At 55.9% G+C, this 141159-nt stretch overlaps 1 protein-coding gene across 2 annotated transcripts; it reads right to left on the reverse strand.

The window, feature by feature from the left end:
- Positions 1-5830: 5830 nt before the first annotated feature.
- Positions 5831-97462, reverse strand: LOC140915812 (START domain-containing protein 10-like). Of its 2 annotated transcripts, none has more exons than XM_073356191.1 (6): positions 97263-97462; positions 13196-13343; positions 12148-12251; positions 11704-11821; positions 9636-9688; positions 5831-7021 (listed from the first exon to the last, which is right to left on the reverse strand). In XM_073356191.1, the coding sequence occupies exons 1-6, from the start codon at positions 97287-97289 to the stop codon at positions 6809-6811; spliced, it is 663 nt and encodes a 220-aa protein (XP_073212292.1). In that variant the 5' UTR covers positions 97290-97462; the 3' UTR covers positions 5831-6808. The 2 variants fall into 2 exon arrangements, with proteins under 2 accessions (XP_073212292.1, XP_073212291.1); XM_073356190.1 differs by lacking the exon at positions 97263-97462 and adding an exon at positions 51211-51391.
- Between the last annotated feature and the right edge of the window lie 43697 nt (positions 97463-141159).

Raw genomic sequence — 141159 nt, forward strand, 5'->3', positions numbered from 1 at the left:
CCGAGGCCCCGCTCATGCCCTGCCCCTTCTCAGTCCATCCCCCCTCCCTCCGTCGCTCACTCTCACCCACCCTCGTTCACTCACTCATTTTCACTGGGACGGGACAGGGGGTTAGGGTGCAAGGGGGGTGAGGGTTCTGGCTGGGGATGTGGGCTCTGGGAGGGAGTTTGGGTGCAGGAGGGGGCTCAGGGCTGGGGCAGTGGGTTGAGGCATGGGAGGAGGTTTGGGGTGCGGGTTCCAGGAGGCGCTCATCTCAGGTGGCTCCCGGGAAGCAGCGACATATCCCTCCAGCTTGTAGGTGTAGTGATGATAATGGGGCTCTGCCCGCTGCCCCCATCACTAGGCGCCGCCCCAGCAGCTCCCATTGGCTGCAGTTGGGAATGGAAGCTGTGGAGCCAGTGCTCGGGGCGGGGGCAGCGCGCAGAGCCCCTGTGGCTGCTGCTATGCCTAGGAGCCAGAGGGAGATGCTGGCAGCTTCTCAGGAGCTGGGCGGAGCCAGTCAGGCACCCTGCCTGCCCAGCTGTGGGCAACCAACTGGACTTTTTATGGCCCGGTCAGCCAGGATTCCTTTTTGACCAGGCGTTTTGGTTGCCTGGCAACCCCAGGCGGCAGACACGGGGGAGGCAGGTGTTGGGGGAGAGAAAAAGGGGATGGGGACAGACGGGTGGGAGAAGAGAGGGCTGGGAGCAAACGGATGGGAGAAGAGAGAGGGCTAGGGGCAGATAGGGGGGAGAAGAGAAGGCCAGGGGCAGATGTGGGAGGGGAGAAAGGGCCGGCAGAAGATGGGGGCAGAGAATAGAGACGGCTGGGGGCAGACAGGAAAGAGACCAGAGAGGGCTGGGGGAGGTGGGAGGGGGAAAAAGAAAGAGGGCCAGGGGCAGATGGGGGATGGGAGAAGAAAGAGGGCCGGGGGCAGGCGGCTGGGGGAGAAGAATGAGGGCTGGGGGCAGACAGTGGGAGACAAGAGAGGGCCAGGGCATACGGGGGAGGGGAGAGAGGGCCAGCAGAAGATGTGCGGGAGGATAAAAGCATAGAATATAGGATTGGGCCAAAAGAAATCTGATGAGGTTCAACAAGGATAAGTGCAGAGTCCTGCTACAGACTAGGGACCGAATGGCTCGGCAGCAGTTCTGCAGAAAAGGACCTAGGGGTTACAGTGGACGAGAAGCCGGATATGAGACAACAGTGTGCCCTTGTTGCCAAGAAGGCCAATGGCATTTTGGGATGTATATGTAGGAGCATTGCCAGCAGATCGAGGGACGTGATCGTTCCCCTCTATTCGACATTGGTGAGGCCACACCTGGAGTACTGTGTCCAGTTTCGGGCCCCACACTACAAGAAGGTTGTGGAAAAATTGGAGAGTCCAGCGGAGGGCAACAAAAATGATTAGGGGACTGGAACACACGACTTATGAGGAGAGGCTGAGGGAACTGGGATTGTTTAGTCTGCAGAAGAGAAGAATGAGGGGGGATTTGATAGCTGCTTTCAACTACCTGAAAGGGGGTTCCAAAGAGGATGGATCTAGACTGTTCTCAGTCGGAGCTGATGACAGAACAAGGAGTAATGGTCTCAAGTTGCAGTGGGGGAGGTTTAGGTTGGATGTTAGGAAAAACTTTTTCACTAGAAGGGTGGTGAAACACTAGAATGCATTACCTAGGGAGGTGGTGGAATCTCCTTCCTTAGGTATTTTTAAGGTCAGGCTTGACAAAGCCCTGGCTGGGATGATTTAGTTGGGGATTGATCCTGCTTTGAGCAGGGGGTTGGACTAGATGACCTCCAGAGGTCCCTTCCAACCCTGATATTCTATGATTCTAATATTAGGGTTGGAAGAGACCTCAGGAGGTCATCTAGTCCAACCCCTTGCTCAAAGCAGGACCAACACCAAGTAAGTCATCCCAGCCAGGGCTTTGTCGAGCCGGGCCTTAAAAACCTCTAAGGAGATTCCACCACCTCCCTAGGTAACCCATTCCAGTGCTTCACCACCCTCCTACTGAAATAGTTTTTCGTAATATCCAACCTAGACATCCCCCACTGCAACTTGAGACCATTACTCCTTGTTCTGTCATCTGCCACCACTGAGAACCACCGAGCTCCATCCTCTTTGGAACCCCCTTTCAGGTAGTTGAAGGCTGCTATCAAATCCCCCCTTCATTCTTCTCTTCTGCAGACTAAACAAGCCCAGTTCCCTCAGCCTCTCCTCGTAAGTCATGTGCCCCAGTCCCCCAATCATTTTTGTTGCCCTCCGCTGGATTTCTCTCCAATTTGTCCACATCCCTTCTGTAGTGGGGGGGGTGTCCAAAACTGGACACAATAGATAGCAAGGTCCAGGGGAAGACAGGGAGGAGACCAGAGAGGGCCAGGGGCAGGTGGGCGGAGGAGAAGAACGAGGGCCGGTGGCAGACCGTGGGAGATGAGAGAGGGCCGGGAGCACATGCGGGGAGAAAAGAGAGGGCTGAAGGCAGACAGGGAGGAGACCAAAGAGGGCCAGGGGCAGGTGGGCAGGGAAAAAGAGAGAGGGCCAGGGGCAGACAGTGGGAGAAGAGAGAGGGCTGGAGGCACATGGGGGGAGAAGAGAGAGGGCTGGGAGCACATGCAGGGAGAAGAGAGGGCTGGGGGCAGACAGGGAGGAGATGAGAGAGGGCTGGGGGCAGGAGAAAAGACGGAGGGCTGGGGTAGATGGGGGGTGGAGAAGAGAGAGGGCCAGCAGCAGACAGTTGGAGAAGAGAGAGGACTGGGGGCACACAGGAGCAAAAGAGAGAGGGCCAGGGGCAGAGAGGGAAGAGACGAGAGGGGGTGGCATGAGGAGAAGAGGCTGGGGAGAGGTTCGGGGCACAGCTAATACTAACACGGTACGGCTCTCAGCTAGCCTGTTCTGTCTCTGATCTCAAAGCCTTTAACAGCGAGCTCAGTATCCCCAGCCCCCTCACAGACAGGATCTGTGCCCAGTGATGCGGGGCAGGGCTTAGGGGGTGGCGAGTTGGGAGGGAGGGGTCGGAGAGTGAGGGCAGTCACAGGGGAGGCAGGGGTTGGGGTAGGAGAGAGGAAAGAAGGGGGGTTCGTGGGAGGGCAGAGACCCAGGGGTGGTGGAACTAGGGGTCCTGGGGAAGCTGCCGCATCCCTGGCTCGAAGTGGTTTCCATGGTGTGCAGGATTTACAGTTTGGATCAATGGTTCCCAGGACCCCCCATACAGATTGTTCCAGCCCCTGCTGAGACCCAGAGGGGAGGTTTCAGTGCTGAGCCCCTGGTGGGGGTGGTGGCAATGGGGAAAGGGTCACCCCCACATCCCACCTGGAGTGAGGTTGCTCTGTGGGGAAGAGCCAGCCTTGGGCTGGTCTAGGTCAGGAAGAGGTGGTTGCTGGCTCTGCCGTAGGCACTGTGGTTTACCAGGCCCATCAAGTCCAGCTGCCTCAATGCTGTGCAGGGGTCATTCACAACCCCGCACAGAGCCCCCAGTAGGCGGGGCAGCCTGCCTCATGGCTCACGGGGCAGAGCAGAGGAAGAGTAGAGAGTAGCCTGACCAATTGCTCACAGGAGGGGAGGAGGAGGAGGAGGAGGGTCAGACTGAATCATTGCTCACAAATGGGAGGGGGAGAAGGGGGAAAACTGACCCATTGCTCACAGGGGGCAGGGGGATGAGGAGGAGACTGACTCATAGCTCACAGGCGTGGGGAGGAAGAGGAGGCAGGTATCTAATGATGTCCACCAGTTCTCCTTTATTCCCTAGTTTGCCAACATTCCCATGAGCTCTACTGGGCAGAGAGGCCGCATTTCCCTTGCAGAAAGTCCCACTGGCCATACCCCTCTGCTTGTTTCACCTGACTGTCTGGTGCTGATGGGCCTGCTGGTCCACAGTGTCCTGGAGCACCCGCCCAGGGCCAGCATCCTTTATGGTGAAGACTGGTGCAAAGGTCTATTCAGTTTCTGGGGGCTGCCCTTCTCCCCTGCTGCACCCTCCTCCCATGGCCCAACTGGTTTGCTGTCCCCCCCACCCAGGGCACACTGAACCTGGGGATTCTTTGCTCCTTCTGTTGGCTCTTTGCCCTCCCAATTTTCACCTGGGCTGTTTCCTGCCGTGATCTACGCCCTCTCTGTTACCCTCGCGTGGGCCGTTTCCATTTCTTGAAGGAGGCTTTTGGCTCGGCTAAGCTACAGTTACAGTTTCCTGCTGGCGTCCCTGTGTAGCGCTAGCCAGGCCTCCTGGGACCTCCCTGCTGCATGGAAGGATGTTAGTGCCTCCCTTTTCACTCTAGGCCCCTTAGACAAGCTTCCTAAGTGACTGAAATGCCCCTTTCCAAAGCTCACTGCTTTTAAAACAATCCCTCCCCTATGTAGGGTAAGCATCTTTCCCAAAGGGACAACGGCACACTGCGGGGCTGGCCTCAGCCACTCACCTGAGCCCTGCCCCCCTCCCCCTGCACAGGGCTCTTGTCGGAGCCCAGCCTGCTCCCTGCATGGGGCTGGCGTCGCTCCTCACCTGAACTCCGCTTGCCCCGAAGGTGGCTGGTGTCGCTGGTGGCTGTCCCCCCCGGCCCCCCGTCAGCAGGGCTGGGGTTGCCTCTTATCCCCCACATGTTTTTCTGTGCCCCACTAAGGGTGCACACCCCACTTCTTTGGCAAAAGTGGGCATTTGTCCCATTTTCTCTTGCCAAGTGCTGATGTTGACCAGTTGCCAAGAGCAAATGGGACAAATACCCAGGTTTGCCAAAAAAGTCAGGATAGCCAGAACAGGGCTTAGAAAAGGGACTGTTGCCAGCCAGAATGAGATGTATGGTCACCCTACCGCTAAGGATGCTGAACTGAATTCTAATGAGATCACTATTGCTTAGTGTGTCGATCCTAGTTACTTCTTAAACCGGTTTCTAGCTGTGCCTCAGGATGACCGTGAGTGAAACCTCTCCTGTGCACTCCAGAACCAGCCATTCCACAATGCAGCTGGGCAAGGTGTCAAGACGTTGCTTCCCTAACCCTTGTCCTGAAGTGACCTTTGGCCGGTTTACATGCGGGTCATCAACCCGCCATGTTATTACTGCTTTCTCCGACCCTGTGTCTTTGATTTCCCCCAACAGGGAGCAGCCGGTATCCTTCACCGAGTGGGAGGCTGCTTGTGTGTTGGCATTCACAGGCCTTGGGAGAGCTGTCTGTACCGAAGCTCCTGGGGCGCTGCCTCAGCTCAGAGTTCTGATCTCACTGGGTTCACTAAGGCCCCCTCCTCACTTCTATGCCCGCATCTCCCTCCCTGTACAGTTCAGAACCAGCTGTTACAGCCCCCGCTGCTCTTTGTCCCTCCCAGGGCTCAGCAGGGCTAGCTCGGCTGAGAGCCTCCCCAGGGCCAAATATTCCAGGTCACCTAGTCGGGGTTTCAGCTCCTTGCAATGGCAGTCAGTCGTTTATAGCTTTAATTTCTCATCATGGGCCTGTTTGTGTCTAATGCCCTGGCCTGAAAACCCTGTTCCTCTCCTGAGCTGGAGATCTGTGATTTCAGCCTGGCCCTGCTCCACTTCTGTGGGGATTTCTGTCCCAGCCTTTGTTGGATGCAGAGAAACCTTCATATTAGTGACATCCCTGTGTGACGTGCTGGTGTGAGCTGAGTGCTCCTCAGTGTCTGCTGCCTTTCCTCCAGCGCCTGGCTGACATAACCCCAGACCACAGTCATTTTCTGTGCCAGGAGCCTGGTTCTCTCTGGCTAAGGTGGAGTCTGTCCCTCCCATCCAGGCTCTCCCTACCCCACGGCACCCCCAGTGCCTCATGCATTTAAATACAATGACCTGCTGCCGCAGACATCTGGGTGTTGCTTGTGCACCCCGGTGTGTCGCTCCAAAGGAAGCACGCTCACACCCCAATTCCTTTATTGGTTTGGTAGAAATCACAGCAGCAGCAGCAAACGCTGGAGGAGAATCGCTGGGAAAAACATCGGTTGGAGCCCAGTGGTTTGGAGAGCAGCCACCCTGCTGGGTCCAGTCCCAGGTCTTGAAGGAAAGACCAAACCAGTCTCCTGGCCCACTCCCACGTGCTCCCAAGGCCCCAGAATGGTGCTGGGCTGGAGTAGCCCCACAGGGGGGATGGCCAGACACTGGGGGTGGGGCTGAGGAGGCACCCCTGAGCTGAGCAGGTGACCCAGGGCCAGGACCACTGAGGTCTGGGAGGGGCCATCCTGTCTGAGTGAGCTGCTGGGTGGGAGGATGGGAGCAGAGAGGGGAAATACAGGCCTAAGTCATTCCTGTGCTGCTGCAGAGCCTGGGGCAGGGACAGATGGTGGCAGCTTGGGCCAGTCCATCCCCCTCGGGACATCCAGCTGTCTAGAGCCCCACTAGATCCAGCAGCAGTCGAGAAATAGCTGGGGTAGGAATGCTGATGCCTACTCCCTGCCCTACCCCAGCCGTCCCCAGCCCCCTGAGAAGCCCTGAAACACATCTGCACAGACTGGGGCTCCTCCTTACACAGCCAGCTCTCTGTCTCTGGCCAGGGCATCCCCAGGGGGCTAGGCAGCTGCTCACAGGGCCTTTGGTCAGGCAAAGTAGGGGCATTTCCCCCAACAGAGGGCTCTGTGTGCCAGGTGGGTGGGTGGGGGCAGTTCTTTCTCCCCTGAACAGAGGGCTCTGTGTGCCAGGAGCAGGATGAACAGATGCTGAAGGATACATTCACACCAGGAGTACTGGAGACAAATTTGGAACTATGCCCCCAATCCGCTGCCAGGCTTCTGTGGTGCTGGGAGAATGGTGCTGACTGCCCCTGAGCATGCAGTGGAGGGGCAGGAACCTGGCCTCTCCCCCACCCTGCTGGCAGGTGCAGGGTGGCTGCGGGCCCCACTCAGGCCTCATCATCGCTGATATGCGTCCTGTCCTCAGCCAGGCCACTCTCGTCAATGTTTTCCAGGGAGTCGGCATGCTGCAGGGACAGCTCGGCCAGGCTGATGCTGGGCAGCATGTTCTGCTCTGGGTACACCCAGGGCTTAAAGCCAGGCTCATGCTTCTGCTTCCATTCCCGGTACTTCAGCCCTGCCTTGTAGATCTTCTTCATGGCCTGGAGGGGCAGAGCAGCCCCAGCCTGTCACTGAGCCCCACTGACAGTCTGCCCATCCCCCCGGGGCCCAGGGCTGGAGCCTGCCCTGCAGTCCATTCCCATTGGCCGGAGCTCGCCAGGCCTGGGCAACGCCCTTGGGTGCTTTCCTCCTGAGCCCCTTTCCAGGCTCCCCTGGGATGGTGAGGGTCCCCTAAAGGGGACCCTGATGCAGGAGGGTGGGAGTGGGAGCCCTCCCCTGCCTGTGGCCTCACAGCCATGCTCACATGCAGGGTATTGATTTGGCTCCAGCCCCACGCACAAGAGGCAGGATAGGAGCCCCAGGCTACATATGCCGTGGAAGCCCCATCCCTGCTCTCATGCTGCCAGCCAGACTGGCATTGTAGCCACTAGGATTAGAGACCCAGCCCCATCCCAGAGCAGGGGAACACCTCTCCCTGCCCCCACCACACACACAGCCAGGAAAGAGAAGGGCCAACACACTGGAGGGCAAGGACAGGAGACCCTGAGTGCCCCAGGGAAGAGGGAAAACCTCCCTGCAGCAACCAAGGAAACAGGGACGCCCCTCCCAGCATCACCCACCGTGCACAGCGCTCCCCACCCCCTTCCCAGCAACAGGGAGGGAGGGGCCAGGAGGGCTGGTGCCATGGCACCCCAAGGCTGGGTGTGGGGTCACCTGAGGGTGCCCCAGCAGGGGAAATGTTCTGCCTTGAGTTCCTGCTGTTGGTGTGTCAGGCTGGCTCAGCCTGTGCTCCGAGCATGTCCTGGCGTGCAGTGCACACAGCACCACAGTCCCTGAACCTCCTCCCTGTGCCCACCCCCACTGGGCTGCTGCAGCTATTTAGAGACAACTCAGTTCCATAGGGAGTGGCAAGTCCTGGAGCAGGCCTGAGCAAATCAAAGCTCTGGAGGCTCTTAGCTGCAACAAGAGGCCCGTGAACTCACACCAGCGGAGTGGACGGGGGCGTGTGCAAGGGATGGAGTCACAGACGTGCTGTGTGCCCACAGTGCTGGGAGCTGCGTGAACTCACAGCCACACTTAGATGGCCCAGGCCTAGGCAGCTGCTCACCACTGACCATGTGTCGCACAGAATGCACCTTGACAAGCACCATGGGGCAGTGGCTTGGACACCCTGTGGTCTAATTGATCTTCAAGGCTGCAGCACAGTGCCACTGCGTTATATGCATGAGGTGGCTGGATCCATCAGGACAGGGAGGGACTTCCCCAGAGCGATTCCCCTTTCTCTGCTGCACTGGTAGGATCTGGTGGGCCAACCCATGCCATTGGTATACCGTGGCTGCACAGGGCTGGCCTACCTGAACCTTGTCTCTTCCTGCTTTGCCCAGCTGTATTTCCCTGTCACTGCCCTGCTCCTCCCTGGGCCCACAGGCACCTGTGTATAAGGGGATTGTTGTCCCTTTACTAAAACTCAGTGGGGTTTTTTTGGTTGGCTAGCTCCCAGTACCAAAAGTAAGGGGAAGGGGTCAGTAAGGGGAAGCCCATTCCTGCATCTGGTGGCTATTTGCTTATGGGACACTGATATGAACCTGGTGTGAGTTCTAGCCAATGACCTGGGCCAGGTCTATTTTGCCAAGTTTTGCTGGCTTAGCTCTGTTGGCTAGTATAGCTCTGCTGGCAAAACTCCCTGTGGAAATGCAGCTTATACCAGCAAAAGAGTCATAAGGGTGGCCCTACTGGGTCAGAGCAATGGTCCAGCTAGCCCAGTGTCCTGTCTTCTGACAGTGGCCAATGCCAGGTGCTTCAGAGGGAATGAACAGAACAGGCAATCAAGTGATCCATCCCCTGTCATCCACTCCCAGCTTCTGGAAGTCAGAGACCAGGGACACCCAGAGCATGGGATTGCATCCCTGCCCATCTGGCTACTAGCCATTTGGGCCTATCCTCCATGAATTTACCTAATTCTTTTTTTAACCCAGTTATACTTTTGGTCTTCACAACATCCCCTGGCAACGAGTTCTACAGGTTAACTGTGCGTTGTGTGAAGTACAGCCTTCTGTTTGTTTTAAACCTGCTGCCTATTAATTTCAGTGGGTGATCCCTGGTTTGTGTGCTATGTGAAGGGGGGAATAGCACTTCCGTAGTCACTGTCTCCACACCAGCCATGATTTTCTTGCCCTCTATCATAGTCCTCCTCAGTTGTCTCTTTTCCAGTCTTTGTAATCTCCTTTGCTGGGATAGCTCATACCCCACAGGGTGTGATTATGCTGGCAGAACAGCACCAGTCACGCTGCACCCCAACGGGGCGCTCTGCACAGCTGCACTAGCCAAGCCGGTGCTGAGAAGACAAAAGGCCTTTTTGCCATTGCAAGCTGTCACTACCAGGGGTCAACAGCTGGTGTAGCTATCCCGGCAAACTCTTTTCTAGTGTAGCTGAGGCCTATGTGAGCAGAGTGGGGAAAGCAGAGCCCCCGGGGGCATGGCCAGGCCAGGTCGGAGACTGCTCCATTCACCAGGCCTTACACTGATAACAGCCTCCAGGTGTGGCTTAGGTGTCACTCTGCTAAAGGGGAGCGGTGCTGCAAGCTGGATGAACCCGCTGGCGCCCGTTGCTCCTGCCAGCATGCGGTAACCCAGCCGCCTCCGCACCCAGCTTACCTTTGGAGCCACAAACTGGGACACTTTGTTCACCACCCACTTTGGTAACGAACCTAGAACAAACCCGAGTTACTCAGACAGCAAGTGAGGCAGCCCCAGCGCTCCTCTGGGGCTGCCTGTCCCTCTTTGTCCTTGTGTCTGGCAGTTCAACGGCGTAAATACCAGAAAGGCAGCTTGACAGCAGGTAGTGTACACTCCGTGGGGCCGTCCCTCCCTGGCGCCGATGCCCCATCACAAGGGGTCTAAGCTCCTGTCTGCACTTCAGTTTCTTGTTTAATCTCCTGTGATGTCAGAGCTGGAGCACTAGTGTAGACAGGGCCAGCACTCCCCAGGGCTCCTAGGCCTTCCTGCTGTACAGTGGGGTGGCTTGGTCTCTTCCCCCACCCCAGAAGGTCAGTAATGCTGCAGACAGCACCAGGAAACCAGTTTATGCATAAAACCGAGGAGCAGCTTTCCCTGGCGTGCCCCATGGAAGCCACCAGGCCCCTGCCTGAATCCCACAGGGAGCTCCTTGGGGCAGGGCTCAGGTGGGAGGTCTAAGCAGCTCCAAGGATACTGGCTGCAGCTGTAATTAACCATAACCATCCAGCTGAGCTCTGGGAAGGAGGTGAGAGCTCTCCAGCTGGGCTGGGTCTGCTGGCCCAGCAACCACACCCAAGGCAGGCAGAGGAGGTACCAGATCTTGCAGGATAAGCCAGGGGCCAAGCCTTTCCTAGCTGGCTGAGTGCCCCTCTCAGCCCCATTGCTGTGGTGGCTCCTGACTGATCCCAGTGCTAGAGTTGTGGGGTGCCCAGCCCCATGGCTGAAGGGGGGCTCCCTCCTCAGCACTGTTCGGAGTGGCTAGGGACCTGTCTCTTCTTGTGGGCTGAGCAGGGCAGAGGGCTGGACTCTGGCCCTCTATAGCTTCCTCCCCACCTCAGTGACATCAGTCCAGGGGTACTCAGTGCGCCCCCCCAGCAACAGAAATCCCATGAGCCTCAGCACCACCGTGCTGCTCCCTGAGGGAGGGGGCAGGTTTGGTCTGCCCTGGGACCCTGAAACCTATATCAACAGCTGCTTAGCCAACAGCAGCCTCCAGAACTTGGAGGGCAGGGCTATGGGGCTGGCAGTGCCCTGGGGATGGGCTCAGGGACAGGGCTGTGGGGCTTGGCAGGGCCCTGGGGATGGAGTCAGAGCTTGGGGGGTAGGGCTGTGTGGCTAGCAGTGCCCTGGGGATGGGCTTGGAGGGGGCATGCTGTGGGGCTGTCAGTGCCCTGGGGATGGGCTCAGAGCTTGGGGGGCAGGGCTGTGGGGCTGTCAGTGCCCTGGGGATGGGCTCAGGGAGCACGGCTGTGGGGCTGTCAGTGCCCTGGAGACAGAGGTGGCTCTACCAATTTTGCCGCCCCAAGCAGATGCCGCCGAATTGCCACCGTGGGACTGCTGCCCCATTCTCCATGCCAGAAAGCTGGTGCCTGGAGATGGGCTCGGGGGTGGGGGACCAGGGGCTAGTTCTGATGTGAGGGCAGGGAAGAGAAGGCTGCAGCACATAACCATGGTGCGAGCCGGGTGGAGCCGAGCACAGGGCACAGCAGCTGGCAAACACTAACCAATGGGCCAGGCCACCCAAGGCGGGCACAGGAGTGCAGCAGTGTCCCCAAGGGAGCCTAGCGGAGAAAAGGGATGGGGGGCAGGGGGAGTGGGCAGCAAGCCCCACCAGCCCATGGGCACTGGGCAGACAGGTGGAGCTCAGTGTGTCTGTCTGTCTGGCTCTCACATAGTCTTCTGCTGCCCTACTGATCTCCCCTGCCCCGACTGGGAAGGGAAGGGAAGCAAAGGGCTGGCTACTCCCTTGGGGACAGGCCCCCCGGGGATGCTCCATGTTCTTGCTTCACTGTTCATCACCAACTTTGTGTTTGGGGGGTGCCAAGAAATTGGCCCCATCGCTTTGCGGGGGTGTTTCCCCCCAGGTACAGCATGTCAAGCATTACCTCCCCCTGCATGGAGCTGCCTCTGCCCCCCAAGCCACCTCTGCCCCAGCAGAAGGAACTGCAGCATTCCCCCTGGCTCATGTGCCATGCTGGGTGCTCACCTCGGGGGTCCACCTGGGTGAGGTAGTAGAGGGTGCAGCCGTGGGGTCCGTTGGCCCTGACCAGGTAGCCCGTCTGCAGGGACACAGCCCTCACAAAGTCCTTCCGCGGTGGGTACTTCTGCAGAGAGACACCGCACACAGCTCAGTGCCTGCTGTGCACAGGCTCACCGGGCAGCCACGCCACACAGGGGCCATGCTCCAGCCCGCTCTGCCTCAAGTTGTGCCTCCTGTGGCTGGGAGGCCAGGCCAGCACCAAGGCTTGGCCTGGCTGGGCCTTTCCCACCAGCATTGCCCTGAGCCCTACCCCTGAGCCAAAAGTCCAGTGCCTGATGCCAGGCTGGGCAGACAAGCTGGCAGGAGAGGTGGTGTTCAGTAGAGGCCCGGCTCCCCTGGGTGGTGCCAGGCAGCAGGAGCAGAGCTGCAATTGGCAGGGCAGGGGCTCACCGGGTGCTTGACGCTGTAGTTGATGATCATGTAGTCGTTGCCCAGGGGCAGCCAGGAGCGCAGGGTGACGAAGTCCCTGTTCTTCAGGGGGCTCGGGCACTTCCCTGCAAGGGAGAGAGTCTGTTATACCTCAAGCACCTGCAGCCATGTCCCCCCACCCCCTCCCAGGGACATTCCGCCCTGGGTTCACTCGCACAGCTAGGACCTCGCGCAGGGCCACGTACGGTTCCCAACCTTTTAATCACACAAAACCAAACGCTGCCCCGCCCCTTCTCAGAGGCCCTGCCCCCCACTTGCTCCATTTCCCACTCCCTCCATTGCTACTCTTCCCCACCCTCACGCACTTTCACCGGGCTGGGGTTGGGGAGAGGGAGCAGGTATGGGCTCTGGGCTGCGGGTGCAGGCTCTGGGCGGGGCCAGGAATGAGGGGCTTGGGGTGTGGGAGGGGACTCCAGACTGGGCCAGAGGGTTGGGGTGCAGGGGGGGGTGCAGGCTGGAGATGAGGGGTCTGGGAAGCAGGAGAGGGCTCTGGGCTGGGGCAGGGGATTGGGGTGTGGGAGGGGGTGCGAGGTCCTAGCGGCACTTACAGCGGCTCCGAGGAAGTGGCTGCCAGGTCCCTGCGGCCTCTAGGCACATAGGCAGCCAGGCGGCTCTGTGCAGTGCCTTTGTGTCCTCAGGCACCAGCTGCCGCAGCTCCCATTCGTCACGGTTCCCAGCCAATGGGAGCTGCGGAGCTGACACTTGGGCGGGGGCAGTGCGTGGAGGCTCTCTGGCTGCCTATGGGCCGCAGGGACCTTGTGGCTCCTTCGGGAACAGCGCGGAACCAGGGCAGGCAGGGAGCCTGCCTTAGCCCCGCTGAACCGCCGACCAGACTTTTAACAGCCCAGGTGCCGACCGGAGGTGCTAGGGTCCCTTTTCTGGTCCAAAACCAGATGCCTGGCAACACTAGGGCTGAGGCCCTGCCTGACGGGAAGGGTGGCAGGTGAGGGGCCCAGGGGAGGGGAGGGTTGTTCCACCACCTCCCCAGCCCCCCGTTGCCCCTACTCACAGGCATAGTATCCCACATCAGCGTTGGCCGTCAGGCGCCCGATGTCATAGGTCTCGATGACGTTGGAGTCCCATTTCTTGCGGTAGTGGGTGTCATGCAGCACGTCGTAGAGCGTCGCGGCCGGCACGTCCTTGCAGGCGATGCGCAGCTGCAAGGGAATGATGGAGGGAGGGCCAGCAGTCAGCGAGGCACTGACAGGAGCCCAACACGCCTGCACAGGCTTGGGGGCACGGGCAGGGCACGCCAGGGGCAAGTGTAAGAGAGGGGCACATGCGTCTGACAACAGCCATCTGACCATGCATGTCAGGTACATCGGCACAAAGGGGTAGTGTGGCTCATCGCGGCTAGTGTGTGGTTATGTATGGGGGATGGCTCAGCATAGTGCGGGCTAGGATAACCACAATCTAGGGCTGGAAGGGCCCTCCAGAGGGCATGTAGTCCAGCCCCCGGCACTGAGCCAGGACTAACTATACATATAAAATAATGGGGTCTAAATGAACTGTTACCACTCAAGAAAGAGATCTTGGAGTCATTGTGGATAGTTCATAGAATATCAGGGTTGGAAGGGACCCCAGAAGGTCATCTAGTCCATCCCCCTGCCCGAAGCAGGACCAATTCCCAGTTAAATCATCCCAGCCAGGGCTTTGTCAAGCCTGATCTTAAAAACCTCTAAGGAAGGAGATTCTACCACCTCCCTAGGTAACGCATTCCAGTGTTTCACCACCCTCTTAGTGAAAAAGTTTTTCCTAATATCCAATCTAAACCTCCCCCACTGCAACTTGAGACCATTACTCCTCGTTCTCTCATCTGCTACCATTGAGAACAGTCTAGAGCCATCCTCTTTGGAACCCCCTTTCAGGTAGTTGAAAGCAGCTATCAAATCCCCCCTCATTCTTCTCTTCTGCAGGCTAAACAATCCCAGCTCCCTCAGCCTCTCCTCATAAGTCATGTGTTCCAGACCCCTAATCATTTTTGTTGCCCTTCGCTGGACTCTCTCCAATTTATCCACATCCTTCTTGTAGTGTGGGGCCCAGAACTGGACACAGTACTCCAGATGAGGCCTCACCAATGTCGAATAGAGGGGAACGATCACGTCCCTCGATCTGCTCGCTATGCCCCTACTTATACATCCCAAAATGCCATTGGCCTTCTTGGCAACAAGGGCACACTGCTGACTCATATCCAGCTTCTCGTCCACTGTCACCCCTAGGTCCTTTTCCGCAGAACTGCTGCCTAGCCATTCGGTCCCTAGTCTGTAGCTGTGCATTGGGTTCTTCCGTCCTAAGTGCAGGACCCTGCACTTATCCTTATTGAACCTCATCAGATTTCTTTTGGCCCAATTCTCCAATTTGTCTAGGTCCTTCTGTATCCTATCCCTCCCCTCCAGCGTATCTACCACTCCTCCCAGTTTAGTATCATCCGCAAATTTGCTGAGAGTGCAATCCACACCATCCTCCAGATCATTTATGAAGATATTGAACAAAACCGGCCCCAGGACCGACCCTTGGGGCACTCCACTTGATACCGGCTGTCAACTAGACATGGAGCCATTGATCACTACCCGTTGAGCCCGACAATCTAGCCAGCTTTCTACCCACCTTATAGTGCATTCATCCAGCCCATACTTCCTTAACTTGCTGAGAAGAATACTGTGGGAGACGGTGTCAAAAGCTTTGCTAAAGTCAAGAAACAATACATCCACTGCTTTCCCTTCATCCACAGAACCAGTAATCTCATCATAAAAGGCGATTAGATTAGTCAGGCATGACCTTCCCTTGGTGAATCCATGCTGGCTGTTCCTGATCACTTTCCTCTCATGCAAGTGCTTCAGGATTGATTCTTTGAGGACCTGCTCCATGATTTTTCCAGGGACTGAGGTGAGGCTGAGTGGCCTGTAGTTCCCAGGATCCTCCTTCTTCCCTTTTTTAAAGATTGGCACTACATTAGCCTTTTTCCAGTCATCCGGGACTTCCCCGGTTCGCCACGAGTTTTCAAAGATAATGGCCAATGGCTCTGCAATCACAGCCGCCAATTCCTTCAGCACTCTCGGATGCAACTCGTCCGGCCCCATGGACTTGTGCACGTCCAGCTTTTCTAAATAGTCCCTAACCACCTCTATCTCCACAGAGGGCTGGCCATCTCTTCCCCATTTTGTGATGCCCAGCGCAGCAGTCTGGGAGCTGACCTTGTTAGTGAAAACAGAGGCAAAAAAAGCATTGAGTACATTAGCTTTTTCCACATCCACTGTCACTAGGTTGCCTCCCTCATTCAGTAAGGGGCCCACACTTTCCTTGGCTTTCTTCTTGTTGCCAACATACCTGAAGAAACCCTTCTTGTTACTCTTGACGTCTCTCGCTAGCTGCAGCTCCAGGTGCGATTTGGCCCTCCTGATTTCATTCCTACATGCCCGAGCAATATTTTTATACTCTTCCCTGGTCATATGTCCAACCTTCCACTTCTTGTAAGCTTCTTTTTTATGTTTAAGATCCGCTAGGATTTCACCATTAAGCCGAGCTGGTTGCCTGCCATATTTACTATTCTTTCAACTCATTGGGATGGTTTGTCCCTGTAACCTCAACAGGGATTCCTTGAAATACAGCCAGCTCTCCTGGACTCCTTTCCCCTTCAAGTTAGTCCCCCAGGGGATCCTGGCCATCCGTTCCCTGAGAGAGTCGAAGTCTGCTTTCCTGAAGTCCAGGGTCCATATCCTGCTGCTTACCTATCTTCCCTGCGTCAGGATCCTGAACTCAACCAACTCATGGTCACTGCCTCCCAGATTCCCATCCACTTTTGCTTCCCCCACTAATTCTACCCGGTTTGTGAGCAGCAGGTCAAGAAAAGTGCCCCCCCTAGTTGGCTCCTCTAGCACTTGCGCCAGGAAATTCATAGAATCATAGAATATCAGGGTTGGAAGGGACCCCAGAAGGTCATCTAGTCCAACCCCCTGCTCAAAGCAGGACCAATTCCCAGTTAAATAATCCCAGCCAGGGCTTTGTCAAGCCTGACCTTAAAAACCTCTAAGGAAGGAGATTCTACCACCTCCCTAGGTAACGCATTCCAGTGTTTCACCACCCTCTTAGTGAAAAAGTTTTTCCTAATATCCAATCTAAACCTCCCCCACTGCAACTTGAGACCATTACTCCTCGTTCTGTCATCTGCTACCATTGAGAACAGTCTAGAGCCATCCTCTTTGGAACCCCCTTTCAGGTAGTTGAAAGCAGCTATCAAATCCCCCCTCATTCTTCTCTTCTGCAGACTAAACAATCCCAGCTCCCTCAGCCTCTCCTCATAACTCATGTGTTCCAGTCCCCTAATCATTTTTGTTGCCCTTCGCTGGACTCTCTCCAATTTATCCACATCCTTCTTGAAGTGTGGGGCCCAAAACTGGACACAGTACTCCAGATGAGGCCTCACCAATGTCGAATAGAGGGGAACGATCACGTCCCTCGATCTGCTCGCTATGCCCCTACTTATACATCCCAAAATGCCATTGGCCTTCTTGGCAACAAGGGCACACTGCTGACTCATATCCAGCTTCTCGTCCACTGTCACCCCTAGGTCCTTTTCCGCAGAACTGCTGCCTAGCCATTCGGTCCCTAGTCTGTAGCTGTGCATTGGGTTCTTCCGTCCTAAGTGCAGGACCCTGCACTTATCCTTATTGAACCTCATCAGATTCCTTTTGGCCCAATCTTCCAATTGGTCTAGGTCCTTCTGTATCCTATCCCTCCCCTCCAGCGTATCTACCACTCCTCCCAGTTTAGTATCATCCGCAAATTTGCTGAGAGTGCAATCCACACCATCCTCCAGATCATTTATGAAGATATTGAACAAAACCGGCCCCAGGACCGACCCTTGGGGCACTCCACTTGATACCGGCTGCCAACTAGACATGGAGCCATTGATCACTACCCGTTGAGCCCGACAATCTAGCCAGCTTTCTACCCACCTTATAGTGCATTCATCCAGCCCATACTTCCTTAACTTGCTGACAAGAATACTATGGGAGACCGTGTCAAAAGCTTTGCTAAAGTCAAGAAACAATACATCCACTGCTTTCCCTTCATCCACAGAACCAATAATCTCATCATAAAAGGCGATTAGATTAGTCAGGCATGACCTTCCCTTGGTGAATCCATGCTGACTGTTCCTGATCACTTTCCTCTCATGCAAGTGCTTCAGGATTGATTCTTTGAGGACCTGCTCCATGATTTTTCCAGGGACTGAGGTGAGGCTGACTGGCCTGTAGTTCCCAAAATCTTCCTTCTTCCCTTTTTTAAAGATTGGCACTACATTAGCCTTTTTCCAGTCATCCGGGACTTCCCCGGTTCGCCACGAGTTTTCAAAGATAATGGCCAGTGGCTCTGCAATCACAGCCGCCAATTCCTTCAGCACTCTCGGATGCAACTCGTCCGGCCCCATGGACTTGTGCACGTCCAGCTTTTCTAAATAGTCCCTAACCGCCTCTATCTCCACAGAGGGCTGGCCATCTCTTCCCCATTTTGTGATGCCCAGCGCAGCAGTCTGGGAGCTGACCTTGTTAGTGAAAACAGAGGCAAAAAAAGCATTGAGTACATTAGCTTTTTCCACATCCTCTGTCACTAGGTTGCCTCCTTCATTCAGTAAGGGGCCCACACTTTCCTTGGCTTTCTTCTTGTTGCCAACATACCTGAAGAAACCCTTCTTGTTATTCTTGACGTCTCTCGCTAGCTGCAGCTCCAGGTGCGATTTGGCCCTCCTGATTTCATTCCTACATGCCCGAGCAATATTTTTATACTCTTCCCTGGTCATATGTCCAACCTTCCACTTCTTGTAAGCTTCTTTTTTATGTTTAAGATCCGCTAGGATTTCACCATTAAGCCAAGCTGGTCGCCTGCCATATTTACTATTCTTTCGACTCATTGGGATGGTTTGTCCCTGTAACCTCAACAGGGATTCCTTGAAATACAGCCAGCTCTCCTGGACTGCTTTCCCCTTCAAGTTAGTCCCCCAGGGGATCCTGGCCATCCGTTCCCTGAGGGAGTCGAAGTCTGCTTTCCTGAAGTCCAGGGTCCTTATCCTGCTGCTTACCTTTCTTCCCTGCGTCAGGATCCTGAACTCAACCAACTCATGGTCACTGCCTCCCAGATTCCCATCCACTTTTGCTTCCCCCACTAATTCTACCCGGTTTGTGAGCAGCAGGTCAAGAAAAACGCCCCCCCCTAGTTGGCTCCTCTCGCACTTGCGCCAGGAAATTGTCCCCTACGCTTTCCAAAAACTTCCTGGATTGTCTATGCACCGCTGTATTGCTCTCCCAGCAGATATCAGGAAAATTAAAGTCACCCATGAGAATCAGGGCATGCGATCTAGTAGCTTCCGTGAGCTGCCGGAAGAAAGCCTCATCCACCTCATCCCCCTGGTCCGGTGGTCTATAGCAGACTCCCACCACTACATCACTCTTGTTGCGCACACTTCTAAACTTAATCCAGAGACACTCAGGTTTTTCTGCAGTTTCGTACCGGAGCTCTGAGCAGTCATACTGCTCCCTTACATACAGTGCTACTCCCCCACCTTTTCTGCCCTGCCTGTCCTTCCTGAACAGTTTATAACCATCCATGACAGTACTCCAGTCATGTGAGTTATCCCACCAAGTCTCTGTTATTCCGATCACGTCATAGTTCCTTGACATCACCAGGACCTCCAGTTCTCCCTGCTTGTTTCCAAGGCTTTGTGCATTTGTATATAAGCACTTGAGATAACCTGTTGATCGCCCCTCATTGCCAGTATGAGGCAGGAGCCCTCCCCCCACAGACATTCCTGCCTGTGCTTCCTCCCGGTATCCCGCTTTCCCACTTACCTCAGGGCTTTGGTCTCCTTCCCCCGGTGAACCTAGTTTAAAGCCCTCCTCACTAGGTTAGCCAGCCTGCTGGCAAAGATGCTCTTCCCTCTCTTCGTAAGATGGAGCCCGTCTCTGCCCAGCACTGCTCCTTCATGGAACACCATCCCATGGTCAAAGAAACCAAAGCCTTCTCTCCGACACCACCTGCGTAGCCATTCGTTGACTTCCACGATTCGACGCTCCCTACCTAGGCCTTTTCCTTCCACGGGGAGGATGGACGAGAACACCACTTGCGCCTCCAACTCCTTTATCCTTCTTCCTAGAGCCACATAGTCCGCAGTGATCCGCTCAAGATCATTCTTGGCAGTATCATTGGTGCCCACGTGGAGAAGCAGGAAGGGGTAGCGATCCGAGGGCTTGATGAGTCTCGGCAGTCTCTCCGTCACATCGCGAATCTTAGACCCTGGCAAGCAGCAGACTTCTCGGTTTTCCCGGTCAGGGCGGCAGATAGATGACTCAGTCCCCCGGAGGAGAGAGTCCCCGACCACCACCACCCGCCTTCTCCTCTTGGGAGTGGTGGTCGTGGAACCCCCAACCTCAGGACAGCGCATCTCATGCCTTCCAACCAGCGGAGTCTCCTTCTGCTTTCTCGCCCCAGACATATCATCTGGTCCACTCTCCGCAACGATACCTGTGGAGAGAACATGAAAATTGTCCCCTACGCTTTCCAAAAACTTCCTGGAGTTCTCTGTAAACATCCACTCAATGTGCAGTGGTAGGCTAAAAAGCGAACAAAATGTTGGGAATCATTAAGAAAGGGATAGCTAATGAGAGAAAATATCATATTGCCTCTATATAAATCCATGGTACACCCACATCTTGAATTCTGCCTGCAGATGTGGTCGCCCCATCTCGAAAAAGATATATTGGAATTCGAAAAGGTTCAGAAAAGGGTAACAAAAATGATTAGGAGTATGGAACAGCTTCCATATGAGGAGAGATTAATAAGACTAGGACTTTTCAGCTTAGATAAGACATCTAAGGGGAGATATGATAAAGGTCTATAAAATCATGACTAGTGTGGAGAAACTAAATAAGGAAGTGTTATTTACTCCTTCTCATAACACAAGAACTAAGGGACACCAAATGAAATTAATAGGCAGCAGGTTTAAAACAAACAAAAAAAAGGAAATATTTTTTCACACAATGCACAGTCAACCTGTGGAACTCCTTGCCAGAGGATGTTGTGAAGGCCAAGACTATAACAGGGTTCAAAAAAGAACTAGATAAATTCATAGAGGATAGGTCCATCAATGGCTATTAGACAGGATGGGCAGGGATGGTGTCCCTTGCCTTTGATTGACAGAAGCTGGGAATGGACGACAGGGGGGTGGATCATTTGATGATACCTGTTCTGTTCATTCCCTCTGGGACACCTGGCATTGGCCACTGTCAGAAGACAGGATACTGAGCTAGATGGACCTTTGGTCTGACCCAGTATGGCTGTTCTTATGACCATCCCTGATGAGTGTTTGTCTAACCAGCTCTTTAAATTCCACTGGCAGAATCCACAACCTCCCTGGGCAATTTATTCAAGTGCTTAACTACCCTGACTGGTAGGGAATGTTTCCTAATGTCCAACCTGAACCATCCAGGCTGCAACTGAAGCCGATTGCTTCTTGTCCTGTCCTGGGGCTAAGGAGAACAACTGATTGCCTCTCCTCTAGGTAATGGGTTTCTAAAGCGGGGTTTTCAAACATCCGACTTTCCAGCACGGCTGAAGGGACCCTCCCAGTGGTCATGCTCCATTAACAGCAACCTGAGTCTGGGTGCCTGCCTGTCCAGCTCTGCCTCAGCTCCCAAACCCACTCTTCAGTCACACAGAGCCGGGCCAGGGTGGATTCTGCTGGATGTACAGCCAGCTGGCGATGCAGTGGGCTTATGGGAGCCTGAGAGCAGGGGGAGGGGCCTGGGGAATTAATGTGTGACACCCAGGGATGCTGGCTTTGTTCCCTTGCCCCAGTCACATGACCTGGGCCAGGGATCCCAAGGGGTTACCTCTGGAACATGGCAGAGGCTGGAATTAAATGCATAATAAAAAACCAAGCCAAGCCAAATGCCACAACTGAGCCCATCCCCATCCCCAGAGGGCACTCAGGGTGACGGGCTGCACCCTGGCATGGGCTTTGGTCTCTCCTTGGATGTCTGACCGTTCCATCTGGGCTCTGAGCAGTGCCCCTCACCGAGATCTCTGGCAGGAACGACCATACCTGCCCTCTGTGGGTCTGATCATGTGGGCCCGACTTGTGCTGGGAGCAGGTCCTGCTGCTGTGGGGTCAGGGGCCACGCTGGGTCTGCCCCGGAGCCTGTGTTCGCTGCTTCCGGTGCATTTCACTATCAGTGGCAGGGTGGGCAGGACAGACGGCGGTGATTGGGAGGAAGTTCCTGGGATCCCAGCCCTGCTGAGGCTCTTCTGCCTGCCCAGAGGTTGTGGCTTTCTGCTCTGTTCTCCGGGCTGGGGCTGTGTGTCCCCCAGGCTCACGGAGCACAGCTCTCTGTCCCCTTCCAGGGGCTGGCACACAGAGCACTCCACTGGCTCGGAGCTCACAGTGGGTCCAGCAGCTCAGACAGGCGAGGCTCATGTTCCAGGCCCAGAGGGGGTGGGTCTGTTCCCACTGCTGCTGGCAGGGCAGGAAGCTGGCTGGTGGCTCCAGCTCCTGACCTAGCTGTGTGGGGGGCTTTTGGGGAGTGTCCTGGAGCCATCCCACCCACCCTCACTGCAAGGGGACAGACCCCTGAGGCCCTGCTGGGGCTGGGGTATTTGAGGTACTAGCTACTCTCTGCCCCAGGAAGCTGTAGGCAACGAGCACTGGCCCAGCTCCCAGGAGGTAGAATATACACACACAGGTTGGCACTGGTGCTGGGGTGGCCCGGAGCTGTCAGAGCGCTTGCCTGGGCATGCCTTGTTTTGCCCAGTGGCTTGGCTTCTCACTCCCTGAGACAAGGGGCAGCTGCATGCTGAGCGGGAGATCTCTGCCACCAGGTGAGGGTGTGAGAGGTGGGCCCTGGGGCTGTGAACACTGAAGGCAGCCGATCTCCCCCTACCCTCCCAAATCAACCTTTGTGACCATTTCAGAGTAACAGCCGTGTTAGTCTGTATTCGCAAAAAGAAAAGGAGTACTTGTGGCACCTTAGAGACTAACCAATTTATTAGAGCATAAGCTTTCGTGAGCTACAGCTCACTTCATCGGATGCATATCCTCAGATGCTTAAGCCTGCTGCAGTTTCCACGATATGCATCTGAGGAAGTGAGCTGTAGCTCACGAAAGCTTATGCTCTAATAAATTGGTTAGTCTCTAAGGTGCCACAAGTACTCCTTTTCTTTGTGACCATGTGACTCAGCAGGGAGGGGGGAGTGTTGACCTGGGAATGTGCCCTGGGGATGGGAGACCTGAGAGCCTCTCACCTGAGCCAGGAGGGGGAGGGGGAGGTAACACCTCTGCCCAGGAATGTGGACGGAGACTGCAGCAGGGAACCTGCTGGGTGGGTTTAGTTTTCAGTTTGGGGCTGGGTGGAGGAACACAGGGAACCCCAGGGCTGGGGTCTAAGCTCCCTGCTCCCCCAGAAGGACGTGATTGAGGGGTCCTGGTTGTACCCACAAGCTCTGTTGGGGGCTGTGTTCCTGTTGTCCAATAAACCTTCTGTTTTACTGGCTGGCTGAGAGTCTCAGTGGATCCCAGCAAGAGGGGTGCAGGGCCTGGACTCCCCCACACTCCGTGACAACTGGTGGTAGCGGTGGGATGTACTGCACCCTGCAGTAAGTGACTGGGGAACAGTAAAACGAAGGGGAATTGACAGGGACCAGGCGTGCTGAAGATTCAGAGAGAGACGGTTTCCGGGGGCAGTTAACCCCTGGGAATGTGTGACCAGAGAGAAGGACTTTTGCAGTAACAGGGTCCCCCGGGGGATTGCAGCGAGTGGTCCCAGGGGCGGAGGAGTCTGCAGCTTGACCCTGGCAAAGAGTCGGTGACCTCAAGAAGGACTGGCACACTAAGGGCTTTTCCTGGAAACCGTGGGAAGCTGCCCAGCCTGCGAGTGACCAGCAGGGAGATGTACGCTAAACGCCTTAAGAGCGACCTGGTGGAGCTGTGCAGGCAGAGGGGGCTGCGCATCGGGAGGTCCACCAAGGAACAGCTGATTGCCCAGTTGGAGGAGAGGGATCGCTTGGATGACCCGATCCCTGTCCCTGAGGGGAGCCGCCCGGCAGACGCAGCGTGGGCCCTGGGGCCTGACCGGGCTGGGAGGGGTCAGACTGCTGCCGAGGACATCCCGAGACCCTTCCTACCTATGCCTGGGGGAGGGGTTGGGGGAAGCACAGCGAATACCGAGGGCACCCTGACCCCAGCAGCCAGCAGGGGATCCTCCCGGCAGAGCTCCCCATCTCTGGAGCGGAGGCGGCTGGAATGGGAGAGGGAGATGAAAATGAGGGAGCTGGAGGATCATGAAAAACAACGTCAACATGAGCAGGTGGAGAAGGAGAAACAACGTCAACATGAACGTCAGGAGAAGGAGAAACAAAGACAGCATGAACTGGAGCTGGCCAGGCTGAGGAGCAGTGGGGCCCCGGCTGTGGTGAGTGAGGGGGGACCCAAGACTGCAAGGAACTTTGATAAGTGCTTCCTGGCCCAGCGTAAGGAGGGGGAGGACATAGATAGCTTCCTGACAGCCTTTGAGAATGCCTGCGAGATGCACAGGGTTGACCCCGCAGACAGGCTCCAGTTCCTCACCCCCTTACTGGACCCCAAAGCCGTGGAGGTGTACAGCCGGATGACAGGGCCGGAGGCAGGGGACTATGAACTGTTCAAACAGGCCCTGCTCCGTGAGTTTGGGCTGACCCCCGAGATGTACCGGAGAAGGTTCCGGAGTCAGCGTAAAACGCCTGAGGTCACCTACCTACAACTGGTCAACCGGATGCAGGGGTATGCCGCAAGTGGACAGCTGGGGCCCAAGCTAAAGAGGACCTGCTTGACCTAATCGTACTGGAGCAACTGTATGAACAGTGCCCTTCCGACCTGAGGCTGTGGTTGGTGGACAAAAAGCTCGAGAACCCCCAGCACGCAGGGCAGCTGGCCGACGAGTTTGTGAACAGTCGGTCAGGGGGTAGCCGGGAGGAGCCCCAAAAGAACAGGCCCCCCCCCGATGCAGAGAGAGAGTCACCAGGGGGCCTCCCAGCGGGGAAATAGGGAGAACCCCCTCCAAAGGGGAACGCCTGGCGTCGGGCCCCTCCGACCTGCTCGAGGGGACCAACGTGACCTGAGCTGCTATCACTGTGGCCAGAGAGGCCACGTACGGTCCCAGTGCCCCGGGCTCAGGGACAAACTGAGCAGACCCAACCTACCCAGGGTTAACTGGGTAGGGACCCAGCTGGACGAGGGGCAGACGACCCAGGAAAGGGGGCCTACCAGTTTACCACCTGCTCAGGAGGGAAGAGTACCCCAGGCCAGCTCCACCAGAGGGCTGGAGGCTCTGGACTCAGGGTGCTCGGTTTACAGGGTGGGCGCGGGGCTGTCCCTCCGGAGAGAGTGCCTTGTTCCCCTGGAGGTGTATGGGAGGAAGGTCAATGGATACTGGGATACAGGCGCGGAGGTGACGCTGGCCCGGCCCGAGGTGGTGGCCCCAGATCGGGTGGTGCCCAACACCTACCTGCCCCTGACAGGGGTGGGCGGGACCCCATTTAAGGTGCCCGTGGCAAGGGTACACCTGAAATGGGGGGCCAAGGAGGGCCCCAAGAATGTGGGGGTGCACCACCATTTGCCCACTGAAGTTTTGATGGGGGGAGACCTAGAGGACTGGCCAAGCAAGCCCCAGACCGCCCTGGTTGTGACCCGTAGCCAGAGCCGGCGAGGGGCACTGCACCCTGACCTCGGGGAGGGTACCACACCGGAGGTGCAGGACCCTACCCTGGTGGGGAGGGAGCGCTGAGGGGTACGGCTCAGAGAGGCGGAGGCCTCAGACCTGGCCACTGAGGGGGGACCGGGCCCCATTCCTTCCCCAGCTGCTGAGTTCCAGGCTGAGTTGAGGAAAGATCCCTCCTTGAGGAAGCTCAGGGACCTGGCCGACCTCAGGGGGGTACGGACCATGAGGAGAGGCTGCCAGGAGAGGTTCCTGTGGGAGAAGGGGTTCCTGTACCAAGAATGGGCTCCCACAAGGGAAGTAGAGTCCTGTGGGATAAGGAGGCAGCTGGTGGTCCCCCAGAAGTATCGCCGCAAGCTACTGTACCTGGCCCATGACATCCCCCTCGCAGGGCACCAGAGAATCCGGCGCACCCGGCAGAGGTTGCTACAGAACTTTTACTGGCCCGGGGTCTTTACCACGGTCCGGCAGTATTGCTGATCCTGTGACCCCTGTCAGAGGGTGGGGAAGGCCCGGGACAAGGGGAAAGCGGCTTTGAGACCTTTGCCCATCATAGAGGAGCCTTTCCAGAAGGTGGCCATGGACATCGTGGGGCCTCTCAGCAAGACGACCCGGTCGGGGAAGAAATACATTCTGGTGGTGGTAGATTTTGCCACCCGCTACCCCGAGGCAGTACCCTTAGCTTCCATTGAAGCAGACACCGTGGCCGATGCGCTCCTGACCATTTTCAGCCAAGTGGGGTTCCCCAAGGAAGTCTTGACAGACCAAGGCTCCAACTTCATGTTGGCCCTGCTCCGGTGCTTGTGGGAGAAATGTGGGGTCCGGCACGACTGGGCCTCAGCTTATCACCCCCAGTCCAATGGGCTGGTGGAGAGGTTTAACGGGACGCTAAAGATGATGCTGAAAACCTTTATGAACCAGCACCCGCAGGATTGGGACAAGTATTTACCTCACCTGCTGTTCGCATACAGGGAGGTGCCCCAGGAGTCGACTGGATTTTCGCCTTTCGAACTGTTATATGGCAGGAGGGTGAGGGGCCCCCTGGACCTGATGAGAGACGAGTGGGAGGGGAAGGCCACTCCCGATGGAGAGTCAGTGGTGGAGTATGTCCTGATCTTCCGAGAGAGACTGGCTGAACTCATGGGCCTGGCCAGGGAGAATCTGGCCAGAGCCCAGAAGAAGCAGAAGGTCTGGTATGACCGCACAGCGCGGGCCCGTGCCTACGCCACCGGGGATCCGGTGATGGGTCTCATCCCAGTGAGAAAGAACAAACTACAGGCCGCCTGGGAGGGCCCTCTCAAGGTCGTCAAGCAGCTCAATGAGGTAAACTATGTGGTGGAGCTGTCGAACCGGGCGCACCACCGCCGGGTGTATCATGTGAATATGATGAAGCCATATTATGCCAGGGGGAATGTGGTGTTGGCCGTGTGTGGACAGTGGGAAGAGCAGGGAGATGACCCTTTAGTAGATCTATTCCCTGGGACCGGAGCTGGTTCCCCCCTGGAAACAATTCCCCTCTCGGATCAGCTAACCCCTGCCCAGCAAGCTGAGGTCAGGGGGGTGCTGCATCCGTACCGACAGCTGTTTTCCAACCAGCCTGGACACACTAATCTGACTGTCCACCGGGTGCAGACCGGGTCGCACCCGCCGATAAGATGCTCCCCCTTCCGAGTCACAGGGAAAACTGCTCAGGACTTGGAAAGAGAGGTCCGGGACATGCTGGCTTTGGGGGTGATCCAGCCATCTGCCAGCCCTTGGGCCTCGCTGGTGGTGCTGGTCCCCAAAAAGGACGGGTCGGTCCGGTTCTGTGTGGACTATCGGAAGCTCAATGCCATCACTGTATCTGATGCCTACCCCCTGCCCAGGCCGGACGAGCTCCTAGACAAGCTGGGAGGAGCTCGGTACCTCACTACCATGGACCTTACAAAGGGCTACTGGCAAGTGCCGCTGGATGCAGATGCCCGACTGAAATCGGCCTTTATCACCCCTCTGGGGCTCTATGAGTTCCTGACCCTGCCTTTCGGCCTCAAGGGAGCGCCGGCCACTTTCCAGCACCTAGTGGACCAGCTCCTGAGGGGGATGGAGAGTTTTGCCGTGGCGTATATTGATGACATCTGTGTCTTTAGCCAGACCTGGGAGGACCACGTGTCCCAGGTTAGACAAGTGCTGGACCGACTCCAAGGGGCTGGGCTGACTGTAAAAGTGGAGAAGTGCAAGGTGGGGATGGCGGAAGTATCTTACCTGGGCCATCGGGTGGGGAGCGGCCGCCTAAAGCCGGAACCAGCCAAGGTGGAGGTGATCAGAGACTGGCCCGCTCCCCACACCAAAAAGCAGGTCCAAGCCTTTATCGGGATGGCAGGATACTACCAAAGAATTGTGCCCCACTTTAGTGCCATAGCCACCCCCATCACTGAGCTATGCAAGAAGGGGAAGCCAGACAAGGTGGTCTGGACTGAGCAGTGCCAGGAGGCTTTCCAGGCGCTGAAGGAGGCTCTGGTCAGTGGCCCAGTTCTGGCAAACCCAGACTTTGACAAGCCCTTTGTGGTGGTCACCGACGCCTCCGACACGGGACTGGGGGCGGTGTTAATGCAGGAGGATGAAAAGGGGGAGAGACACCCCATCGTGTACCTGAACAAGAAGTTGCTACCCCGGGAGCAACACTACGCGGCCATCGAGAAGGAGTGCCTGGCCATGGTGTGGGCCCTCAAAAAACTAGAGCCCTATCTCTTCGGGCGACACTTCACCGTCTACACCGACCACTCTCCCCTGACCTGGCTGCACCAGATGAAAGGAGCCAACGCCAAGCTCCTGAGATGGAGCCTGCTCCTGCAGGATTACGACATGGACGTGGCCCACGTGAAGGGAAGTGCCAACCTGATAGCGGATGCGCTGTCCCGGAGAGGGGGCCCCGAACTTCCCCAGGTCACTGGTCTCAGTGACCCCGCTCAGTTCAGTCTCGAAGGGGGGAGAGATGTGACCATGTGACTCAGCAGGGAGGGGGGAGTGTTGACCTGGGAATGTGCCCTGGGGATGGGAGACCTGAGAGCCTCTCACCTGAGCCAGGAGGGGGAGGGGGAGGTAACACCTCTGCCCAGGAATGTGGACGGAGACTGCAGCAGGGAACCTGCTGGGTGGGTTTAGTTTTCAGTTTGGGGCTGGGTGGAGGAACACAGGGAACCCCAGGGCTGGGGTCTAAGCTCCCTGCTCCCCCAGAAGGACGTGATTGAGGGGTCCTGGTTGTACCCACAAGCTCTGTTGGGGGCTGTGTTCCTGTTGTCCAATAAACCTTCTGTTTTACTGGCTGGCTGAGAGTCTCAGTGGATCCCAGCAAGAGGGGTGCAGGGCCTGGACTCCCCCACACTCCGTGACAACCTTCTCATCTGAAAACCGATCCAGCCATCCCTGTGCATTGTCCCATCCAAATCACACCCCAGAGCAAGCAGGGTTGGGTTTCTCTCACTGGCCCCTGGCTGGGCTCTTTGAGATCAGCGGTAACCGAAGCTATTAACTGGTAACCCAAGCTGCAGCGTGGTGTCAAGTCCTCGAGAAAGCGGGTGCATTATTGATGAGCCCACCCTGCCTGGGTGCCCTCAATGCTACATGGCTGCAGACGCAGCACCGGGTGGGCTCACGGAGACCTCTACGACTCCTCATTAGAGGCCCTGCATTTTTGATGAGGTGCTCAGCAGCTGCCAGGTAACTAGAGACAGCCCTTTGTATAGGCTGCCATTGTCTCTCTCTCTCACACACACACGCGTGCGCACATCAGTTAATCTCTGACGGGCCCACCCAGCTCCCCCTAGAAGTCCCCCATAGGCACCTCCTGGCCCAGTTTGTTTGCAGAGCAGATGCCCCATGACGGTTATCCTCTCTTTTCCTCTCCTCTTGTGGGTAGGCGCTGGGACTTCTGGCAGGCTGCTGTCTGCCCCCATCGCACATCCACCTCCTAGGCCTGCAGCCTTCAGCCCCTACCCCAACGGGCACTGCTGGGTACACGGTGAAGCTGTACCTAGGACAGAGAGACCCGGGCCACCCCTTCTGCTGTACTGCCTGTGCAGGGGCCAGTAAGGATACCCCCAGAGTGCACCTGGCCAACTGCGCAATGCTGAAGAGTATCTGAGCAACGGTGTGGTTGGGGTGGGCAGGTTCCAAACCCCCAGCTCTGCAGCTTGACTCAGCTAACTGGAGGCGTTGAGAAGTGTGCTTAGCAGAGCTCAGCCAGGAAGACGCTTACAAGAACTCCATGCATTAAAGTATCCCTAGCTCACTGGGGTTAGAGTTTCACAGCTGGGAAATTGGGACATACGTCTCTGCAGCTTCCCCCTGTATCAGCTCCCCTTTCCCCGCCCACCACGAACACCCCAGTTCCCAGCCAGTGGATCTCCGTGGTTGTCCCAACAGATGCCAAAGTCCCCAACTCAGCTGCTGCACGTGCACCCAGCCCCTCTGCAAGGTACCATCCAGAAACAGCTCCCTCCCCAGCCCTCTGCAATCCAGGGATCCCCAGACTGTGCCACACAGATGGGAAACCCCACTTGGCCGGCACCCCCTTGTTCCCAAGCTGCTAACAAGCTCCATTGCAACCCCCTGGCCTGGTGAGTGCCGGGGTCCCACAGTCACAGACACACTGAAGCCCATGGCCAGAATGGGGGCACTTTCAGCGGGGGCAGTGCCGTGAAATGTTTCTGAGGTTGGGCTGCTCCTCAAGCTCCCTATGAGCCCTGGGTAGTGGGGCTGGGGGCAGAGCTAAGGGTGTTGGATTGCAGATGTGTGGAGTTTTAAGAGTGCCTGTGTTCTACTGAACTGAATGTGCCTCTGTAAACAGCCCAGTGAGCTGTGGGTGCAGCTCCCACAGCGACCCCAGCTCAGGCGTGCCTGCTCCACAGGCTTGTTCTGACAGCCAGCCTGAGCTCCGGGCAGCAGGTCGGGCTCCCTCCTCCTGTGCACCACCTGCCACAATGATTCTGCAGCCAAGCCAGGCCCTTGGTGACAACAGTGCAAGTTCTGCCTTCAAGGTGTGTGCACTGAGTGGCACTGACAGACCATGATGCACTGCCAACCTGATTGCAAAGTTTGCCCTCTCACTCCCCGTCTCCTCCAGCTAGGGAGCGTGCATGAGAAATGCCAACTGGGAAGCAGCCTTCTGGGGATGATCTGAGTGAGGGTTCAGAGCAGAACGTGAGTTTCAGACCACCTCGCTCCCTCGTCATGGCTGCAAGATGCTGAGTTACAATGCAAGTTTTCTAAAGCAGTTTCAATAGTTATGCCATGTACCTGCTCCCATTGTTGTAGTCTCTGAGCCCCACATCAATAGCCACCTCGGGGAGGAGAGGCAGCATCATCAGCGCCATTTAACAGGGGGATGCTGAGGCCCAGACAGGCTGAGTGACTGGCCCAAGGTCACACAGGGAGACTGTGGCAGAGACCTGAACCTACGCCTTCCAAGGTCCCAGCTGATGCCTACGCACTGGGCCATTCTGCCATCCCCAGCATATGTGTGTGCATGCACCCCCACACAGAATCACCCCCCCACACACACACACAGAATCACCCCACCCCCCACACACTTCCATGCACAGTTACACACCCGCCAGAGGACACACACGGTGTGGCCATTCACCTAAAGAGACTCTCCACCTGCCCATGTTCACACAGCCTCTACACAGTCTGGATGGGAGCGAAGCTGTACATGGCCTAACCCACAGCCAGCTCAGCTTCCTGCAGCCCCAGCTCCATTTCAGTGGCAAAGGAACAATTTCCTCCCTCTGTGCTGCAGGGCTAGCCCCACAGCAAGGAAGTCAGGTCTGGAGAGTGAGTGGGGGGAGGGCACAGTGCACCCTGCCTGGCTCAGGAGGGGGAGCAGCTTTCCCACATCCCACTGACTGGGCAATCAGTGCATATCGGGCAGCTCAAGAACTCAATATTGAATCTCAATTAATCTCCCCAGCTAGCACTGGCCCATAATGCACTGGGTCAGAAACTGTGGGAGCCCATGACTGGTGTATTGTTTTCTGCCCCTCTGACACCCTGCCTGATGGATGCACATCACACATGAGCAGTGCAGCAGAGCTAGCCTAGCAGGCAGGAGAGATGGTAAAAGCATGCATAGTTAGGAATGTCCCCTGTGGGGCAGGTACCCCCATGCAGAGATACCCAGGGCCCCTGTGGGGCAGGTACCTCTGTACGGAGATACTCAGGCACCCTGTGGGGTGGGTACCCCTGTGCGGTGTTACCCAGGGCCCCTGTGGGGCAGGTACCCCTGTGCAGGGATACCCAGGGCCCCTGTGTGGAGGGTACCCCTGTGTGGCAAAACCCAGGGCCCCTGTGGGGCAGGTACCACCGTGCGATGATACCCAGGGCCCCTGTGAGGCGGGTACCCCTGTGTGGTGATACCCAGGGCTCCTATGGAGCAGGTACCCCCATGCTGTGATACTCAGGGCCCCTGTGGGGAGGGTACCCCCATGCTGTGATGCTCAGTGCGAGTAGGGTGGGGAGGAATGAGTAACAAATGGAAGATGAAGGATTTGGTTTGCACCATTAATAGGCAATTAGCAATTTTTAAATTCCCTTTCCTTTCCTACCCACTAGTATGTTATTGCTATGCCCCCCGCACCCACCCCACCCATGGGACCTGCACACACTGCCAGCTATCGACCCTTCTGCTGCTCCTGGCTGTATGCCCGTCTGCCCGGCATCAGAACCTTCCTGTGTTGGTCTCCCCAGGTGATGTCCTGGTGCCTTTGACAGTCCCTGTGTCACAGATGTGGCATGGCAGCTGTGCCATGGGGCCAGCTGCGTCCTGGTGACCTCACCAACGGCAGGACCACTCTCCTGCCGCCCTGTGATCACTGGCTGGAGAAGATGCAGAGCAGCTGCTCTCCTACAGGACTCAAAGTGTTTTCTGTTATTACCCTGAATAGCCCCTGGGAGCGTCACCAGATTCCCCCTCGAGCTTGCTGATCACAAGGCAGGCTGCGAAATCCATGCAGCCCAAACTGGAGCAGAGTGGTCCAAGGGACCCACCCCCGGGGGATAAACACACTTCTGGGAACACCCTGCCCATGCTGGCTAGTTAACCCCCGGGGGCCTTTCCGCTTGTGCTCCATACTAGCTCCCATGTCCAGGGCTTGCTGCGGTTGAGCTCAGGCCAGTCCTACAGGAAGGAAATGCCACCAGTGGAGATCTGACTATGGCAGCCCGCTGCAGACTCCAAGCATCCGTGTGACTCTTGGAATGCTGGCAGCCCCTGGGCATGGTGTGTATGCCCATGTGTGCCCAGTGCCCCAGCCAGCACTGCACTAGAGTGCCCCCGCTGCACTTGGGGCCAGCTCAGATTTGGCAGCACAGCGTAGCACCCTGGCCAGCACCCCACTCTCCTCTCAGTGCATGAGCCCTTCTCCCCTTCGTACCTAGCAGAGCCTGCACAGGGCCATGGCACTGACTGGGGATCACGGGCTGCGGGAGGGCAGTGGGGATCGGCAGCTGCTTCCCTGGGCTGCACTGTGTGGGCACCATCCATGAAAGTGCTTTGGTGCTCCAGCAGGACAGGCCTTGTATCTCAGCAGCTCAGTATCACTAATGCATAACTCACGGACTCCTTTGCAAAGCCAGCCAGTGCCCTGCCATTCGCGGGGGCTGGGAGCACCCTGGACCAGGACAGGGAGGGGCAGTATTTAATGCAGTGATGATGGTAATAATCAGGCTTTGCAAGTTTCCTGGGATCCCAAGATCTCAGCAGCTTTATGGACATCCTGGGACTGGGCTTCACAAGCCACTGGGCAGGCTCCTCAACTCAGCAGGGACCCTGCAAGGCCCCGAGGCCCTGCACTCAGAACAGCACACATCAGCTGGTTACCCAGCTCAAGTCAGTGCAGCTGGGATTTGCTGCCAGGCGCTTGGGGGCGGAGGTGACACAGTAGCCATCATGTGACATTCCTCCCTGTTTGTGAACTGGCCTGTGCCATATGCCAACTCCCTGCATGTGGGGTCCCAGGGCCTGGGGTTCCCCCTGCCCAGGCCCGGCCCAGCGCAGCTCTCTCTGTGCAGCAGCAGCATCCGCATTAATTCTCACGGCTCTGGTGTGCAGGCAGCTTTCGTGGGTGCCCCAGCCACACTCGATTCAGCAGATTTCTCAGGTAAGACTAAGCACCATTGTGGGCCCTGGATCTAGGCTGCTCCTCCCCAGCTCCGGGCCTGTGTATTCTAACAGACCAGGGCCAGCCTGTGCTTTCTGGGACAGGCCTGACGTCACCTTAAACTGAGCCTCCCCAGCTCATCACGCAGGGCCAGCTCAGCTTCCCTGGGCCCTGGCAGGGGCAGCACAGCTCAGCCTTCCAGCGCCACCCTAACCAGAGCACTGCAGAGCCACCCCGCCAGCTGGATGCAACTGACTTTAATCAGCACCCACTCCTTGAGTTGCTGTTCCCCTCCTGGCCCAGCCCGTCCTCTCCCTGTTCCCTTCCCCCAGTCCCTCCTGGCCCCTTGCTGCAGCCAACACCTGGCCCACCTCTAAGTCTTGAGTCCCAATAGCCAGAGCTGCCCATGGCCACTGCAGGGGGAGGAGCCTTGCTGGGGAGGTGGGATGGGACAAAGTGGGAGTTTTGTAGTTTTATAAAGCCTATGTGTGCCTCAGTTTCTCCAGTGTGCTGCATTGTTAACCAGTGGGTGAAAAGGGGCTGTTGGCTCTTGGGGTAGCTAAGACACAGGTGTAAATGGCGCTTAGCTGTGTGGAACTAAGTGGGTCTTTGGCACACTGAGGGGTTCCTCCTGCAGGCTGTTCCAAAGCTGGGACCACAGCACCAACCCTGTGGGTCCATGACAGGGGAATGGGCTGCCCAAGCAGGGACATGGGAAGAGCAACAGAGTGTGTAAAGATGTGTTCAAAATGGTGTGTGCTAACCTGGGTGAATGTCCCCACCCTAAGGGGCCTCGGACACAAGGCAGGCACACATCAAGGATATGTGCAGGTTAGCAAGCTGGGTCTCTGGTTAGAACCCAGGGCTCTGGAGTCTCATTGCTCCACCCTGCCCTGACTGCATCCCTGAACATGTCCCTGTGTAGGATGGGCACAGGGGCACACAGCCCCTCCCTGGCACTCCCAGGCTTGGGTGGGTGTGGGGCTGATGCTGGTGGAGGGGCAGACGGTCTCATGTGTTCATACACCGAAATCGTGGGCCAGCCCCAAGGGGAGAGGGCTAGGGACTCAAGGCAAAAGCTACTGTACTTCCTGCCCTCAGGAATCTAACAGTCTCTAGGGTTTGGGGAGGGTGTTTGTGCAGAAGTTTTGGGGGGAGGGTGTGAGGTGTGTGTTTTGGGGGGATAGTGTGAGCATGGAAGCGAGGGGCTGTTTGTGCAGCAGTGGAACTAACCTGTGGGTCTCACTCATTTCAGAGCAGGAAACAGTCTAGTCTGGTGACTTGCGCACTGGGCTGGGACTTGGGAGCCCTGGCTTTATTCCTGGCTCTGCTACTGACCTGCTGTGTGCTTGGCCAAGTCACCTCCCCTATCCACCTTGTCTGTGCAGACTGGAAACTGAGAGGGCAGAATCTCTGCTGGGACTCCACCAACTGCCTGTCCCTCTGCACTTCGGGAACATGCTGTAACCACCCCTCATCATATTTGGTGTTTAGCTTAAAGGCCCAGCTCCAGAAGTCATGTGATGGCACAGAAATCTCAGCTTTCGTTTAATGAAGTAAGTTACTAGTGCTCACGGTCGTGGCAGCAGAGAGAGGAGCTGGCATAGGAGCTGGAACTAGGAGTGCGAGGGGTACTGAAGCACCCCCTGGCTTGAAGTGGTTTCTAGCGTATACAGTTTGGTTCAATGGCTCTCAGCAGCCCCGCTATAAAAATTGTTCCAGCACCGCTCGGAGCTGGGAAATGTGACTGAGAGCCCCCTACAGGCTCAGGACCAAACATGGATCAGGAGAACCCAAAACATATAAACCCAAAACATTTAAAATCTCACCGTTTTCAAGCTAACTCCATGATCCTTTGGGACCTACCCCCTGGTGCATGAGCACATGGGGTTGCAGTGCTGGGAGCACCCATGGAGCACTCAGCATGCTCGCCTCTAAGAATCCCAGGGAGAAAGCTATCAGCTGAAAGCAGCCCCCACAAACGAGCCAGGCTCTGGAGACTAAGCCATATCTGGGGCAGAGTTACAAGCCACCTCCACAGCTGGTATATGTGGGGTCTCTATAGAGGGGGCCTATGCACCGGTGAGTTACCAGGTTGTGGTCAGGAGACCAGGGAGTATCGGCCAGGCCCAGGTGATAGCAGGCAAGGAGCAGAGTCGGGGATGAACCAGGATCAGAAGCTGGAGCCTAGGGCCCATAGCAAGGTGAGGGCTGGAGCAGTGATGAGCTGCCAAAACCTTAACAAGGGGTTCCCTCCTCAGTCCATGAGGGGATCGTTGCCCACCCCCACGACCCCTGCCCCTGACTTCCCCCAGAACCAGGCAGGAGGGTCTCATAGGCCACCGTGGTAGGTGCCCACCGCACCCCTAAGTTGCCACTTTTGGCCAGTTAAATTTAGAAGCCCTTTTAGAAGCGGTTGTTCCCTGCAGGGGACAACTGGCTCTGTACTGGGCTGGAGCAGAAGCAAGCAGGCACATGCTCAAACAGCTCTCCATGCTGGCTTCCTGGTTTATATTCCAGCATGAACCAATCAGTGGGCTGTAAGGGGCTGCCACTCAGGCCCTGCTGGGCGATACTTCCTGCAGTGTTTAGCTTCCCAGGATCCTCCAGCAAAACTCTAGCCTGAGCTTCAGCAATACAGCAGAAGCAGCCCTAGGTTTTAGTCCTGCAGGTTCTTAGCTGTCCCTCCTCACTGCTGCCAGTTCTCCTGTTGGTTATCTACCTTGCATGACTGTGAGAATAACTCTATAGCCTGGTGGTTAGGCTAACCATGTGGGAGGTAGAAGAGCCAAGGGCCTTTGCCCCTGTCATAAATATAAAGGGAAGGGTAACCACCTTTCTGTACATAGTGCTATAAAATCCCTCCTGGCTAGAGGCAAAATCCTTTCACCTGTGAAGGATTAAGAAGCTAAGGTAAACTCGCTGGCACTTGACCCAAAATGACCAATGAGGGAACAAGATACTTTCAAATCTAGAGGAGAGGGGAGGGAGGGGACAAAGGGTTTTTGTCTGTCTGTGTGATACCTTTGTCAGAAACAAATCAAGGATACAAGTTCTCCAACTCCTGTAAAGTTAGTAAGTAATCTAGCTAGAAAATGCATTAGGTTTTCTTTGTTTAATGGCTTGTAAAATTCGCTGTGCTGGAGGGAATGTATATTCCTGTTTTTGTGCCTTTTTGAAACTTAAGGTTTTGCCTATGTTTTGAATCTGATTACCCTGTAAAGTAGTTACCATCCTGATTTTACAGAGGTGATTCTTTTACCTTTTCTTTAAATAAAATTCTTCTTTTAAGAACCTGATTGATTTTTCATTGTTCTTAAGATCCAAGGGTTTGGGTCTGTGTTCACCTGTACCAATTGGTGAGGATATTATTATCAAGCCTTCCCCAGGAAAGGGGGTGTAGGGCTTGGGGGAATATTTTGGGGAAATTGGACTCCAAGTGGTCCTTTCCCTGTTCTTTGTCTAAAACACTTGGTGGTGGCAACGTTTTACCTAATCCAAGGGCAAAGACTTTGTGCCTTGGGGAAGTTTTAACCTAAGCTGGTAGAAATAAGCTTAGGGGGTCTTTCATGCAGGTCCCCATATCTGTACCCTAGAGTTTAGAGTGGGGAAGGAATCTTGACATGGTGGCAGAGCGGTGGGATCATTTTGAACCAGAAGCACAGTAGGATTTTAAAAGGACAATTTTTTTTCCCTTTGGGTTGCTTGGAAGCAGGTTCTAAGGTGAAAGCAGTTAGAGTTTTTCTGTCTCTCTGCCTGGGGGACAGAGCATCTCCATAAAAAAAGGATTTTTCTATAGGCTGAGAACAGCTATCGGAAACAAAAGGTATCAGGTTATAGCACAGCAAAATTTGACAAGCCAGGGTTTTTTTTCCCTTTCTAACTCTCGGGTATAGCGAGGTTAAACACAGAGAGGTTAGGATGACAGAATGCAATGTTCAACAGAAACTGGAATTAGCCAGATTGGAAGCTGAGGAAAGACAGATGGAAATGAAAGATAGATAGAACTCAGACAGATGGAGAGTCATGCACAAGTGGACAAAGAAAAAGCCAGGGTGGAGGCAGAAGAGGCTGCTCACCAAAGAGCTATGGAGGCAAAAGAAAAAGAAATGGAGGAGAGGGGAAAAAAAGAGGAAGCATGCACTGGAGATAGAGAAGGCAAAGGCTTAGCAGAATATACCGAATAACCCTAACAATCCTTCCCCAACAATCCACAAATGGGAGCGACTATGTCCACAGTATGATGAATCCAGTGATATTGCTGAATATTTTCTCACCTTTGAGAGACTGTGCACACTCCATAAAATTCCTGAAGCTCACAAGATGACTTTGGTTGCAAAATTGACTGGAAGAGCTTTGGACATATATAAGATGCCTATTGAGGAGGCTTCTGACTATAATAAATTCAAGGATTTAGTTTTAAAACAATTTCAAGTTACACCTGAAACTTACAGAGTAAAATTTAGAGCCTTTAAGAGAGGACCTGGACTAAGTAATGTGGCTTATGTAAACCAGATGACAAATCTGTTTGATGAATAGCTCAAAGGACAGGATGTAACCAGCTTTGGAGGAATGCGGGATTTGATGATACAGGAGCAATTCCTGAATATATCCAAGGATGACATAAAACAGTGTTTATGGGATAAGAAAATGGACTCAGCAGGAAGTCTTGCTTCTTATGCTGATCAATATGAGCAGTCTCAGACCGCCAGAGAGGTGGGGCAAACCGGAACAAAACGGGTGGAGGGAGGAGAGAGAAACAACCCTGGTCGCAGTTGGAGTGGATACCAGACCCTCAGACCACACCCTACTGCTGGGGGCAGCCCAAGGAACACTCCAGACACCTTATCGTCCCGCCATACTGTTCTTCAGTAACCCACCGTGCCCCAGTGACCAATCAGCTAGGCGATGTTTTAAATGTAATGAGATGGGGCATGTAAAGGCCAACTTCCCCAAGAACCCCAACAGATTACAGTTCATTGCACCGGGGTCCCACCAAAGGTCCTCAGACCCAGATGCCTCCCAGATACCCTTAGCGTGGAGGGAAACTGTGAGTGTGGGTGGGAAGAAGGTCACAGCATGGAGGGACACAGGAGCACAAGTGTCGGCTATCCATGCTTCCTTAGTGGACCCCAATTTAATAGACCCAGAGGTCCAAGTGACAATTCAACCCTTCAAGTCAAACTGTTTTGACTTGCCTACAGCCAAGTTGCCGGTCCAGTACAAGGGCTGGTCAGGAATGTGGACTTTTGCAGTCTATGATGATTATCCCATCCCCATGCTGCTGGGGGAAGACTTGGCCAATCATGTGAAGCTAGCCAAGAGGGTGGGAATGGTCACCCGCAGCCAGGCTAAGCAAGCTGTCACACCTAGCTCTGTTCCGGAGACTTCTACCAGGACCTGGTCAGAAGTGATGGAACCGGACCACATGCCAACGTCTGCAACAGCAGTAGTGGATCCAGTCACAGAGACCCAGACAGAGCCAGTCCCAGAACCAGAACTGGTGGAACAACCAGCACCAGAACCATTGCCAGCACTGAATCCAGTGCTTGCAACCCCAACACCAGAAGGCCCCACCAAACCTTCACTGGCAGCAGCAGATAACCCAACACAAGAGGCTCAGCTGGAGCCTGAACCCCAACATAGTGCACCAGCGGAAAGTGGTTCACAGTCCACAGAAACAGCCCCATCCCCTACATCGCTTCCAGAGGGACCAAGCATAGGTCCACAATCCAATGAGGAACTGATGTCTCCAGCATCAAGGGAACAGTTCCAGATCGAACAGGAAGTAGATGGAAGCCTCCAGAGAGCTTGGATGGCAGCACCGAGCAACCCACCGCCTCTCCGCTCTTCTAATTGATCCAGGTTTGTTATAGAAAGAGGACTTTTATACAAGGAAACTCTGGTGGACACCAGGAAGACTGGCATCCTCAGAGACAGTTGGTAGTTCCAACTAAGTACCAGGCCAAGCTCTTGAGCTTAGCCCACAAACATCCTAGTGGCCATGCTGGGGTGAACAGGACCAAAGACCGTTTGGGGAGGTCATTCCACTGGGAGGGAATGGGCAAGGATGTTTCTACTTATGTCTGGTCTTGTGAGGTGTGCCAAAGAGTGGGAAAACCCCAAGACCAGGTCAAAGCCCCTCTCCAGCCACTCCCGATCATTGAAGTTCCATTTCAGCGAGTAGCTGTGGATATTCTGGGTCCTTTTCCGAAAAAGACACCCAGAGGAAAGCAGTACATACTAACTTTCATGGATTTTGCCACCCGATGGCCAGAAGCAGTAGCTCTAAGCAACACCAGGGCTAAAAGTGTGTGCCAGGCACTAGCAGACATTTTTGCCAGGGTAGGTTGGCCCTCCAACATCCTCACAGATTCAGGAACTAATTTCCTGGCAGGAACTATGAAAAGCCTTTGGGAAGCTCATAGGGTGAATCACTTGGTTGCCACTCCTTACCACCATCAAACAAATGGCCTGGTGGAGAAGTTTAATGGAACTTTGGGGGCCACAATACGTAAATGAGCACTCTAATGATTGGGACCTAGTGTTGCAGCAGTTGCTCTTTGCCTACAGAGCTGTATCCCATCCCAGTTTAGGGTTTTCACCATTTGAACTTGTATATGGCCATGAGATTAAGGGGCCATTACAGTTGGTGAAGCAGCAATGGGAGGGGTTTACACCTTCTCCAGGAACTAACATTCTGGACTTCATAACCAACCTACAAAACACCCTCCAAACCTCTTTAGCCCTTGCTAAAGAAAACCTAAAAGATGCTCAAAAAGAGCAAAAAGCCTGGTATGATAAACATTCCAGAGAGCGTTCCTTCAAAGTAGGGGACCAGATCGTGGTCTTAAAGGTGCTCTAGGCCCATAAAATGGAAGCATCGTGGGAAGGGCCACTCACAGTCCAAGAGCACCTGGGAGCTGTTAATTATCTCATAGCATTCCCCACCTCCAACCGAAAGCCTAAGGTGTACCATATTAATTCTCGAAAGCCCTTTTATTCCAGAGAATTAAAGGTTTGTCAGTTTACAGCCCAGGGAGGAGATAACGCTGAGTGGCCTTAAAGTGTCTACTATGAAGGGAAAAGTGCTGGTGGCGTGGAAGAGGTGAACCTCTCCATGACCCTTGGGTGTATGCAGCGACAGCAGATCAAGGAACGGTGCACTAGCTACATGGCTGTGTTCTCAGCCACCCCAGGACTGACTGAACGAGCATACCACTCCATTGACACAGGTAATGTTCACGCAATTAGAGCCCAACCTTACCGGGTGTCTCCTCAAGCTAAAACTGCTATAGAACGGGAGATCCAGGATATGCTACAGATGGGTGTAATCCGCCCCTCTGGCAGTGCATGGGCATCTCCAGTGGTTCTCGTTCCCAAACCAGATGGGGAGACACGTTTTTGCGTGGACAACCATAAGCTAAATGCTGTAACTCGCCCAGACAACTATCCAATGCCACACACAGATGAACTATTGGAGAAACTGGGATGGGCTCAGTTTATCTCTACCTTGGACTTAACCAAGGGGTACTGGCAAGTACCGCTAGATGAATCTGCCAAGGAAAGGTCAGCCTTCATCACACATGTCAGGCTGTATGAATTTAATGTGCTCCCTTTCGGGCTGTGGAATGCACCCGCCATCTTCCAAAAATTTGTAGATGGTCTCCTAGCAGGATTGGGAGAATATGCAGTCGCCTACCTTGACGATGTGGCCATATTTTCGGATTCCTAGGCAGAACACCTGGAACATCTACGAAAAGTCTTCGAGCACATAAGGGAGACAGGACTAACTGTTAAGGCTAAGAAATGTCAAATAGGCCTCAACAGAGTGACTTACCTTGGACACCAGATGGGTCAAGGAACTATCAACCCCCTACAGGCCAAAGTGGATGCTATCCAAAAGTGGCCTGTTCCAAAGTCAATGAAACAGGTCCAATCCTTCTTAGGCTTGGCTGGATATTACAGGCAATTTGTACCGCAATACAGCCAAATCGCCGCCCCACTGACAGACCTAACCAAAAAGAAACAACCAAATGCAGTTCAGTAGACTGAAGAGTGTCAGAAGGCCTTTAACCAGCTTAAAGTGACACTCATGTCTGACCCTGTGCTAAGGGCCCCAGACTTTGACAAACTGTTCCTAGTAACCACAGATGCGTCTGAGTGTGGTGTCGGAGCATTCTTAATGCAGGAAGGACCGAATCAAGAATTTTCTGGAGCACCCACAGAAAAGAAATGGATGGATGTGGGTGGGGCCTGGGGTGGAGGTTGAGCACGCCCTGGGAACTCAGAAAGTCGGCGCCTCTGTTTGAGAGCATAGTGATTGTCTGGTTTCACCCACACTGTTGTTATTGGGGCATTTAGTGCACTGGATGAGATACACCACATGTTGTCATAGGCATGTGTAGGACCTATGGATCTGAAAGATTTGTGGTTGGGGGTGTGGATCATTGTAGCAATGGAGATATGTCTAGAGGTTTTGCACGTATTGTTCTGTCAGAGTCTGGTGCTGCTTTGAGTTGGTGTGTCCTGGTTTGTGGAGAATTTGCTTCTGATGATGAATTTGGAGAGGTTGGGGGGTTGTTTGAAGGCCAGAAGAGGGGGTTCCGGAAAGATTTATTTCAGGATGTGGTCCCCATTGAATATGGGTTGTACTTAAAAATCAGGAACAAAACTGAATGAGAAATCCTTCACAAATATCACATCCACTGCAATCTCTGCACGACTGACAGAAGAGCAATACGATCCCTGAAATTCAACCACCTGATAGTGATCAAACCAGCAGACAAAGGGGGTGCCATTGTAGTTCTCAACTGTGAAGACTACGTCAATGGGGCCAACTGACAACTCTCCGACACCACCTACAATAAAGAACTCAAAGAAGAGCCCACACCACAATTCACCCGGACATATCATCAAATCCTTCCCCAAACACCTCCAAGAGAAACTCTACAACCTCATCCCCCACAAACCTATCCCAGGGGCCTTCTACATGCTTCCCAAGATACACAAACTATGGAACCTAGGCAGACCCATCCTATCTGGCCATGGTACTCTTACTGAAGGAATACTGGGACTCAGAGAAACCATCCTCAAACCACTCACCACACAAAGGACCAGCTTCCTTCTGGACACAATTGACTTCCCCAGATACACCACAACGTTAACAGCCTCCCTCAGAACACTATCCTTGCCACCTTGGATGTCACCTCCCTATACACCAACATCCATCACAATTACGGCATCGCTGCCTGCCTCACATATCATAATAGAGGCTCAATTTAAATGTATACCCCAAATTAAAAAACATAGTAAGAAAACAAAAAAAGTGCCACCATGGCTAAACAACAAAGTAAAAGAAGCAGTGAGAGACAAAAAGGCAACCTTTAAAAAGTGGAAGTTAAATCCTGTTGAGAGAAATAGAAAGGAGCATAAACTCTGGCAAATGAAGTGTAAAACTATAATTAGGAAGGCCGAAAAGAATTTGAAAAACAGCGAGCCAAAGAGTCAAAAAGTAATAGATTTTTTTTTAAGTATATCAGAAGCAGGAAACCCGCTAAACAACCAGTGGGGCCACTGGACGATCGAGATGCTAACGGAGCACTCAAGGACAATAAGACCATTTCAGAGAAACTAAATGAATTCTTTGCATCGGTCTTCATGGCTGAGGAGGTGAGGGAGAATCCCAAACCTGAGTCATTCTTTTTGGGTGACAAATCTGAGGAACTGTCCCAGATTGAGGGATTATTAGAGGAGGTTTTGGAAAAAAATTGATAAACTAAACAGTAATAAGTCACCAGGACTAGATGGTATTCTCCCAAGAGTTTTGAAGGAACTCTGTAGTGAGGAGACGCGGTCTCCCAGCCTGTCAGAAGGGGAAAGACTTGAGATTGCCCTCTGGTGGGCAGAACCAGGCCACCTGCGGCTGCCCTGCCAGAAGCAGAGGGGTGGGACAGGAAGTTGGACTATAAAAGCCCAGCTGCCCAGCCCAGTCAGGAGAGGGCTGCCAGAGGAGTAGGATGTCTTTTCCTTGTTGCTGGGGCCCAGAGCTGAAGGAGATGGCTGCCGGACCAGAGGAGTTACCTGAATTGCAGGAGACCAGCAATGCTGATGAACTGCTGGGGCTGCTGTTGACTGTTTACTCTGTAGAGACTGAGGATGACCCTCGAACCCAGGTGCCCCAAACTGAGGAGGATAGAAAGGAGCCCAGGGATGCCAAATAGGGTTTAGGTGTGCAATTGTTGTGAACTGGCCAGCGTGTTGCGAGCAGATCCCTGCTGACCTAGTGGTGAACTACCCTGCCACTAATAGAGCCCTGGGCTGGGAAACAAAGGAGTGGGAAGGCCTGTGTCCCCCTATCCCAGGCACCCCACCTGTGGAGGATGGCCACCTCCTCACTCAGAGGCCAGGAGACCTGAATTGGCTCTGGCACATGCCAGAGCTAGGGTACCAGGTGCATTTGCTGTTGCTCCCAGTTAAGAGCTAATTCCCCACCCTGAACTGCTGGGCTGTATCGCACGGACTCAGCCTGAGCTATAAACTGTGAATTGCCCTGATTGAGGAACTGGGGTGGAGAGACTGATTAAGGCCTGGACTTGATTGTCAGTCAGGCCTGCTCACTGCCCTGATTGAAGGATTGGGCAGAGGGACTAACTGCTACTTGGATTAATCACCAGGTGGACTCATTAGCTGGGAGCTGTGCCTTGCTTGAGAAACAGCAAGGAGGTGCAGCCTACCTCCCTGTCCAAAGGAGAGAGACACGTGTCCCTCCTTACAAACTCAAATGTGAAATTGAAGAACCATTAACTGTGGTATAAAACCTATCATTTAAATCAGCTTCTGTACCAAATGACTGGAGGATAGCTAATGTGATGCCAATTTTTTAAAAAGGCTCCAGCAGTGACCCTGGCAATTGTAGGCCAGTAAGCCTAACTTCAGTATGGGGCAAACTAGAAAAGAATGATCAGACACATAGATGAACATGATTTGTTGGGGAAGAGTCAACACTGTTTTTGTAAGGGGAAATCATGCCTCACCAATCTACTAGAATTCTTTGAGGGGATCAACAAGCATGTGGCCAAGGGATCTAGTGGATACAGTGAACTTAGATTTTCAGAAAGCCTTTCACAAGGTCCCTCGCCAAAGGCTCTTAAGTAAAGTTAGCTGTCATGGGATAAAAAGGAAGGTCCTCTCATGGATTGAGAACTGGTTAAAAGACAGGAAACAAAGGGTAGGAATAAATGGTCAGCTCTCAGAATGGAGAGAGGTAAATAGTGGTGTCCCCCAGGGATCTGTACTAGGCCCAGTCCTATTTAACATATTCATAAATGATTTGGAAAAAGGGGTAAACAGTGAGGTGGCAAAATTTGCAGATGATACAAAACTACTCAAGAAAGTTAAGTCCAAAGCAGACTGCGAAGAGTTACAAAGGGATCTCACAAAACTGAGTGACTGGGCAACAAAATGGCAGATGAAATTCAATGTTGATTGAAAACCATAATCCCAACCAGTGTTTCCTCTAATTTTTCCCACCCATGTGCGGAATGGATTTTGTTGCATGCACCAATATAGAGGTGATGTGTCACACATCACCTTCATATCATTGCACATGTAAGCAGAGTCAGGATGAGCTCCACCCTGACATCTGGTGGTGAGGTGTGGCAAGTTGTGGAAAAGAACTTCAGTGGATGATCTCATTTCCATAGGCACACCCACCCGGCCTAGAATGAGGCCATAACTGCCCAAATGGTCACTTTGGCTGTTGTGGGATCCCCAGTGTCTCTGTTATTGGGGTGGGAAGAATAAATTGTTATTACCCTGATTATGGGAACTGTGCTTGGAACTGTACTTGGCCTTTTGTTATGATGGAGGGACTCACCATCAACTAAGTAGCACTCGCTAGGCAAGGGACATGGGTTCCAAAACTCTGTGAATTGAAAGAGGTATTAGTACCTGGTAGGCCCAAAACACCAATTGCACCTCTCTTCTCCCCCCCCCCCCCCCTCTCTCCACTGTGGAATGTCAGAACTAATTTTGGTTCTGTTAAGAGTCTTGCTACAGGTACTGTGCTAAATTCACTTTAGCCTTATGGTGTACCAGCCCTAAGGTTCCTACTACTATGAGCTGAAATCACTGAGCACTATGTCAAGTAGTGGGGAGCTGGAAGATCTGGAGTGCAGTGGTGCTGTTCATGGATAGGCTGGCGGAGTGTTCGTGAGATGGCGAGGTGACCTGTGCAGAGCGGAGCCGTTTGTGAGACAGCGGAGCCCTGTGGGGCAGTCAGCTTCAGGTCACATAAGGTGCCCCTTACCTCTTTCCCCCAAACACAGGCACATTTTTAGCCAGACTGGGGAGTAACACTCTGCAGATGAACTTTTGAACTCTGGGGCTAGACTTCTTGGACTTTGGGTGATTTGTGGATTGCTGGAGTCGAGACGTTTGGTTCTGGGACTCAAGAACCCGAGGGAAAGGATGTGGCCCAATTTGCTGGGGTGGTTCTTTGCTCATGGTTTGGTTAATGAATACTAGTTGTGATGTTTCCCCAATTTAATGCTGATGTCGTTTATCTCATGTTATTAAAGATTCTCTGCTACACCGAGACTCTGTGCTTGCCAGAGGGGAAGTATTGCCTCTTTGAGGTGCCCAGGGGGTGTGTAAGATTTTCCCAGGTCACTGGGTGGGGGCTCGAGCCAGTTTTGCATTTGCTTTGATGAGAGGGAACCCCTGTGTACTGAACTCAGCCCTTGCTGTTATCAACTTGGCCTGGCAGAAGGGTTACACACATAACAAAATTCATGTGGTGGGGTGGGGCTGAGGGGTTTGGAGTGTGGGAGGGAGTTCGGGGGTGGGGCAGAGGGTTGGGGTGCAGGGCTGTGAGGGCTCTGGCTTGGGGTGCAGGCTTTGGGGTAGGGTTGGGGATGAGGTGCTCAGGGCTGGGGCAGAGGGTTGGGGTGTGAGGAATCTGGCTGGGGGTGCTGACTGGAGTGGGGGTGGGAATGAGGGGTTTGGGGTGCGGTAAGGTGTTCTGGGGCTATGGCAGGGAGAGAGGACTCCCCCTAGCTCTTTCTCCCTGCCGCAGCAGCAGCAGCTGGGTTAGGGGAGAGAGGCACCTCTCCCTGCTGGGGCAGCTCTGGGGCTGCAGGATAGTCACACCTCCCCCTGCCTCTGCAGGTCTGGCCAGGGCTGGGTTCAGGAACGGGCCCTCCAGCTGCAACAGGTCCGGGCTGTGGCAGGGTCTGGGCCATGCTGTGCTACCCCAACTGCAGTCGGGTCCGGCCCAGGCCATCCGGGTTCAGGCCAGGCCGCCCTGTGCTGCCCTGGCCATGGCTGGGTCCAGGCCGTGCTGCCTATGTTCAGGCCAGGCCACCGTGGCTGGGTCCAGGTCGCGCCATACCGCCCTCGCCATGGCTGGGTCCAGGCCATGCTGTGCTGCCCCGGACAGATCCAGGCCAGGGTAGGGACACCCCAGCCATGGCAGGTCTGGGCCGTGGCATAATTGGGGCCTGGAGGCTGCCTCGGCCGTGGCAGGTTGGGGCCGGGCTAGGTTGGGGCCGTGGGAGGGCCGCCCCTGCCCTGGCCGTGGTGGGGAGGGATAGCTCAGTGGTTTGAGCATTGGCCTGCTAAACCCAGGGTTGTGAGCTCAATCCTTGAGGGGGCCATTTAGGGATCTGGGGCAAAAATTGGGGATATTAGTCCTGCTTTGAGCAGGGGGTTGGACTACATGACCTCCTGCGGTCCCTTCCAACACTGATATTATAACTCTATGAGGAACCTGGGCAGGTTCCCTGAGTGTCTGTGCGGTGCTAAATAGGCTGCTGCACGGCCAGGCAGCTTACAGGGAACTTAGATCCCAGCTGTACGTGTAACCCTTCTGCCCATCACAGTTGGCAACAACAAGGGCCGGGTTCAGTATCTAGGGCAGAGGTGGGCAAACTACGGCCCCGCAGGACAGTCCTGCCTGGCCCCTGAGCTCCTGCCCAGGGAGGCTAGACCCCAGCCCCGCCACGCTGCCCTGTGGGGAGCACTCTGGCCTGCCCCTCCTTCCGGGCAGCATAGCTTGTGCCCACCCACCTCCCAGGCTTTCTAATAAGCCAGTCCTGCCACTCTGAGCGGCATGGTAAGCGGGTGGGGAGCAGGGTGGTGGTGGTGGGATAAGGGGCAGTGGATTCAATTTCGATAACACAATGCAAAACCGGCTTGAGCCCCCACCCAGTGACCTGGGACAATTACATACCACCCCGCTGGGCACCTCTGAGAGGCGATACTTCTCCTCTTGCAAGCACAGAGTCTGATTGTAGCAAAAGCCTTTTAATAAAGGAAGGGAAACAATGCAGCATTTTGTTGGGGAAACACCACAAACAGGATTCATGACACAAACCATGAGCAAAAGACCCACCTGAAGTCAGTTTGGCAGTGTCCTTTTCCCCACAGGGTCTTAAGTCCAGCAACCCAGCAGTCACCCCACCTGTGGTTTCTGTCCTTAGTCAGTGCAGCCCCCAGAATTCAGAAGTTCATCTGCAGAGTTTACCTCCCAGCCTGGGTGGAAGTGGGGGGAGGTATGGGGGCATCCTACATGCTCCACTGCTCAGGTCAACAGCTGCTTGCCATGCCTCTCTGTGTGGTTCTGCTGCAGTCCTCAGTGCTAGCCATCCTGCTAGTTGCTTGCTAATATGTCTTCAGGCCCCCCCCTCAACACAGCACTCAGTAACTTCAGCTCTCTAGTGATTTCAGCTGCCAGTAGGGGGACACCAGTGTTAGCACACTCAGAACCACTAGCCCAAGGTAGACTTAATGCTTAGACCTAGGTATCTGTGATTTCAGCTCTGCAGCATGTAACAAGACTCCTAATAGAGTCAAAATTAGCTCTATTATTACACAATAGCAACAGAATAGACACAAAACAGGACTAAGAACCCCTCTCTCTCACTTCACTGTTCTTTGGAACCCATATCCCTTGCCTAGCGAGTGCTACTTAGTTGAGGGCAAGTCCCTCCATCATAAAATGTCAAGTACAGTTCTACTGTCCTTGATTCACATAACCAGGATAACAACACTTTATTACTCCTGCCGCAATAACAAAGAGACTGGGGATCCCACAGCAGCCAAAGTGACCATTTGGGCAAGCAGTCCCATCATGCTAAGCGGGGTGGGTGTGCCCATGCAAACGAGCTCAGCCCCTGAAGTTCTTTTCCACAACTCACCACCAGATGTCAGGGTAGAGCTCATTCTGACTCTACTTACATACATATAAAATGATGGTGTCTAAATTAGCTGTTACCACTCAAGAAAGATCTTGGAGTTATTGTGGATAGTTCTCTGAAAACATCCACTCAATCTGCAGCGGCAGTCAAAAAAGGGAACAGAATGCTGGGAATAATTAAAAAAGGGATAGATAATAAGACAGAAAATGTCATATTGCCTCTATATAAATCCATGATATGCCCACATCTTGAATTCGGTATGCAGACGAGGTCGCCCCATCTCAAAAAAGATATATTGGAATTGGAAAAGGTTCAGAAAACGGCAACAAAAATTATTAAGGGTATGGAATGGTTTACGTATGAGGAGAGATTAATAAGACTGGGACTTTTTAGCTTGGAAAATGGGGGATATGATACATGTCTATAAAATCATGACTGGTGTGGAGGAAAGTAAATAAGGAAGTGTTATTTACTCCTTCTCATAACACAAAAATTAGAGGTCACCAAATGAAATTAATAGGCAGCAGGTTTAAAACAAACAGAAGTATTTCTTCACACAATGCACAGTCAACCTGTGGAACTCTTTGCCAGAGGATGTTGTGAAGGTCAAGACTATAATGGGGTTCAAAAAAGAACTAGATAAGTCCATGGAGAATAGGTCCATCAATGGCTATTAGCCAGGATGGGCAGGGATGGTGTCCCTATCCTCTGTTTGACAGAAGCTGGGAATGAATGAGAGGGGATGGATCACTTGATGATTACCTGTTCTGTTCATTCCCTCTGGGGCACCAGTTTTGTGCAGGTTCCTGGTCCCACTTCCCAGGGTCCACTACTGGCCCCACACGTGAGGTGAAGTGGCAGCTCAGTCCCGGCCCCGTACTTGGGGTCCCGGCTGCCACCGGCCCCTCACTCAGGGCTCTTTTGCTGCCCCCACACCCGGGATCCCAGCTGCAAGACCCACACCTGGGGCTCTGCTCCCACCCCCAGCTGTGGTCCCAGGCTCAGTTCCCTTACTCCTGTCCGTGTCCCCCCCTCCCAGAGCCAGCTCTGGGCAGAGGGAGAACAGACAGGGGTAAGGGGATGGAGCAAGGTAAAAAGTTTGGGGACCACTGGCTTTCAGCACCCCCCACTGTAAAAATTGTTCCAGCACCACCGCTTGTCTTTCTCTGGTTTGTGACTCACTCAGAGCTTGCGGGGAGCTAAGCGGCCCAACACCTACAGAGTGGCAGCAGGGCTCATGCGCAGAGGCAGAAACTTAGGCAATGAGTGAGTTTAGGGGCCACAGGGTTCGGTGCACATGTTGTGCAGTGGAGTCAAACTTAGACTCAGGTGCCTAAATCTGAGATTTAGGTGCCTAAGTAGGGGGTGTAGGCACCTGAGTACCTTCAGGGCTCAGGATCCTGGCCATTGTAACTGTAACAAGAGAAACACAGGCGTTTGCACTTGGCTAATCTACATCATTCAGCAACAGCAGCTCTCCCTGCTTCCCAGCAGAGCGTTCTGAGCCTTCACTATTCTTAGCAAGGCTTCTCCTGAATGTGTCCCAGGACACCCTGAAGTGCGAGCTTAAACAATGAACAGGACACAGCCAGCTCCAGCTTGGCTCAGAACACATATGGCTCATTCTCAGGCCAGCAGGATGGGGGCGTGTTATGTTTGATTTGAAAGGAAATAACTTGTTTTTGACCCAAAACTATTCCCTGCATGTGTGACCCCAACATCACAGGCTTCAGAACCCCAGAGGGAAACTGACTCCCACTGTGCATCATCGACCCAGAGAAGACAAAGGCAAAGCCAAGAAGCAAGCAAACAGCAGGCCCCCGGGTGGGTGCTTACATAGCCTTACCCCGTGAATAGGCTAGAGTGCTCTTAGGGATGAAGGCAAAGAAACATGTTTGTTTCAAGCAGGATTTTTCACCTGACAGTGTCGCTTTAAGACAACACCACAGAGGGGTGCCAGTGTAAATAAGCCAAGTCTACTTTGCACCTCAGTCCCCATGCCTTGGTCGAAGAGTGCCCAGATCGCTAACCCTTACTCCCCAAGTAACACCACTGGAGTTCATAGGGCATTGCACTGAACAGAGACCCATTGCTCACTTGCAGATTCCTTTATTTGCACTTGCTTCCGTTCTAACATGGGGACAGGTAAGTCGGCAGGCGACAGCAGTCCAAAATGCCCACCAGTGTTCAATTTGCAATGAAAGAGGTGCTGGGGAGCAAGCAGGTTTTTTTTACATTCATAACTGATACAGGAAGCCCAGAAGTACCAGGGCTCTAAATGGCCACGCCTGGAGGTGCCGGGGCTCAGGCCTGGCACAAATAAAGCACAGTTGCCCGTAAATGGGTACGCATCCGAAAATGAGCCTGAGCTACTTTCTGGGAGCTGTAGCACTTCAGCGTAGCCACTCACTGCTGCGGATGGGAAGGGTTCTCCCATTGCTGTAGTTAATCTGCCACCCTGAGAGGTGATAACTCAGTTGACAGAAGAAGTCTTCCCTCAACTGCGTGCTTTCTGCACCAGGAGTCAGGTCGCCTTAACTGCGTCGCTCAACGGGGTGGATTTTTCACACACCTGAGTGACGTAGCTGGGTTGACCTAGCTTGTTAGTGTAGCCCTGGCCTAAGTAACCCCAAGGCTTCCTGGAGTCTAGAACTAGCTGTGTGTGCATGTGTGTGTACATATGTTTGCGTGTGTGTACACACATGTAGAAACTTGGCACTAAGCAGCTTCAGTGAAACACATCAAGGCAGATTTGTACCTTCCAAACACACAAGGAGATTGAAAGTGGCAGAGAGGCCCCTGGCCACAGCGGGGGTTTGTCCCAACTCCTCCTGGCAGCACTGTGTCCAGGGAAAGGAGGGGATGAGAGTGGGTGCTGGCGGGGAGTCCCAGCACCTGGGGACAAAGCATGCTGTTGCTGTGGCACTGGCTGCACCTGCACGGGGCTCTTACCTTGATTTTCTGCACTGTCCGGCTCTCCCCCGGCGCCTGGCTCCACACCATCACCCCACCCTTGTTGTACTGGCTATGCCAGCCCTCCAGGCTCTCGCACTGGTCCCTGAATGAGCTGAAGTCAGAGTCGTCTGGGATATAAACCATCTCCCTTCCTCTCGACATGGAGATGAGCTTTGCCCAGCCCAGAGTGCCGTGGCCAGTGTGCGCCAGCCACCGGGGCCTGGGAAGTGGCTTTGCAGCACCTGGCACAGGATGGGTCTCTGCCTGGCCTGCTGAGAAACTTCCAGCTGCCGTCCTGGCTCTGCTCAGCTTTGTCTTGAGCTGGCTGCTCCGCTGTGCTGCGTCCCTGCCCTACTCACCCTGCCGCCCTCACCCCCAGAGCCTGGAGTCCATCCCTCTGCTCTCCCCAAACCTCCCCTTGGCAGGAGCTGTACACTGTGTCCTCTGGCAGCCCCTGGGCTGGAGAACTGCTGCTCCTATTCTCTCCGTTCCAGAGACTGTACTGTGCAGAGTAATTATCAGGAAGGCTCCTTCTCTGCAGTTGTTAATGCAGCTACTGGGAGCTCAGATATCAGATAAGCTCTGCAGACTGGTATCCCATTCCCTGGCCAGCAGGATCTCTGCTCCTCTATTATTCAACAGGTAATATCACACAGGTGTCTCAGATTTCTGTGCCAAGCTGCTCCCCGCTTTCCCTCCCCCGTCGCTCGCTGCCTTCTGTCTCAGAGTCTCTGGGCTGGACTTTGCAGCACTGAGTTACAGAACAGCTGATCACCTGCTGGGAACAGCAGCCAGCCACTGAGTCTGATGGGCCTTGCTAACTGCAGGGCATGGGCCAGAGGGGTCAGAGAGGGGACAGGTCTGCCTCGGCCAGCCTGCAGAATCACGCCTGTCCAGGACAAACTGCAAGGCTCCGGCAGTGGGTTCAAAGGCCAGGCTGTCTCCTGCTGGCACTGCCTATGACTGAGGGGCAGGGCAGTGCTGTTTTGTGACCCCGAGAACCCCTCAGTGTCAATGACAAAGGGTTCAATGTCATGTAACTGCAGCGCCTACCATGCCTGACGAACTCGCTACACCTAACACATTGCTGTCATGGTGTTTATCTACAAAGAATGTTGTGTAAGATCAGACCTGCGACTGGTCATCAATATCACTATGAAATGTACGTACTGACACTTGCATGAGGAATTATGAATACTCACTGATATTATGCTTTATAGTCTAACCAAACAGAGAACTGGGTTTTCCCCCAGACAAGAAAACGGAGGGTTACCGCCCTCTCTAGTGAATGTTTTTGAGCTGCTGCCTGTGTTAATCTCACTTATAATATCTGTATTCCATACTGTAAGGTAATATTTGAGCAGTTGAGTTGTGAATCCCTGTGACTGTGTAAATCCACCGGACAGTAGAGAGACATTAACTAGTGTGAAGGGCTGGTCTCCAACAGACAGTTAGTTAAAAAACAACATACATAAATAAATACAAATATCTTTTATTGGGCCAACTTCAGTTATCTCTCTCACCAGCAGTAGTTGGTCCACTAAAATATATTACCTCACCCACCTTGTCTCTCCAGTATCTCAACGGTGTCATGTGAAGTATTGTGTGTAAACTGTGTAAACGGAATGGCCTTGAAAATCATTTTGTGATGTATGTCTGGGTTGGGTACGAAGAGCTATAGACGTGGGCTGGAAATATGTTCTTAAAATGTTCAAAAAACCCAGCCTGCCCTAAACAAAGGAATGTGTATTTACTCTCTGACCAGCTTGCTCACTGGCAGAGGACAATGGGAGTACATTTACATATAAGGTAAGCAAAGCCATCAAGCTGAACGAGCAGGGAAGAACCTTATTTAACAATCAGATGGGAGGACAGAATCTGCACCCCAGGAAGCCCTCCCAGTTCCTGAGGCAGAGACAATGGACTTTGAGTAACATAAGGGCAGCAAAAAGACCTTTAAGTGATTCATCACTGAGGGGGCATAGGGTACAGCTCCCTGAGAGCCTGGGAAAGTGGCTTCCTAGTCTGGAGGGCTGGGGATGCTGGCAACTTGGTATAAAGAAGAAAACTGCAGAGGCAAAGATTGTAACTTGCTAACATTAAGCTGTAGTCACTAGAAAGCCTGGTTTGTTTGGATTATAACCAGACCTGTCTCTTTTTCTCTTGCTTAGGATCACTTAAAGCTCTGCTCTTTGATAATAAATTTATTCTTGTTTTATTTCAAAACCGTCTCAATGCTGGTTAGAGTGACGTGTGAGTCTTCAGCTCACCTGCCAGGTTGATGAGTGCCCTGTCCCTATGCAGGCAGTGAACATACTCATTTCTGTAAGTGTCCAGAGAGAGGGACTGGACACTGCAGGGTGATGGCTGTGGGGAACTTGCGAGCTGGGGTTCACTGCCTTGTGGCTTAGACTGACATAGTGCTGCAGAGTTTGCTGGCAAGGTGACAGGCTGGCGTGGCTGGGAGCTGACAGCTTATCTGCAGCAAAGCTCTCTCTTGCAGAGGCTGAGAGTGGTAACACAAGGGGCTCACAGCTCTGGGTGTCCAGAACACAATGTCACACCCCTTCTATTGGAGACACTCCATTTTGCTACTCTGACCAGACCCTCCTGTCCTTCCCGCCAGCCCCTTCCCTGTCTAAGGGCTCCTCAAAGCCTGCAGAAGACGTGGCCCTGGCACTATGTGTGGGTGGAGGATTGAGTGTGCACTGCCCAGCTGGACTTTGATAATTGGTTTCAAACTAACGTGTCTCCAGTACACAGTAGGGTGCTTCATGTGTCCTTTCCATGTAGGAGCTGCACTCTCCTGGCCTGGGGGGTGTTTTGTGTGTGGAGAAACAGCAGCTCTGCCTCGTGTTTCTGGGCTAACTAGACCTTCGAGCCCAGGCAGGTGTGAGGAGTGGCTGTGCTCCATGTGCTACTGGACTGACCAGAAGTCTGAACTACCAGCAGGTCTATACCTGTGGCCTGAGCATTCCCACTCAAGCTGAGCTGGGCCTGGCATGTTTCCATCCCATGCAGAGCTGAGACTCTGGATGCACCAGCCCCCAGCCGAGCTGAAGAGACAAGCACGGACCCTTCCCGTGTCCCTGGACACCCCACCTCCAGCCCAGCCACGGAGGCAAACACGGACCCTCCCCGCATCCCTGGACGCTCTGCCCCCAGCCCAGCTACAGAGTCAAACACAGCCTCCCCGGGCAGACTGCCGAGGCTATTACAGTATTTGTGCTTTGGTTATTATGCAAAAATGGCCTCAAGTTGGCACCTCCCCATTGTTTCCTTTGAGGAGCAGCTGGTATATTTTGTGAGGGCTTCTCTCATTGTTTGGCCATTTGCAGCCCAGTGCACAAAGACCTTCCCCTTCATCACCCCTTTCTTTGATCTTGTGCCACTCTTACCCAAACAGCGCCCGCCTGCTTTGTCAGTGCAACTCTCCCCTAGCCATGAGGCCCTCTGCATCCTGTGCAGTCCAGAGGACACTCTTCTAAAGCCTTCTCAGGCCATCTTTCATCTGACCCCTCACTTTGTGGTGCCTTTGCTGGGCATGGATGGGGTCATCAGCTGTGCTGAGTCCATAGGGGGATTCTACTGTCCTCTGGCTTGATCCCTGCTCCACTCATCTTGACTTCGCCCCATGGTCTCTGCCAGTGGCCAGGTTTGAGCACCACAGGGGGGTGTTTGTGTGTGGATGGGTGGGGCAGGAGATTGCAAGGGTTCAGAGGGCGAGGAAGGGTTGAAAAGGGCTGTTTGAACCCATGGAATCCCTTCTTTGATCCCAATGCCCTGCCCCTGCAATGTGCACCCAAAACCTGCACAGACCCCAGTGAAGGCTGTAATGGCCCAAGTAGGTTGAGGCTCCCCAGGGCACACCCCATGCAGGAGCCAGGCCAGATATTGTAAAATTCAACTTTGAAAAGTCTCAAATGAAATTCTGGGCCAACTATTCAATTTCCCCCAACCTTCGCAATCAGGAAATGGGCCTGAGGTTGGGACAAACCTGCGAGGTTTATAAAGATCTTCCTGGTCCCCCGACGATTCACAGTGTTCAAAGCTGCCCCTTCGCAGCTGCTGCCGCCAATGTCTGGGTCATGTTTCCTCAGAGCATTGCACTCGCATGGACACCCCGTAACCAGTGATGAGCTGCCAAAATCTTAACAACCGGTTCCCTATAAAAAGCTCTGATTTAAGGGATGTGCCCCAGTATGTATTTTTTGTACCAACAGGGTTACCATATGTCCGTATTTTCCCTGGACGGCGATTTAAGAACCAAAAAGCCTGACCTGTCCAGGAAAATACGGATGTATGTTAACCCTACCTAAGGTTCCTTTTTAAAAAGATGGGTCTGAACTAGAAATGAGCTCCGTTTCACATGTGTGGGTCCCCGCCACTCCCTGGGGGTGTGCTAGGGTGACCAGATGTCCCGATTTTATAGGGACAGTCCCGATTTTGGGGTCTTTTTCTTATATAGGCTCCTATTACCCCCCACCCCCTGTCCTGATTTTTCACACTTGCTGTCTGGTCACCCTACGGTGTGCACATGTGTGGGTCCCAGCTGCTCCATGCCCCCCCCTCATTGAAGCAGGTGTGCAAGGTTACTGCCCTGGGAACTGCAGGGCACCAGTGGACGTGGGGCTAGCTGCAAACAGAGGTGTGTACAGGGCTAGCTGGAAGCAGGGGGTGCGGGGCTGGCTGCGGGCAGGGCAGGAGCTGACTAGAGATAGGGGCTGGCTGCAGGCAGGGCAGGGGGGTGCAGGGCTGACTGGAGACAGGGGGTGGCTGGAGGCAGGACAGAGGGTGTGGCAGGGGCTGGTGCGGGCAGGGCAGGGGGTGCGGCGGGGGCTGGTGCGGGCAGGGGGTGCAGAGGTGGCTGGAGACAGGGGCTGGTGCGGTCAGGGGGTGCGGGTGGAGACGGGGGCTGGCTGCAGGCAGGGGGTGCGGGGGGTGGCTGGAGGCAGGGGCTGGCTGCAGGCAGGGGGTGCGGCAGGGGCTGGCTGCATGCAGGGGGTGCCTGCATGCAGGGGATGCAGGGGTGGCTGAAGGCAGGGCAGGGGGGTGCAGGGGTGGCTGGAGGCAGGGGCTGGTGCGGGCAGTGGGTGTGGGGGCGGCTGGAGACGGGGGCTGGCTGCAGGCAGGGGGTGCAGGGGGTGGCTGGAGACACGGGCTGGCTGCAGGCAGGGGATGTGGGGGTGCCTGGAGGCAAGGCAGGAGGTGCAGGGGGAGGCTGGAGACAGGGGCTGGCTCCAGACAGAAGGTGCAGGGGGTGGCTGGAGGCAGGGCAGGGGGTGCACCAGAGGCTGGCTGCACGCAGGGGGTGCAGACAGGGGGCTGTAGACGGGGACTGGCTGTGGGCAGGGTGCTGGGTACTCACAGGGAGAGCAGCAGGATGCAGCCCAGGCCCAGCAGAGCAGCCGGGGACCCACCAGCAGCAGTGGGAGCCCCAGGGCCAGGGGTCGGGGGAGCAGCAACAGGGCTCGTGCCCCCAGCCAGGTGGCAGCCCACATGGCTCCCACAATGCAGCGGGTTAACAACCGCTTCTAAAACTGCTTCAAAATTTAACAACCGGTTTGCGCAAACCAGTGCGAACCGGCTCCAGCTCACCACCCCTGCAACCCTGACATCTGGCTGCAGCACCTTGTCCCTTGGAAACTTTCAGTGCATCTCTGCACAAGAAGAAGCAGGAGCCGCACAAGCTCTGTCGTGTGGCCTCTTGCAATCTAGCATTTGACCACTGGGTGCCTCCCAAACTCCACCAAGAAAAAATCCTGATTCAGCTCCTCAACAGGTGCAGAAATGGGTTACTCCCCTGGAGCCTGGGAGGAGCACCACTGATTTATACCCTATGGCCTGGCCCTGGAACATTGATCCTAATCAGTGCCGGTCCAATCCCTTCAGGAGCTGGGTTCACAGGCCCCATAAAGTGAGACAATCCCAGTACACTGCGGTCTGCAGGGCCCTTCCCCATGCTTCTGCTGCTGTGTCTATGCTGATTATATATGGTCTGTTTGTACAGCACCTGGCACAGCATGGCCCTGATTCCAGCGTGAGCATCTAGGTGCTACCACAATAATGATACAGTGCTTGTCATCAGGAGATCTCAAAGGAAGTCAGTATCACTATTCCTAGTCATCAATGGGGAAACTGAGGCAGACTGGCCTATGGTCACAGAACAGGCCTGCACCAGAGCTGGGAGTAGAACCAGTGGTGAGCTGGAGCCAGTTCGCACCGGTTCACGCCAATCGGTTGTTAAATTTTGAAGCAGTTTTAGAACCGGTTGTTAACCCGCTTCCCTGCAGGGGGCGCTGCGGCTTTGATGGGCTCCGGCTGGGAAGTGATGTAATTCCTCTTCCGGCCGCCGGGGGCGCTGCGCTGTGGGAGCCATGTGGGCTGCCGCCTGGCCGGGGCATGAGCCCTGTTGCTGCTGCTGCTCCCCTGGCCCTGGGGCTCCCGCTGCTGCCTGGCGGGTCCCCAGCTGCTTTGCTGGGCCTGGGCTGTGTCCTGCTGCTCTCCCTATGAGTACCCACCACCCTGCCCACAGCCAGCCCCTGCCTCCAGCCACCCCCGCACCCCCTGCCAGCAGCCAGCCCCCGTCTCCAGCTGCCCCCTACACCACCTGCCCGCACCAGCCCCCGCCGCACCCCCTGCCTGCACCAGCCTCCGTCTCCAGCCACCCCTCACCCCCTGCCCGCACCAGCCCATCTCCAGCCACCCCTGCACCCCCTGCCCGCACCAGCCCCTGGCGCACCCCCTGCCCTGCCTGCAGCCAGCCCCTGTCTCCAGCCAGCCCCTGCCCTGTCTCCAGCCAACCCCGCACCCCCTGCCCTGCCCGCAGCCAGCCCTGCACCCCTTGCTTCCAGCTAGCCCTGCCCCACGTCCACTGGTGCCCTGCAGTTCCCAGGGCGGTAACCCTGCACAACTGCTTCAATGAGGGGGGCATGGAGCAGCTGGGACCCACACATGTGCACACCGTAGGGTGACCAGACAGCAAGTGTGAAAAATCAGGACAGGGGGTGGGGGGTAATAGGAGCCTATATAAGAAAAAGACCCCAAAATCGGGACTGTCCCTATAAAATTGAAACATCTGGTCACCCTAGCACACCCCCAGGGAGTGGCGGGGACCCACACATGTGAAACAGAGCTCATTTCTAGTTCAGACCCATCTTTTTAAAAAGGAACCTTAGGCAGGGTTAACATATATCCATATTTTCCCGGACAGGTCAGGCTTTTTGGTTCTTAAATCGCCGTCCAGGGAAAATACGGACGTATGGTAACCCTGTTGGTACAAAAAATACATACTGGGGCACATTCCTTAAATCAGAGCTTTTTATAGGGAACCGGTTGTTAAGATTTTGGCAGTTCATCACTGAATAGAACCAGAGTCCCCTTAGTCCCAGGCCAGCACACCATGCACTAGGCAACACTTCCCCCTAGCAGTAAGTGTCTGTACCTGCACGACACCCCTGTGAGATAGGGCAGGTGTTATTTAGGGTCCAGTGCTGGGAGAATTTCTGCAACAAGAGCCCCGTACTCTGCTGCAGTGTTAATTCCCTCAGGCATGCAGCTGGAGGTTGGAAGTTCTCACAGTGAAGGTGTCAGAGACTCATTCTCTCTTGGCTCCATACAGCCCCTGGGAGTAACCGTCCTTCAGTGTGACAACCTTCCATGAAGGTTGCATTCTCTTGCCAGAGTTAGGCCCTCTGGCCTCACTACCCCCTGGGACCGTACCTCTGAGCTTTCTGCACACCTGTCTCTTGCCGTGTGCCCCCTCAGGGAGTCCACTCGCTTTGGACCCCCAGGGCCTCCACACCCAGAAGGAACAATGCCATCCCGGTTGCTAGCCTGTGCCAGTGTGAAACAGGGTTTATTGAATGTCTGAACCTAGCACAGGTGCTTCTCTGGGCCCTCAGGCCTAGCAACCCTCAGCACAGTACATCTAGGTCTCTCCTGCATCCAGGTGGGTTCTGGCTGCTCTCTCTCTCCAGTCCAGAAGTCCCCTTTTTCCTGCCAATCATCCTATAGCACCTCCCCCAACAGTTCCTCCCCTTTCCTTTATCTTCTGTCCCAGGTAAACATGTTTTTTCCCCCTCTGGCTGGAACTTGCTGGTCAGGTCACCAGGGTCCTCTCTCCTCAGCCCTTTGTCCTCCCACTGGCCAGAACCAGCTGGTTCCTGAGCTGGGCTGGGCCTCTTGGTCACGAGGTTACCAGTCGCTAGGGTACCCCATCTCTAGGCCATTTCCAGGCTGCTAGGTGAGGTCACACCTGGTCTAATGCAACAACAAGTCCTCTCCCACCACCTTGTTAAACATGCAGCACACAGGGAAATTGAGGCATGTATACAGTATTCATGTAAAACACTACAAAAATCCTCAGTGAGGAGTGTGTCACCACTGTGCTCCTGGAGTGGCCCAGCTCCATGGCTTCTGTTATGACAATGCTGTCTAGACAGCCTGGCTCTCCTCCCCCGACACAGTGCATGCCATGGAAGGGGGGGAGTGTGCAGTCACCTATCCTCCAAGCGGCCCAGCCATCCAGGCTGCACCTTCAGCTCCTTCCACTCCCTGGCTGCTCCCTGGACTCCAGCCCTGGCTCCCTGCCTCCGCCAGGTTCTACAGTGCAGTGCAGGGAGCGCGCTGTCATCAGCTAAGCTGGTTTGGGGGCCTCACTCCTAGTTTCTGACACCTGGGCTCAGTGGTGCTGTGGGTGACGACTCAGCGCAGGAATCTGGAGCACAGGCAGCCGCTGGCTCCACACAGAGGAAAAGGGCAGCAGAGGGAACATCCCCCGCCCCCATGGGGTCACTCACTCCAGCACCACCCCTTTTGAGAACAGGGGGTCACAGATCCGGGTGGGCCCCCTGCTGGTGGACTGCTGTGAAAGGACCCAGCTATTAGCTCCACAGGTATTGTAAGTCTCCAGGGCCTGGAAAGAGCTCCAGCAGTGCCCCTCACTCAGGGTCCCCAGGCACACTCTCGGGGTGCAGACCTGCTGCCTAGCACTGCCCCCTGAGAGTTGGAACAGCTGCCTGGCCCTTGGGCTCAGTGCTGACCCTTCAGACTCCCTGGTGTGAGCCCCCTGGATTTGGGGTAACTCTCTCCGTGTTCATTGTGAAGCATTTAACACAGGGAGAGACACTTTCCCAGAAGCCTAACACATGATTGCTCTTTGCACTTATCGGATAAAGCACAAGAGAGCCTCCTGCAGGCCACTGTGTGTTGCCTGGCTTCTCCCTCTGAAGCCTGGCCCGCTCTCCTGTCCAGCTCCCTTTCCTGTTCCGGTGTGTCCTTACTGAGATCACTCAGCTCTCCAACTTTCTGCTGCTCCAACCCCCAGCCCAACCCCATACACTCCCTTGGCTCCAGTTACTCTTTAGCATAACTGCCCTGGTGAAAGCACAGGACTTCCCCATTGTCCTCAGGGGGGGAACGGGTAGGTAGGGACAGTGGATACAGAGAGGTAGCCATGATGCAGCAGTTTTCATAGTCACAACTCATAGTAACTTTATAGTAGCTACCAGATTCCCAGATCATCACACAGGGGCTAAGGCACATGAGAGACCCGAGGCCTCTGGAGGGGATCCCATGGCCCCATCACAGCTCTGCTGTGGTGGTGTTGGGGACCCTGCATGCAGAGGCCTCTGCTGGCAGTGAGGAACTTGTGCACAAAGTTCCCTGCTCAGGGAGTGGAGGTCGGAGCCTTCCCAGAATGGATCCTGGCCTGTCTGAACCAGGGAGCAGCAGACCCCCAGCCTGCCCCAGCAAGAGGAGCAGAGAAAGCCTCCTACCAGCCCAGCTAGGTTGCCAACTTTCTACTCACATAAAACCGAACACCCTTGCCCTGCCCTGCCCCTCCTCCAAGGTCCTAACCACTGCTCACTCCATTCCCCCCCCCTGTCGCTTGCTCTCCCACCCTCACTCACTTGTTCATTTTCACCTGGCTGGATTAGGGAGTTGGGGTGCAGGAGGGGGTGAAGGCTCCAGCTGGAGGTGCAGGATCTTGGGTGGGGGCAGGGGGTTTTGGGCTGGGGAGTGGAGCCGAGGGGTTTGGAGTATGGGAGGGGGCCCCAGTCTGAGGCAGGAGGTTGGGGTGTGGGAGGGGGTGTGGGCTCTGGACTGGGGATGCGGGTTCTGAAGTGTTCAGGGTGCGGGAAGAGGGTCTGGCTGGGGCAGGGGGTTGGAGTTCGGGAGTTGTGAGGGCTCCGGTTGAAGGTGCACTCTGGGATAGGGCTGGGGATGAGGGGTTTGGGGTTCAGGAGGGCGGTCGGGGCAGGGACTGAGGGGTTAAGAGGGCAGGAGGTGGATCAGGGCTTGCCCCACCCCTGTCCCACCCCTCCTCCAAGGCCCCACCCCTGCTCACTCCATTCCCCCACCCACTGTTGCTCAATCTCCCCACCCTCACTCACTCGCTCATTTTCACTGGGCTGGGGCAGGGGGTTGGGGGGCAGGGGGGGGCTCTGTTGTGGGGCTGGGAATGAGGGATTTGGGGTGCAGGAGGTGGCTCTGGGCTGGGGCTGAGGGGTTCAGAGGGCAGGAAGGGGTTCAGGGCTGTGGCAGGGGGTTGGGGCGTGTGGGGGGGTGAAGGCTCCAGCTTGGGGTGCAGGCTCTGGGGTGGGGCTGGGGATGAGGGGTTTGGGGTGCAGGAGGGTGCTCCAGGGTGGGACTGAGGGGTTTGGAGTACAGGAGGGAGATGAGGGCTGGGGCAGGTGGTTGGGCTGTGGGAGGTGGGCAGGGGTGCAGGCTCTAGGGGGTACTTACTTTAAGCCGCTCCTAGAAGCAGCGGCGTGTCCTCCCTCCAGCTCCAGTGACCAGGGCTGAGCAGTGGGTTTCCTGCAGGCTGGTCAGGCGCGCCAGTGGGAATGGGCCCATCTAGTCTGTGGGGCCTGTGTGGGCAGTTCCCTTGGTAGCTCATGACAGGGGAGCCTGGCTCCCAGCTGGGTGACTGTCCCATCTCCTACTGTAGACCAGCAGTGCACCCTAACTGTGTTCTGTCACCCAGCTGCTCAGCTCCCAGGCTGTGGGAATTTGCTAGGCTGTTTGTTGCTAGATCAGGGGCTGGGTCCACTCTGAGTTATGGCTCAGCAGCCCAGCTGGCAGCCTGCCTCTGACCTAAGCTGCAGCCATGGGTGGCTTCTTCTGCCACTCAGGGGCCTGATCAGAAAATCTTCCATTTCACCAGCAGCTAATAACTCACCAGTGGAGCTCCGGGGAGAGGATCTGACAGCTAAGCAGGGATTATTTCCAGTTCTCTTCTAGGGGGAGATGTCCTCCTCCGCTCCTGCATTCTTTACCTTCCAATAATGACATCTCTTTCGACTCCCACTTCCCTTAGACACAAGCAAATGTTGCTTCTGACTTCCAGTTGTCACCTGTAGTCTCTGGACAAGTCCTTGCAAGCCTCCACTCCTCTGTCTATTCCCAAGCAATTCAAAGGAGGGGCGGAACCGTGCTGAACATGTTCGAAGGAGTACGCGAGATGAAACCCACATTGGATCAACTGAACATACCATTAAAGATTTTCTCTAAGCAATTAGCACCAAGACAACTAATAATTACTTTGTGCAGCGTGTTCGAAACACACTACACACATCTGTGTAGAAGGACTGTTCCCATAATATTAAGATAGTGCTATTAACAGAAACAGGCACGTATGAAAACATCTCCGTGCTAATTCCTAATAAGCAACTGTGTGATTCCTCTACTCAAACCAAAGGAGGAAAAGAACCCTGCAGCATCCCACAGTAACTGCATTGCTTCCAGAGATGCACCTGCCATTGTACACCCTTGGGAGCACCGTGCCCACCGTGATGCTCGGACGGGCATAGCGAGCAGAGTGCATTGGAGTCACACACTGCTGCCCGCACCAGCCCCTGCAGGGCTATGGGGTATAAACTGGCTGTGTGGCTGCACCGTCCTTCAGTTCCTTCACCACCTTCAGGAATCCCTCTGCCAGGGAGTGTGGCCTATCTGAGCAGCCACCCTGCAGAGCACCAGTGGGACTGGGAAGGGATCGGTTTCCTCCTTTGAGATTTGTCCCCGCAGGCTAGGAGATGAGCAAGTGGCTGAGGAGGCAGGGAGTCTGCTGCTGTGGCCGGTCTTTGGAGCTTTTCTGCCTTGGAGGTTGGGCCGACCAGCTTGTGGCCTCTCCTGGACACCAACATCAAACAGGTTTTTGGAGACCAACAACACAGTAGTGCACAAGGCCTTGGACCAGCTCCCGGGGGCTCCAGTTGCAGCACCCCTGGGGTCAGCAGCAGGCCCTAATGAAGAGCAGAAGGAAGCACAGCCCAGTGGTGCCTGCAGCAGCCCAAGGGAAGCCACACTTGAGGGCTGGGCCCAGTGATAGCAGTGCGAATGGGGAGGATTGCTAGTTTACCTGCACTAGCCCGGGGAAAGACCAGGGTGCAGGGGGCCATAAGGTGAGGAGGGAACTGGCGAGGAGGCAGCCCCAGTCTGCTGCACGCAGGCTCAGGAGCTACCAGGCATCCAGGGCCACAGCCCCTTTCCTACCCCAGGCTGCTGGGAGGGGAAAGCAGAGTATCAGAGATGCCAATGGACACAGGAAGGTCCTGCACTCGGGACAGCCAGGGCACTCCGTTTCTCTCTCTCTCAGAGAAATGTTCTTCAAAGGGTCTCTTTAAGAGAGGCCATGTCTGCACAGCTAGTCTGAGTGTTGGGCAGCTGGTGTGACCTGGGCGTGGATGGCCCCCCTGCAAAGCCCTGCTCGCATTACTGTGCCCTCACTGGCACTGGGCTTCTCCATGTGTCTGGGGTCATTCCAAGGCCCTTTGCTCTGAAACACTGGGATTCTGTCCCAGTCAGTTGTATCTATGGCAGGGAGCTTGTCTGCCCATTGCGGGAACTGTGGGAAGGCCTTGGGGGGCTGTGAGCCCTGGAGTGACCAAGCCCGCATCCTCCCTGCCATGTGGTCAGGTTCAGTCCAAGTTAAAGCAAAGCCTGGGTTCTAACCCACCCCAAGCCGGCAACTAGCCTGCACTTAGAACTCCTCCAAAGCCAGCTCAGGGTTTTCTGCGCGGATAGCTGGGGGGTGGTTGGGCTAAAACCTGGGTTAGAGCCTGACTTAAGTGTCAAGTGCAGGCATACATGTAGTGGGGCTGCCTGGGACCCTGCACTCTGGGCCTGCCCACCTTGCATGGGCCCCTCATCCCAGCCATGCCATCGCCTGCCAGTCCCCCACCCTAGGGGAGCCTAGAGATGGGCTGTTCTCCAGGGGTAGTGTTTCCAGAACACTCTCTTTCTTTAGCTGGATTCCAGATCCCTGAGGGACTTGGCCCTTCCTCTCCGCAGGTCCATTAGCTTGGTCGGTCCTGGTCAGTCGTACATTGAGTTCCCTTTTCCTCCTAAATAGAACAAAAGCTTCTCTCCCTGATGGCTACTCCCACGGCACTTCCTTCCTTTCCAGAGAGCACGGCACTAGCCAGTCAGCATTCATAGCTCCTTCCTCCTGTAGGAGAGTTGGTGTGATTGGTAGCAGCTCCCTCCCTCGGCATGGGGAAATCACCAGGTTCCCTCTTTCCCAGACAGACTTTCCCCCACCGCCCCGAGCTAAGCTCCTGGAGTGACTGCTGTCCTGCCACTGGGGCAGTGGGGCCCTTTGTTCAGTCCCAGGTTCCCCAGCCCTGGAACCATACGCCTCTCCTGGAGGCTGCCACTGGGTTCTGAACAGGCTGCCTGGGGTGGGGGTAGTTTGCCTTTGGCCCCCTGTTTGAGAGGCCCCTGCAAACCAAATGGTGGTGTGATCTGGTGGCAGTGCCTCTCAGGTTTGGCCCAGTTGTCCCCTCTGGCACGACGGAGGGGTGGCCAGGCCAATCCTGAATGGTGGTGTGACCCTGCTCTAGGTCGCAAGGCCTAAAGTTGGGAGCTGGGCCCAATACCATGCCCAGGGCCTCCCCTTTAGGGTAACATGTCTGGAAGGGTAACAAGGCTCAGTTTCAGACTTTGCCCTGGGTCCCCAAAGCACTATGCAGCTCTGCCCCATGGTGTCTGTGCAGGGCGCTCACTGCTCACTTACCCCCAGGGGTCAGGCTGGCACAGTCACTGAGAGTACTTCTACACTGCAGTTAGACACCTGTGGCTGGCCCGTGCCACTCGGGCTAGCGGGGCTCTACGGTGGGGCTGTTTCATAGCAGTGTAGACACCTGAGCCCGAGCTCTGAGACCCTCCCATCCCGCAGGGTCATAGAATCATAGAATATCAGGGTTGGAAGGGACCTCAGGAGGTCATCTAGTCCAACCCCCTGCTCAAAGCAGGACCAATCCCCACCTAAATTATCCCAGCCAGGGCTTTGTCAAGTCTGACCTTGAAAACCTCTAAGGAAGGAGATTCCACCACCTCCCTAGATAACCCATTCCAGTGCTTCACCACCCACCTAGTGAAAAAGATTTTCCTAACATCCAACCTAAACCTCCCCCACTGCAACTTTAGACCATTACTCCTTGTTCTATCATCTGGTACCACTGAGAACAGTCTAGATCCATCCTTTTTGGAACCCCCCTTCAGGTAGTTGAAAGCAGCTATCAAATCACCCCTCATTATTCTCTTCTGCAGACTAAATAATCCCAGTTCCCTCAGCCTCTCATAAATCATGTGCTCCAGGCCCCTAATCATTTTTGTTGCCCTCTACTGGACTCTTTGATTTTTCCACATCCTTCTTGTAGTGTGGGGCCCAAAACTGGACACAGTACTCCAGATGAGGCCTCATCAATGCTGAATAGAGGGGAATGATCACATCCCTTGATCTGCAGGCAATGCCCCTACTTATACAACCCAAAATGCCATTAGCCTTCTTGGCAACAAGGGCACAATGTTGACTCATATCCAGCTTCTCGTTCACTGTAACCTCTAGGTCCTTTTCTGCAGAACTGATGCCTAGCCGCTTGGTTCCTAGTCTGTAGCAGTGCATGGGATTCTTCCATCTTAAGTGCAGGACGGAAGAATCCCATGCACTGTAGCTGTCTGGGCACCACCCACACCCGGACAGCTATACAGCAGTGAAACAGCCTTGCAGCCTGAGCCCCACGAGCCCGAGTCAGCTGGCACAGGCCAGCCGCAGGTGTCTAACTGCAGTGTAAACATACCTTTTAAGGAATCACAGACCAGCAGCATTTTGGGTGTTGGTCTCGCTGCTCCCTGACACCCCTGTGAAGAGCCACCCATGTGGCCTGGGATACAAATGGCCAATGCCTGGCACTGGGCAGTGCCCCCACCTTCATGGCCACGAACAGCCTTTGAGAGCCAGGCCCCTCTGGGGTGAACAATGCAGTGCGATGCTGGTGGATGGAAAACATCCTGTTGGAGTCCCCAGCAAAGCTGGGGCTGGTTTGTCCACAGAGCATGTGTCCTGGGGCACGTGCTGTCCCCCCCAACACACATTGCGTCTGACGGAGCAGGGCGGAAGAGCCACCTGGGCTCCAGCTGCCAGGTTGGGGCCTTGCAGCCTCAACCCAAGAGCGAGGTTCGGAGACCAGGGAATTCCAGCTCCAGAGACACTGGCTGATCAGGCAGAGTGGGGCTCAGCACCCAGGCTGAGTTCCATAGGGCTAGAGAGGGGCTCCCAGGGAGGGGCTAAGGGACAGGGAGAGGTGAGCAATCTGCAGTACAGAGGAGAGTCTCCTCTGGGAAGCTTCCAAGTAGTCCTGAGAAGGTTCTGAGGGGGCCAGGGCCAGGGGGATTAGGCGCAGAGGAAGGGGACACAGAGGCAGTTCCCCGAAGTAGATAAGCTGCTGCAGAGCTCTGGGGCAATGGCAGGAACCTACATGGTGCTGCCAGGAAAGCAGGGAGCAGTGGCAGGATCAGGTCCACAGGGCCCTAACACCAGGCCACGAAGCGTCCAGCACCTGGGATGTCAGCACTGACAGCAGCGCCCCCACCCCCATCATGCCTGCCCACAGGTTTGGCTGGGCAGCAGCAGCTCCTGCCAGTGGCCCCTGCTTCCCCCATCCTCATAGAGCAGGGCAAAAGGTGAGGAGAGAGCAGCTTCCCCCAAATCCCCCCACATACCCATAGGCAGACCCCATAGACACAGCCCTCCGCCCCCCACCCCAGCACCCTCCCCAACCCAGCTGATCCACCCCCTCCCCAATAGCCTCCCCCATCCACCCTTACTGCTCCCTCACCCAGCACCTCCCACCCCAGCCACTCCCCCCGCTCCCAGATTTCTCCCCACCCTGCCATGTGTGAGTCTCAGTGGCTGTGCCCCTGTGGCTTAGCAGCGGAGCTTCTTCACCAGGACTTCTGTTTCCAGCTGCAGGGAGGAGTCCGCAGGGCTCCCGCTCAGCCTCTGGCTCCTGTCTGCATGGGGGCTGAGGGCCCTGGCTGCAGATGATGGTTGAGGGGTATCTGTGTTTGTGGCCCTACCCATAACAAACATGGGATTGCCGAGAGAACAAGGCATCCCCTGCTTCAGGCCCTGCCTGAGCTGTCACACCTTCCTGGGGCAACCCCAAACCTGACCCCCTGCAGACTCCACCTGGGGTTATGCCCCCCGCGGCAAAACAAGCAGCCATGCTGGACTGTTTCAGCATTAGCTGAGGTGAGCTCTCATTGGGGCCCTGGGCAACAGCATCCTGTGTATCCTGCACGTCAGACCAAGCTTGGGCACCTGCAGTTCTTCACTCTGGGTCTGTGTCCTGTGGGCTTAAACTCAAGGGTGTATTCATTTTAGCAGTAGGAGCAAAGCATTAGAGAGAAGGATTTTAAAACAACAGCCTGCAAATCGTACTGAAAGCCCTTCCGTCCTGATGATAACCTTGCAGGGCTGACTCCCCCTTAGCCACCTGAGCTATCCCTCCCCACAGGTGCTGGACGCTTGGTGGCCCAGTGTCAGGGCCTTGTGGGCCTGATCCTGCCACTGCTCCCTGCTTTCCTGGCAGCACCATGTAGGTTCCTGCCATTGCCCCAGAGCTCTGCAGCAGCTTATCTACTTCAGGGAACTGCCTCTGTAGCCCCTTCCTCTGTGCCTAATCCCCCTGGCTCTGGCCCCCTCAGAACCTTCTCAGGACTACTTGGAAGCCTCCCCTCCTGGGTCTCACCATGGTCCAAGCCCCTCTGCTAGCTAGAAGCCAAGGTTTCTGAGCACTTTGCCAGACTGTTCTCTGCTCCGCTCCACGGGGAGTGCAGGTCTCTCTGGGGGCAGGGGCTTCCCAGCTATACTGTTGCTACCTTTGTCGAGAAACGACTGCTGCACGCAAATGTGTGCGGGGCTGTGATTCCAGGGCTGCTCTGTGTACAGCGCGTCCTGCTTTTATTCTGTCAGTTTGAAACAGTTGTGATTAACATGGAGTAACTCCTGGGGATTCAGTAATACCAGTATATCCGTACAGCTCATTACCATTAATGTGGGGCCATAAACTGTGTGGGCACAAGTCACCTTCATCCTGGGATCTCTGCAGCCATCATGGGGTGTGTACCGGTGTAGCTAACCAGCCCCTAGCTGACAGGTAACTGGGTACAGCATGGCCTGAGGCCGGCCGCGGAACGTTGGAGATGGCCCAGCCTGCTCTCATGAGAGGCAGGGGGCCCTGTCTGCCACCAGCCTGGCTCTGCAGATCTCCTATCTGTCTCTCTAAGGGGGCTGCCGAGTCCTCAGGAGGGCTGCCAGAGATCACAAGGGGCACATTGGGCCAGTGCTGAGAGCATTTGAAAATCCTTAATCCCTCTGGGCTTCAGGCCCCTGCCTGTAATAATCCCAGTACCCCAGTTCTGCCCCCACCCTGAATCTTGCCTGCACCATGGGGCAAGCTGTTCCGGGCAGGGATGGGGTCTCGCTCTACGGCAGTGCAGAGCCTGGCACAGCAGGGCCAGGATTTGGGTGGGGATCTTGAGGTGCCCCATAACACATAGACAGCCAGTAATAATCACCTCCTGAGGTGGCGAGCCCCCAGCGAGGCACCCCTTGCCTCCAGCTCTGTCAGGCTGGCCTAGGAATCACTCACCTCTCTGGGCCTGCTGAGCGCAGCGCTCAAGGCAGGAAGTGGGAGCCTTTGGTTGTCAGGCCCTCTGAGAACTGTGATGGGCAAGCTGAGGGCCCTAGTAACTAGCTCCCTCATCCTGTATTCTCATCTTCCCATTGTGCTCAGGTGAGTGGCCTGCATTGTGTGCCAGCTGCAGGCTCTGCTGGCTTCCACCATCAGCTCCAGTCTAGGGCGTGTACGAGGGCAGGTGCGAGGGGTGAGACCCAGAGCCAGACAGCCCACCGGTGCGTTGCCTCTGGTCTGGATCACGGCCCTGCATTAGCAGCTCTTCCCTTCCGAGCCACCTGGCAACCACCCATCCCCTGTGCAGTGTGCAAGCTGTGTATGGCACGGGGAGCGGAGGCTGCCAGGAGAATGGGGAGTGTGAGGAGTGGGCACGACTATCGCTAGTGATTGTCAGAGGCAGGAGCAATAACTGATATCAAACAGGGCTTGGCACTAGAGACATGAGAATGAGGGATCTCATGGAAAACCACAGCCTTCAGACTCGGCTCCCCAGCTGCTGTGTGTGAGGCTCCAGAAGCAGCAGCGTCTGAAATTATGTGTGCATCATTCAGCGGAAGTACACAGACTGGCAGGCTAGGTGCAGGGAGGGGATTTCTGATCTCTCCCCTAAGCCTGCTTGGAGGGGGCTCCCTGGGCTCTTATGCAGCCTCCACATGCCCCCAGAATTATTCTTTACCCCAATGGCCTGAGCAACAGGCTCTTGCAAGCCACAAGAGCTTGGAAGTCCCTGTCTGTAGATAGGAGCAGAGTCCCCCACACCCTGGTTTGTCTTGTGAATTGCTACGAACACACACTAACGTGTGCCCACACACACACATGGGTGGCCAGGCACAGATGCACTGTACATACTTTCTCCCTGTCAGTCCCGTCAGCTCCACACAGGGTGCAGAGAGGCAGGGAGCGGGGTGCTGGGTGCTGGGCTGGCAAGTGCTGCTAGATGGCAGTGTTAGACTGAGACACCCGCCCGTTCCTTCCCCGCTGGCTGGGCTCAGGTTCTCCAGGGCGGCTGCTGGAGACAGAGGCTGCAGTGCTAGGAGAAGCAGGCGAAGCAGCAGCACAAGGCAGGACAGGAAGCATTTCCTGGCATCATGAGGTGGGTGTCCAGCCGCACAGGGGCACACCCAATAGCACAGGCCTGAGCGGGGGCTCTGGAGCTCTGCAGCATGGCTGAGCACCACGCCCAGGATGAGGGTGGGGGTACACTCAGAAGGGCCAGTCAATCCCATCGAAGGCATCCCTCTCCCAGTGCCTTAGTGGGGAGCAGGCTCTCTGCACTTGAGTGACAGGGAGGGGGCCAGGAGCAAGTGCCTCCCTCCCCAGCGAGAAGGCAGCTATAAAGCATCTTTGGGCAATCGAATGGGGAGATGCAGCCACTTGCAGTGCCCCCTTCCCCGGCTCCAGGGTTCCTGGGGTTCTGCCTCCCCTCAATGGGTAGAGTCCTGCACAGATACTTGTATCTGCATCCCATCCACAAACGTGGTCCATGGATATCCGCATCCCAATATCCATAGGATTGGAGAGCTGCAGACTTGCAGGGCTCTACCAATGGTCACTGCGCTGGGCAGAACTGCAGAGGGCACAAGTCACTGGATGGGGTGGGGAGTTCCCACCTCCCTGGATCCCCTCGTCCCGCTCCCTGGGCCTATACCATGGAGCAGCTGGCAGGTCAGTCAGGCCCCACCACAGCCACCATGAGTCTTCACTCCACCTTGGAGGTGTCAAAGACACACAGAGATTGTGGGCACTGACCCACAGGGACAGGGGAAGGCTACACACACTGACCCTCGGGGACATAGACACTGCAAAACAGCAAGTCTGCGCCTATGGCCATCGAGTGACACAGTGCTCAGCAACATGCCCACATGAATACCCAGTGCAGGGGTACACTAGTGTATCTGCAGACCATACACACACACATACAACATGGAGTGACTACATGTGCACCATGAGGGCACAAAATCATCCTGCGTTGGTGCACCTGTGCGTGAGTGTGTGAGATAGTGCTGCGTGGGTGGTTGTGTTGTGTGTCTGTCAGCATGTGTGTATCGTGGCTTTGAGGTGATGACTCCTAGATTCTTAGATTCCAAGGCCAGGCAGGACCATCAGGTCTGACCCCCTGTATAGCACAGGCCAGAGACCTGGCCCCAAATTATCTCTGAAGCAGAGCTTTGGGAAAACCAGCCCATCCTGACTGACCAATTGTCAGCAATGGAGAATCCCCTCCCCCGATCCTCCGAGCCAACCCTGGGCCGTTCGCAGTGCCCCAGGCAGGGCTGGGGTGCAGTGGGGAGCAGATGGTGCCGCACAGCCCAGGCCTGTGGAGGCTGCGGGGACTGAGCTCTGGAGCTGTTAGGAAGAAGCTAGGTGGCAGAGGAGAAGGTTGAAGCAGGCTTAACCCTGGTGCCACAGGAGCCCAGATGCTTGCTGGGTTACAGGGGAATTACTGTATCCATAAGTGTATGAAGGGATGGCAATCCAGTTCACCTGCAGCCTCCTGGAAGCACGGCCTCCTCTTCCATACACCCAGGGGTCTGCTCACAGCCCTCCAGCACGCACACACATAGTTCTCCAGCGCACGCGCACACACACACACACACCTCCAGCACGCACACACACACACAGCCCTCCAGTGCACATGCACATGCAGCCCTCCAGCACACGTGCACACACAGCCCTACAGTGCACACGCACACAGGCCTCCAGCACACACACACACAGAACCCTCCGGTCCACACACACACACACTCTCTCTCTCTCTCTCAGCCTTCCAGTGTAAGGATGAGACCATTTCCTGTAGCTATATCGTAAGGCCTAAGTCTTTGTCTGCAGCCATATTAGGAGAGCAGCAGCCATTAGCTAAGAAGCAGGAAGTCACATCCTCCCATTCCATCTCAATTACATTAAAACAAGGTTATATTGAGCTGTTAAGAAGGCGGTCCTGTCCTAAAGCACCCACCATCACCAGATAAAGAAACAGAGCTTAAGATGGTTAAAGAAAGTTTGATAGCATTCTGTCTGGCAAGAAATCACTTCTCAATAGTTGTTGTTGTGAAATCCCTACTTCTTTACTGTTTTGTCTTTATGGTCTCCACTTCTCTATTGTTTATCTGTTAGGGTTGCCAGGTGTCCAGTTTTCGACTGGAATGCCCAGTCAAAAAGGGACCGTGGCAGTTCTGGTCAGCACTGCTGACTGAGCTGCTAAAAGTCCAGTTGGTGGCACAGCGAGGCTAAGGCAGGTTCCCTGCCCAGCTCCATGCAGCTCCCGGAAGTGGCGACATGATCCTGCGACTCCTCGGCACAGGGCAAGCTAGGGAGACTCCGCCAGCTGCCCCCACCCAAGCCCCGGCTCCGCAGCTCCCATTGGCCAGCAGCCGCCTAGAAGCCACAGGGACGTACTGGCTGCTTCCGGGAGCCACCTGAGGTCAGCACCACCTGGAGCTGACACCCGCGCACACCCTCCCATGCCCCAACCCTCTGCCCCATCCCTGAGCCCCTTCTTGCACCCCGAACCCCGCATCCCCGGCCCCACCCTAGAGCTTGCAGCTAGCTCTCACCCTCTGCCACAGCCTGTAGCCCCCTCCTGCACCCAACCCCCTCATCCCAGGCCCCACCCTGGAGCCCGCATCCCCAGATGGAGTCCTCACTCCCTCCCGCACCCCAACCCCCTGCCCCAGTCCAGTGAAAATGAGCGAGTGAGCAAGGGTGGGGGAGAGTGAGTGACAGAAGGAGGGTGGATGGGTGAGCGGGAGGCGGGGCCTTGGGGAAGGGGCAGAGCAAGGGTGTTTGGTTTTCGGCAATCAGAAAGTTGGCAACCCTATTATCTGTATGGTCTCTGTCTGGTTCTTTGATTGTTTCTGTCTGTTATAGAACTAATTTTGTAAGGTGTAAATAAGCAATGGTGGTGAGATATAATTGGTTAAAGAATTGTTTTACAATATGTTAGGATCTAAGTTCCCGAAAAGCTGCGCAGCTGCCTGGCAGCTCGGCAGTCTATCAAGGGCACCACAGGGGGAGAGGCACCTCTGCCCCAGCCCCAGCCTTGGAGCTGTCACAGCTCGGGAGAGGCCCCCTCCCCTGGTCCCAGGTGCCTCTCCGTTGCTGGAGAGAAGTGCCCCTCTCCCAGCCCCAGGTTTGCTGCGGTGAGAGAGGGCTGGGGGGAGTCCTCTCTCCCCACCACAGCCCTGAAGCAACCTGCACCCCAAACTCCTCATCCCCAGCCCCACGCCAGAGCCTGCACCCCCAGCTGGAGCCCTCACCCCTCCACACCCCAACCCTCTGCCCCAGCCCTGAGCCCCCTCCCGCACCCTGAACTCCTCATCCCTGGCCCCACCCCACAGCCCTCATCCCCAGCTGGAGCCCTCATGCCTGCACCCAACCCTCTGCCCCAGCCCCATCCCACAGCCCTCACCCCTTTCTGCACTCCAACTCCCTGCCCCAGCCCGGAGCCCCCTCCTGGCCCCTGAACCCCTCATTTCTGATCCCACCCCAGACCCCGCATCCTGTTAGAACCCTGACCCCCCCACACACACCCCAATCCCCTGCCCCAGCCCAGTGAAAGTGAGTGAGGGTGGGGGAGAGTGAGCCACCGAGGGAGGGGAAATGAAGTGAGGGGGGAGCAGAGCCTCAGGAAGGGGCAGGGCAGGGGCGGGGCCTTGGGGAAGGGGTGGGGCTAAAGTGTTCTGTTTTGTGGGATTAGAAAATTGGCAACCGTAATTGTATGCTTAGTGTGTGCATTCTTTTTTGGTGATTGTTAGTAAATAGTGGTTAAGGATATTACTGTGTAGGGCTCCTTCACTAGTAAAAGACCCTGTAAACCTGCAGAAGATTACACCCTGTGCCCTTGGAACTGGGTAAGGATAGCCGTGTGTAATAGAGAATTTTGTGCGGATAACAGCTGCACACACACACATAGCCTTCCAGTGCACATGCACACAGAGCCCTCCAGCACACACAGACACACACAGAGCGCTCCAGTGCACACATAGAGCCCTCCAGCCACGCACACACACACAACCCTCCAGCACACACACAGAGCTCTCCCGTGCACATACACAGAGCCCTCCAGCACACACACACACACACATACACACACAGAGCCCTCCAGAGCGCACACACACACACACACAGAGCCCTCCAGTGCACACGCACATAGAGCCCTCCAGCACACACACACACAGCCCTCCAGCACACTCACACATGAGCCCTCCAGTGCATACACACAGAGCCCTACCCACAGCCTTCCACTACACTATGGTTCTCAACCTATTTATCATTGTGGCCGCATATGTGGCCCACAAAGTGTTATCTGGGCCGCAGGTTGAGAATCACAGTGCCCCCCACCAAACCCCCCTCCACAAACCCTTATGCCCAGCGCCCTCTGCCCAGAACCCCCTCCTCAGAGTGGGGCCAGGAGCAGAGAGCTGGGAGCGAGGCCGCGGGCAGCCAGGACCCTGGACCTTGCTGTGTGGGGCCGGACAGCAGTTGGGACTAGGGTGACCAGACAGCAAATGTGAAAAATCGGGACGGGGGTGGGGGGTAATAGGAGTCTATGTAAGAAAAAGACCCAAAAATCGGGACTGTCCCTATAAAACTGGGACATGTAGTCACCCTAGCCGGGACCCTCTGCCGTGTGGCAGCCAGGAGCCCAGAGCCACGGCCTTTAGCACACAGCTGAGCTAGGCCACAGTTGTGTGCTAATTGGGCCGCAAGCAGCCCACGGGCTGCAGGTTGAGAACCATCGCACTACACACACTACAGCCTTCCTCACAGCCCTCTAGCGCATACACATATGCACACACACACACACACACACACACTCCATTCCAGCTCCTCCTGCATGCCTATGCGCACATCCCCATTATCCATCACACACACATATCTCCAGCCCATCACAGCCTTCTTACCCCTGCCCCCGCCATCCTGCTGTGCAGATTTGCAAGCCCTGGAGCTGAACTGTCAGTGCGCAGTTGCGTGGGGCATGCTTCTGGGAGCTGAGCGGGGACGGCACTTAGAGAAATGTGGAAAACCACATTTCAGTCTCACTTCTCGCCTGTCAGGGCAAGTGTGTGTGGCGCAGCGGGGGCTTCAGGGCCGCTCTCGGTGCTGGGCTTCAGCCACTGGGCTGAGGACAGGATGGTCTCCTGCTCTGGTGCGGGGCAAGAAATGCTCCCTGGACCTGCCTGCCTCTCCCTCCCTCCCCCGCCCGCACCCTTCACACTGGCCTTGCTTCCTGCCAGGAAGTTACCTCGCTGGCTCATGCTCCCCTCGGGCCTCACCGGTGGGATCAGGCTGGGCAGGAGCATCATACTTCAGTGATGCCAGAGGCACTCCCAGCAAGGGGGCCAAGCCAGGCCTGGGTGTATCATACCTGCACCCACAGCTCTGTCTGCCTTATGGACATCCCCTTAGCGCGCCTCCTCATGCTACCTTTCCCCAGCTCTCCTCTCGCACACCGACCTTTCCCACACCTTTCCCCTCGCGCCCCCGCACACTGCAGTCCTCCACACCCCCTTCCCCAGCTCCCGCTCATACACCCGCACAGCGCCTTCCCCCCAAACCCCTTCCCCTCTCCCCCCTCGTACTCCACCTTCCCCCACATCCCCTTCCCCAGCTCTCCTTCATACACCCGCACACCGCCTTCCCCCAAACCCCTCCCCCTCTCCCCCTCACACTCCACCTTTCCCCACACCCCCTTCCGCAGCTCCCCCATACACCCGCACAACACCTTCCCCCCAACCCCCTCCCCTCTCCCCCTCGCACTCCACTTTCCTCCACACCCCCTTCCCCAGCTACCCCTTACACACCTGCACACCGCCTTCCCCCCAAACCCCTTCCCTTCTCCCCCCCTCGCACTCCACCTTCCCCCACACCCCCTGCCCCAGCTCCCCCCATACACCCGCACACTGCCTTCCCCCCAAACCCCTCCCCCTGTCCCCCCTCACACTCCACCTTTCCCCACACTCCCTTCTGCAGCTCCCCCCATACACCCGCACACTGCCTTCCCCCCAACTCCTTTCCCTCTCCCCCCTCGCACTGCCCCTTCCCCCACACCCCTTTACCCTCACACCCTTGCACATCACCTTCCCCCCACCAACCCCTTCCCCTCTCCCCCTCGCTCCCCTGCACACTGCCTTCCCACCACCAACCCCTTCCGCAGCCCCATCTCTCCTCTCACCCCCATTTCCTTCCCCCTTCCTTCCCCATCTCTCTCTCACAGACACCCCGTCCCCTCCCCCTCTCCAGCTTCACTCCTTGCCAGCGGTGACTCTGCTAGGGCTTGCTGCTGCAGAGCACCCGCCAGCCAGGGAGGGGCTGCAGTCAACACTGCTGGGGCGGGGGGCACCCTAGTAAAATACATCACTTTGCTGCTCTTCAAAGGACGCTTCTTAAGCCCCCTCCTCTAATCTCCCTAAGCCCTGTCCACGCCTGGTCTCTGTGCTTCCCTCCGGCCACTTTCCTCTTCCGCCTTGATCCTTCCCCGCCTCAGCTCCAGGCTCCAGCTCTCCTCCATCAACCCGCTCTCTATCCTACCTAGGTATTTCTCCAGCTCTCTCCCCTGCCTCTCCGGTGGCCTTTTTGCCTCACTCCGTCTCCCTCCTCTTTGAGATTTATCTTCATTTGAATCTCAAGTATATTTGACACATCTCCATGTTGTTTTGATGCAGCTGGTTTGATTGGGGCATGTCAGGCTCTCACACGACTTTGCTTTAATTGCACTGGGGTGTGACTTCCTAAGCTGCTGTGTCAGCCAAGGAGGAATCGCTAATTAAAGCTTTGGAAGGCGATGACTTAAAAAAACCCAAAAAACCAAAGCAACGCAACATGGAAAAACCCAGCCAGCCTGCACTTCATTTCCTGCACTTTCATTCCCTTCTAAACCTCCTTCGCTTGTTTTTATTTCCCTCCGGAACGGCTCCAAGATGTGCAGCCCTTCTCTAGGCAGCTGGCCCGTATTTCACACGCCGGCCTTACTGTCCGCGAGGTGCTCCTCCTGCGCACTTGGCTTTCTGCGTCAGAGCCCCTGCCCCCAGCATCACCTCCTGCCCCAAGCTGGCTCATCAACCCAAGCCCAGTTTGGGCTGGAAGGACGAGATCCCGACCCCCTGGAATGGGCTATGGGTGCGGTCTGGGATGTTAAGACAATGGCTTTCTCCCCTCTGCACCCGAGGCTCTCCACACAGGCTGCACATTGAGAAGACTAGCACCTCTCATCTGGCTGAGTCTGGCAGCCAGCAGCACCTGCCCTAAACCTTGGAGGTCAGCCTCCACTCCCAGAGGATTACCGCACTGATGAGAGGGCCCAGTGAGGGCAGGGACTGGCCGTGGGTCTCACAGCAAGTCTGCGGCGGACCCAGACCTGCTATGGCCCAGGCCTTATTCTGACACCTGCCAGTTGGTGTCTCACCACCGGGGGAGCTGGGCTTCTTGGTTTGTCTGCTGGCAAAGTCCCTGAGGGCCTGCCAAAGCTACTGAATGGGGCACAGCCCTTTGCTTCCTCTGGTGCCGCTGCCAAGCCAGGGCCCCGCAAGAGTCTCTCCCTAGCTGGCTGCTGCAGGCTGGGAGGCCAGGAGCTGGATGATTTAGCAGGATGGTGAGAAATGTAGTTATTTTTTCCCATTCGGCTGGAAGTCAATACTCAGGGAAGGGATGTTTAATTATCTCTCTCGCCCTCCTAAATCTCTTCAGGAGAGGGCTTGGCTGCAAATCTCCACATCATGGCAAAGTTATTGGCTGGTGCAGCGCATGGCAGCACAGTAAATTAGCAGATTAGAAGGCGCCTGCCTTCCCCCCGTTTCAGCCGTGCGTCTGGCTGCACTGCGCATGCCCACCAGTCCCTAATCAACTCTTTTAATAAGAGGGGCAGCACTGTGGGGGGCGGGAAGCTGGGGTCCTCGCTCTTGATGAGATGATAAATCAGGAACAAGCAGAATCACTGGCATAGCATGTCAGTGCTGTTCAACACACAAGGCGGGAGCAGGCGGGGGCGCTGAGTGAGCACGCAGGGGGACAGGAGAGCTGGGCTGAGCAGGGCTGCAGGGGGCATAGACCCTGACCCCCTGGCTCATTGCTGAGAACCTCCCCGCAGGTTAGCTTAGCTGGAGGGGAAGGAGCCAGCTCTAGGCACTGTACTACCCCCCTTCAACATCCAGCCAGCAGGGGGCGCTGTAACCTCTAGGGTGCAGGAAATGGCAGCGCCACCCTGAGGCCAGAGCGGAGCAGGCAGGAGAGGGACCCAGGGCTGCATGAGGGCAGGAGCCAGGGCTGGAGGCAGCAGCCTGGCAGCTGGCAGGGGGATGCTGGGAGCTGGGTCCTGAGAGCCGGGCAGAGCAGCAGTAGGTGGTTTAGCAACCCACAACCGTGGGTTTAGCAGGCCAATGCTCAAACCACTATGACCAGATGTCCTGATTTTATAGGGACAGTCCTGATTTTTGGGTCTTTTTCTTATATAGGCTCCTATTACCCGCCACCCCCATCCCGATTTTTCACATTTGCTGTCTGGTCACCCTAGGCAGCAGCCTGGTGGGGGGTGGGGGCAGGGTCAGCCCAGCAGCAGGAGGGGATGGGGAGCCCCATGCTGCAGGCATGCAGCAGGAGGGTTTGAATGGACCCTGCTGGGCCCATGCCCAGAAGAGCTGAGCTCTAGCTGGGGGCTGCAGGCTGGGTGCTGCTGGCCTGTGGGAGAGCAGTGGGCCAGGGGCTCTCCCTGGCACGAGGCTAAGGAGCCCCCCAGGGCAGAGGAACCTTTGCACCCTGCACTGTGCTGCCCCTAAGGTTGGTCTGGGCACTGCTGGGGGGTCTTTTACTGGAACTGCCGAGTCCCTGGACTTAAGGGTATTTGCCCCTTTATTTCTGCGAGCCCAAGGAACAGCCCTCTGTGACTTCTTGGGAATGGGCAGGCATCAGTGGGCCCACCAAGGGCTGGGCCTGGAGAGCCCCATGCCAGGAGCACGTGCAGCCTGCAGCTGGGGGTGGGGGTGGGAGTGGCTGGAGAACTGCAGTGCGCAGCCCCCCTGCCGTGGAGTTGACTACATTAGCACCTGTCTTGCTGTCGGGCCCAGGGACCCAGTCAGGATTTGCAGGATGCTGCGGAGTTTGTTGCGTGCATGCACATGGCTGTGCTTGCTTTGCAAACTCCCCTTTGCATTTGTGTGTGCCCAAAGCCTGTGCCAGGTGTGTGCCCGGGTGGGGCCTGGTGGCTGGAGTCCCCAGGAGCACCAGGCCTAGAATCACAGCGACGGGGCAGCAGGGAGGAGAATGTCAGAGATTGCACTTTGATCAGACCTCTGCCACGCTGAGCAACCGAGGAGAGACTGGGGGCAGAGTCCAGGCCCCCACCCCAGCCGCAGGCTCTTCCTGCGGAATGACTCTTTCCTGGTTCTTTGCCAATGGTGTGTTTGTTCTGCCCGCTCTGTCCTCGGCTCTGAACCTGTCTCCCCAACCCCATGGCTCCAGTGCACAGGCTAGTGTCTGAGCAGCAGGGCCTGACTTGTGCTGCACTGCTGGTAATGAGGACTGGGATGGAGCCAGCGTTCACCCTCACCTTTAGGGGAAGACGGATGGGGCCTCAGCGCCACCACTGAATCTAAAACCTAATCATGGAGAGGGGCCGGTGCCCCCATTTCCCTGGGCCCAGGCAATTGCAGATAAGGGATGGGACTCCCTGCTAATGGGATATTGACGTGGCAGCACCAGGGGCCATGCTGCAGCCACTTAATTGCTAGAGCAGACTGATCACAGGAGTTGCTGTTGCTAATGCCTGATGTGCCTCTCCTCTCTGTGCGTGCTGGCCCCGGAGAGCAGGGGAGTGGGAGGGAAAGAATGAGGCAAGGCGGCATAGAGGAAGAGGGAGCAGTAAATTGGTAGTGAAGATTCATCTCCATGGCATGCTTCTTTGCCTCGCCATGGGGGAGCCCGCAGCTGCTCAGCCCTGCCATCCCCCAGCAGGGGCACTGTGGACTTGGGGGCATCCTGCAGCTGCCCATCCCTGCTCCCCAAGCAGGGGGTGCTGTGACAGCAGGGGAGCCTGCAGCTGCTCAGCACTCCCCCCCAGTAGGGGGCATTCTGCATGTTAGGGGGACTCCTGTAGCTGCTCAGCCCTGCCCGCAGCAGGTCTGGCCCTGGCACGGGGGCGTGACGCCCTTGGGGCTCCCAGGGATTGCAGGCAGCGGCTTGTACATATTGTGGCTAAAGCAGCAGAACAGGGAAGCGGCTTAGGCGAGCCGCTTTGGCTGGGAGAGCAGAGTGCCACGGTTGCTGTGTAATTATAGGCAGAGCACACAGCGCAAGAAGGAAGGTACTACTGGGCCAGGTGGAGAGGTAGAGATAAGACAAACCTGAGTGCAATTAGCAAACAGACTGCCAGATGCTGACAGACACCTGGACAACGCTGCATGGGGAAGGCCTCTGAGCGGCACCCCAGGCCAATCATGCTTCTGTCCCTGATATCCTAGTAGTCCTGCCAACACCTCCTCCCCTTGATTCAGCTAGGGCGGGCGAGACGGGATTGGCATCTTATATGGAGTATGCAGTAAGGGGGACACACAGGCTGTGGGCTCCTGTGCAGTATTTCCACCTGGCCCTCAGCACTCCCAGCCTCCCACCTCCCTTCTGACACACATTCCTCTCTTAGCATTCCCCCATGTGCTACCCATGTGCCACCCATGTACCACCCAGCCCTTGTCTCCCAACCCCTGACCCTCCTTCTCTCTGCTCCTCCCCCCAACTTCCATTTTTACAACCACACAGGCAATGTCCAGTGTGACAAAGTGGGAATTTTTCATAATGTTTTGTATGAGTATGGTGTGTGCCTCAGTTTCCCCTTTGTGGTGCATGGTTAACTAGGTGGGGGAAAAGGTTGTTTACTCTTTGCAGAGCTCCACGTGTGACTGATGCCTGGCTGTCTGGGGCCTGGGCCCATGCCCATGGAGAGCCTGAGAAGACAATAGCACCCCAATTGCCTGGACATTTGGTAACTAGCAACTAATGACCAGGGAGGGCTGACCCCTCCACAGGAAGCTAACTCGGTGTGAGGACTGAGGAGGGGCCAGGTGGGGTTGTTAAGTGTGGGCTGCTGGAAGGAGATGCTTCTGGACTGGGACAAAAGAGGGGTTAAGGGGCTCTGGATTGACCCATGTGGACTATTCTGTAACTTTCTATTCTCCATGTTCACCAAGGACTCTCTATGCTGTGTTCCAGACATCTAATGAACCCTCCTGCTTTGACACCGCTGGCTGAGAGTCACTCCAGACTGAGGAATTTAGGGGTTCATTGCTCCCTTTGGCCATGTACGTCTTTCTCAGGCACCCAGTCCAGGTGGACTCACTGTAGGGCGCTCACAGCATGAAACAGGGGGGCTGAAGGCTCCAAAGTTTGGTTCTAGGAGGTGGTGAAGCCCAGGAGCCTACCCAGAGAGGGAGTGTGACCCTTTGGGGGCTGATACTCTGAGGGGTCCTCCCCGCAACTGTTCCAGAGCCATGAGACAGCACCAGGCCTGTGGATCCAGGGTACACAGACCTGGCGGTGCCCCCGTCACCCATCCTGCTGCCCCTCCTGGCACACCACTATGGCTAGCCCTTGGCTTTCTCTCTGCTCCTTGCCGGGAATCCAGGGCTTCCTTTAACCAGTTTAAAGAACAGGAGTACTTGTGGCATCTTAGAGACTAGCAAATTTATTTGAGCATAAGCTTTCATGGGCTACAGCTCACTTCACTGGATGCATGCATCATTTCATCTTTTCCCCTGCATGCATCCGATGAAGTGAGCTGTAGTCCACGAAAGCTTATGCTCAAATAAATTTGTTAATCTCTAAGGTGCCACAAGTACTCCTGTTCTTTTTGCGAATACAGACTAACACGGCTGCTACTCTGAAATCTAACCAGTTTGAATCCCCAGGGCTAAGGACCCTGCCCCTGTCTGCTCTGCCCTGCCAGTGCATGGTGCATATTATGATTGTGCAAATCTCTAGCCCTCGTGGTTGGGAACAAAATCTTCCAAAGGTAAGCCAGTGTCAGTGCTGCTGTCTGCCTGAGTGTGTAGAGAGCCTGGAACAGTGGCTCAGGGCTCCTCTTCCTCCTTCACTCACACATCTCTCTGGGATGCTAATGGCCAGCAAGCACACTGTCAAATGCCAGCACCAGTTAGCTGCCAGTTGTCTTAGGCAGTGATACTCAGACTGAGGCTCGCAAGCTGCAAGTAGCTCTTTAATGGATCTCCTGCAGTTCTTTGCAGCACATGAAATTAAAATATTGTGTGATTTAATTATTAACCAATCAGGAGGCTTTTACTATGTTATTAACCAATTAGCTGATCAAATAATAATACTTGGTCAGTCCTTTGGCTGTGAGAATAATATAGATATGTACAAAAACTATTTCCTCTGCCCTGCTGTTTAATATGACTATATAGTACTCTAGTAAATGAAACCCTGAATTCACACATTGGTGGCTCTTCTGGGTAGTGCTGATGGTTAATTTGGCTCCTGAACCGCAATTAGTAGCACCGTCTAGGGGATGGGAAGCGGGGATGGGGGCATGAGGAGACCCGAAGGCAGGGAGGAAGGACGTTTCTGCTGAGCTGGGAGCAGGGCAGAGCTGTCTCCTTCTCATCCAGCTCAGTGGCTCTGAGGGGACCCCACTGGGTCCAGGGCTGGGAACTAAGGCCCGGATGGGCTGGAGTGGGGGGTCTCCATCTGCCCTGCCCCTGCCCCATTTGGGCAGGATGCTCCTGCCTTCCCCCAGGGCCCTGTGTCCAGCACATGCCCCTCTCTAGCTGGGGCTGACCTCCTAGCCCTGTCGAGGTGCATGCTGGGCGACCCGGGCTGGCACTCCCAGCTCCCCCTCCCAGGCCGGGCACTCGCCCATGGAGCTATGTTTAGCTCGCTCACACAATTCTAGCAGGTGCTGGTGCCTTTGAAGTGCTGCTCGAGTATTTGCTGTTTGTGCTGCTGACGCAGAGCTGGGGGTGCTGGGTGCTGCTGATGAGCCTGGGATGAGTGCTGTGTGGTGCTGGGGCGATGCGGGGGCTGGGTGGTGTGGGAGCAGGGTGGTACTGGGTGGTGTTGGGGCAGGGAGTTGATATGCCCGGTTTTGACACCAAGTGGAGCTGATGGACTCTCACTGGTGCCATGTGTTGTAGACATTACACAACACCTTTCCCGTGCACATCCTGTCACAAACACTATACCAGCAACACGCTGACCCAGCACAGCCGGGTACATCCCATGCACACCATAACAGCTTTGCTCCCCTGACAGGCTCTCTGCACACAGCATGTACACAGGTGTCCTGACACACAGTCCTGTACCAAGCACTGCTTGGGGGCCATCCCTGCAAGCCAGCTCTGCCTCCGAGCAAGAACTGTGCCCTTGGAGGTTTATCTGCCCACCCTTGCCCCAGGCCTTCCCCCAGGCTGGCTCCCACCAGATGGTGCCTTTGTGCTTCCATAAAAAGCAGCAGCAGCACTGGGAAACCCGTCCCCGTCCTGGAAACCAGCTTGCAGTCAGCGCCTGCAGTTGCAGACAGTGAGTGCCCAGGGCTGTGCCAGTGAACCAAGCAGAGATGGCACAGCTCCCCCCCCCCCACCTGCAATGCTGCAGGCTGCCCAGGGCAATTCTCAGCAGTGCTAGTGCTAAATGCACAGCCACGGTGTGGTGGGCAAGGGACCCCAGTGCCCCCACCAACTGCAGCCAGAGTAGGAATGGAGCGCCATGCATGGCTGGGTACGAGCGGTGCCATCCCACGCCAATGGGGGCATCCGGGCAGGAGAGCGCAACGTTCCACCCCCTGGATCAATCTCTGCGCTCTCGGGAACATCCTGTGAGGCTGCAGGCTGGAAGTTCTGGTGGTCCCCGCCCCCGGGCAGGCTTCTGTGCCCTCGAACTGGCTATGTGCTCCTGGAGAGGCTCAGGGCTGTGCGACCAGCCCAGCAAACAGGGCACCCGCCCAATTCAGACCATGCGCTCCAGCAGGGAGCAGCGCACGTGCCAGCAGAGACAAAGAGGCTGCTAGGCAGGCCCAGCCTGAGGACCCATGAGGGCCCATAACATGCCTGTCACCTCGTCTCCGGAGTGCAGGGCTGGCAGGAGAGCAGGGCACTGACACGTATATGTAATTACCCACCTTGGGGTTGGAGGTGCCCTCAGGTGTCCCCAGCGCATGACCATCCCCTGTGGGTTTCTGTGACTGCTCTAATCAGGGAGTGGCTGAGAAGCGACACGCTTTCCCAGCTGGCGGGTCTGGTCAAGGAGACAGTTCCCTCCCCAGGAGCAGGACCCTCCTCCAGGGCCTAGCGGGCTCATGCTGGGCTTTGGAAGAGGCTGCCTAGGAAATGGCCCATGTCTCCCTCAGCCTGGGAGCTGAAATCCGGTGCCAGCTGCTCCCCAGCTATTTCCTGATGCACAATAACAGAGGCCATCTGGTGAGAGCCAGCGAGATCAGCAACCTGAGAGCGAGACGGGAAGTGATGGCTCACAGAGCAGCTCCACAGGAACAAGGGATTATGCAGGGGGCACTGCCAGCCCCTGTGCCCTGGGCCTGAGCCCCATCCTTCCCACAGCACTGCCAGCCTCCTCCCAGCCCCGGGCTCTGCCCCTCCCACAGCATCCCTCTGCAGGGGGCACTGACAGCCCCCAGCCCAGGGCCATGCCCCTCCCACGGCATTCATACTGCAGGGGGCACTGCCAGCCCCACCCCTCCCACAGCATTGCCAGCCCCCACCCAGCCCCAGGCTCTGCCCCTCCCACAGCATCCCTCTGCAGGGGGCACTGACAGCCCCACAGCCCAGGGCTTTGCCCCTCCCACAGCATTCCCCTGCAGGGGGCACTGACAGCCCCCCCCAGTCCCAGACCTGAGTCTTACCCCTCCCACAGCACTGCCAGTCCTGCCCCCACAAGTCCTGGGTCCTGCCTTTCCCACAGTGAAGCCGTGATGATGCCCTTTCTCCCTTGGAGCTGCGACCAGACCATGGTTGACAGATAGCACTAATCCAGTCCTAGGGGCAGCAGGAACAGCCAGGGTGCTACCCCCTGGTGCTGGGTTGGGGTCCGAGATATGACACCTGGCTTCCACCCCTCAGCTGGTCCCTGAGTAGCCTGGCCTGCAGGGTGGGTGTGTTAGGATGTGGGGAGGGGAGCCCTTCCCCTTGGTATGTGCAGCCCCGGAGCAGTCGCTGCAGTGTGGCTGGGCACTGCATGCTGGGAGATGAGCCCACCACTGCTCCCTGCTGGGCTTGGGCTCGCTTCTTCATCCCCCCCTTCCTGGTTCTGGATTGCTGCTGCCCGGCCTTCCTAGGGTTGCCAACTCTGATTGAAGCTATGCCAGGAGATCCCCCCCCCCAAAACATGCTGTAATGTCATTTTCTTAAAATATCCTATTAAAATCTCCTGGATTGCTTTCAGTAGTCACTGGGAGATCGATGCCGATTCCGGGAGACTCCAAGCCAGTTGGCAACCCTACCTCTGGGGCAGGGGTGCTGCAGCATCAGCTCCCTGCAGCAGGCCCAGTAGGGGCGCCCTGTGTGAGTACCAGGCTCAGCTTCCTGCCCATCATTGCTGATCATCTGGAGAGTGGGGGCACAGAGCAGCCTCCAGCCTCATTCGCTGTGGCAGGGGATGCGCCAGGCAGCTGGCACACTGGGCCTGGATGGGGCAATGCACTCAACCTGGGGTGGGCTGGTGGCTGGACACAGGTGCAGTGCAGAGCAGACCTGGCTCTGTGGGAGCTGGCCCCTGGTCTCCTAGATCAGTCGGAAACATCAGGTGCCCCAGAGTCCCTCACATAGCCAGGCTGGAAGAAAGGGGCCACAGGGTGGGCACAGGGTTCACAGGAGGTGTGGGGAACAGCAGGAAGGGGTGAGGGACAGAGCAGGTGGAGTGGGGAAGGCAGGGCTGGCTGCAGAGGAAGTCACGCTGCCATACAGCTGGGGTAGGCGAGCCCACCTATGGATCCCTCCTGGAGCGCGGATCTGCCTGGCCCCTGCCTCATACGTTAGGCTTCCTTGAGCCTGTGGAGTGGCTTTGGGAGCCCTGTGCTGTGCCTCCTCCACGTCCTGGTCCCCAGCCTGTCAGGCCCTCGGGGCGCTGGTTCTCTGCTCCTGCTTAGGGGCACTGGCTTTAGTCGCCAGGAGGCGGCCGAGGAGGAACGGCCTGGCCAGGGGCAGGAGCAGTGCCTGCTCTGAATCATAGAATATCAGGGTTGGAAGGGACCCCAGAAGATCATCTAGTCCAACCCCCTGCTCGAAGCAGGACCAATTCCCAGTTAAATCATCCCAGCCAGGGCTTTGTCAAGCCTGACCTTAAAAACCTCTAAGGAAGGAGATTCTACCACCTCCCTAGGTAACGCATTCCAGTGTTTCACCACCCTCATAGTGAAAAAGTTTTTCCTAGTATCCAATCTAAACCTCCCCCACTGCAACTTGAGACCATTACTCCTCGTTCTGTCATCTGCTACCATTGAGAACAGTCTAGAGCCATCCTCTTTGGAACCCCCTTTCAGGTAGTTGAAAGCAGCTATCAAATCCCCCCTCATTCTTCTCTTCTGCAGACTAAACAATCCCAGCTCCCTCAGCCTCTCCTCATAAGTCATGTGTTCTAGACCCCTAATCATTTTTGTTGCCCTTCGCTGGACTCTCTCCAATTTATCCACATCCTTCTTGTAGTGTGGGGCCCAAAACTGGACACAGTACTCCAGATGAGTACTGGGGAGGCTCAGAACCCTGGTGCCAGGCCCAGCCAGCTGTGAGGACGGCCCCTCCCGCTGCAGGCCCTTGGCTCTGGGCCTGTCCCTCCTCAGGACCTCAGGAGCCTCTGAATTCCCAGAGCATCTCCCCAACTTGCTGTGCATGCAGGGGTGTCACAGGTTGGTCCCCAACCCCAGGTGGTGCTCGCCCAGCAGGGAAACTGAGAGCAGCCGCACCATGAAGCATGGAGAAAACAAAGCAGAGTGGAGTTGCGGCCGCACTTAATTAAATGCTGATGGGTGCCACAGCCAGACAGCAAGAGCTATCACCCCTGTGCTGTCATTGCTGGGAGCCTGTCAAGGTCTGGGCTACCTCTCCTCATGAGCCATTTGAGGCCCGTGGGAGAAGAGTGAGGGCCCTGGGCCATCGGAGGATGGGCAATGCTAGGGAAGGGACCTGCCTGTGGATCTCACTCCTGCTGGTGCACCTGGCCCTGTGGTCACTGCCCCCCAGAGCTTGGGGAAAATGCCACATATAACTGGAGGTGAGAGTTCTTGGCAGGCTGCTGGAGGGTTTGCTGGGGGATGGATGGTAAGGGCTGGATCACATCCCTCAGGCCATTGGCCCCCAAGGGGCCCATCTCCACTTGTTCCCAGCGGTCAGACCTGGGGGCATTGGCCAGGACTGCCCCTGCACAGCTGCATCCCCCTACTCCTGTGCCTCCTGGGAGTTCAGCGATGCCCCTGCAGAGCGTATAATTGGGAGCTCTGCCTCCTCCCTGCCCTGCAATGGAGCCTCCTGATGGTGCTTCCTCCCGCCCTCCCATGGAGCACTTCAATCAGGCAATGCTGCTTCTCCACAGGAGGGCAGTTTGGGATGTGCTTAGTGCCCTGCTCCCCAATCAAGAAGCTGTGTCTACAGCGATGGCTGCTGGGAGCCTGGGCTGGCGTGGGAGAGGCAGCAGCTCTCTGCCCCACCTCTTGTGTCAGGCGCCAGTGTCCTTGCAGCAGGTGTGGAGGAGCTGCCTGGGAGCGTGCAGAGCATCACTCTGGGGTGCACCGATTGCACAGGAGAGGGGACAGAGGCCCACTGGTCTCCATGCCTCCATCCCTGGGGGCCTAGGGCAGGCCTGGCCCTCACAGGCTATTCTGCAATGGTTGGCCAATCTAGCTTCTCCTGCAGCCTGGGCAGATGGCTGTGGAAATTCCCAGCTGGGCTCCCTGGCCACACCTCTCCCCCTCTGCACCCTTAGAGCAGGCCCCCACGGCCCTACCTCCACTGGCCTTTGCTGGGCACCTCCAAGTCCATGCTCTGTTGTCAGCCAGGCCCTCAGCCTTCAGGCACACTCCTTTTCTCTGAGTCTCCTCCAATACTTTGCATAATGACAAGTTTCAGAGTAGCAGCTGTGTTAGTCTGTATCCGCAAAAAGAAAAGGAGGACTTGTGGCACCTTAGAGACTAACAGATTTATTTGAGCATAAGCTTTCGTGAGCTACAGTTCACTTCATCGGATGCATGCAGTGGAAAATACTGCTTATGCTCAAATAAATTTGTTAGTCTCTAAGGTGCCACAAGTACTCCTTTTCTTTTTCCTCCAATGCTGTAACTCACAACAGCGCCCACCCCACCCCACCTCACCCCTGCTGCCCAGCCTGGGGGTGTGCACCAGATGGAGGCACCAGCCTGGGGACAGGCCCTGGCAGGGGGCTTTGGATCCTAGGAACTGCCTCCCCTCCCTAGGACAGTGCCCTGTTCCTCCTTAGAGAATCATTTTGAGGCAGGGTGTGAATTTCATGAGCAATGGAGCTTCTACCATGAGGCAGGTTCCAGGCCATGCAGCCCCAGGAGCAGGTTCCAGGCGATACAGCAGTGCCTTAGGCTGCAGGAAGCCACTGTGTCCCTCTGTGTGCACCTTCCCAGAACTTTGGGGAGCAGATCTGCTTCTCCAGTAACTCCCATTTCTTCAGATCAGTTTCAAGGTACAATTCAAGGTGCTATGAGTTTGGTCCAGCTCATTTCACATTATGAAAAATCCAGTCCCCAAAGTCTGTCACAGGAGAGAGCTGCTGGGAAAGCCAGGAACACTTGATGTGTGTAAGGCCTTGAGGGGCAGGATCAGTGAGCTGTGTAGGGCCCTGGGGGGTGGGCCTTGGGGGGGTGGGGTCAGTGTGTTGTGTAGGGCCATGGGGGGCGGGGTCTATGTGCTGCGTAGGGGTCTGGGGGTGGGGTCAGCGAGCTGTGTAGGCCCCTGGGGGGTGGGGTTGCTGTGCTGCCTCTAGGGTGACCAGACAGCAAGTGTGAAAAATTGGGATGGGGGTGGGGGGTCATAGGCACCTATATAAGACAAACCCCCAAATATTGGGACTGTCACTATAAAATCGGGACATCTGGTCCCCCTAGCTGCCTCTTCCCCTGCTGTGGTCTGGTTTCCATTCAGCCCACTCCCCTGTGCTGTTGCTCTTCTCCCAGGGGTCTGAGGCTGGGCCAGTGGCCACTCCCCGTGGTGTTTGTCTGGGACATTAAGGAGGTGTTGTTAAAGCCAGAAGGCCCAAGGATCTTGCAATGGACAGATGGAGGGAGTGTCTGGCTGCTGCAGGGCAGGGTCCAGCAGCTGCTGGGCGGCTAACGTACCCTGTAACAAGATGCGAGAGAATCAATTCCAGAAGCTGAGCCCTTCACCAGCCTTGCTGGCCTGGTGACAGCCCTGCCCCAGGAGCCTCAGCGTGAAGAGCCTAGCTGCAGAGCTAGGAGCCGCTGGGGCTGGAGGGCTGGCACGTCCTGCCAATTAAGCAGCGCTAGGCTGGCTCAGTGCCCCCATGGGAGGCTTCCAAGGGCTGGGGTGTTGGGGAAGCTCTAAGGCCCAGCTTGTCAGGGATTCAGGCACCTGCCATGGGAGTTAGGTGCCTACATGTCTATGAGGAACTGTGGCACAGAATGGCTGAAATGGAGGGAGCAGGTGCCCTAGAGCCCGCTCCCCTGGTACCTGGGATGGCTGTGGGGTGAACACAGGGATGCTGCACCACACATACTGTGTCAGAATGGGCTGCCCTGAAAGTAGGCCAGAGAGGACCCGTGTCCTCTGGGGTTTTTTCCCTAGGGCTGTGCCCCCCTGCCCTGTTCTGTGTGAGTGGGGGGGGAGATGGGGCCACAGTGAACACTGCTCTGCCTGCCCACTGGGGCACTGTGCTCCTGGTACCAGGCAGACGAAAGACTTAGCTCCTGGGCACTTGTAAATCAGGCCCCTTCTATGAGAGCAGCATGTCTGTGCTGGTGCCCAGCGAGAGGAGTAACGTTCTATCCTGTTTCAGAGTAGTAGCCACGTTAGTCTGTATCCGCAAAAAGAAAAGGCATACTTGTGGCACCTTAGAGACTAACAAAGGTGCCATAAGTACTCCTTTTCTTTTTGTGTTCTATCCTGTGAGGCCCTCACTGCCCCGGGGAGTGCAGCTACAGTGAGGGGGGTTGGGCTGTGTGGCCCTGCTGGGGGCTGGTGTGGATGGGCCATGTGTATACAGTATGTGCTATGGCAATGGACACCAGGATAAGGACAGGTTTCAGAGTAACAGCCGTGTTAGTCTGTATTCGCAAAAAGAAAAGGAGTACTTGTGGCACCTTAGAGACTAACCAATTTATTTGAGCATAAGCTGTCGTGAGCTACAGCTCACTTCATCGATGAAGTGAGCTGTAGCTCACGAAAGCTCATGCTCAAATAAATTGGTTAGTCTCTAAGGTGCCACAAGTACTCCTTTTCTTTTTGCAGGATAAGGACAAACTCCCCTTGCAGTCCCTAATGGGATGCAGTGTTTCCCTAAACGGTGTGGTGCTGTTGTTCATTGGTTGCTGTGTTCCATCCCAGAGAAGGGTGCAGGGATCTGTGCTGTATAAATGTAAGTTATTATTAGTCATAAACTGTCTGCTCAGAACTACCAGGTACCAGTGGCTGACGAACAGCAGCCAGACCCTGACAACTTGCAGCAAGGGAGCTCAGATCCATCCAACACGAAACAGCCCTGATGGATCCTGGGGGCTGGGACTAACCCGCCAACCCCAAGCTTTTCCGGCGAAGCCTCGCCTTCCAGAACGGGGCTGTGAAGTTCTGTGCTCTGCCTGAAAGATATGCCGGCGAGATGAAGCAAATTCATTCCCACAACTCCGGCACAGAGACTGTGCTGACAGCCAGCAGGCAGGGGTGCCAGGCCTGGGCTGTCATGGCTAGGGATGACTCCTGGCTGAAGGCTGTTGCTGTGTCTCAGACACGACCAGGCTCTGGCTCGCAGCCACATGTGCTGTCAGTGCTCTGATAACCCGGACCTGACAGCACACAGACAGCGGTTTGTTTGAAATGGGGTGTGAGCGGACAGCAGGGGCAGTCGGCTCCTCTGGCCCCGTGTTCAGTGGGGAGCCTTCCGGCAGGTTCTCTGCACTGATAGCAACAAGTCCGCCGTCCCCACCCCCCTTTCTCTCCTACCATAGGATATCAGGGTTGGAAGGGACCTCAGGAGGTCATCTAGTCCAACCTGCTCAAAGCAGGACCAATCCCCAATTTTTGCCCCGATCCCTAAATGGCCCCCTCAAGGATTGAACTCACAACCTGGGTTTAGCAGGCCAATGCTCAAACCACTGAGCTATCCCTCCCCACTCCTCCTATCTCAGGTTTTGTTCCTTCTTCCTGGCCTGTAAAACATCCCTGCAAACACAGACAGCTCTGCACCTGGTGGCCTTACCCTGTCCTAAGACTCACATTCTCATGCCAAGCCAGCAGAGCTGGGGCTGGTAAGGAGGCCCGAGATATGCCAGAACAAAATGCCACCTTCCCAATAATGCCTTTTATTGGACTAAATGCCACGCAGGCTTTAGGGGAGGTGGAGAAGCCTCTCAGCTCATCCGCAGAGAGGATTTCCACAGCCCTCCAGGCTCCTTGTCAAGATTGCGCTGTGAGTCCCCTAAAGCGTTTTTCTCTCCCGGCGAGGTGCTGTGTCTGGTGGGAATTGAATGGCAGGTCGGCCCCCTGTTTGCTGCTTAGAAAGATTATGCCGCCTTTGACTAAGCTCCATGGAGTGCTGGCTGCAAACCCATCAGACAGGACTAACCAGAAACTTAGCAGGGAAAGCAAACTTTGTGGCAGGAACATATCTCCTTCCCTCTCTGTGATATATATATACACACACACACACACACACACACTCCTGCTCCTCCGGGTGTGTGTGTCTCTCTCCCTCTCTCTCACATGCTCTAAGCCAGGGAGAGTCAATAGGAGGCCAGCAGGCCAAATCTGAACTGCCAGACGCTTTTGAACAGACCCCCAAATCCTTTTATTTACGTACTATTACCATTCTTGTTACTATTATTTTTATTACTTTCTCTGGAGTCTGGACCGTCACTAGACCTTGACCAAGAAATCTGGACCTTGACAAAAAAATAATTGACTTCCCAGCTCCAAGCTGTATCAATCATCAATTTTTAAGCAGAACTTCTCATTAACTTCAATTATTAAATCTGCTTTAAAATAAATAGAATGATACAACCAAGTGTGCATGTCTCTGGCCCTCCCCACCCATCCACCCAGCTCTGTCTCTGAGCACTGTTTGTGCACATACCCGTCTGTCTTCTAGCACTGGAGGTGTTTGTAAGTCTCTCTCTCTCTCCCTGGCTCTGGAAGTCCTTTGCACATTCAGCTCCAGCCAGGGGAAGCCAGAGACTCTCTGTCTCTCCCCAGTGGGTGATTTCTCTTTCCCATCCAGTACCAAACGGATGCTGTTGCTGGCCCCACCCCTGCCCCATTCGAGCCTTGGACTCATGCCATCTCCTGAAACTGCTGGCCTGGGAGTCCCGTGCGCCACTGGCCTTCTCTCTTCTCCTTGCCCTCCTATGCTCAGCCTTCTGCACTCAGGCTGGGCTGTGGCACATAGGCAGAGCTGTGTGTGCCAGGCCCGGGGGCGGAGGAGACGAGGCCATGGGGTGTGGTGCCCAGTCTCAGGCTCCCACCTGGAGGGGATACTGGGGAGGGGAGACTGCACTAATCTGGAAGGGGGGAAGAGGAAGCAGGAGAGACCAAGCAAGTAAAAGGGAGAGCTGGGGAGGCCAGGCAGCGCTGGTTGGGGTTGGCAGTGCTGCCTTGGTGCTCTGTAGTGGGACTCTGGATGGGTTGCTTTGTACTGGGGGGTTGGGGAGATGGGGGTTCCCCATAATACTAGGGGTTCCTGGGCTGGCTGCCAGGGCACCTGTCTCCACAGCTTCTACCTCTGGCAATGCCATCCTAGGGTGTTGGGGCAAGGCTCTGCACTGGGGGAGCGTACAGGCTGGAGTCCCAGCTGGCATTGTGGCCACCGGTGCCCCAGCCTGCACTGCTTTTTGTGTCATGCTGGCAGCGTGGTGGCGGCTGTGGTGGGAAGCAAGTTCCCAGGCCAGCACCAGGTACCCCCGCACCAGGAGGGGCGCCCTCCTTCTCTCTCGAATTGAGCTGAGGAGCGGGTGCCACCCAGGCCAGCATGGGGCCTGCACAGCAAATTGCGTTGCAGCTGCAAATTGAGTTACGCTTTGTCCAAGCTTCCTGCCAGGAAGGAACAGGTCTTCAGGCAGCCCCTCAGCTCTACCCTCCCCCACCTCAGCCTCTGCCAGGCCCATGGGGTGTACTGAGGATCAGACCCTGCCAGGCCTCCTGGCATCAGCATATTGTGCCCCGGTGCCCAGTGTGGCTGGCTGCCTGGTGTGTTGCTACAGGGGGAAACCAGCAGGAAGCTCCAGGGGAGGCCAGCGCACCAGCAGGAGCGTCACCTGGTGCTGGTGGGGGGGTTGAGGCGGGCTAGGCTGGAGCATCTGTTGAGGGATGGAGGCAGGTTGGGGTCATGGCCAGCGATACATGCACTCACAGGAAATGAGAGACCTCAGGGAGCGTGGCGGGGGAGGTGGGGGGCAGGTTAAATGTGAGAGGCATGTGGGAAGCAGGTGGTGCTGAGGGGTTTTCTAGCCAGCAGGTGGGGAAGTCTGTGGGACGGCATGTGGGACATGGAAGGTATGTGGGGATTGGGGGGGGATGTGGCATGTGGGGATTCGGAGAGACAGAATGTACACAGCAGGCCTCGCGGGATGCTTTATGGGCATGTGGGGAACTGTCGGGGGCCATGGGCTGTGGGGGGCATGTGGGATATGGAAGATGTGGGGGGAAGTGGGACACAGGTAAGTATGTGAGATACGAGGGAGAGCCCGTGTGAAGCTGTGTGCGTGTGTGATTAAAACCCACTGTTTGTTTTACTTAAGCACAACACTCAGAGAGAGTTACAGGGCAGTGAGCTAGAAAATAACATCTACAGAAACAGTGCTGCCGCCGCCAAGCACCCTGACCTTTGCAAACCTCATTACTGCCACTCACACCCCCACCCCGCTGAAGACCAGGGCTCACCTGCCTGCACCCCCAGCCCTGCTCCCTTTCCCCAGGCAGGCCATCAGCCCTGTCCCTGGGTGGTAGTGCAATGCTTACGCCTGGCTCTGCAGCCTGCTGGCAAGAGCAGCAATGCCCACGCCCACCCAGCTCTGCCTAGCACATACCATCCGAAGCATCCATCCTGGGCAAGGCCGGCTTCCTGAAGCAAGGGTTGTCTGTCTACTCCATCACAGGGCTACTCAGGCAGAGGAGTGGGCAGCTGGCCCAGACATGGGGTGGCCCAGGGCACAGTCAGAGAGGATCAAAACATGCCAGGGCAGGGCACCCCTTCCAGCCTGAAGCTCCGGCTGAGACTCAAGAGCCCCCCCCCCCCCCCCGGCACCACAATCAACCAGCCAGAACAGAGTAGCAAAAGGACAATAGAGGATGTTTCAGAAATTATCTGGAAAAAGGGACAAACAGGGAGGTGGCAGTTTGCAGACAATATAAAATTACTCCCGATAGTTAAGTCCAAAGCATACTGGGAAGAGTTACAGAGAGATCTCATAAAACTGAGTGACTGAGCAGATAAAATTCAATGTTGATAAATACAAAGTAATGCACATTGGAAAACATAATCCCAACTATACATACACTCTGGTGGAGTCTAAACTAGCTGTTACCATTCATGAAAGAAATCTTGGAGTCATTGCAGTGCCCCAGGGGTCTGAGTGACAGACCTGGAGCAGGCAGTAGGGCGGGGGCTGGCCCAGGTGAGGGTTGTTCATGGCTAGAGTGACCCCCTTTGTTGGATGGACAAAAGGGAAAATCTCATGAACAATGGGGACATTTAGGGAAACTGTTTCGCTTCCCAGGTATCTCTCCAGTGAACATACAATACAATTAGCATAAGCTTCAGCTTACTGTTTAACACAGTCAAGGGACATCCCTTAAACCAGGGGCCACCCTATGCCGGGGCTGGGCAGCACCTAGCTCTCAGTCTTGACAGCATGAATAGGAGCACGTAGTTGTGGCCATGCTGGGAGCAGCCACCAGGCCTGGCCTGGCCCCTTCCCTGCTACCCAACCTGCTGGGCCAGGTTGAGTGCCTTCTCCCTGGGGCCCAGGCTTAGGCTTGGGCCAAGAGGGCAGCAGGCAGCTTTGCCTGCAGTAGCTGATGCCCCAGCTATGTGAACCTGCCCACATAGGGTTGCCAACTTTCTAATGGCACAAAATCTAACACCTTAGCCCTGCCCCTTCCCCTCCCCCGCCCTTTCCCTGAGACCTCCTCCCCCATTCACTATATTCCCTCTCCCTTGGTGGCTCACTCTCCCCCACCCTCACTCACTTTCACTGGGCTGGGGCAGGGGGTTGGGGTGCAGGAGGAGGTGAGGGCTCCAGCTGGGGGTGCGGGCTCTGGGATGGGGCTGGGGATGAGGGGTTTGGGGTGCAGGAGGGGACTCCAGGCTGGGGGGTGGAGTCAAGAGATTTGGAGAAAGGGAGGGGCCTGTGGGTTGAGGGAGGGGGTTGGGGTGCAGGAGGGGGTGAGGTGTCTGGGGTGGGGCCCGGGATGAGGGGTTCAGGGTGTGGGAGGGGGCTCTGGTTGGGGCAAGGGGTTGGGGTGCAGGGGAGGTGAGGGCTCTGGGCTGGGGGTGCAGGCTCTGGGGTGGGGCTGGGGATGAGGGTTTTGGGATACAGGAGGGGGCTCCAGGTTTTGGGGGAGGCTCAGGGCTGGGGCAGGGGGTTGGGGCTCAGGGTTGGGGTGCAGACTTACCTCAGGCAGCTCCTGGTCAGTAGCGCAGCAGGGCTAAGGCAGGCTTCCTGCCTGTCCTGGCACCATGCTGCACCCCAGAAGTGGCCAGCAGGTCCAAGGCCAATGAAGTGCAGAGCCCATGCTCAGGGTGGGGGCAGAGCACAAAGCTAGGAGCTGGACCTGCTGGCCACTTCCAAGGCACAGCGCGGTGCCAGGACAGGTAGGGACTAGCCTGTCTTAGCCGTGCAGCACCTCCGACCGGACTTTTAACGTCTCGGTCGGCGGTGTTTACCGGAGCCGCCAGAGTCCCTTTTCAACTGGGTGTTCCGGTTGAAAACCAGACACCTGGTCACCCTACGCCCATTCCTGTTGCTTGCCACTGCCGTGGGGAAGGAGACCACCTGGTGAGCGTTCCCTGGGAAGTGTCCCTGAGCTGCTGCTCCCTCTGCTTTATCCAGGCTGCACCAGGGACCAGGGGAAACCACCTCACCTTTTCGCTGTCACATCCACCCCTGCAGACCAAAGCCCCAAAAGGTCACAGTCCTGGATGCTTCCAAGCACAACTTGAAGGACACAGACTCTGGGCTCCCCTGGCAGCTCCCACAGGCTGAGCAGAACCCGGCGTCAGAGCTCAGGGGCCCGCAGGAGCGGAGCTCCGAATTCCTGGCCTGGGCTGCATGCTGTGTGTTTCTAGCGAGGTTCGGGCCCCCAGCAAACATCCTTCCAAGCTCAGCTTGGTGCCAGCACTTTGCCTCTGAAGAACCCTGCTGCCAGTGCTCCAATCATAGGGGCGCCTGGGGTGGCCCTTACTGCTTGTAGGGGCTATCAGCCCACTTCTGTGTCATGGCCCCCTTCCTTTCACCACTGGTTAAATTAAAGCAGCTTGACATTCAGGGCCCTCTGACTTTCCCCCCATAATTAGAGCACTGGTACCAGCCCTGCCAAGGGTCCTGCTGCCCCTCTGCCATTGCTGTCCTCAGTCACAGACTCTCCCTCAGGCTGTCAGCTGGGCCCATCACCACTGGGTCTGAAGTGAAGCCAGGGAGCAGGGGTCCCGTCTGCGCCCCAGGAATGGGGGCTGGCTACTTCCAAGCTAGCTGGCCTAATCCCCCTTCCCTCTAGTGCCCCTTGACCCTGGCACCTGACAGCCAGAACCCATCCTGCCCATTCACTGCCTTCGCTGTCCAGTAATCCCTCCCTTCGACTGTGCACCCTTCACACAGCCTTGCGGCTGCCAGGTGCACTCTGGCCACCAGCTTCCAGAGCTGAACATTACCCTGCGTTCATGTAGGGGGCTCCTCATCGCCTTCTCTGCCGCCTCCACTGGCCCGCAGCTCCATTGTCCGAGGCACTGCACTCCCCCTAGGGTATGCACCAGGCACCACGTGGATGTGTCCCCGATGCCAGCCAGCTCCTCCTCCTGCCCAACATGCAGGCCGTACCACCATGCAGGTGCCCTGCTGCCCTGGCACTGCGGGCAGTGCCAGCTCTGTGCTGCTAGCATTAGGGGGCCTGGTCTCACTGCTCACAGGGGGGGTGGGAGCTCCCTTCGCGATGGCTGGGGTGGCTGCCCTGGCGTCCTGCCAGGCCCACGGGCCCTGCTTCCTGGCAAATGCATTTCCTGGAAAGGTCTGTCCAGCCATAGCAACAGTTGCTAAGGTTCCCTTTCCTGGGCTCTGCAGTTTCAGGCCCCGGATCCAGCACAGCTGGGGATATGTTTACATGCGATTAACGCTCATTAATTAGACAGAGACAACAGAGCCCACCCCTGTGACAGCGCATGGGGTGAATCCCAACCCAGGGAGGGAGACGAGCTGTTCCTCAGCACTGGGGGATTCCCTGCTACCCCCCTCCCACACCAGGGAGAGACAAGGCAGAACAGAACAGACGGCGGGGCAGGGCCCCTGGTGGCTGCTTTGCACAGCTGTGGGTGCTGTCACACCTGGGGAGGGCAGTGTGCCCTCACTGAGGTATGTGGGGCTCACAGAGCATTTCCCTGTTGCCCAGAGCCCCATTCAGGGGTTCTCCAAGAGGTTGTGCCGGCGGAGCAGAAACCTGGGCCATGGGATTGTGATGGGGTGTACCTGACTGCTGGGTCATTCAGTGCTAGGGTAAGATGGTTTCCCTCCCCCAAGCTGGGTGTGAGGGGCAGGCAGGGCAGGAGCCAGGGGTTGGCAAAGGCGGCCGAGTCCATGCAGCCAGGCTGTTAGTGGGCATCAGAGAGACTAAAATCAGTGTCGCCATTACAGAACTCCCTCCACCAGGTCCTGATTGACCCTGGGTCTTGCTGCTTTTCATACTCTGCTCCAGCTCAGCCATCCCTGTCAGCAGAAGGCAGTACTGGGATACTGGGCTCCCACTCTGCTCAGAGTGTGGAGACCTGCCCAGTCACGCTGAGCAACAGCTCCTTTGGGGCCAGGCATGGGTGAGCTGCACACGGAGCCCACTGACATTGTCCCTAGTCAAGAAGGAGCCAGGTCCAGGTTGCCCCCAGGACACTAGAACTGCATGGAGGCCGGGGAAGCCAAGCACTGGGTGAATGTGGCCCCACAGCACCAATGGCCCAGACTCAGGATCACCCAGAGATGCTCATTAGCTGCAGTTTTCACACCCCTCAAGGCAGATTGATCCCTGAGCTGGTGCAAGTACCAGTGCAGGGGAGACAGGACGCAAACTGCGCCTCTCTATTCAGGAGCCTGAGAGCTGTTCTGACTCATACCCCTGCTTCTATGGCCCCTCTGGAGCTTTGCAAGGGGGAAAGTCTGCCCACCCAGGCCATCCTTGCTCCTGACCCTCCTTCTCCCAGCGTGCCTGCCTCTAGTCTGCCCCAGTCCTGTGCCACAGAATCATAGAATTGTAGGAATGGAAGGGACCTCGGGAAGTCATCTAGTCCAGTCTCCTGCACTCATGGCAGGACTAAGTATTATCTAGACCATCCCTGACAAGTGTTTGTCTAACCTGCTCTTAAAAATCTCCAATGATGGAGATTCCACAACGCCCCTAGGCAATTTATTCCAGTGCTTAACCACGCTGAGAGGTATGATGTTTTTCCTAATGTCCAACCTAAACCTCCCTTGCTGCAATTTAAGCCCATTGCTTCTTGTCCTATCCTCAGAAGTTAAGAACAACAATTTTTCTCCCTCCTCCTTGTAATAACCTTTTATGTATTTGAAAACGGTTATCATGTCCCCGCTCAGTCTTCTCTTCTCCAGACTAAACAAACCCAATTTTTTCAATCTTCCCTCACAGGTCATGTTTTCTAGACCTTTAATCATTTTTGTTGCCCTTCTCTGGACTTTCTCCAATTTGTCCACATCTTTTGTGAAATGTGGCACCCAGAACTGGACACAATATTCCAGTTGAGGCCTAATCAGCGTGAAGTAGAGTGGAAGAATTACTTTTTGCTTCTTGCAGATCCCTTTCCACAGTACTCCTTCCTAGGCCATCATTTCCCATTTTGTATGTGTGCAACTGATTGTTCCTTCCAAAATTAAGTACTTTGCATTAGTTCTTATAGAATTTCATTCTATTTACTTAAGACCATTTCTCCAGTTTGTCCAGATCATTTTGAATTATAATCCTATCCTCCAAAGTACTTGCAACCCCTCCCAGCTTGGCATTGTTCATAAACTTTATATGTACCTGAAAGGGAACTCAGCCGGGCCTCGTCCCTTGGCAGGATGTTGGGGCACCACACCGACTCATTACACTCTCTGCTGGGTTGGGGAATACCCAGTCTATGGCCCAGACCTTCAGGCTGGGTCCTGCAAGCAGTTCAATATAAGCCCAGGCCCTGGGTCAGGGCGGGGCAGCAAACAAACAGTCAGGGGCTCAGGCCCTTAGGCAGGAGCTGAGCAAATAGTTCAATATAGGCCCAGGCCCCTAGCTTTAGCAACCAGGGGGAGGGGGAGACTGCCACCCACAAGGTGGGTGGCAGGGGGATGCAGGCCCACCCACTCCACTACACTGCATCCCAGCCCGGGTCCCTAGCAGTGGCCGAAGACCCGCTGCTGTGTCAGTGGGGATCATGGCCGCAACACACTGCCATTGGCTCCGGCAGTGCTGCAGCTAGACTGGGGTTGGCTGCCCCCGGGCTACTTCCGGATTCCCCCTCGTAGGGTACCTGGGTCAGGGTGGCATCCTCGGAGGGTTCCAGCACCATGGGCTCCTCTGGGTAGCTGGCGAAGGATAGGCTTGGCTGCTCCTCTGGGTAGCTGGCAAGGGGTAGGCTCGGCTGCTCCTCTGGGCATCAGTCAGCGTCAGGCATTGGCCGGTCCGGCCAGTCCTCGGGTTGGCTGCGGCTTGCCAGGGTCTCCCAAGCCAGAGTCAGACCACAGGCGTCTGCCCTCTCTGGCAGCTGCTGCCCAACTAAGCTCCGGGGTTGGACTTTTCAACTTCCTGTCCTGTGCCTTGACCTCTGGGGGGCGGGCGCAGGAACCACTGTCTCCACCCAGTTTGGTGTCTGGGAAGGTTCTTCCCTCGGCAGGGTTGTTGGGGCACCACACTGCCTCACTACAGTACCCTCCATGCCATTATCTAAATTATTGATGAAGATACCGAACAGAACCAGAACTAGAACCGATCCCTGCAGGACTCCACTCAATATGGCCTTCCAGCTTGACCGTGAACCACTGATAACGACTCCCTGGGAAACAGTTTTCCAACCAGTTATGCACCCACCTTATAGTAACTCCATCTAGGTTTCAGAGTAACAGCCGTGTTAGTCTGTATTCGCAAAAAGAAAAGGAGTACTTGTGGCACCTTAGAGACTAACCAATTTATTTGAAAGCTCATGCTCAAATAAATTGGTTAGTCTCTAAGGTGCCACAAGTACTCCTTTTCTTTTTTCCATCTAGGTTGTATTTCACAGAATCATAGAATATCAGGGTTGGAAGGGACCTCAGGAGGTCATCTAGTCCAACCCCCTGCTCAAAGCAGGACCAATCCCCACCTAAATTATCCCAGCCAGGGCTTTGTCAAGCCTGACCTTGAAAACCTCTAAGGAAGGAGATTCCACCACCTCCCTAGATAACCCATTCCAGTGCTTCACCACCCACCTAGTGAAAAAGTTTTTCCTAACATCCAACCTAAACCTCCCCCACGGCAACTTGAGACCATTACTCCTTGTTCTGTCATCAGCTCCCACTGAGAACAGTCTAGATCCATCCTCTTTGGAACCCCCTTTCAGGTAGTTGAAAGCAGCTATCAAATCCCCCCTCATTCTTCTCTTCCGCAGACTAAACCATCCCAGTTCCCTCAGCCTCTCCTCATAAGTCATGTGTTCCAGTCTCCTAATCATTTTTGTTGCCCTCCGCTGGACTCTTTCCAATTTTTCCACATCCTTCTTGTAGTGTGGGGCCCAAAACTGGACACAGTACTCCAAATGAGTACTCTATTCGACTCACCAATGTCGAATAGAGGGGAACGATCACGTCCCTCGATCTGCTGGCAATGCCCCTACATATACATCCCAAAATGCCATTGGCCTTCTTGGCAACAACGGCACACTGTTGACTCATATCCAGCTTCTCGTCCATTGTAACCCCTAAGTCCTTTTCTGCAGAACTGCTGCCTAGCCATTCGGTCCCTAGTCTGTAGCGGTGCATGGGATTCTTCCATCCTAAGTGCAGGACTCTGCACTTATCCTTGTTGAACCTCATCAGATTTCTTTTGGCCCAACCCTCTAATTTGTCTAGAGCCCTCTATATCCTATCCCTACCCTGCAGCGTATCTACCTCTCCTCCCAATTTAATGTCATCTGCAAACTTGCTGAGGGTGCAATCCACACCATCCTCCAGATCATTTATGAAGATATTGAACAAAACCGGCTCCAGGACCGACCCTTGGGGCACTCCACTTGATACCAGCTGCCAACTAGACATGGAGCCATTGATCACTACCCATTGAGCCCGACAATCTAGCCAACTTTCTATCCACCTTATAGTCCATTCATCCAGCCCATACTTCTTTAACTTGCTGGCAAGAATACTGTGGCAGACCGTGTCAAAAGCTTTGCTAAAGTCAAGGAACAACACGTCCACCGCTTTCCCCTCATCCACAGAGCCAGTTATCTCGTCATAGAAGGCAATTAGATTAGTCAGGCATGACTTGCCTTTGGTGATTCCATGCTGACTGTTCCTAATCACTTTCCTCTCATCTGAGTGCTTCAGAATTGATTCCTTGAGGACTTGCTTCATGATTTTTTCAGGGTCTGAGGTGAGGCTGACTGGCCTGTAGTTCCTCAGATCCTCCTTCTTCCCTTATTTAAAGATGGGCACTACATTAGCCTTTTTCCAGTCGTCCGGGATCTCCCCCGATCACCATGAGTTTTCAAAGATAATGGCCAATGGCTCTGCAATCACATCCGCCAACTCCTTTAGCACTCTCGGATGCAGTGCATCCGGCCCCATGGACTTGTGCTCTTCCAGCTTCTCTAAATAGTCCCAAACCACTTCTTTCTCCACAGAGGGCTGGTCGCCTCCTCCCCATGCTGTGCTGCCCAGTGCAGTAATCTGGGAGCTGACCTTGTTCGTGAAGACAGAGGCAAAAAAAGCATTGAGTACATTAGCTTCTTCCACATCCTCTATCACTGCGTTGCCTCCCTCATTCAGTAAGGGGCCCACGCTTTCCTTGACTTTTTTCTTGTTGCTAACATACCTGAAGAAACCCTTCTTGTTACTTTTAACATCTCTTGCTAGCTGCACCTGCAGGTGTGATTTGGCCCTCCTGATTTCACTCCTGTATGCTCGAGCAATATTTTTATACTCTTCCTTGGTCATTTGTCCAATCTTCCACTTCTTGTAAGCTTCTTTTTTGTGTTTAAGATCAGCAAGGATTTCACTGTTAAGCCAAGCTGGTCGCCTGCCATATTTACTATTCTTTCTACAAATCGGGATGGTTTGTCCCTGTAACGTCAATAAGGATTCTTTAAAGGATTTCCTAGTTTGTTTATGAGAAGGTCATGTGAGACAGTACCAAAAGCCTTACTAAAGTCAAGATATACCATGTTTACTGCTTCCCCCCATCCACAAGGCTTGTAACCCTGTTAGGTTAGTTTGATATGATTTGTTCCTGACAAATCCATGTTGACTGTTACTTATCACCTTATTATCTTCTAGGTGTTTGCAAATTGATTGCTTAATTATTTGCTCCATTATCTTTCCGGGTACTCAAGTTAAGCCTACTGGTCTGCAATTCCCCGGGTTATCCTTATTCCCCTTTTTATAGATTAGCACTATATTTGCCCTTTGCCAGTCCTCTGGAATCTCTCCCATCTTCCATGACTTTTCCAAGATATTCGCTAATGGCTCAGATATCTCCTCAGTCAGCTCCTTGTGTATTCTAGAATGTATTTCATCAGGCCTTGGTGACTTGAAAACATCTAACTTGTTCCGATAAAGTGAGCTGTAGCTCACGAAAGCTCATGCTCAAATAAATTGGTTAGTCTCTAAGGTGCCACAAGTACTCCTTTTCTTTTAACTTGTCTAAGTAATTTTTAATTTGTCCTTTCTCTGTTTTAGCCTCTGATCATACCGCATTCACTATGTTAGCCGTGCAATCGCTACTAGCCTTTCTGGTGAAAACTGAGACAAAAGTCATTTTGCATGTCTGCCATTTCCACATTTTTTGTTATTGTCTGTCGTCGTCCCCTCGCTCATTGTTTAGTGGGCCTACCCTGTCCTTGGTCTTCCTCTTGCTTCCAGTGTATTTGTAAAATGTTTTCTTGTTTTCCTTTATGTCTCTAGCTAGTTGAATCTCATTTTGTGCCTTGGCCTTTCTAATTTTATCCCTACATACTTGTTTTGTTTGTTTATATTCATCCTTTGTAATTTGACCTAGTTTCCACTTCTTGTATGACTCTTTTTTGAGTTTCAGCTCATTGAAGATCTCCTGGTTAAGACAGGGGGGTCTCCTGCCATAATTCCTAGCTTTCCTATGCAGTGGGATAGTTTGCTTTTGTGCCCTTAAAATGTCTCTATTATAATAATCCTATCTATTACAAATAAGGCCCCTGTGCCAGGGCTGTGGAGCAACACAAAGCTGGGGCTGCACCAGACATAGGTGTACCAGGGGAATTCCCCAGGGGTCCTTACACCGGTCCCTTGCTGTAGCCTTGCTGCTGCAAAGGGTTTGTGGGGCAGCGGTGAATTGGGCCCTTACCGTTTGCATGAGCACAGGTGTCAGGATGTGGGGCACAAACACCCCCCTGCCTGCACTCCCCCCCGACCGAGGGCATAGAGAAATGGCCCAGCATGCCAGTTACAGCCTGTTTCACTCCCAGGCCCCTTGGGTCTGTACCTGGACCACGGCAGCCCTTTATGCAGCCAGTGAAGTGGCCCCACTGGGGCAGTTTTGAGCCCCTCTCCTCCAGGATGCACTCAGCATGTAAGCTGCTGGCCCCCTTCCAGGAAGCTCCATAACACTCCTAATGCTTTGTCATGTAAATGTAATCAACTTCATTCTCCTGCTGCAAGGAAATGAGCTGGGGCTTGTTTGTGGGGTTTGCCCGCATGTGTTGAAGTGGAGCTGATGCGGGCAGCTGGAGGGCGTGCAATCACTTAGCAGCCTTTCCGAGACGGCTGCACCTTGGAAAAACAATAGCATTTGGTAGCAGGAGAAGAGACTGCCCTCCCAGAATTGATTTAAATTACACTTTGATTGGGAACAGATGTAAGAGATAATGGTGAAGAGGCAGGTACCTGCAAGCAGACGCAAGCAGGGCCATGCTTAGTCTGATGTCTCATTTACTCACTGCAGGGGGGAACAGCCCCGGGAGTGCAGGTGCTGCTAGCCTGCTCTGCACATGGAGCCATGCCGAGCCATGCCAGAGCAGGCCCTTGTGCAACAGGGCCCAGGCCTGCCTTCGTCTAGCACCAGAATCCCACATGCAGGAGTGCCCCTACTATGACTTTAGAGGGAGCAAAACCTGCCCTGCCTGGCATGGCATGAGGCTCTTGGAGCATCTGCCCTGGTGCTGGACAGGCTTCAGGTGCCTTTCCCAGTGGAGCAGAGGCAGTGTAGGGGAGACACACCATTCGCAGAAGGAGAGCATCTATGGGGACACCATTCCCAGAGGGAGAAGAAAATGTAAGTGGTCTCCATGGGAATGCCTGGGCTCTGGGGACCCTGCATTGGTGGCACAGAAGGTTCTTGAGGATGCATTGGCTGGGAGCTGGGTGCGTACTGGGCGAGGAGCAGAGGGCATGTGTTATGGGAGAGCAGAGGTTGCTGGGGGTCAGAGAGGCTCTTGGAGGTGCCTGAGCTGTACTGAAGCATTCTGGGGCCCCTGATGCTATAAAACCATGGGCAGCCCTGCCCGGCTGGGCCCCAGCAAGGTCCACTCACTGGGTAGGGGAGGGGGCCCAGCAGAGCATACTTCCCTAGCCGAGGGGTGTCTCCCCCTTTCCCAGCTCTCTGCTGGGTGGGGGCATCAGCAGGGCCATGGAGCAGACGTGGGGCGCTCGGGGTGTGCAAGGAGCAGAACAGGGTCCCAAATCATAGAATCATAGAATATCAGGGTTGGAAGGGACCTCAGGAGGTGATCTAGTCCAACCCCCTGCTCAAAGCAGGACCAATCCCCAACTAAATCGTCCCAGCCTGACCTTAAAAACGTCTAAGGAAGGAGATTCCACCACCTCCCTTGCTAACGCATTCCAGTGTTTCACCACCCTCCTAGTGAAAAAGTTTTTCCTACTATCCAACCTAAACCTCCCCCACTGCAACTTGAGACCATTACTCCTTGTTCTGTCATCTGCTACCACTGAGAACAGTCTAGATCCATCCTCTTTGGAACCCCCTTTCAGGTAGTTGAAAGCAGCTATCAAATCCCCCCTCATTCTTCTCTTCCGCAGACTAAACCATCCCAGTTCCCTCAGCCTCTCCTCATAACTCATGTGTTCCAGTCCCCTAATCATTTTTGTTGCCCTCTGCTGGACGTTTTCCAATTTTTCCACATCCTTCTTGTGGTGGGATGTGCAGCCTGTCCCCAGTGCCAGCCCAGCCCCATCACTGGTATTGTGGGGCTAATCCGAGGGTGTGCCCGGCAGGTGGGGTGTGATGTTGCATCCCATAATGCTTTATAGAAATATGCTTATGAGTGTAAATATGACATAACTGGAATATGTTTTATGCTAGATATGCCATGTAACATATCTTTGCAAAGGTTATGTTCTTCTGCATGTATTCATCCTATTTTTATGCATGTATCAATTTTATATCTGAAGTTATGAGCGTTGGCTCTATGCTTGTATTTAAAGTGTTTGCTGTAGAAAGCACCTAAGGCAGATTTGGTCAACATAGTGTGAAGGGTTTCAGAGTAGCAACCGTGTTAGTCTGTATCTGCAAAAAGAAAAGGAGGACTTGTGGCACATTAGAGACTAACAAATTTATTTGAGCACAAGCTTTCGTGAGCTACAGCTCACTTCATCGGATGCTTGTGCTCAAATAAATTTGTTAGTCTCTAAGGTGCCACAAGTCCTCCTTTTCTTATAGTGTGAAGGGGTTATTGGTTAACAATGGACCTTGATAGACGCCAATCCACATCTGAGCTTTCCTAGGAATGTCCTGTAGAAAACTGAGTCACACATGGACATGTGACTTGCCCATGTGACTCCAAAACTCCATTTTGTAGCTGGATTCTACACAAAGGAAGAGAGGGATTTCTACCCACAAGAGAGACTATATATGCTCCTGGGAAAACTACTCCATTTTGTCTTCAGCTGGCTCAAGAGATAGCCTCTCCACCCCAAGGAGATGCCTGAAAGAAACTGGAACAAAGGACATTAACTACAAGAGTGTGAGTGATTGCTGGACCCAGACTAGAAGGAAGTCTAGTCTGTCAAAGAAGCTTATTGGAACATCTCTGAGGGTGAGATTTACCTGTATTTAGTTTCCTACTGTATTAGCCTTAGACTTGCGTGTTTTATTTTATTTTGCTTGATAATTCACTTTGTTCTGTCTGTTATTACTTGGAACCACTTAAATCCTACTTTTTGTATTTAATAAAATCACTTTTTACTTATTAATTAACCCAGAGTATGTATTAATACCTGGTGGGGGGGGGGGGTTTGCAAACAGCTGTGCACATCTCTCTATCAGTTTCAGAGTAGCAGCCGTGTTAGTCTGTATCTGCAAAAAGAAAAGGAGTACTTGTGGCACCTTAGAGACCAACAAATTTATTTGAGCATAAATAAATTTGTTAGTCTCTAAGGTGCCACAAGTACTCCTTTTCATAGAATCATAGAATATCAGGGTTGGAAGGGACCTCAGGAGGTCATCTAGTCCAACCCCCTGCTCAAAAGCAGGACCTATACCCAATTAAATCATCCCAGCCAGGGCTTTGTCAAGCCTGACCTTAAAAACTTCTAAGGAAGGAGATTCCACCACCTCCCTAGGCAACGCATTCCAGTGTTTCACCACCCTCCTAGTGAAAAAGTTTTTCCTAATATCCAACCTAAACCTCCCCCACTGCAACTTGAGACCATTACTCCTTGTCCTGTCCTCTTCCACCACTGAGAATAGTCTAGAACCATCCTCCCTCGAACTACCTCTCAGGTAGTTGAAAGCAGCTATCAAATCCCCCCCCCCTCATTCTTCTCTTCTGCACACTAAACAATCCCAGTTCCCTCAGCCTCTCCTCATAACTCATGTGTTCCAGACCCCTAATAATTTTTGTTGCCCTTCGCTGGACTCTCTCCAATTTATCCACATCCTTCTTGTAGTGTGGGGCCCAAAACTGGACACAGTACTCCAGATGAGGCCTCACCAATGTTGAATAGAGGGGGACGATCACATCCCTTGATCTGCTCGCTATGCCCCTACTTATACATCCCAAAATGCCATTGGCCTTCTTGGCAACAAGGGCACACTGCTGGCTCATATCCAGCTTCTCGTCCACTGTCACCCCTAGGTCCTTTTCCGCAGAACTGCTGCCTAGCCATTCGGTCCCTAGTCTGTAGCTGTGCATTGGGTTCTTCCGTCCTAAGTGCAGGACCCTGCACTTATCCTTATTGAACTTCATCAGATTTCTTTTGGCCCAATCCTCCAATTTGTCTAGGTCCCTCTGTATCCAATCCCTGCCCTCCAGCGTATCCACCACTCCTCCCAGTTTAGTATCATCCGCAAATTTGCTGAGAGTGCAATGCACACCATCCTCCAGATCATTTATGAAGATATTGAACAAAACCGGCCCCAGGACCGACCCCTGGGGCACTCCACTTGACACCGGCTGCCAACTAGACATGGAGCCATTGATCACTACTCGTTGAGCCCGACAATCTAGCCAACTTTCTACCCACCTTATAGTGCATTCATCCAGCCCATACTTCCTTAACTTGCTGACAAGAATACTGTGGCAGACCGTGTCAAAAGCTTTGCTAAAGTCAAGGAACAATACATCCACTGCTTTCCCTTCATCCACAGAACCAGTAATCTCATCATAGAAGGCGATTAGATTAGCCAGGCATGACCTTCCCTTGGTGAATCCATGCTGACTGTTCCTGATCACTTTCCTCTCATGTAAGTGCTTCAGGATTGATTCCTTGAGGACCTGCTCCATGATTTTTCCGGGGACTGAAGTGAGGCTTACTGGCCTGTAGTTCCCAGGATCCTCCTTCTTCCCTTTTTTAAAGATTGGCACTGCATTAGCCTTTTTCCAGTCATCCGGGACTTCCCCCGTTCGCCACGAGTTTTCAAAGATAATGGCCAATGGCTCTGCAATCACAGCCACCAGTTCCTTTAGCACTCTCGGATGCAACTCATCCGGCCCCATGGACTTGTGCACGTCCAGTTTTTCTAAATAGTCCCTAACCACCTCTTTCTCCAACCCCCCCCACCAGGTATTAATACAGCTGTGCACATCTCTCTATCAGTTTCAGAGTAGCAGCCGTGTTAGTCTGTATCTGCAAAAAGAAAAGGAGTACTTGTGGCACCTTAGAGACTAACAAATTTATCTATGCTCAAATAAATTTGTTAGTCTCTAAGGTGCCACAAGTACTCCTCTGTATCAGTGTTATAGAGGGTGAAGAATTTATGAGTTTACCCTGGATAACCTCTATACAGGGTAAAATGGATTTATTTGGGGTTTGGATCCCCTTGGGAGTTGGGTACCTGAGTGCTGGAGTCAGGAGCACTTCTTAAGCTGTGTTTTCAGTTAAGTCTGCAGCTTGTGGGGGTTGTGGTTCAGACTTGGATCTGTGTTTGCAGCAGGCAAGTGTGTCTGGCTCAACCAAGGCAAGGCACTGAAGTCCCAAGCTGGCAGGGAAAACAGGCTCAGAGGTAGTCTAGACACATCAGGTGGCTATCTCAAAGGGGTTCCTGTGATCCAACCCGTCACACACCGACTGGGGTCTCTGGCTCCTCTGGTGCCTCCTCCATGAAGCAGGCTGCCCCCTGCTGGCCAGCTGGCCTCATCTGATGGCCAGTGAGTCCCCTCAGCACCAAGCCAGAGCCTTGGGCACAAGCCCACTATGCCTCGTGCTTAGGAGCGGGGACCAGGGCAGGAGCTGTCAGCTGGGGGCAGGTGGTGGGAGCTGTGGCGAGCCCTGCAGAGCCCCACACTCCGGGCTAGCAGTACAGCTGGCATTGTACCAGTGTGTCTGGGCGCAGGCCAGCTTCTTGCATGTCCGTGCCAGGCGCAGTCGAGTGATGTCAGATGCCTGGCCGGCAATGTCAGGCGGAATGAGCGGAGCTGCAGCTTGGCTAGGGCAGGGCTAACAATAAGTCCTAGTACTGTGGCTGCTGAGATGAAGCTGCCCCTGCCCATGCTGAGTGCTGTGTGCAGATTGTGCCAAGAGCCATGGAAGAGGCCCCAGGGCGCCGAGTGAGCCCAGGGCACAGGGACATTCAGACACATGCTGCTGTCAATGCTAGATGCAGAATGGCCAGAACGACCTTCTCCCCCGCCAAGAACTCACCACAGAGATATCTCCATCTCTGAGCCAGCAGTGCCACTTCTCTCCAAGCCTTGTGCTCCTGCTAAGTCGCTGATACCCCATGACTTCCCCTGACAGCAGGCTGTGCGATGCCACAGACCCAGCCCAGCCACTGCCCTGCAGGGTCAGGAGACGAACGGCTGTGTTGGGTACCTGCTGGACCCGCATGTCCCCAGGAGCTGAGTCATGGGCAGCAATAGCAAGGGGTTCTGGTTTGCACAGTGTTTGGGTCCTGTAAGGCAGCTCTGGATGGAGCTCTTGAACTGTCACAGGAAGGCAGGCTGGGAGGAGAGGCTGCCCTGCTGCCAAGGTTGCAGGGTGACTCCCAGCTGCTGGAGGGCGCTGCTGTGTCCTGCCCAGCCAGCTGAGAGGAAGGTAGGGACATTTGGCCCTTCTCAGAGGCATGCTATGATGCTGGTTGAATATGGATCTGTTCACGGATTCTCTGCATTTGGATGCTGCATTACCATCTAGCCAGCTGGAGTGGCTCTGCATGAGGCAGTAGAGTCCGTGCCCAGAGAATATACAGTCCAGTCCTTTTTAACCCTCTGGGTCCAGCTGCTGCCAGCCACATGACTGGCACCTGGCTAAATCTCCGAGTTGCTGATCATCTCCAGAAGATACAGCAGAAGGCAATCATCAGGCTCACACTGCAGAGCGGCACTTTGCCTTCCTAAGCTTCTTATTTCATTTTAGCATTTACAATACACACAGCCAGTAATCCTGACATCAAACATGCCACGCGCACTTCCAAGCAGCTTCGACGTCAGGATGTGCGAGCACCAGCAGGAGCTGGCAGCTCCAACGTCTCCAGATAACACCGAGAAGAGAGACAGACAGGAAAGCTTCTGTCAAAATCAGCTGAGGATGCACAAGCCCATTGTGTCCTAGAACTCTATTGTCTAAACCCTTCTCCAGGGGACAGTGTGCATGGCAGTGCTAATGCAGGATCCGAGGTAATGCAGCGACAGACGTAGCCCTGCAGACCTGATCTCACAGCCATTCTGGTCACAGAGAAGCAGGTTTAGTGACCCTGGGACCCGGGCATCCAACATCAAATTGCTCCAGCCGAGCAACCCTGCCCCAGGGTGGGTCAGCAGGGGGCTGCAGGGCAGGACTGAGGGAGATCAGCAGAGCTGGTGCTGGGGCCCAGGACTGGAATAGAGGGGTGAGGATCATGGGTAAGGCACCAGCACAGCTGTTTAGTGGCCAGGTCAGAGACCATGGCCCCAGTCATTCCCATGGGCACAGCCAACGCCCAGAGATGTCTGAGTTGAACACCCTGGCAAGCCAGGCAGGTGGAAGCAGCCTTGGGAGACAGGCTGTAGGCATGGAGCTGGCTGAATACGCAGCAGTGAGGTAGGTGCACAGAGAGGCCCCACCCCTGATTTGGGGAGCTGTGAAGGGGAAGGAGAAATTTCACTCCTATTTCACCCTCTTTTCACCCAGAACCTTAAGAGTGCTAGCCCTGGGGGGACATATGGCTCAGATTTGTCCTAACAAGCCAGGCGATTCACCATCTTTGGAGTCAGTGAAATCCATGGCTCTGGGCCACTCCATTGGCGAGGGTTGGTATTGCCCCCTGGGCTGTCCCTGGCAGCGGAGAGCCCAATCAAGCTCCCAGGAGCCCTGCTCCTGTATGACCACAGCAGCATGCACAGCTCCATGTGGAGGGCAAGAGGCTTCTGCATTCTAATTCTAGATCTCACACATACTCCCTACCTTAGGTAAGCCACATCAACCTCTCTGCCTCAGCTTCCCCATCTGTGACTGAGGAGAATCCCTCTGGGGCGGGGGTGTATCAGCCAAGTAGGTGCTATTTTTAAGGGTTAGACACCTGCAAACATTCCTGGCAGTGCCCCTGACAAATGTGAGCAAAGGTTAGAAACACTGGCCATGTTTCCAGTCAGAATCTGACCAGCAGCCTGCAGTTCCAAAGGGGATGTCTGACAGGACTGACCTGACGGCTCCTAAGCGCCATCTGGTCTGTTGTGCAAATCCTTCTTAGCTCCTGGACTTCTGCCCCACTAGCCTGTGACGGCTCTGTCCTTGGGCAGCACTATGGGCTGGGGTTGGTGCGGTGCCCGCTGCCCATGGGCGGTCCCTCTCCCTGCGCCCAGCAGCAGGAAACCTTTGCTAGGGGAAATTGAAGAGGAAAAAAGCTGCAGGGAAGGCGGTTGGAGGCTGCCCTGGCAAGTCCCAGGCACCGGTCTCTGCTTTGGGTCTGGTGTCCATCCCCCAACAGGGGCTCCCACTGGGTTCAACGGGGCCAAAGCGGCACAGATCTCATTAATCCCCACCTCCAGCTCTTCCTTCCCAAGCTGTGCCTCCAGCCAGTGATGAGCTGCCAAAATCTTAACAACCGGTTCCCTATAAAAAGTTCTGATTTAAGGGATGTGCCCCACTATGTATTTTTTGTACCAACGGGGTTACCATACGTCTGTATTTTCCCGTATTTTAAATGTTAAAAATTCCTTCTGGATGGCGATTTAAGAACCAAAAAGCCTGACCTGTCCAGGAAAATACGGATGTATGTTAACCCTGCCTAAAGTTCCTTTTTAAAAAGATTGGCCTGAACTAGACATGAGCTCCGTTTCACGTGTGTGGGTCCCCGCCACTCCCTGGGGGTGTACTAGGGTGACCAGATGTCCCGATTTTATAGGGACAGTCTCGATTTTGGGGTCTTTTTCTTATATAGGCTCCTATTACCCCCCCACCCCCATCTTGATTTTTCACACTTGCTGTCTGGTCACCCTAGGGTGTGCACATGTGTGGGTCCCAGCTGCTCCATGCCCCCCTCATTGAAGCAGGTGTGCAGGGTTACTGCCCTGGGAACTGCAGGGCACCAGTGGACGTGGGGCCAGCTGCAGATAGAGACGTGGGGCAGGGGTAGCTGGAAGCAGGGGGTGTGGGGCTGGCTGCAGGCAGGGAAGAGGGTGCGGAGCTTGCTGGAGACAGGAGGTTGCAGGGTTGGCTGGAGGCAAGGGGGTGTGGGGCTGGCTGGAGGCAGGGCAGGGGTTGCGCCAGGGGCTGGTGCAGGCAGGGGGTGCAGGGGTGGCTAGAGACAGGGGCTGGTGCGGGCAGGGGGCACGGGGGTGGCTGGAGACGGGGGCTGGTGCGGGCAGGAGGTGCGGCAGGGGCTGGTTGCGGGCAGGTGGTGTAGGGGGTGGCTGGAGACGGGCTGGCTGGAGGCAGAGGTACAGGGGTGGCTGAAGGCAGGGCAGGGGGTGGCTGGAGACAGGGTGGCTGCGGGCAGGGCGGGGGGTGCGGGGGTGGCTGGAGGCAGGAGCTGGCTGTGGGCAGGGCAGGGGGTGAGGCAGGGGCTGGTTGTGGGCAGGGGGTGCGGGGGTGGCTGGAGGCAGGGCAGGGGGTGGCTGGAGACAGGGGTGCAGGGGGTGTGGGGGCAGCAGGGGCTGGCTGCGGGCAGGGGGTGCAGGGGTGCCTGGAGACAGGGGCTGGCGCGGGCAGGGAGAGGTGTGGGGCTGGCTGCGGGCAGGGCAGGGGGTGTGGCAGGGCTCACTGCGGGCAGAGGGTGCAGGGGGCAGCTGGAGACAGGGGCTGGCTGCGGGCACGGGGTGGCTGGGGGCAGGGGCTGGCTGCGGGCAGGGGGTGCAGGGGTGCCTGGAGACAGGGGCTGGCGCGGGCAGGGAGAGGTGTGGGGCTGGCTGCGGGCAGGGCAGGGGGTGCGGCAGGGCTCACTGCGGGCAGAGGGTGCAGGGGGCAGCTGGAGACAGGGGCTGGCTGCGGGCACGGGGTGGCTGGGGGCAGGGGCTGGCTGCGGGCAGGGGGTGCAGGGGTGCCTGGAGACAGGGGCTGGCGCGGGCAGGGAGAGGTGTGGGGCTGGCTGCGGGCAGGGCAGGGGGTGCGGCAGGGCTCACTGCGGGCAGAGGGTGCAGGGGGCAGCTGGAGACAGGGGCTGGCTGCGGGCACGGGGTGGCTGGGGGCAGGGGCTGGCTGCGGGCAGGGGGTGCAGGGGTGCCTGGAGACAGGGGCTGGCGCGGGCAGGGAGAGGTGTGGGGCTGGCTGCGGGCAGGGCAGGGGGTGCGGCAGGGCTCACTGCGGGCAGAGGGTGCAGGGGGCAGCTGGAGACAGGGGCTGGCTGCGGGCACGGGGTGGCTGGGGGCAGGGGCTGGCTGCGGGCAGGGGGTGCAGGGGTGCCTGGAGACAGGGGCTGGCGCGGGCAGGGAGAGGTGTGGGGCTGGCTGCGGGCAGGGCAGGGGGTGCGGCAGGGCTCACTGCGGGCAGAGGGTGCAGGGGGCAGCTGGAGACAGGGGCTGGCTGCGGGCAGGGGGTGGCTGGGGGCAGGGGCTGGCTGCGGGCAGGGTTGTGGGTACTCACGGGGAGAGCGGCTCGGAGCAGCAGGACACAGCCCAGGCCCAGCAGAGCAGCCAGGGACCCGCCAGGCAGCAGCAGGAGCCCCAGGGCCAGGGGTCGGGGGAACAGCTGCAGCAACAGGCCTCGTGCCCCGGCCAGGCGACAGCCCACATGGCTCCCGCAGCGCAGCGCCCCCGGAGGCCGGAGGAGGAATTACATCACTTCCCAGCCGGAGCCCATCAAAGCCTCAGCGCCCCCTGCAGGGAAGCGGGTTAACAACCGGTTCTAAAACTGCTTCAAAATTTAACAACTGGTTCGTTTGAACTGGTGCGAACTGGCTCCAGCTCACCACTGCTTCCAGCGCCTAGTTTCCGGCTGCTGGGAAATTCCCTGAGGCTGTGTCTGTGAGCTGAATGGCTCAGCAGGGCTAGCAGGGGCTGGATGCAGAGAAAGGAGACGTGGGAAAACTCCATGAGGTCACCTAATCAAGTGCTGCTCAAGCTATCCGATGTGGAGGACCGGCATTTTTTCCCCAATGTGTGCGCAGACCGGCAGCCGATGGCTCACAGACCAGCACCAGTCCACGGACCACCACTTTAAGGAGCACTGACCTAATCCATCCCCGGGCCAGGTTGCTCTACTCTCCCAGCAGGCTTTGCCTCAGCCAATGCTCCTGTTTCATGCCTTGGCATGCTGGGGACCCCTCTGATTAGTCACGGCGCCAGGCCTGGTCAGAACTGCATCTGGCTGAGTGACAAGGGAGCTCACCGAGGGAGTAGCTTTGGTGCCCGCTGGTTTCACAACCAGCTTTGAACCTGCCAGCCCTGAGTGCGCAGGGGGAAAGGGGGCAGGTCACATTCGTTCCCCAGGCACCCACTGCTCTGTGCAGCAGGGCCCAGAGAGGCAAGGCGGAGGAGCTCCTGCAGTGAGAGGGCTGGCTCCCCTCTACCTGGTGCCCCCATCAAAGGCCCCTTTCTGCTGCCCTGGCTTTTCTTGCCTGCTCCCCTGCCTGCTATCCTGCAGCCCTTCAGAAACACACGAGGAGATCAGCCCTGGGGCTTGGCAGCAAAGCAGGCAAGTCCCTGCCAGAAACCTCCCTGGGATCCAGATGGAACCATCACCCCCAAACCCCCGACTTCACTCCAGACTCCATGCACTAGGAAGGGGTCCCGTGTCCTAGGAGAGGTTGTCTGTCTCCTCAGTCCACAGCAGCAGGACAGACAATGGCATTGGCATGCGCGCGTGAGGCCCCCAGCCAGTGGCAGTGGAGTTGATGAACCATCCTCACTTTAAAACAATGATGTGGAAGGGGCGCTTGTTTCACTGTCCATGGCTGATGTGAGCATGTAGCATGGGCACGCACATCTCTCCCGCTGAGGATGCCAGGCCCTTCTCAGGCATGTGGCTGGGTCATACATTTGGAGAGGCACTGCCTGCAGGCCAGGCTATGCCAGCTGCTCCCCATGCCCTGCCCTCCCCTGGCAGGCAGCCTGGCCCTGCTCTCTGTCAAATTTGTCATTACGCGGCTGGGCTCTCTGGGTCATTTGGACAAAGGGTTTTCAGCCTGTCATGTCAGGCCTGCTGTGTGGCTGGTCATGTCCATCTCGTCGTATTGGCACTGCCCTGACTGGGTGGCTGGTGAATTGCATCTGGCTAATGTGCTCCTGTGGAATGAACCATCAGCAGGGCACGAATGCAGGGAATGCCAGACTCTGCCAGTCGAGAGGGTGCTGCGTGCCCCGGAGAGTAGCAACTCACCCCAGCCTGCTTGCCACCTTGTCTGCATGCCCCCTGGGTGTGGTGGAGAAAGTGTCAGCCGTCACCTCTCATCTTCTGCCCTCCCAGTGCTCTGTTGTTTTCACTCCACAGAGGCTCAAGAGCTGCACTAATCCTCTAATCCCCTAATCCTCAGCGTTTCCCACCCGCCAGGTGTGGTGTTTATCTCCCCCCGCTAGCTCTGTGTGTGTCCATCGGCCTGTCTGTCTAATCGCTGGTGGTCCCTGATGGCAGCTCCATGGCAGCCCTAACCAGCTGCTGGGGAGCAACTCTGCAAGGCTGCCGCTCCTGTGTCATGAGCCAGTGACCCACATGGTCACTATCCAGCCAGTGCCTCTCACCCAGCATAATGCCAAGAGCTCCTGCTCAGCCGGAAGCCTTCTCCTGTGCCAGGAGCTGCAGGGAGGCTATCCCTAGGCTGTGCATGCAGGGAGCCAACAGACACCACAGCCATGCCACAGCCAACTGCTACAGCTCACCCAAGCAAGCTGGAGAGAGAACTGCAGAGCCAGTGGCCCTAGGGGCATGCTCCTTCCCCGGTGAGGGCTCTGGCATTGGCTCCTGAATGGCAGGGGGTGCCTTCCAAAGGAATTTTCTCAGTTCTAATCCTTGCCTTGATAGCTGGGATTTAATCAGCACTGCCATAAGCAGCTTTTTCTAAGGCAGAGAAGAGCTGAGGCTCAATAGGAATTAATTTGCCTAATTAGTGTCTTTGGAAAGTTCTCCTCCTGCGCATGCCCAGATGGGAGAACTCGGTGCATGGGATGGCAGCCCACAAAGGCCCTTCACCAAGTATGGCGCACCAGTTTGGGGCACGGTTAAAGCCCCTCCCCAGCATGGGATCAGGCTGCTGTCTCACGGTCTGTCAGGAGCATTTGTGCCTCCAGCTAGCTGCATGCTGCCCTCCACTGGGGCGCTTTTGACATCAGGCGCAGATCGTACCACCATCACTGTCCTCCCCAGGCTCTGTGCTATGGAGCGGGGAATGACTCCACCAGGGGCCGCTCTGTGGGGGGCACCCATGTACGTCCATGCTGGCACGTGAAAGCCAAGAGACCTTGTGCTGCTGATGACATGTGAGGGCCAGGCTGGGCGCGGGGCACCGAGATGCCAGCTGTCACCAGAGCGCGTTGTGCCTTTACCTGGGTACTCTGCTAAAGGTTGCTCCATTTCGGCTCACTCCGCAGCTCCCAGGCTGCGATTCCAGCACAAGGTGGGTGGAAGCGTTTTGGGCTAATGCAGGGCTCCCCTGGCCCTTGGCATGGCGCTGAGTCAGCCAGCAGGTGCCAGGACAGCCCTGTGCTGAGGTGCGGGAGCGGGCAGCTGACAGGGAAGATGAATGGATTTAATCACGCTGCTTACAGGGCACCAGCTGAAGTTTCATGTAAGTTATGATAGCGCCAGTTTGCACAAAAATTGTATTTTCAGGCTTCATTGACTGGCTTAATGAGAATCTTTACGTGTCAGATATTAAATTAAGAAATTAAAGAGCTGTTGCAGTGTGTACAGACTCCTTCCCTTGTGCTGGCCCCGTGGCCTCTAGATCAGTCAGGAATGGAGGACTGGAAAGGAGGGGAAAGTCTTTGATTTTCTGCCACTGGGGAAGTGAATCTAATGTGTATTGGCACCTAATTCATGTTTTATTTAAAGTGCTGTCCTTGACCGCTGCCCACTGCCTGCCCTCCAGCCGGGGCACCCAGAGACAGAGCCAGCGCCCCTTGAGGGTGAAATCCCAGCCAGCAGCAGGGTGCCAGGGACTGGGTTGCTCCAGTGGGTTCCTGTTCCTTGGCACAGGAGGTGCTGTAGAAGCTCATCTCTATTCTGGCTGGGATGTCCCTCTTCAAGCCAGGTTCCCTGGCGTCTCCCTTCTGGCTGCTGCGTGGGGGCCCCAGGGGCTTGGCTTTCTCCTGCCAGTTGGTCTGCCCTGAGGGATATGCTGGGATGTGGGCGGATGTTGGCACAGATGGTTTCTGGCTTCCTTGGGGAGCCAGCAAGGCCAGTCTGAGGCATTCCCGAGTGCGTTGGGGTTCACAGCACGATCCCTGCTCAGAGAGCCTGGGAGCTGGGCCAAGCAATGAGGAGCTGCCTGTGTGACATGTGCACAATGCTGGGAGCAGGTCTCTGGGGCTGAGAGAGGGGAACACCACCCATTCATGATGCCCACAGCACAGCTGGCATGCCGCCTGTGTTGATCCAGGGTGGACTGTTGTGACAAACCTGTAGCCGAGGGCATCGCTGGCTCAGGCTCCACCCAGCAGGGGCTGGCTGCAGTGCCAGGTGGCGTTTACTGCCCATGTGCCAGTGCCACATGCAGAATATAATCTTGGGCCCTCTGGGAATCAGGATGTCTCCCCCTTCACGTCACAAGCTGCTCCCTCCCTCCATAGCCCCCAGCACTGGGTACCCCCCTGGCTCCTGCCCCCTGCCATGGGACTGACCCCTCCCTCCAGCCCCAAAGGTGCCAGAGCACCAGAGACGGGCCCATGATGGGCAGAAACTCCCATGGTGACTCCCGCAGAGGGATGATTTGATGGCTGCGGGGAGACAGAGCCTTGAGCAGCAGGGGCTTGTGGCACGTCTGGGGCTGCCCCCACAGTGGTTACAAGCTTACATGGGTGTAACGCAGCTTGCGTCACACCTCACGTGGGCCCCAGCAGTCCTCGAACTACATTAGAGGGGCACTGGCAGCACTGCCTGGGCTGGAGCAGCCAGCAGAGGAGAGCCTTGCGCAGCCTGGGCTGTGGCTGGAGATGGAAATCTCAGGATTTGGAGAGGGCCAGCCATGGCAGCGTCTGGGCGCTAGCATAGGCCTCTGGGGCTGGAGTGGGTATCCGAGCCGCCTGACCCCAGCACAACACTGCTCCGGCAGGGTGTGTGACATGCAGGACTGGGATGGGAGGGGGAGGAAGTGTTGTAAATACCCTCCCTGCCGTCCTCCCCACTGGATCCCTGGCTCCATTTGCCCAGCACTGCAGCTGCGCTCCTCATCCCTGGGGTTCAGTGATGCCTGTGGAGCTGCAAGATGGGGAGGGGTAGCAGTCCCCCAGGTCAGCTGGCCATGGCTAGGACCAGTCTCCCCAGACCCCCCACATATCCCTTCCTTCTTTCAGCGAGACAGGGCTGGTGCTGGCAGTGATGGGTCTTCACTATCCAGGGCTGCCCCCGTGCCCCCACAGCCCCAGGCAGCTTAGAGCATCCCTGAGAGCTGCTTTACCTTGTGCTCTGGCTGTGAGAACCACTCGGAGCCATTGAACCCTGTAGAACAGACAATGTAGGGGTGGAGGGCACAGAGCCTGTTGGGTCAGCTCTAAGTCTCTTGGGGTGGCCCCCATGCTGGACAATTCCACCCGGGGGGGGGCACACAGGTAATGGGTGAATGTCTGGAAGGTGCAGAGAGCTCCAGAGAAGGGTGTATGACTGTTATTCCTGCCCCTCCTCCCTCTCCTGCTGCTCTGATTATTGCCCCCCGTGCTGCACGGCTGGCTGCCCCACCAGGTCCTCACACAGAACACGCAGGGTGGGGGGGGGGGCAGAGTGCTCCCCAGCAAGCAGAGCCATTGGTTTCCATTACAAATCATGGAGCCAGGGGCGTGGCCTATGGATACTGGGTGGGAAGCCTCTGCCCAGGTGAGCTGCTGTGGAGCTGGCCTAGTGCAAGGGGGAGCCAGCGGCCTGGTGCTCCGGCTCCTGGAGGAGCTCCGAGCCATCTGCAGGCCCCAAAGCCCCACAGTATGCTGGCTGCTGACTCAGTCTGCTTCCCCGGAGCCAGCAGCTCAGAGGACACTGCACGTGTCCAGGAGACAGGAGACTGGGTGCACGTGTGTCACACAGTGGGGTGTGTCAGTTGCTAGCCAGCAGAGGGAAAGAGCGGGGTTTGTGGAGCCAGTGGCTGGAGAGCGTTTCCCCTGGTGGGCAAAGACAGGGCTCCCTCCCACTGGAAGCAGGTGGCAGAGATTCACCCCGACACCTTAGGTCACCCTGAAGCAGTGTCACACACTGCCCCTTGGGAATGGCTGAGCTATTCATAAGGGACTGTTGTGTATGACCTGCTTGTGTTCACCTGCTTTGGCTTCTCATATCATGGTGAATACCGTGGTGGGGAGGGCTGGGCCCTGTGGGACTCCAGAGCCAAGCAGCTGCCCAGAACAGCCCTCTAAGTTTGGTTCGAGAGGAAGGCCCTGGGCTGCACCACTGCAGCCTCTGGCAAATGGGACAGGAGTGCGTGGTGTAGTGGGATGGTCACTCACTCCGGCCCTGAAGAGGTTAAAACAGCTTTGGGAAAGGGCTGCCCTGGGGAGCCAATAGGCTAGGCTGACTTGGGAGGCAGCCACAGCTGGGGCCACGCCCCTATCAGTTGGCCCTATAAAAGGCTGCTAGCTAGCATCTCAGATAGATTTTTTCTCTAGCTTCAGCTCTAGCCTGACAACTCCCTGGGCTGCAGGCCATGTGCAAGACCAAACCAGGTCCTGGGGTTGCAGAGGCAGCAGGTCCAAACCCCCCTTTGCTGGGGATGAATGGCTGGTACATTAGAGTCTGCCCTAGCGAGCGGGGGCTTGATGGTGACCGGCAGTAGCAATATACTGAGGTGAGGTGGGGATAGAGGGTTGGGGGTTCCCTGGGGAGGGAAGACCTAGTGTATGGGGGCACTGCCAGAGGGCAGCACCCCAAGGTAGAGGGGCACTGGGGTCTGGGAGGGACATGGGAGCCAGAGGCAAGCGGGACACTGGCCTGCAGAGGGTGTGCTGGAAGAGCTAATTCCCAGGATGACCAGCAGGAGGTGTCCCACCAGTGAGTCATTGCCTTGCTACAAGGTGGTAGAGAATGTGGGCATAGGCGGTCTGCCCCTGATACAAGGGGCAAGGCAAGGGTGGCAGGACTATTACCCGGAGACTGGAGAGCTACAGGAAAGGATGGTGGATCCCAGGTACCCTGGGGTTTTCTATACGGAGACCCCAGGTGCTATCACTGGTTGGGCCCAGGTATCAGTGACCTGATGGAAGGGGCCAGATGACCTGCAGGAGATCCGGGAGACCCAAGAGAGACTATGGGAGGTGCAGAGGGCCCTCCATGAACAGTTAGGCCAGCTGGCAAGGGAACAGCGGGCCCTGGTAAACCTCCTCCGACAGGAGTTTTGGAGGAAGCAGGGAGAATGGCGTGAGAAGCTGAGAGCCAGGGCCAGGCGGCCTGTGGCAGGGTGCTGGACATGCTATGCCTGTGGGCGGAATGGACATGTAAGATGAGACTGTCCCTACTGGGATGGTGGCAGGGTGCCTCACCCAGGGGAGGGACAGGGGCGAGTCCCTAGGACAGCCCTCGGGGTGAAGGAATCCAGGCAGCTGCCGACATGTTGGGACCGTGGGCAACGAGGCCACATGCAGTGGACGCGCCCAGGCCTGACGTGGAGTGTCCGGGTCAGTCCGAGCGGACGAGACCCCAAATGGACCACGAGAGGCCCAGGGCAGCAAGGAGGCAAGGGAGCCTGCTGGAGCTGCCAGACTCTGGGCCACATTAGGAGGTACTTCTCTCTCTTCCCCTCCCCCTGCCCCCCCCCCCCAAGGGAACTGAGGGGTGGTGAAGGAGGTGCCTGGGGGCCCAGAAGGGCCAAAACTGGAGGAGGTGGTGAAGGCAGCGACCAGGATAAAGAGGACCCTGCGGGAGGTCAGGACCCAGACTGTTGCTGGGGAGGCCTTAAGCCAAGGATCAGAGACTGAGTGGGCCCAGCAAGATGCCGGGACCCAGGTGGTCAGGGAACCAGACCCTGCAAGTGGAGGGTCAGGGGAATGCAGACCTACCGGTGTGGCTGGAGGCTGCAGAGCTGGCCTGCTGGAAGGTAGAGGCACGCTCCTGGGAGATGGCCCAAGGCTGGGAAGCTTCAGAGAGGAAGCATGCAGCCCTGGAGGAGCAGCCCTGGGGAGCCCAGGCCAAGAGCCCCCCATACCTCCAGGGGTGGGGATTTTGAGGTGGAGTGTGTGTATTGGGGTGGTCACCTGCTCTGGCCCTGAAGGGGTTAAAACAGCCCTAGGAAAGGACTGCCCTGGGGATCCAATATGCTAGGCTGATTGGGGAGGCAGCCACAGCTGGGGCCACACCCCAATTAGGCCACAGCTGGCTCTATAAAAGGGCTGCTAGCTAGGGTCTCAAATAGACCTAGCTGCCTGGGAGCTGAGGGTGCAGGCAGCAGAGCAGGGCTGGGGAAAGGTGAGAGGAGCTGGGGAGTTCCCGCCTGGCAATTCTCCAGGCTCTGTGCAAGGCCAAACCAGGTCCTGGGGTTGCAGAGGCAGCAGGTCCAAACCCCCCTTTGCTGGGGATGAATGGCTTGTACGCTGCAGTCTGCCCCACTGAGCAGGGGCTTGATGGTGACTGGCAGTAGCAATAGACTGAGGCGAGGTGGGGATAGAGGGTTGTAGGTTCCCTGGGGAGACCTAGCTTATGGGGGCACTGCCAGGGGACAGCACCCCAAGGTAGAGGGGCACTGGGGTCTGGGAGGGACATAGGAGCCAGAGGCAAGTGGGACACCAGCCTGCAGTGGGTGCTCTGGAGGCTGGAAGAGCTAATTCCCAGGATGACCAGCAGGAGGTGCTGCACCAGTGAGTCATTGCCTCGCTACAGTGGGTATGACAGGGTAAATGGGCAATGAGAACCTGTATTAGCCTGAACAAACCTCCTGGAGTTAAGAGAAACTTTACGGAATTCTGGTCAATCGTACTGAAGGTGGGTAATGGCTCTGGACGTCACTGTCTTACCTAGGCCATGGCTACAGTCTAAGAGCTTCATGGAATGCAGGGCATGTCTATAGCAGGAAGGTGAGCTTCCAGCAATTGCTGGATGTTCAAAGGCCCTTTTGGCACCCTACAGGGGAAGTGGATTTCTTTAGGAAATACTCTGAGGTGAGGAGAATGCAAAAGTCCCCTGGCAGAGCCAGCCTCTGAAGTGTGGAGGGGAGGAAGAGACCCTTTGTGCACGAACCCTGCTTCTGGAAACTCCTGTTCAAGGCCCCCTGAGCTGCATAACAAGGACATGGCACACCTTGGGAGCGAGCTTGTCCTGAGCTGATGCTCAGATGAGCTTGTACAGCGAGGACCCCCTCAGGTGGGGTGTGAGGAGACCACACTTGCCAGAGCCCTGGGAGAGCTCTGAGAAGCTTTTAGCTCACAGGGGCTCTGTAGGGTTTGAATGCTTTTACTGCAGGCGTGTGTGGTAACTGATACCTGTCGCGCTCACACTGCTGTCCGCCTGGAAGAGAAACCAGCTGGTGTCCCAGGGCAACCTGTCCATGCTGGGAATACCACAGTGTAGGCAAGTAGCTGGGAACAGCCTGGTCAGGAGGGATAGAGATGTGGGTCTCTGCCCATGAGAAGAGCTGGCTGGGGAGCTGCCAGCTGGACATCTGGGCCACTGAGGGGCGCTCCAGCTCCAGGTGCAGGTGCCCTGAGCAGTGAGATCAGCAAGCAGCCATGTCACATGCTGTGTGAGCTGACCTGGGGTTCCCTTGTCTAGGGCCAGAGAAGGGCAGCTTGCCAGAGCAGCAGGCCCTGTCTCTGTGTAGGCGAGAGGGGCATAAAACGTTGCCCAGGTGAGAGCGGGCAACGTTTGCTGATATACCCAGCATGGCTGTCCTGGGAGCAGCGTGCAGGGTGTGGTGAAGCCCAGCTAGCTGCAGAGGGGCTCCACCCCCGCTCTAGCTCCCAAAGCTCCCAGAGTCAAGGGGGAGAAAAGACTTTTAAATCTGCCTGTCACAGCAAGACAAATTCCCCACGGAAGCCCCTCACAAGCCATCCATCTCCCCCACCCCCAACGCCTGCCCAGACTTCTCCAGCTTTCAGGAAAGTTTCAGTAAACAGCTTCATTTGGCACTAATAGGAGTTGAGACATTGTTCAGCATGGCACCTATTGATTTCGGTCAGAATGGCCCATCACTCATGCTGGCTTAGCCAATTTTATTTATTATTTTTGAAAGAATAAATCTCTAAGAGCTAAAGCGGGCCTGGGGCGCCTGGCAGGCCAGGAGCTGCCAGCCAGCACCCTGACTCAGGAAACTTCTCAAAGCTCATGCCACAGGGTCCTGACAGCAGCTCCTCCAATGCCAGTGCTTCAGAGTATCACCATGCCTGGGCCGAGACATGGTCCCTGCCTGCAGGAATGTAATGGGAGCAAATGCCGTGGAGAGGAGCTGCCCCTATGCGGTCCCAGGATGCTCCCTTACCCCAAAGGCCTGGCTGAATCTCCCTGCACTGTGTTGCATGCCCAGTTCAAATGAGCATGGGGAGGGGTGGGGGACAAAGCAAATAGCACCTTTCTGCCAGGTGAAGCTGGCAGCACCCAGGGCTGGGTTTGATATCTAGGGGTTCCTTTGCAACAATACAACACAGAACCAGCTCAAGCCCCCACCCGGTAACCTGGGAAAATGATCAGAGGGGTAGCACTGTTAGTCTGTAAAAGCGGCAGAGTCCTTTGGCACTGTGATGAAGTGGAACTGTTAATGTTTCCTCTGAACATTGTGGGGGTGCCTCAGTTTGCCCTATGCAGTTCTTAAGTATCTAGATGGTGGGATAAGGGTGTATGATCGTTGCAGAACCCTAGAGGGCTGGTGTGTGCAGGGGTCTGGACACAGAGAATGGCTGATGCCCTGTTTCCTGGCAACTGATGGCCTTGCCCCCCCCACCACGCAAAGTGAGAGCTAAAGGGTTGGAAAACAGAGGAATCAGGTGCCCTCCTGGCCTGGGAAAGGGACAAAGCCCAGAGGAGGAGGGGCTGGGGAGCATTTCAGGTTGGGGCTGGCTGAGGACATGGAGGGAAGTGCAGACTTGATTGTCTGGCTCACTGCCCCCCAAAATGGACCCAGCTGAAGGGTCCTGTTCTCTGTACCTACAAGCTCTGTTTTAGACCATGTTCCTGTCATCTAATAAACCTCTGTTTTACTGGCTGGCTAAGAGTCACGTCTGACTACAAAGTTGGGGTGCAGGACCCTCTTCCTTCCCCAGGACCCCACCTGGGTGGACTTGCTGTGGGAAGCGCACGGAGGGGCAGAGGATGCTGAATGCTCCAAGATAAGACCCAGGAAGATGGAAGCTGTGTGAGCTTCTTGCCCTGAAGACAGTCTGCTCACAGAAAGGAGACTTCCCCAGAGTCCTGACTGGCTTTGTAGGGAGCAGTTCCAGAGCATCGCCTGGGGACTCCGTGACAGGCACCTTATAGACTGACAGACGTATTGGAGCATACCTCGCTATCCCTAGCCTGATTCTTGCTTGCATATTTATACCTGCCTCTGGAAATTTCCACTACATACGTCTGACAAAGTGGGTATTCACCCACGAAAGCTTAGGCTCCAATACGTCTGTTAGTCTATAAGGTGCCACAGGACTCTTTGCTGGTAAAATTACATACCACCCCTGAGAGGCAATATTTCTCCACTCGAAAGCACAGAGTCTGAGTGTAGAAAAGAAACTTTTAATGAAAGGAGGAAAGTCACCTGACATTAACTGGAGAAAATGCCTCAAGCAGGATTCATAATCCTAAAACTGTAAACAGGACCCCCACCCCAGCGTGCGTGGGGCAGTGTCTTCTGCCTTGTGTTCTTGAGTTCTACAACCAAAAGTTCCTTTACTGTGCCCCTCTCTGCTCCCTCACCATACCCCACTGAACTGTAGTTGTCCTTGGTCAGTGAGGCCCTAGTGTTCAGAGGTAGATCTTTGAGTTCACCTCCCACCTAAGGAAGAAGGCACCTTGCTTGCTGCACCATCTGAGCACTTGCATTTGCCGGCTGCTCTGCCAGCCGCTGTTCCTCTCTGCTGGCCACCCTGCCAGCTGCTGTTTCTTGCTGCCCTGTTGGCTGCTAGTTCTACTCCTCTCACAGTTCCACTCACTGGTCATCACTGGTTATTAGGCCCATCTGTGATCACACCCAGACTGTGAGCAGGCCTAATAACATCAGCCACACAATCAGAGGCTCGTTCACCTGCACATCCACCAATGTGATATATGCCATCATGTGCCAGCAATGCCCCTCTGCCATGTACATTGGTCAAACTGGACAGTCTCTATGTAAAAGAATAAATGGACATAAATCAGATGTCAAGAATTATAACATTCATAAACCAGTTGGAGAACACTTCACTCTCTCTGGTCACGCAATTACAGACATGAAAGTTGCGATGTTACAACACAAAAACTTCAAATCCAGACTCCAGCGAGAGACTGCTGAATTGGAATTCATTTGCAAATTGGATACAATTAACTTAGGCTTGAATAGAGACTGGGAGTGGCTAAGTCATTATGCAAGGTAACCTATTTCCCCTTGTTTTTTCCTACACCCCCCCCCCCCCGACGTTCTTATTAAACCCTGGATTTGTCCTGGAAATGGCCCACCTTGATTATCATACACATTGTAAGGAGAGTGGTCACTTTAGATAAGCTATTACCAGCAGGAGAGTGGGGTGGGGGGAGGTATTGTTTCATGCTTTGTGTGTATAAAAAGATCTTCTACACTTTCAACAGTATGCATCCGATGAAGTGAGCTGTAGCTCACAAAAGCTTATGCTCTAATAAATTGGTTAGTCTATAAGGTGCCACAAGTACTCCTTTTCTTTTTGCGAATACAGACTAACATGGCTGTTACTCTGAAACCTTTCAGCTCAGGTGACCCCTCATTTGGGACAGGCTCAGCACAGTTCTGCTCCCCTTTAGTCACACAATAAAGACAACAACATTGATAACAACATTTCACTACCCCTGCATTCTGTACTAAAGTGAACCCAACACCAGCCAAAGTTGATCACTTGGAGTTACACAGCTCCTGTCTGCTGGATACCTAGGCAGGGTAGGTATGTTCATGTAAATACAGTTTGCTCCTGAAGTCTCTCCCCCTCCCCAACTAGGGGAGAGCTCATTCAGACCCTGCTTACACAAATAGATCACAGATTGCCCCTCCACCCCAGTCCGGGGCCTAGCACCCCTGCTCTGGACCCTGCCTGCTCTCTGTGGACTCTGTGCCCATCGCTGTTCCCTGCCTCCTCTCCTGCTGCACTTAGTGCAGGGATGGAACTCCACCCCTGTGCCCTGCCCAGAATGTGAAGGAGGATGGAGAGGGCATGTGAGCCAGAGCTGCTCAGACCCCACCTGTGGGGCTGCCTCAATGGGAGAACAGCCCATCCCTCTGTCTCACACAGCCAGCAGCAGCGCTGACGGGATCTGACCTGGGGATTCCATGTCAAAACATCCCTCCTATCAGCATTCCCTGGTGCCCCAGTCCTGGAAATGCTTGTTTGCAAGCCCTCCTGGCATGGGACTCCACCAGCCAGCAGTGACTGCCTGGCACTGGTGTCATCTCCACCTGGCACCACGGCAATGGCTGGTGTCTCTGGTCAGAGGTGTGACGTCTAGCAGCCGAGTGAGCTGCCCAGATTTCAGTGTGGGCTAGCCACACAAGGGATTAGCCACCCAGTGCAAGCACGCCTCAGCTTGTAGCACAGACACCCCCCCACTCCAGCCCCTGGGACAGCAGCAGTGGGTGGGGCTGGGGCAACAAGGAGGCCAAGCCCAGGCCTGGTGTAAGTAGGTGCACATCCATTGGAGTGATTGGCCCCTGAGTGCAGCAAGACTGAGCCAGCCGTTAGGCCTGGAGAGCAAGGAGTGATCAGGGAATGGGCCAGACCCAGGGGGCATGGCAGTGCAAGGTGGGAGACACAGGGCCCACATACAGGGCCAGGGGCGAGCTAGTGGGGGAGGTGAAAGGGACTCAGTGGGGCTGCTGTGGGGCTGGAGCACCCGAGGGGACTAGGCTCGCTGGGCACACTGTGGGGGGCACTAAGCTGGCTGGGCAGTGGTGCAATTAACTCCTGCATTGCTAAGTTGTATGAGGCACCTCATTGCAGCAGGACCATAACACACAGCCTTACACAGGGAATGCGGGGAGAGCTCACAACTGGCGGGGGGGGGGTACGCAGGCCAGCCAGCCCCTTCCCCCACAGCCCTCCGCTCCTGGCTGGCTGCTGCCCCACTGCCTCCATCCTAAACATCTCGTTAAAGGGATTCACAGGGCTGCCGAGCTGGCCCCAAGCTGGTATTTATCAGCCATTTGTTCCAGCAGCTTAGGCAGCCAGCAAAGGTCACTGGATCTTTAATTATGAGGAGGCAAGCGACAGGCACAGTCGGAGGACAGGCTGGGGCAAAGGGCCCGCGGGCAGACAGCTGAAGAGAGTCTGGCCCAGGATAATGAGGGAATGCAGCTGCCCTGAGGTCCCCAGCAGATGAGACAAACCTTTCCTGTTCTGTACCTCTCATCTGGGCGCTGCCCGCTCCCTGGTAGGCAGTGCTGCCTGCTGCCAACCTGTCCCCCACGGCTGCTTGTTTCTGTCTCTTCTCATGTTGGCTCTCACTGGCCGGGTGCTGCTGGGGACACCTTGCTGAGGCCCACCTTGAGCAAGCTGCCACGAGCCAGGGAAAGCTGGGGCTGCATTGCCACAAATCCCTCAGTCTGCAGGCCTGGGCCAGCTCCCTCCCTAACGAGCTCCTCCAAATTAAACCCTGCTTGTCCAAGGCGCTCCAGAGCAACCCCAGGGAGACAGAGCAGCGCAGAGCCCATGGGAGCATGGGGGGGTGGGGAGGAAGGTGGGAGAAGGGATGGGGCAAGGGTTGGGGAGAGTCATGCAGGCCTGGGGCAAGGGAGGGGTGTGGGCTCATGCAGGGCTGGGGTGAGGGGAGGCTGTGGGGTCACGCAGGGCTGGGGCGTGGGAGGGGTGTGTGTGGGGTCAGTTGGGGGCTGGGGCGAGGGGAGGGCATGGGGTCACACAGGGCTGGGGTGCGGGAGGAATGCGGGGTCACACAGGGCTGGAATGTGGGACAGTGGCCAGGGGAGGTCATGGGAATATGTTGATGTCATGGAGCCCCAGAGTGTGTGCTCTACCCCTGTGAATTAGCTTTACCCAGCTGAGCTCCGGCCCCAAGTCTGGGCCTTTGGCTCCTGTCTCTCCGCACCAGCCCAGGCAAGTTCTGGACTGTTTAGAGACATGGCCCCTTCCAAGAAGCAATGCCCCCAGGGGCATGCAGAGATGCCGCCCAGCCTGTCCCAGGGAGCATTTCATAGTCCTGTGAATACTGTGCTGGAGAGCCTGGGTTAGCATGGAAAAGCTGAGCCCATGTCAGAGTCCGGTAGGGTTGCCAACCCTCTAGCACTGTCCTGAAGTCTCCAGTTTTTTGTCATGAGATGAAACCTTCAAGAATACGTTCAACCAGAATTGACAATTCTAGTATCTGTATTGGCAGAAGCAGCTTCCCGCGCATGGCGGGCTGTCCTGGGATTCCCAGGGCTCTCTGGCCCTCTCGCAGCAATCTCCTCTGCACTGAGTGTCGCATCCTAAAGACAGCACACCTCACACCGCAGGTCTTCGCTGCCTGCTGGATTCACAGTTCTGGCCTGCTGGGGCCTTCCAGGCATTAACAGCCAAGGTCCAGTTCTGACTCTGCCACTGCCAGTGAAGACCCCTCCACTCTAGCGTGGTGATTGCGTTCAGCTTGTGAAGGCGCATTTAAACCAAGCCAGCCAGGCTGCAGGGACAACCCTGCAATTCCACCTCTCTGCACCCAGTGGGTGGGACTACAGAGCTGGGGGGTACACTGACTCACACCTCCTGGTCAGAAACATCGTGCAAAACCACTATGTATGCCACAACTGCAATGAGGAGTGGCCACCGAGGAGGGGAGTGGACAGGTTGAGCGGGACCCGGTCCTGACATGAGGGAAAGGGAAGGGGTGAGGGTAAGACAGGCACAATAGTGATGGATGTGGGCAGTGAGGGGGGTGGATGGGTGTGTACTGTATACATGCAGGTCTTGTTTACATGCATGGCATGTGAGTGTATAGTATACATGTGGAAATGCATGCATGTATGCTTGCTGTCTATATGTAGGTGTTCTGTATATGCATGTGTGTGTGTATACTGTATACATTCATGTGCTGTGTGCACAGTATGCGGGTGTGCGTGCTTGCTGTCTGCATGTGTGCATGATGTAGTAGGAAGAGAGCCTGAGACAAAGGGCTTATGAGCCCTTGTATCAGAGGCCTGGTATGAGGCAGGACCTGCTCACAGAATCTGGCAAGAACAGGGCTCATAGTGCAGAAATATGCATTCCTAAGAAGTGCTAGTCACAGAGTGCTCACGCAAACACATCTCGATATCAAGGATGGTACAAAAACATTCCTCAAGTTGAACAGGAACACACTGACCCCTCCTAAAAGATAAGGTCAGGATGACAATGTCATGAATAGAGATGTTTTGATTGAACCAACACATACAAGGCGATGGGTGATAACTAGCCACATCGGGGGCAGTAACTAACTATGTCAGAAGGGCAGTCCTAACTTGTTTGTAGTGGGGTATAAAGATGTATCTCAGAGGGAGTATCTTTGTCTGACCTAGGGAGAAACGGAAAGTCCTGCTGTTCACTGAGCTGGTCCATTGTTATGGGCATACATGTATTAGTGGTCTGGTAGAGTCTGCGGGATACTAATACTGTACTTCCTTGACAGTAAACCTGGCTCGGTGCCTTCCTCCCTTAATGGATCTTGTGGTCATTGGGCGGTTTGCTCAAGGTCTTCCAGCACAGTAGCTGTCTGCGCAGGGCTGGGGAGGCACACAGGGGGAACACACACACACACAGCCAAACATCTATCAACATGTAACCACACATGCATGGATGTGTGCTCTGTGTATTTGTGTGCTTTGCATGGGGTGCACATGCTTGCTGTCTATATGTAGATGTTCTATGTGGGTGTGTATTTGTGTGGTACTCAGGGTGTGGGTGTGTGCGTATACTGTGTGTATTTGTCCGGTACTCAGGGGGTATGCCTGCATGTACTGTGTGTATTTGTGCAGTACATGGGGGTGCGCATGTATTTGCTGTGTGTATTTGTGTGGTACTCAGGGGGTGTGCACGTATGTGCTGTGTGTATTTGGGTGGTACACAAAAGGTGCACATGCTTGCTGACTATATGTAGGTATTCTCTGTGTGTGTGTGTGTATTTGTGCAGTACCACAGGGTGCATGCTTTCTGTCTATATGGAGGTGTTCTGTGTGGGAGTGGGTGTATATTTGTGTAGTACTCAGGGTGTGTGTGTGTGTGTGTGTACTGTGTGTATTTGTGCAGTACAGGGTGTGTGCATGTACTGTTCATATCTGTGAAGTACATGGGGGTGTACATGCATGTGCTGGGGGTGTATGTATGCGGTACAGTGGGTGCACATTCTTGCTGTCTCTTGGCGGAGTGCTGTTTCTTGTGCTGGGGTGTGAGTGTGTGTGTGAGGGCAGAGGAGCCACACAGTGCTACGGCTGGGGCGCGGGAGAGGTGAAGGATGCTACCTGGTTGACAGAGATCCAAAGAATAAGTGACAGGAGGCTGGGGAGGTAAACGAAGTCACACAATTATCCCTCTCCTACCGGTGGAGCCAGCGCGCTCAGAGCACAGTCATTAATAGACTGTCATAGCCTACGCTGACAGGGCAGGATTGGCTGCTGACACTGATAGGCAGGAAAAGATGAGCTGCCTTGCTCAGGTCTCAGAGTAACGGATATTGAAGGCAACAGCCAAAGAACATGTCAGGAGCCCGCACCTTCAAACGCCACGGTCTGCACAGCACGGCGGGCCCTGCGCCTCGCTGCCCCGCCTCTGTGTCACTGCCTCTGCCATGAGCTCCTTCCTCCTGCCAGCTGCGGGGCCAGCACCCTGGCCTTGAGCCAGGACAAGGGGCAGCTCCCCGAGCCACATTGCTGTGCAACAAGCCCTGGGCCAATTGCGAGGATGCAGCCTCCCAGGAGAGCACCTGCAGAGGGGCCTGTACAGCCAAAAGGGCTGCACCTGCCTGCGGTATAAGCGCTCCTTGGGCAGCTGCTCCAGATGGCTCTTATGGGGGGCTTGGTGCTGGCGCCGTGTGCTGGCAGAGCAGCTGGGCACATAGAGAGCAGGGTGAGGCAATGTCTTGGGAAGCGCAGTGCCCAGTAGCCCTATGGATAGCCTGGACCCTGTCCAAAACCGAACTGTAAGGCTGGGCCACCTGAGCCAATGGGCGCCCAGGACACCTCCTTGAGATGAGAAGCTTTGCCCCCACTCCCACCTCCCTGAATATCCCAGTGAATGTGTTCCCTGCCCCCGCGAATCTCCCAGTGAACGAGTTCCCTACCCCTGCTTCAGCCCCCTGAAACTCCCAGCGAGTGACTTCCCTGCCCCCATTCCTCTCCCCCCCCCCCCGCAGTCTCTCAGTGAGCAAGTTCCCTGGACCCACTCCTGCTCCCCCAATCTCCCAGCGATTCACTCCCAATCTCCCAGCGGTCCACTCCCACCCCCACGAATCTCCCAGGAAATGAGTTCCCTTCCCCTGCTCCCGCCCCCCCAAATCTCCCAGTGATTGAGTTCCCTGCCCCCGCTCCCACCCCCCAGAATTACCTATTGAGCAAATTCCCTACCCTGGCCCCCCGATTCTTCCAGTGAACAAGTCCCCTGCAGCTGCTCTCAACCTCCGATTCTCCCAGCGAGTGAGTTCCCTCCTGGCACTCCTGCCCCACAATCTCCCAGTGAGCGAATTCCCTGATCCCGCCACCCCAATCTCCCAGTGAGCAAATTCCCTGGCCTCACTCATGCCCCCACAATCTCTCAGTGAGCGAGTTCCCTGGCCCCACTCCCCCAAATCTCCCAGCAAGGGAGTTCCCTGCCCACACTCCCGCCCCCCGCCAAACTCATAGCAAGAGAGTTCCCTGCCCCTGCTCCCACCTCCCCAATCTCCAAGATAGCGAGTTCTCTGCTCCTGCTCCCTGAATCTCCCAGTAAGTGAGTTCCCTGTCCCCCGCCCCCGAATCTCCCAATGATCAAGTTTCCTGCCCCTGCTGCCACACACCCCGAATCTCCCAGTGAACGAGTTCCCAGCCCCCATTCCCACCTCCTGCAATCATCTATCGAGCACATTCCCTGCCCTTGCTCCTATCCCCCGAATCTCCCAGCGAGAGAATACTCGGCCCCCACTCCCACCCCCACAGTCTCTCAGTGAGCGAGATCAATGGCCCTGCTCCCGTTCCCCCAAATCTCCCAGCAAGGGAGTTCCATGCCCCCACTCCCACCCCCCAATCTCCCAGCGAAGGAGTTCCCTGTCCCCACTCCCATCCCCACAAATCTCCCAGCAAATGAATTCCCTTCCCTTGATCCTGCCCCCCAAATCGCTCAGTGATCGAGTTCCCTGCCCCCGCTCCCACCCCCCTGAATCACCTATTGAGCAAATTCCCTGCCCTGGCCCCCCAAATCTCCCAGTGAGCATGTTCCCTGTCCCCCCACCCCCAAATCTCCCAATGATCAAGTTCTCTGAGCCCGCTCCCATCCACCCTGAATCTCCTAGTGAGCGAGTTCCCTCCCCCAACTCCCACCCTGCAATCTCCCAGTGAGCAAATTCCCTGGCCTCAGTCATGTCCCCCATTCTCTCAGTGAGCAAGTTCCCAGGCCCCGCTCCCTGAAATCTTCCAGCATGGGAGTTCCCTGCCCCCGCTCCTGCCCCCACCAAACTCATAGCGAGAGAGTTCTCTGCCCCTGCTCCACGAATCTCACAGCGAGCAAATTCCCTGGCCCCGCAGCCGCCCCCACAATATCTGAGCTAGCGAGTTCCCTTTCCCCACTCCCTTACCCCAATCTCACAGAGAGCGAATTCCCTGCCATCGCTTGCACCCTCACGAATCTCCCAGCAAACGAGTTCCCTGCCCCCACTCCTGGCCCCACAATCATCTTTTGAGCGAATTCCCTGTTCCCGCTCCCACTCCCCGCAGTCTCCCAACAAGCCAATTTCCTGGTCCCATTCCCTACCTCCAGTCTCCCAGTGAGAGAATACCCTGCCCGCACTCTCATGCCCCCAATCCCTCAGCGAGCAAAATCAATGGCGCCGCTCCCATTCCCCCAAATCTCCCAGTGAGGGAGTTCCTTGCCCCCACTCCTGCCCAACTCTCCAGTGATCGAGTTCCCTGCCCCCGCTCCCACCCCCAAATCTCCTACCGAGCAGATTCCTTGACCTTGCCCCCCCAAATCTCCCAGTGATCAAGTTCCCTGCCCCTGCTCCCCATCTCCCAGTGAGTGAATTCCCTACCCCTACTCCTGCCCCCCAAATCTCCCAGCGAGTGAGTTGCCTGCCATCGCTTGCACCCACGCGACTCTCCCAGTAAGCCAATTTTCTGCCCCCACTCCCACCCTCCACCTCCCAGCGAGTGAATTCATTGCTCCCACTTCCACCCCCCGGAATCTCCCAGCGAGTGAGTTCCCTGCCCCCACTCCCGCCCCCCCCAATCTCCCACTGAGCGAATTCCCTGGTCTCACTCATGCCCCCCCAGTCTTTCAGTGAGCGCGTTCCCAGGCCCCACTCCCCCAAATCTCCCAGCGAGGGAGTTCCCTGACCCCACTCCCGCTCCCGCGAATCTCATAGCGAGAGAGTTCCCTGCCCCTGCCCCTGCTCCCACCTCCCCAATCTCCAACAGAGCGAGTTCTCTGCCCCCGCTTCCTGAATCTCATAGCAAGGGAGTTCCCTGGCCCTGCTTCCACCCCCTGAATCTGCCAGTGATTGAGTTCCCTGCCCCCACTCCCACCCTCCTGAAACTCCCAGTTAGCGATTTCCCTGCCACCGCTCCCAAACCCCTGAATCTCCCAGCGAGCGAGATCCCTGCCCCCACTCCCACCCCGAATCTCAAGGTGAGCGAGTTCCCTGCTCCTGCTCCCGCCCCCTCAAATCTCCCAGCAAGCCGAGTTCCCTCCTGCCACGGCCGCCCCGCAATGTCTCCGTGAGCGAATTCCCTGGTCTCACTCACGCCCCCCCAATCTCTCAGTGAGCGAGTTCCCTAGCTCCACTCCCCCAAATCTCCCAGCGAGTGAGTTCCCTGCCCCCGCTCCCACCCCCCTGAATCTCCCAGTTAGCGAGATCCCTGCCCCCACTCCAGGCCCATGACTCTCCAGCAAGCAAGTTCCCTTCCCCTGCTCCGGCCCCCCAAATCTCCCAGTGATCAAGTTCCCTGCCCACACTCCCACCCCCCAAATCTTCCAGGGATCAAGTTCCCTGCCCCTTCCCCCGTGCCCAGAATCTCTGAGGGAGCGAGTTAGCTGCCCCCGCTCCCACCCCCGCAGTCTCCCAGTGAGTGGGTTCCCTACCCCCGCTTCCGCCCCCCCATCTCCCAGTGAACCAGTTCCCTTCCCCCACTCCCAGGGCCCCCGAATCTCCCAGCGAGCGAGTTTCCTGCCCCTGCTTCCCCAAGCTCCCAGCGAGGGAATTCCCTGCATCCGCTCCCACCTCCCCGAATCTCGCAGCGAGCAAGGTCCTGGCTGGATGTTCATGGAAAGGGGATTCTGGCGTCTCCTGGAAGGTCTCTATGGAAAGCTACTGAACTCACTATCAAGGCATCACAGCCGAAGCCAGACCCTCGGTCACGCCCCGCAGGCCGGGCACGGAGCCCATCCCCTGTGGGATAAGCAAGTCGTCAGCACAGCTGTCGGGCAGATGCCCACGAGCAGCAGGAGTCGCCTGTGAGGAAGCCATGCATCAGGAGCTCTTCTGAGATCATCCCCTGCTGTTCCTGCAACAGCCCGGCTGGGCACAGGCCCCTCCCAGGACGGGGGCTGCTACACAGCGCCTGTCTCTGCACTCGGGTGCACATTGCCGAGACCTGCTTCCCTTTATCTCGCCACACCCCCTGTTCTCCTGAGCACTCTCCCAGCTGGGGCAGTAGCCTCTGGGCCTGGCATGTTGAGGGGCCACATTACCAACAGACAAGCTGCTTTTATGGAGCTAGATTCACTGCACAGTGTGATGGCTCGGGAATGTCTGGGGGTCTCCCAGCCCCTGCCAACTCTGCTGGTACCCTTCAGAGGGCTGGGTCTTCGAGCTAAGGAGCCAGCAGCACTGCACGCCCACAGCAAGCTCAGCATGCCCTGGGGGCAGAGCAGCCTTAGCCAGCAGGCACATTGATCCGCTGCCATTCACCCTGTTACCAACACCCCAAGCTTGCCTCAGGGCCTGCCAGGCCTCCAGCTCCCCCGGGAAGTGCCATGGAACCCCTCAGGGCAGAGTGTGGACGCGTCTGGCTCTGGCGCCTTTGGGGAGCAGGTGGCTTTTGCTAGCTGGGCTGGAGCTGAGCCAGGAGCTGCCCTGAGTCGACATGACCAGCACACTTTGGGGTCCTGAGAGACGGAGGGCAGCTTTAAAGGGCAGGGTAACAACTGCAAAGCAAATGAGGAGCTGCAGACCCCAGGAAACACTAACCCTGGGATCAGCCCTGGGGCGTCAGAGACACAGGAGAAGGCCGTGAGTCTGTGTGAGCGGGAGGTGGCCTGCTCTGCTTGAGTCTGGGAGAGAAACGCTGCCAGAGAAGTGGGGGGGGGGGGAGCTGCCAGGAACGAGCTGGCAGAGATGCCGCGGCCACAGCAAGCCGGTCTGCATGCTGGCCTGTACTGGGGAATGGCCAAGGGAATGGCCAAGTCCAGGTCAGCCGTGACTGTTTGTATTAGAAGGTGACGGGGAGCCGGAGGGTGGCCAAGGAGCCCCCACCATGGAGACAGAGATGGGGCAGCTACAGGGATCAGTGCAGGAAGTGGTGAGGAGCAGATGGCATCTTCCAGGGTGTCACGGATTCCCAGGTCGTGCCCATTCTTGGCGCATACGATCCCTGGGGGGAACCCCCTTCAGTGTGACAGCCCTTCTTGGGGGTCCACTCTCTCTCAGGGGTTAAGCCCCTCTGTCTCCTGGAACCGCACCTCTCTGAGCCTTAGCACGCCTGTCTCTCGCCGTGGGCCCCCTCAGGGAGTCCACTTGTTCTGGACCCCCGGGGCCTCCGCTCCCAGAAGAAATAATGCAACCCTGTTCTCTAGACTGGAGCAACTCTCAGCCAGCGTAAAACAGTAGGGTTTATTGAGTGTCTGGACACAGCATAGGAAACTCTCAGGGCCCTCAGGCCTGGCCTCCCTCAGCATCGTACAGCTAAATCTCTCCTGCATCCAGGTTGGTTCTGCCTGCTCTCTCCCCCCAGTCCAGAGACCGTGCACTTTCCAGCTGGGCATCTGATAATCATCTCCCCCAAGCCTCACCTCTGTCCATTTTCTTCTACCCAGGTAAACAGGGTCGCCTGGGCCTCCTCTCCTCTCAGCTGTCCTTTGCACCCCTTTGGCTGGAACCGGCTGGTCAGGTCACCAGGGTCTTCTCTTCACAGCCCATTGTCCTCCCACTGGCCAGAACTGGCTGTGACTCCTGAGCTGGGCCTCCCGGTCACTAGGTCACCAGTTGCTGGGGTATCCATTCTCCAGGCCATTGGCTGGGGTCCCAAGTTCTGTCGCTGGTCCTCTGTAACAACAAACTTCTTCTCCCATCACCTTGTTAAACCAGTAACACCCAGGAAAACTGAGTCCCACCCCCTCTGCATGTAAACTATTGAAAAAAAACAAGAAAAAAACAAAAAATCCCCCCACTTTGTCACATCGGGTTCTAGGGGGAAGTGCAATGTGGCCATGGGCACCGATCACCCTCTGCACAGCACAGTGTCCTGTGCTGACGACAGCTCCCTCGCACAGTGAGGAGCCCTGGAGCGGGCAGTGCTGCCTGACTAGCCCTGCCCCTGGGCTGTATTCCCGTGGGTGCCAGGCTGCGCGAAGAAAGTAGATGGTCAGCTAGCATGCCAGGTGCAGGAATGAGAGCCGGGGGCATCCCCATGGCGCAGTCTCACTGACTATGTGTCCTGACTGGGAGTTTGGCCCTGTTCCCTGTGAAATCCAAGAAAGCTGAGGGCAAAGGCACCGCAACCAGGGGCAGGCTGGGGCAAAGGCTTGGGCTGGATTTGAGCAGTGCTGGGAAGGAGAGACCCTGGGGAACCTGCTTCCAGCTCCAGCTCTGGTTACTGGGTGGCCCTGGCACCGTGGGTATCCACCCAGCGTGTAACACTGCTCCAACAGCCAGGCCTGCTTCAAACAGGGCAGCAGGCCTAGCTTTGGTCACTGCACCATGAGGAGATGGCCGAGGCTGGAAGGGTTGGCGGGGGGCTCTCACTCAGCATATGTCCCTGCTGGACACAGGCGCCAACTTTTGTTGATGCTGGTGGGTGCTAATGCCCCCCCCGGTCCTGCACCGACTTTGCCCCCTCCCTGCCCCATTGGACCCCTCCCCAAATCCCTGCCCCAGCCCCGCCTCTTCCCCGAGCATGCTGTGTTCCCCCTCCTCCCCCGCAGCGCTTGCAGTGCGAAACAGCTGTTTCGAGGTGCAAGCGCTGGGAGGGAGGGGGGAGAAGCAGGACACAGCGGCCCACTCAGGGGAGGAGGCAGAGTGGAGGCAGTGGTGAGCTGAGGGGTGGGTCAGGGAGCTGCCTGTGGGTGAAGAGCACCCACCAATTTTTCCCTGTGGGTGCTCCAGGCCCAGAACACCCATGAAGTCGGCGCCTATGCTGCTGGAGCTACAGGTATGATTTCCAGCACGGGCAGACAGACCTGTGCTAGCTCACCCGAGATCACCCCAACCCCAGCAAGGGCTCTGGATGGTGAACAACCTTCAAACCGCAGCCGGCAGTTCTATTGTTCGCACAAGGTCATAACAGCTCTGGTTCAGAACCAGCACCCCTATAAAGAGGCCACGGCCTTCCCCAGGAAGGATTGGGCCCCCTTGGGCAGAGCATCCTGGGCGTTTGCTGGACCAGAACTCAGGCCTTGAGGCAGTTTAAACTCAGGCTGCTTGTCCAAGAGTGCCGCCAGCCAGCAGTGGTGACTCAGGAAGTGTTACACCTGAGTGAATTTGGCGAATTGCCCCCCCTCCCCCCCCAAGTCCCCAGCAGGCTGTGACCCCGTTTCCATAGCATTCCATACACGGCATCCAGTGAGAGCTCCCCAGGCCAGACCAGGGATTGCCACGTCTGTCCCAGCATGCAGAGCTGGTCCTCCAGACAGGGCAAGGATCGATGCCCCAGCATGACTGGGGCTGTCTACTTTGGGCGGGCGCTGGCCTGGGCATTGCTCACACATAGGTTGCAGCCCAAGGGAGGGGCAGGGGGTATCTCAGGGAAAAACCCCATGGAGCTGTCAGAGAGTGTGAGGGGCAGAAGGGAACCCCCACCCCCTCCCTGACCAGCTGCCCCTGGGGGATCCTCCCTGCACTGTGAGGGAGGGGAGGACTCCATTGCCCCAGTCCAGCCCTCTTGGTCGTGGTGCACTCCTGCCTCAGCCACCCTGGGGGGTCAGCAGAGAGGGGAAGAGGGGCTCTCCCTTCGCCTAATGCCCCATGCAGACCTCTGGGACTTCCTTGCTGCTGCTCGGGGAGCCTGCGGGACAATATGGCCCTGCACATTGGAGCACGTTGGGCACTGAGGGCTTTGGAGGATACAGCCACAAACCCCAAACGGGGCAAGTGTCTGTGGGGAGATGTAAGGGCTGCCTCCAAACACCCGGAAAGTGATGGCATGGCCAGGCCTGGTGGTGGGGTGGGGCTGGTTGTGTTTGTTTGCTCAGGCGTGTGTGAAGGTCTGAGCACGGCTTCCTGTGTGTGAAGGGGGAGTGTGCAAATACATGAGTGCACAAGCATTAGTGGTATGTTTGTTCTGAGTTTTTGTATTGTGTGTGCATTCAGCATGTGTGCTGAGTGTGCAATGATTGTGTGTGTGTGAGAGAGATCCTCCATGGGGAAGCCCATAGGGGCTGTCATAGGGCCGAGCCCAGAGCAGCCCTGTAGAGCCCAGCGTGGTGGGGCTGGTCCCATTCTCCAAAGAGCTTGGCTGTACAAAGGATAAGGTGGGGGGCAAGGGGCAGCCAGTGATTGAGGAGGGCAGGGGAGTGAGTGAAGCTCAGTGGCAGGCTGTGGAGGCCGCGGGTGGGGGACAGCAGGGCTGTGTGTGGCATGGGGCTGGCAGACGCTCTCTGAGATGGGGAGGGGAGGGCATTGTCATTAGGGCTCCCATTAGTGTGCTCAGCGAGCGGGGGGCTGCGGCTCCCATCCACGTTCATTATCATCAGGGCAGCTGGACAGTGGGCTCATTAAAGTTTTTCTGGAGGGAACAGTCAGCAAGCACCCAGCGCGTTCCCTGACATCTTCCACAGGCAGCGCGGAGGAGCAGGGCCAGCGGCCCAGCTTTCTGCTGGCGCTGCCTTTTCCAGCTGATTAAAATCAATTCTAAGTGGGTTCCCCAACGGCCCCCGGCGGCCCATCAGTCAGCCTGATGGTCTGTCACTCAGCAGCAACTTGTCTCCGGCTGGCAAGGGAGCTCTGGACGGAATCGTGAGTCATCCAGCTGGGCCGCGCAGGGAGCGGCTCCATGGAACAGGTGGCAGGAAGGACCAGCGCGCTGGGGGTGGAGGGCGGCAAGTCGGTGGCTCTTTCCCAGCAGTGCCAGGTGCATGGTGCCCTGAAGCGATGCTGTGTGCTCTGCTCTGTGGTATCTTGCCCACCCTCTTGCTCCCCTGGCTTTGCGTGGCTCTGGGTGCCAGGGAACGGGCCACAGGTCCTGGCAGCCAAACAGCGCTGAACACTCCAAGCAAGAGCTGCCCCTCTGGCCTGTGGAGCCTGCACTGCGAGAGCTGAGCACGCCAGCCTGCAGCCATCCCTGGGGACTAGACAGGCCTGGGCAGGAGGGACATTGCACACCCTGCCCAGACAGTCTGCAGGGGTCCAAACACACAGCAGCACTCCTGGCCAGCCAGGCACAATGGTCCAGATCCTTAAGGCAGTTACATGCCTAACTCCCATTGGTTTCTATGGGAGTTAGGTGCTTAAATTCCTCTAAGGATCTGGGCCCTGGCAGTGGGCAGGAGGGTGCTCTGCACAGCGGGGCACGCTGACACTAGGGCACCCGCTGTGAGCCACTGACCTGGAGAAAGGGAGCCCTGGAAACCCACTGGAGAGAAATGGTTCTGGGGTCCTAAGCAGCGCCGCAGATGGCTCAGAAGCGAGGATTTGTTTCTGCTGAGTGCTGCCTCGCCTGGCCCGGCCTGCCACATGGATCTACAAAGGTGCCTGCTCCCTCTCAGCCATCCCAGCCCTTTCCCCGCACAGCAACCGCTCTCCGCTCCTCTGGAGAAAGGAGAAAGCCAGGAGCTGGAACTGCATGCTCAGCAAACTCCAGCAGGACTTGGCAGCGTTTGCTGGTGGTATTGCATGGCGCATATGGGCTGTTCTTATTATAGG

Source organism: Lepidochelys kempii, chromosome 8 (assembly GCF_965140265.1).
Source record: "Lepidochelys kempii isolate rLepKem1 chromosome 8, rLepKem1.hap2, whole genome shotgun sequence".
Taxonomy (NCBI): Eukaryota; Metazoa; Chordata; order Testudines; family Cheloniidae; genus Lepidochelys; species Lepidochelys kempii.

Coding starts and splice junctions, on each gene's coding strand:
- LOC140915812 (XM_073356190.1), bottom strand. CDS start 51,375: ATGTCGAGAGGAAGGGAGATGGTTTATATCCCAGACGACTCTGACTTC. Junction 13,344..51,210: donor GGACAGTGCAGAAAATCAAG/GTAAGAGCCCCG, acceptor ATTCCCTTGCAG/CTGCGCATCGCCTGCAAGGA. Junction 9,689..11,703: donor CACCCAGGTGGACCCCCGAG/GTGAGCACCCAG, acceptor GGTTTGTTCTAG/GTTCGTTACCAAAGTGGGTG.